The sequence below is a fragment of the Gymnogyps californianus genome, chromosome 23 (genome assembly GCF_018139145.2).
Source record: "Gymnogyps californianus isolate 813 chromosome 23, ASM1813914v2, whole genome shotgun sequence".
Taxonomy (NCBI): domain Eukaryota; kingdom Metazoa; phylum Chordata; class Aves; order Accipitriformes; family Cathartidae; genus Gymnogyps; species Gymnogyps californianus.
Window position 1 is genome coordinate 2,405,075 of NC_059493.1, and position 144,179 is coordinate 2,549,253.

At 40.3% G+C, this 144,179-nt stretch overlaps 1 protein-coding gene across 2 annotated transcripts; it reads right to left on the minus strand.

The window, feature by feature from the left end:
• Nucleotides 1-12,808: 12,808 nt before the first annotated feature.
• Nucleotides 12,809-98,876, minus strand: KCNU1 (potassium calcium-activated channel subfamily U member 1). 2 transcript variants are annotated; one of them, XR_007767648.1, is made up of 29 exons: nt 98,836-98,876; nt 88,352-88,512; nt 69,495-69,841; nt 65,722-65,838; nt 64,760-64,821; nt 62,687-62,777; nt 61,797-61,908; nt 61,097-61,172; nt 60,570-60,645; nt 60,044-60,214; nt 59,528-59,619; nt 58,764-58,874; nt 57,166-57,271; nt 54,503-54,658; nt 52,431-52,543; nt 52,260-52,328; nt 50,261-50,350; nt 50,028-50,128; nt 46,042-46,138; nt 32,867-32,966; nt 29,880-30,104; nt 29,258-29,411; nt 23,639-23,716; nt 19,702-19,841; nt 16,127-16,324; nt 15,688-15,794; nt 14,888-15,011; nt 14,209-14,322; nt 12,809-12,925 (listed from the first exon to the last, which is right to left on the minus strand). XR_007767648.1 is itself a non-coding variant. In XM_050910215.1 (29 exons), exons 4-29 carry the CDS (start codon nt 65,758-65,760, stop codon nt 14,912-14,914), a joined length of 2,817 nt encoding a protein of 938 aa, XP_050766172.1. In that variant the 5' UTR covers nt 65,761-65,838; nt 69,495-69,841; nt 88,352-88,512; nt 98,836-98,876; the 3' UTR covers nt 14,799-14,911. The 2 variants fall into 2 exon arrangements, 1 of the variants encoding a protein (XP_050766172.1); XM_050910215.1 differs by lacking the exons at nt 12,809-12,925; nt 14,209-14,322 and adding exons at nt 55,097-55,166; nt 56,036-56,118 and having other exon boundaries at nt 14,799-15,011.
• Nucleotides 98,877-144,179: the final 45,303 nt, after the last annotated feature.

Consider the following 144,179-nt stretch of genomic DNA (forward strand, 5'->3'; position numbering starts at 1 on the left):
CTGCCCACGAGACATTCCTTGCTCCTGCTCCAGGGATGCGTTCGCATGGGCGCCCGTCCAGCAAGATGCCAGGGTCTCCCTGAGAGCAGGAACAGCTTTCTGCCAGGGCATTGCTGGCACAGCCACCCAGGCTCTGAGCGCACCATCCCCAGGGCCGCCTGGGTTGGACGCTGCCGTAATGAGATCCTGGGCTGCTCCCTGATCTCTGCACTTCACACATGCCTCCTCGCTTCCATTTTTCAGCGCCTTCTCCACACAGCATGTCTCCTGCCGACACACCCCTGTCAGCTCCTCCATTGTGTGGCCAGCAGCGTCTTTCAGCACATGAGCCTCAGCCAATATAGCTTAAACACATCGATTCGGGGCGGGGGGGAAGCAGGAGGGAAGCCTCCACCACCAGTGTGCGTGTGTGTGTTTGCGGGGGGGGGTCCTTTCTGCCATACAAAAGCACAAGTGGTTCTGTTCAAGCTGGCAGAGGCCGGCTGTGTTGAAGCTCCCTTTCATCAGTGGGTATTAGGCCCAAATCGCTGCCTCTTTGAATATGTACACAGCGCTTTCCATCTCCTGTCACCGGCATGACAGATCTGCCAGGCTCCTCCGGGGCCTGGCACCTGGGGCGCGCAGCAAAGCCGGCTTTTCAGCTAAGAGCACACATAGCTTTTAGCTTTTTTTCCTTCCCGCCCCCCCCCCCCCCCCTTTTTTTTTTTCCATTGGGGAACTTTCTCCTCTGCCTTCCCCTCCATTTCCCCCCCCCGAACCTGAATGAACACTTCTTTCAGTAATGGGTTTTTTCCACCTGGTTGACTTGATGAAAGGTTTATGAGTTGACATTATGTGTGAGAAGAACAAAGCAAGCGCGGGGATGTGTGCGTGCGCGGGGGCGGGGAGCGGGCTCGACAGAGCTGCTGAAAACTTTATTACAAACTAAGAGACACTGGGAGCAATAAATCAGTTGGATGCTCTCTACAAACCAGCAGAAAACTGCCACTGCAGAACGGAATGAGAGAGTACACAAGGCCGTGCTGGGCACCAGCAGGCTCCAGTGAATTGCACTGGGCTGCTGGAAGGAGGGAGGAGGGAGAGGGGAAGGAGGAAGGGCAGAGGAAAAGCCTGCTGTGCACCCATCTCTCACGGGTCCTGCTTCCCTGTGCCAGACAGAGACCTCCAGAGTCCCTACCTCGAAATCACAGTTACAGAAGCAACGGCTCCAAAGGAGGTTTCCAGAGGCATGAACTGATGCTTACGCACCCAGCTCAGGGTGAAAATCAGCGGGCTTTGGGAAGCAAGCTGCCTTTTGGACAGATGCCCCATATCTACTCTCCTGCACTCTGGAGTTCCGTGCCTGGTCTACCCAGGCAGTTTACTGTTTGCTCAAATTCTGCCTCTCCCAAGGTGAAAGTCGGCAGCTACTATTTACCAACATACAGATGAACAACAGCTTGCTGCGAGTGTTTAAAAAATACCATACCTAAAACAAACAAACAAAAGAATTTCAGCTGTTGTTTGTTAGGAAACTAGAGTTAACAGGCTTACAGTTATGAAAAGCACCTTTAGAAACACAAGTTAAATGATTTTTACTTTGCATTACAGAGAAGGGTAGAAAGGACCTGAGCTGCTACCAGCTGAGCCTGCAAAAGAACCAGGAGGTGTACTGTCACATCAGCTTAAAGGCAAGGCTCAGTAGCTAAGACACGACACGGCACGCCACTAACACGGCACGCTGCTTCCAAACAGACTGGCTTCCCTCAGTTGCCCCCCACTGCTTGGTACAGACACGTTCAGCAGGATGGAGGTTGCAGCAAGGGAAATGACAGCACATTTCCTACAACGTCACAGGCTCCTCAGTGAGAACCATGCAGCATTCTCCTGATTTTATGTTATATTTGAAGTACTTCAGTTCATCCAGTTTTTTTAAAGCATTAGCCTTAGTTCTGCTCTAATTTAGACCTGTGTTAATTAGCACTGTCTCTATTGAGGTGAACAGTTTCTTAGAAGGAGCAGGTAACAGCTTTCCCTGACTAAGCTGAATAAATTTCTCAGAGTATTACTGTGATGTGAAAAGCAGACCAGGTCCCACCGCATGAAATCCTCTGAACCATACAACTACTGTAGGTCACGCAATCCAACTGCATGCTCCCATTGCTATTTCTCCTTAGCAATCCCATGCCGTACACAAAGGCAAACATGTTTCTATTTTAAACTCTAATCCAAGGCTACTGCATGCCTTTTGGAGTGCGGATGTCCTGAAAATGTCACTGCAGAGCAGTGTGCTCAAGAGATTAGAGCCGTTCCATTTTGCAAATGACAGAGTACAGTCACAGATGTTACTCTAGCCATGGGGTCAGACACAGCTGCTCAGGCTTAACTTGTTGACTTGCATTAATAAAAAGGAGAAGGGGCAAATGCTGAAAGATCCTGAGCAGCTGTAACTTTCCTCAGGTTAGTATTTCCAAGGCTTTTATCCCAGGTAAATAAATTTCTTTTCCCCCACAACAACCAGTAGCCATGACAAGCTTTAGAGAGATGACTTTAATGATTGAATTCTCAGGCAAAAAGTAGGCTTAATATTTCCAGTCTTGTTGTGTATGGACCAGCTGAAGAGTTAACAGCCTTTCTGCAAAGAACTCCACAATGAAAGTGATGGTCGTGAGGCTCAGAGAAGAATCAAGCAACTAGAGCAGCTCGAGTATCTAACAGCACTGACATTTGCTGAGCCAGCTAAAAGCTTCAGAGTAGAGCTGGGTTAAGGGAACTGGTCAAGACCAGAGACGTGGAAATGCAGAATTGGTCGGGGATATGTGAGAACTTAAACAGGACTGCCCAGGGGCAGGTATACATGGAGGATGGCTGGGAACACAGTCACTCGCAGAGAGTGGAACTGAGTTCAGATTAATGCGCGATAGCAGCCCTGCGTCTTCAGATCAAGAAATGCAAGAGATGAGCAGTTCTAGTCAAGGCAACGGTGCTTGGCAGAGCCGGGCTGCAGAAAGCACCACCTCCAAATGGTGACATGGTACAGGTTGTGACTGAAGTTCACAGGCAAAGAGTAATGTGAACACAACCTGCTCGAATCCTAGAGGCCTGGTTCTCCCATCAGTAGTCGTTTACACTTGGGCACTTCACACAGTGAGCAGCGAGCGCAAATTGCAGACTAGAAGGAAATCAGGCTGTGTTAACAATATTTCCAGAAGAGACTAATACTATGGGATGCTTCTATTTTTACGTACCTAATTTGAGAGCTTTTGATTTGCAGATAGTGAGAACTGAGTAGCTTTTACATTTTTAGAAAACCAGGTGCTTTTAAGATGTACCTTTAAAATCAAAATCCATTTTAAAATCACCACTGAGAATCTTGGCTGGTGTATAATAATGCTTCTAGGCACTTGCTCTGAAAAGCAGCCTGAGCTGTCCTAGATCAGCATGCAGTGACACGCATCATTCACACTAATGGACTGCTACTAGCTGTGTTGGGGGAGACAGAAAAGGAAGGGCTGGGGAAAAAGTGCCAAGATGTACTGAAAAAAAAACCCCAAAATAAAAATCAGGTGCAATTCTAGCTCCAGCCTGCATGCTTGGCGTTAATAATTTGCTCCATTTCTGTGGCTCATATCTGCTCTACACTTTTGCACTATGAATAACTCTGGTGCTCTGTAAAAAGCAAAGTATAGACAAGCGTGAACCTATAGCTAGCACCATATTAGTGGGGTTTCTGCCTACTGCTGCCCAGGGCAGGGAGAACCTATAATTTCTTTAGGGTCTGTAGCTGCCTGAGGAAAGCTGGAGAGAGGAACAGACATAAATTACCTAGTTATTTAAATTTTTCCAAGTAAAAGTTTGAATCAAGCACGAGCCAAACACTGCTATATCAAACTAACCTCAGTCAGATGTACTGAAGTTGGTAGGATAACTTGGGTGGAAAATGATAGGCATTTGTTCCCTACTGCCCGCTGCTGTTTAAGAAGCAGTAGGCAGGCTCTCCATTTTCTTGTTCCAGCTGCAGCTGAAGAGATAACACAATAATCAAAGCTCCTTTATGGTACGTCTAATGGAGCAGGAAAAGAGTTTCATGGGAGTGACCAGAAATGCATGCAGTATTTGAGACACAGGTGTACTGCGGATATAAAGAGCAATATGCTCTGTTTCTTCTCTAGAAGTTTCTCACAGAGCTGATGCCCTCACAGAACTATCTACATAGCACTGACATCTCTCTCCTTCAAGGTATTAATGAACTGACACATTTTTGAGCAAATATTTTGGGGATTTTTTTTAAACCATGTGACTTTACTAGCATTGAATTTTCACTGTCATTTTATAGTCCAGCCATTCAGTACTATGAAATCCTTCTGAAATAGGAACATCATCATTGTGACATCTGCTTTTCTGTCTCTTTTCTAAATGATTAATGTTCTAGTCCAGAGCCTCCCTCTCCTCACCTATCACCCTATTCTGATCAGTAGTCCTACTCTGGCTCAAGGGTCAATTTTTTGCAGTAATTCATTCCCTCTCCACGTCAGAGTTTTGCTAGAGTCACCAAGTCTTGCCACAGCAATGAAGTCTGTAAGCTGTCTGGGCAATGATCCCGAAGAGGGACGTGACCACTTTATCCAGACCACTCCGACAAAAATGAGTCCTGTTCTAAAGTGTGAAGGAGTTGAAGTCAAGACTAGCAACGTGTCCCGCACATCCCAAAGAGCAAGACTTACACTCTGACAAGCTCTTGATTATGAGCGCTGATTTTTCAGTCTCAAACCTGCTCTTCCTTCTCCTTGGTAGCAAATCTGATCCACGCACTTGCTGACTAACGCTAACAAATCAGGCCAATTGCTGCTTACTGGAATCACCTTTCAATGGGGAGCTGACAGCAAGAACAATGCATCTGTTTGCAGCCTGTGGAGGCTGCGGGCAGCATCTGTCCTCAGAGGAGCTACTTGTCAAAAGAGGTTTCAGGCTCTGGCTGATTCTCAGAACAGGGAAGAGAGACATGTACAGACCTATAGCTGGACTGTTGTTTCGTATCGGTGGCGCTTTCATCTTCCCCTTTCTTTGCTTCCACAGATGACTTTGTTCTATCAGATGTGGCTTTTAATTGTGAGAGTTCTATGTGCCATTAGTGGTTTAACTGAAGGGAAATTGAACCATATAAATAGCACCATTTTGCTATTCTCTGTTTATATTAAGCTGGATTTCCCTTTTGATATTTATTGAGGGAGATGTGGACCTGTTTGAAGATTCAGTTCAACTAGTTAAGATTTTACTGGAGGAAGGAATTTAGCCACTGAAATTGCCATAGGCAGCATCACAACTAGTTGGGTAGGAAAGAAGCAAGCAGCAACCACTACTTAGGCAAGACAGATGACATCAAAGAGGCATTCCACCAGGGGTTTTTTAGCAGTCAGTAAATTATGCGTGTGCAAAGTAATAAAGGAAGTGTAATAATGCCTTATTGTTATATGGGCACCTTTCATCCTGAAGGATAGTAGTTTACAAGCTGGAGATCTCAAGACTGGAGTTGGTATTATGTTTTGTCTTGCAGGGCTGAAATATCATTTACCATTTCAGTCTTAAGCTAATTAAGAAATTACAGTTTGGAGAATATTGTCAATGGAAAACACTACTGAAAAATTGCATGAAAAATTAACATTTGAAAAAGTCACTTTTTATATATTTTCAGAAGGAAAGCATTTTTTTCACAGAGAGAAAATTATATTTTCATTTGAAAATAAAAGGAAGTAAAAGGTGAGGGACATCTTTTAATTAAATCTTGAGAAACACAAATAGGTAGCAGTTTATGGCCAGCAGTATGAGCTGGGGAGATGCAGTAATACTGGGTGTCCTGTGAGAACTCAGACAAGTTGAATTTATAAGCAGCAGCTTCGGGGATAAAAAGGGGGAGGCCAATGGCATAAGACACTGTACAAAACGCAGAGACAAGGAGAATATTGGTTAAGCCCCTAATAGAAAACTCCTCAGACTGATTCAACATGGCATCAACTCTCTGCAGAGACACAATTTCAGGTCTTAACGGCTTATTCAAATGGAAACCTACAGAGCGAAGTGCTTGATCCCCAACTCACCTCACTAGAAAACATAAAGTGCTGAGTTAGTGCTACTGGAAACTGAAAGTGCAGTTGTAGGGAATCTGAATTACTTCACATCAGTATTTGGATCAAGAAGGTAAGATGCTATAGAACCTGTTGGCTCCCAAAGCAACTCGCAGAATACGTGTCAAGTCCAAGACGTGCTGAGCAAGGAATTACAAATGCTTCTCAACACTTCTTACAAGTTATACAGCACTTGTAAGGGTGTGAAAGCAAGAGCTGGTGGGAGACTGTTGTCCTCAGCCTTGCCTCTTTGTCAAGGCATTTTCTCCCACGATGATATATAATTTGGAAATACCTGTGCATCCGCAAGGTTTACCGAATTAAGCAGGAATTGCACATGCTCAATTGTATCTTGGGTGATGTGGATCCACTAAGAGGTAATGGTCCCTAATGCAGAAGGGGATCTTCAGGCTGTCCCATCTGTCTCCTGGAAAAGACCTCCTGGCAGGGATATTGCTTCATTAGAAAGCAACCGAGTGTTTTAAGTTCATTTCTGTCTTCTGCTAGGCAGAGGCTTATAAGTGCACCCAGAACTGACTAGGACTGCCAGCATACAAACTACAATTATGGTTAACTTACAAATTGTGAGACCATGAAAACAAGGGAAGGGGCTGTCTCCTTTTGTTTTGGTTAAGGCTGTGCAACCACCACTAGAAAATTCTTTATCTATAGGGAGTGTTGCTTGTTTGCATGGTAGCGCATCCTCCCAGACAATGCCGCATGCTAGAGGCTGTTCAGAAAGGAGCAGAAAAAAAATGGGTAAAATTAGTGTGTACTGTTTGTTGTCCAGTTTCACTCGTAATTAGCTTGGCTGCCTCTACAATGTGTTAGGCAATATAGATCAAGACTCGATTATTTCTGCCCAGTAATACTCAAAAGCAGAATTAGGTTGCAACATGAGATGAGGAAGGAAAAACTAAAGTTTAATAGAAAGCAACAGACACAGACAAGCAGACACCACCATCTAATGATGTTTGAAGAGCTTCTCTCTTTCAGTTGAATGTCTGTTTGGCCTGTAGGCATTATGAACTGTATCAGTCAAATCTTCTGTGCCACCCCTTGTTTATGAAGAAAGCTACAATTATTCATATTTGACAACTCAGTCCCACAAAGCCTTGTGAAGTTCAAAGCACTACTCACCTGGTATTTCTTTTTTACAAGCATGCAACTACAAAGTATAACTTTGGGAATTTTTTAACCTTTCTTTCCCACATGCCCAAGTATTCTTGTTCTTCCCTCCCTCTCTTTCTCACTTTCATTTCACTGGGTATCACACTGAGAAGACTGAGATAATTCAGATAAGTGGGGGATGAGACAGGGAAGGTCTGTTTAGGATCGGTGCTTGACTGAGTTTTAAAAGAAGCCTGCCACATTGAATGAATTAGATCCCTGAGAGATTTTAAGTGTCCAAAATGGCCCACAGGACCCAGGCTGAGATGTTAACCAAGGACTGAAATGACTTAGAGCAATGCGCTCCACACCAAAGAATGCTATGGCTTCAGCAGAGCCACTCTGAATGCAGCCCAGACTGTACAGACAGCAAAGGCTGGTTGCAGAGGTTTATGAGAGCTCCTTTCATACCACTGCATTATTATAGAGATGTGTGTCTGAAGATGCCACGATTATAATGGAGAATGTTTATTTTGTCTGTAACCCAGCTGGCTGGTTTGCTGTATTTCAAATCTCTTCAAGTAAATAAACGAGGGGACTCTACTTTCCCCTCTACACTGCAGTGTGTATACATGAGTGTTATTTCCTGTATCAGATTCCTGTACAAAAACTGCTGTCAGGCTATTAATAATCTGGAAAAACACCTTGAAACTTGACTCAATGAGGGCACATTGCAAATGGGCTCTAATGGCTTTTATTTCTCATCTCTGTCACCTCAGATCTAATCTGCCATCTTCTCATTTTTTATCCTCTCTGGTCCCCTCAAAAATCATTCAGCAACTCTTCCCTCAGTGCCAGGCAGAGCAGAAAGGGGCCATGTGATGGGGTCAGCAGGCATTTATTAACAGAGAAAGGTCAGGTGTATCATGTAGTGTGCAGCAGCGTCTTGGGCACACTCCCAGAACAGAGCAAAGGTGAGTGCGTGGCAGCTTTCTGCCACTTCAAGGCCTGGGATCAAAATGTAGAAAGCAAAGTGAGATGTAGTCCTGGAGGGAAAATATTCCCACCACCACAAACGAACCTTACAAATCCCGCCGCCTCCCCCTCAACCCCCTCCATTACTTTTCATTTTATGGGCCAGTAAGGAAGTTTCCTGGATTCCAAGACTCGCTTTTAGCCACAAGGAAAGAATTAACCAAGACTGTGCCAAAAAGCCAGCAGCAAACCCCTGGATAGTGACATGCTTGTTTTGTGGATTGGGTTTTGTTTGGTTTTTTTTTTTTAATTAAAAAAAAAAGAAAAGCAGCCTGGAACTGAAACTAAATCCTAATTTTTTTCTCTATTTTGGGGCCACATCTGCATCTTCTGTGGAACAAGCTAAGCACCATCAAAATTTTGCAGCATGTGTCCCTATGTTTAAACTCACACTCCTTACTTTGAGTTGGGTGTGGTACCTTTGCCTGAAGAAAAAATGCAAATCAAAGGCTCCTTAGTTCCTTCTCTGAAAAAAATGAGAGAAAGAATGTGAGGACATTGAAAAGCATTATACAGGTCTTGTGACCTATTAAGAACTTCTGGTCAGACTTTTAAAACTTGTTCAGATGCTCCAAAGTTCTTAATTAGTTATCACTACATTTTTTAATTAGAAGACATTCTTAGGTATCTAATTACCTTTAAAAAAAATGGACCTCAGGTACCCAGGGGGAAAAGGCACGAGGCAGTTTCTGACAAAAGTTGTACAGTATGTGATTCTCAGAGAGAAGCCACAAGTCCTTTTTTTTCCTCAACCATCTTGACATTACAATCTGCTTAGGAGTTCCTTCTTTTCTGTTTTATTTGGTTATGCAAACATTAATTTAAGGAATATTTCTCAAGCCTCCTGTGGGAATCCAACCCAGTTTTCAGAGACAATGCATGTGCAAAAATGACTAACATTTCTCTTTAAGGAGGGGAGGAGATTTAAGGCTTTTGACTCAAGGTTGATTTTTTCACCCCCCTTTTTCTTCTCCCTCCTTCTTCTAAGTATCTCTTTATTCATCACTTTAATTACCTAATTGTAAATTTCTTTAGGGGGTTACTTAGAAGGAAAATTAGCATCAAAGCTTGGCAGTAAATTCAGGGGCTTTTGGAGCAGGTCCAAGCTGTTTCACCTGTGATTAATTAGATGATTTTTTTCTTTAAGTGCCAGAGGGCTGTTGAGGTCTTTAAGCACTTACATGACTGCTGGCAGCTCAGGAATTATGATTGATGCATTAGTCTGGCATTTAGGACTTCTGCTTCTTTTTGGTAGTTGCCTGGATAAGCAAGTACATAAGACCAGCCACATTGGTGGAAACAAAAGTCTCATTGCTGGCAAGCACCAGTCCTTGCTCTCAAGGAAGAGTGAAGAACTGGGTACATTTGCTTCTCCACTGCTGGCAGAGTATTCAACAGGACAAAGATGAGAGAAATGGAGAAAGAAATGCCTACCACTCAGATTATATTTTGCAGAGTCACAATATCAAGTCATAGCAGTACTTCTTTTCTTTAAAGCTTTCTTTAAGGTATGGGCTTATTCAAGAATGAAAGCAAGAGGAAAACAGAACTAAACCTTTAACCTCAACCCTGGAAACTTTCTGTAAAAAAAAAAACAGACTTAAAAAAATGCGTTTCTCTTTTACAAAAACCTAATATTCCTTTCCCCTTGCCCCAAAGGGGAAAGAATGAATCTCAGTGGGGTTGCATTTATTTTTTTTTTTTAGCAGAAAACCTTACAAGACAACCAAATTCCAAGTCACAGTGACTGATCTGGCTCCTCCTTCTGTCTGAAAAAACAAAAATCCTATTGTGTCACCAAAAAAAAAAAGCCAACCCCCAAAACCCCAAGTTCTCCATTAAAGCTTTAGCAGAAGTTAGAAACATCAGCCAACTCAAATCGTTATCCCCATGCAACTCCCACCCATATGCAGGATAGAGGAGTTTGAAAAAGCATCTCAACTTGTGGAGAGAGAGCGCCCAGTGGGCTGTGTCTATACTTTCACTGCTCTAGCTACATCTGTTTTCTGGGAAACGGAGAAACTTCAGTCACTAATGCTTATTAGTTGGCACATGTGTACTACAGAAAAAAGTGTCTGAAGCATTAATGATGCACTTCCAGATTGCTTAATACAGTTAGCTCACCTAATTCACTCTGCATGGCCTCCTGCTGCAAGCAGAGAAGCAATCAGCAGTTAAACAGCTCTAGTCCCTTTATAACTGGCCACTAGAGAGACAGTGGGGAATAATACTATGGCTTTATGGTCCGTTGGTGGCAGGTCAAGAGAGTAAGCTGAAGTAGATGGATGGGAAAGCAGCAAAGAGCCCTTCCTTCAGTAGGAAGAGGCTAGAGAACCCACTGCCAATTAATGACTAATAGAGACCTCCTTCTGTTCTGGCACTAATTTAAACCGTTAGGTGTTTGGAGTTTCTCAGCAGAGTAAAAATCATCTTTCAGACAAGATACATGCTTTGCAGGAAACTGTGTGTATGCTCGCAAATGCTACTCCTGCTGTCATGCATCCTTCCTCCCAAGTGTTCTCAGGACAACAGGATGTCCCTTCGCATCAGGAGACAGCTCCTCATCCTGCTGTGAAGTAGTTAATCTCCATGGGAAGTTCCTAGGCCTCTCGCAATCCCTGCTCAGAGAATAATGACACTTGGTGTTTGCAGCCACCTCTTGTTTTTGTCAATGCCCAGCCTGCCTCATCTAACATTTATAGAGTCTGGATTCTCCTCAGATCTCATTGACTATGTGTCAGTCACCACCTGCAGCATGCTGTACTGCAAAACCCAGCCCAGCTCACAGCAGTGACATCCTTCACTACTCATTCTTCTGGATTGTATCTGACTACAGGAAGGAGGAGGGAGAAAACAACCCTGGCCTGGATGTATATATTCATCTCCTTATGGGCAAGTGCTCTTTGTAGAGGCCTGTGTTTTTCTCTGTGTGTATGCCCTTATCAGTGTTCAGATCCAGGTGGATGCACGTGTTAGGATAAGTGCTTTAGCATGTTTGAGTCTCTGCAGAGTCTACATATCCCTGCATACATCTTTGGAGAGGTTTCTGGCTCCATTCGTCATGTACCAGCCCGAAATGACAGTGTGGCCCAGCTGACAAGAGAGACAAGACACATAACTGCAAGACAGCTGACCTACTGGGTCATCTCAAGTAACTTACTTTCCTGTTTGAAAGCACGATGATACTTGTCTGCTTCTGTAAAGAAGCTGACCATCTTATAACAAATGGAAAAATAATTCATCAGGTAGTGCTCCACAAAGACTACTTGAGCCACCTCTGGAAGAGACTGTTAAATCCCTAGACAGACTGGCAAGGGAATGATCATGTTAGCAGGAGCTGAAATCTGAGAGCGGAAATGCAAAATGGCCTAGTGGGAAAGCTGCTAGCCTAGAAATCAGGAGATCTGGGTTCTGTTTTTACCTTTTCCACCAATCCGATATATGCTTTTGAGCAAACTACAACTCCTCTTCTTCCCTTATAACTCCTTTTTGTATGTACCACCTAAGCTCACTAGGGTCAGGGACTACTTCTGATTGTATCTGACACAAAAAGTTTCAGAACTCAATCAGAGACTCCGGTAACACTGCTAAAAAGTAAAACCTACTAATATTAATCGCCACCCACACACTAAGGTGACCTTTACAGCTTAGAATGGGTGCAGATTAGCAAACTACAGTGCAGAGATCCTGTAACAGCTTTGTGTACCACACTGTGGTTTTCACTGCAGGAGCTGAATTTATATAAACATATGACCCAAACAATATATAAGAAGATACTGTTGCTGAAGATTCAAAGGTGGTAGCTTCAGAAAGCACGTTTGCATGCACCCACACACAGATTCTCTCCTACACCTTTGCTTTTCACAGTTTATGACAGCAGAGATTATTCCTTGCTGGAAGAATGTGGCATTGTTGACGTTAAAAAAAGGCAAAACAGGCCTTTGCTTTGCTTGAACAGCACAGGCTTTCTTGATCAGCTGTCTGAGGCGCCTCATCTGTACAAAGCATTTAAACCTGTCTAACATCAAAAAGTAAGGTAAGACAAGTCACTTTGATGCTCCAGAGCACATGCCTAACATGATTATTGCAGAATCTTCCTGGTGATAATAGAATTATGCAAAGGAGGCCTTGACCCATTAATGCTTTTACCTTTCTTAGGATTTCTCCTCCTTCTTTCATGAGAAGCAGAACTGCTTGCACAGATATAGCAACTGAACAAAAAGGTGGAATAAGCAAGTGAAAGAGGTCCCTTCTCCACTTTGTCATCTCTTCCCACTCCACCTTACCCCAGTAAATTACATGCTCTAGCAGTTGCAGGTTAAGCAACTGGAAATATGCTGTACTGGAAAAGCTGGATGACTGGAGATGGGCATATTCCCCCATCACAGAGATACCGTGAATGCAGGATGGGAAAGCATGGCATGTGTCATCACTGGCAGTCCTGCACCTAAGACACCTTGGAGAGAAGGAACATTTTAAAAAAATGCACTTGCTGCAAACCTGTCTTTCTAATGGAAAGAAGAAAGATACTCACACCAGGGGTTGCAACAGTTTTACACCAAGTAGCGTAGCTCTGGAGTAACACAGTAGCACATCCAACGTTTGGTGCCTTAAAGCTGGAACCAGTATGTCCTGGATCTCAAACATGACGGAGCACTTTCAACATTTGCCTCCATTTTCTAGGAAAAGCAGATGATTTCAGATAGACGAGTTTGCTGGCAAGATAGTCCGAGTTTCTCACCCACTCAGGGAAGTTATGAGTAAACAGGTTTTGGTGTTTCTTGCAGTTTTCTTAATGAAAATGCCTGAACATTGCACAAGACCTGCTTAATATCAGAATACAGAGGTCCAGGCACGTGTAGTTATTTAAAAGCAACAGAACAATAAGGAACAAAAAGGGATGTTACCTCCTCTGTGCCCTACTTTAGACTGAATTACAGCTGAAAATACGGAAGAGTTCAGATGACGACAATATAGAAAGCTTGCAGAATCTTAGTATGAGGTATCCTTTGTAGTCAAAGGAGTGCAAAGCCTGCCCAGGCTCTTCCTTCCACCTTTTAACTGTCTTGTCTGTTTAAAATAATGCATGCTAGGGAATGGACTGAGACACTATTATTGAAGCCTTGTTCTGCCAGAGGGTAAACAGAATCCAGTGCACAAATTCTTATCTAAGTTTGTATATACAGTGGGTGATTTTAGGCCAAAAAACTCCTACCAGGAGATCAGCTGACTGTCCTGGCTCAAGTTCAGGTCTGCAAAGGGCTGGCAAAGGGAAAGCATGCTTCCTATGTATTTTGTTTGCTCTAAGCATGGTTCACTGATTCCTACTTGCAATCTGTCCTGAATTGAAAACGTATGATTAGTTTGTTCCAGGAAAGATGAGTCCAACGCATTAAGCCTCAGACCTGAATCCAAACTCCAAACTTCCCCAAGCACAGATATGTTTCCATCTGGAGTTTTGGTCCAAGCTTTTCTCTTGCTTCTTACTTATGGTGTTTGAGCGGAGTTCCTAAATGTCCCGTCCTAAATCAGTACCTATTTATGTCAGGCCAAACAAATCACAGGAGACAGTCCTTTCCCCAAAGCTCTCATTATCTAAATCAGCAAGTATGTTATTAAGCAAGCAGCATTAGGATACAGTTAAATAACTCACCCAAGGTTACACAGCCAGCTTGTTGCGGAGCTGATTACTAAAGCCAGTTGCTTGACTCTTAAGCTCAGTGCTCTATCTTATTCCTCAAGAGAAGTGCAAGCCCAGATCTGACCATTCCCCTGGGTAAGAAAGCTTCTGGAGTATCTACTTGAAACAAAGACTTACTTTCCCCCTTTTCCCGTCTAAAATAGAAAAAGGACCAAGACCTTATTCTTGAGCTTCAGGGATCTGCTAATTGGCTCCCTAGTAAAATTACAGAGACTCAGCTGCCTGATAATGATTGTAAATGACAGAGACTATCAGGTTTACCTTGTGATGTCCCTGGGGAGCTTGCAGTTAGTTTAGTCTGAACTCTGCGTCAGCTGTTTGGGTTCCTTTCTTCTCGGCATGTGGTATCTGGACTCAAGCTGCAGTCTTTCAAATCTAATTAGTGTTAGGGGAAAGAGAGAGAAAAAAAACCCAAACAACAACACTCTCCTTCCCTCAACTGACTTTATAACGTACAGGCAGGACTTGATTTATGGTACAAGTTCATGGGGATTTTTTGCTTGGTTTTTCGTTTCTTTTCATGCGTATCATCCCAGCATCTTCAGTTCTGGCTGCAAGAAAACTGAATTTTAGTGTGCTGGAGTCTTTGAACTTTGAGAAGTTCAGCAGAGAATCTCTAAACTCAATGGAGTCATCGTGTTTGTATATAGTTGGGTCTGTTCTGTGCAGTGCTCAGCAGAAACTCAAGTTTTTGCCCTTCTCCTCACAGAGAGAGTATTTTACTCTCTGATATGTTTGTTGTTAAAGCTTAATGATACTGTTTTCAGTAATAACCTCATGTTAATATTTAGCCAAATTCAAACTGTCACCCCTAAGAAATAAGAACACAGACAATTTATTGTGGGGGTCTTAATAGCTTGTACTTTTTTTTTATTTGCAGGGCATTTCACAATCTCTCATAACTCTGGCATGAAGATGTCTGTACCACCTGTTTTCTTACTTGGTAAGTGACTTCCATCCCACATCACAGGTCATCAGTTGTTGCAATGTTGAATGGAACAACACAGAACAGCAGATCTGTAGACAGCATCTTCAAATCACTGGCAGGCCGAGCAATCACAAATCTGAAAAAGCAGTAGCTCATGAGATTCAGGCCGCTTTGTGAGGCCTTTGAACTGAGTGTCTGGGACAGCAAGAAAGCTGTAGGGTTTTTTTGCGATGACTGATTGCATGTGCAGAATTCTTTGGAATGATGAGACAATATAGAGAGGGTTTAATTTTACCTAGGAATGGGATACATATCTTTTAAATGAAGCTAATTAGTCTCTGGAACAGCTGCTGAAAGATGCGACAAATTTTTTGATTGCTCAAAATCTTTAAATCAAGACTAAATGTCTCTCTAGGAGATCTGAAGCTCAAACAATCGCTGAAATCTTGAAATTGAAAGAATCAGTGAGTAGAACAGGTTAGATGAGAAGGTTCTCTCTGCCTGCAAACTCTCCGAAATCCCTGCCCTCAGCAGCATTACTAACTTCGTGCTCCAGCAGCTCTCTAATGCAGAAGGCTCACTTGTAAAGATAAATCACATCTTAAGTGAACATAAGGGAATCTCGTACAAGCGTCAGTAAGCACCATGTTCAGACCACACACCAGTTTGCCTCAAATGGCCTTAGCTACCTACAAGAACATCTAAAGCCAAGACAAAAATCAGTAATTCAGGTTGCCTAACAGATGCCTGACTTCAAAGTCACAACTACTATCTTTTGACTTATGGTACAATTTGAGATAAAGTATACTTGCCTATTCTTGTATGGATTGGGCTCGTCCATCAGGCGGTAGAGCCCAAAGCAGAGTATCCCAAACAAGTCTAAAGCTCTGCAGTAAATGTCTCCAAAGGAGTTGTCCTGCTATAAAAGAAGCAAAACCACTCTTATCTCAAAGGAACCAAAGTGGACAATTCAGCCCAATACTAAATCACTTATTTAGCCAACTATCATCACTATTCACTACTTTTAGTATCATAATATTTGGCAAGAAAGAAAGGAAAGAATATGACTGGTCCTCTACAATCTAGTATAAAATAAGGCTATCTGATGTCTTTGCCTCTTCAAAATACAGCTCAAGCTACATAGTGACATTCAACTGAACGAAACTAAACTTCAGGTAATGACAATCCAAAAGCACTAGCAGCAAGGATGAAAGCCTAGCCCATGAAGCACCGCTCAGTGATGTAACTCACCGTGACACCCGTTAAGAACTTCTTGGACAGTGGCAGGAGTGCCAGTTTGCATCTGACTTGGGAGGCATTGTGGATCATGTTGTCAGGACTTCTACACAGTCTGCTGCCCTCTTCCAGCAGCTGTTCCCCCAATGCTGGGCTTGTCCCACTTGTCACCAAAGTCTGCAGCAGAGCCAAGATGTGATGGTTGTAGTACGTCTGGAAAGGAAGAGACAATGAAAAGTCAAAGACAAAAGAGTATGCCTTGGAAAGGAAAATCAAGTTTTCCAGTGAAAACCTAGAGAAAGTGTTCAGACAGACACTTTGGAGTTTTTTGTATACTTAAAGTAGTCCTTAACTATGTTTAAAGTTTTCTGACAGTATTTACGGATTACCACCTGCTTAGCCCATTTCAGCTTCAAAGAGCAGTCAGAAGATTCCACCTCTGCTCTTGTAATAGAATGCACTAAGCTGGGTCTGAATGGGAGATTTTCAAAGGCACAAATGCAGTGGGTGTGTAGGGGTGTGCGCACGCGTGCACATGTAAGGAAACTGGGCAGCACCTCTGATGTCACCTGAGTAGGAGCACACCGTGCAAGGTGGGGCTGAGGAGTGCAACTGCCCTGCCCAGCCCTATAGGGTCCAGGTGCAGCAGGAAACTGTTGTTGTAGTTGCCATATAGTTTTGAAAACCTCTCTCTCTGCCCTTATCTCAGTCAGTATTTTTTGGAAAAAAAATTACCATGGTTCAAATTCAGATCTAAGGCAAAAAAAGGCCTAGAATCTCTCTTCTTTTTTTTTTTTTTTTTAATCTAAAAGTGTTTCCTCTGTCTGCAGTGCACCAAATAACTTATTTCCCACCCTTTCTCAAAAAGCTCATTTCCTACATAGAGCCACTTTGTGGAATCTGTCACCTGCATTTGCCTGAGTAAAGAAACTAAACAAGCTGCAGAGAAGGAATGGTGTTACTAAATCCACGCTAAACTCAAATCCGCTTAAGAACATCTGACCATATTGTCGGGCAAACGGGTATAATGCTGTTAGAGTAATTCTCAGTCTTTTAAAGTAAGGAGCTATAGTCCAGGGTTATCCAGGAGTGATACAGCTTCAGGGGAATCTGCACGTTACATATTTAACAGAAGCGTGCTGAGCTCTTTAACATATCATTGCTGTACTTTTTGACATCAAAAGGATTGCATTTCCATACTTGGATGAATTAATAGGATTTGCATGTCACCCTCATTCTGTACTTTCTTTGCTGAGTTACACTGCAGGAGTTTGAAAGGCGGGGAAACTAGAGAGGTGTGCATGTGTGTGTGTGTGTGTGTACTCGGGAAATAACACACTGCATTTAGAATGGGTCTTGAAGCTAACTTTAAAGGAGCAACATTTCTGTAATGTGCCCATGAGGTGTTACCTTCTTCGCCAGCTGATGTTTGGTTACAGCTTCAGACAAGGAGATTTCCTGGGAACACCTCTGCACACAAAGGCAAGGCTAGAAATCTTCTCCCATCACCAAGCAGCTGCCCAGTCCCACCGACTCTGTGTTACTACTAAGCTTTTAAAACTGGTCCTGTATAGCTTAGGACCCACAGCTGGATCAAGGAGGGAATTCAGGGCTCATTAGAGTGCCTGAGCCATAATGATTGTGCTCATTGAATTGTTTTCTCCCTACTGAGACCCCAAGAGTCATGTTGAAGCAAATGCCAGTTCTGCTTCAGGCTTCCAAGGGGTAACATTTCACTTTACAGACCACATTCTGCCATTCAGATTCTTCTGCCAGTCTTCTTTCAAGCTAAAAGAAAACAGCACTCCTGCTCTAAGTGTCTTGAGAAATTTCAACAGATATTCACAGTGATAGCAAAAGGAGGTGATATTGGACTGCTGAAGGCTCCCTTCCTTCTCTTTCTTCTCCAGTTCACACATCTTTTCACTGATACTGCAATTGCTAAGCAATATTGTATTTCTCTCTGTCTTCACTGTATTTACAGAATGACTGAATCCAACCCAAGGTGCCCCTCTACTTTAAAGCAGAGTTGAGTGCTGATCATTCCTGGACAGACTTGGAATCTTACGCGTGAGTGAAATTTTATCCTTTAAGACAGGTCATGCTATGTCTTGAGTTACTTTTACACTTGACACTGGCAGTCATTAATTACCATCTGGCTGATTGACATATCAGTGAGTAGCAGCAATATAATACTTTCCCTAACACTGAAGCCTTCTCAGAAAAGCATAACTGGACTTGACACACTTATTTTGGACTGCTTATCCCTTGGAGAGATTTGTTTTGTATTTATTCAGTTTCTGTAAAACTGCCACCCAAGCACTATCCCCTTGGACATGAGCTGAGAGCAAGGCATGTGGAATTTGACTGCAGCATGGGGAATCGGGGTGAAGAGGAAGAAAGGGCCTTTCAGAAAAAAAGAGAAGACAGTTTTGGAAATGCCAGCTTATGAGCTGAACCGCTGTTTCGCTGCCAAAATCCTGGCTTAACTCCACCAAAGTGTGACCTGCATGCACATCACCACTGACAGTATCACTCAGTTTTGACAGCAACTTAAAATGATTATGTCACCAGGGTGGGATCACCGCGTTCCCTCTGTTCTTGCAGTTTTGGTGCAATCTATCCAATCCTCATGATGCAAGTGTTTTTAAAAGAACACACTACCAGGAATGTACAGATAATCAAAATATGGATTTCTTTTAAAATCTGATGTGGTCTTGTGATTCAGCAGTGGCCCACAGGTGTGGAATTTGTTTTATACCTTTTCAGAAAACAGCCATTGGGAGATTCCCATTGAGTTCAACAGATTTTCCATCCAAAGTTCCAGTGAATTTCTGCCTAGGTGTCCGATGGACAGATGAGAAGAGTTAAATGTTCCATTTATCCCCATGCACGCTATGGTAAAGTGGTGCTAGTGCAAGCTCCCTGTTCCCTAGCTCACCAGTGCACCTCCAGCCAGGCTTGTAAAACTCCCTTCAACATGAACAGGTAAGAATTCAGAGTCCCCATAATCTTCTCAGCCTGTGGCATCAATGCTGGAGCTTCCACCAAGGGGCGAGCTGGTGTGAAATGCAATTTTGGCTTCAGTGACTGCAGTTCCCTTAGAAGGACTGATTGTAACATCATGTTGTCAAAAAGTAAATAAATCAGGCTGGCTTTAAATACCTTTTGTAGCTTGTCAATATTGTGGAGCTGGGAACGGGAGGAACTTATGAAAACACTCTAAAAGTTTCTCCAAATAATTCTATGTGTGTATCAACAACAGGGGGAGTTGCTGCTAATAGCACATATTGAGAGACACATCTTTTGGAGCTGATAGCTGCCTTTTAGTGTATGGAACCCACCACCTCAAGAAATCACAGAGGCCCACTGATCAGCAAATTGCTTAAATAGGAATAGACATGTATAATTCTCACGGCACTGTGTAACTAATCACATCACCAATCTCTGCAACGTCTCTTGTGCCTTTCTCTGACACACATGGCCTTGACCACTGTTAAGGCTAGATTAAGTGGGTTTACCCTGGCTGGTAATCACTTTGTTACACACCGATGCCACTAAATATGACAGGACATGATACATCTACTTACCATAGACAAAAGAGAATTTAAGAAGCTATCTGAGAAGATAGCTCCTGCGGGGGCACCAGTGGTGAAAAGCTGATCTTGCTCTGGAATCTCAGAATTGCCGCTGGGAGCCTGATTAATGAACTGGGCATTTGGTGAAGACTCTATTGGAAAAAGCAAGGAAGAAAGAGGAAACATCTTAGCAACAGAGAGAAGCCATCTAGAATCAGAAACAAAAGTTAATAAATCCAGTTTGCCATTCTGTGTCCAGCACTGGCCACAGCATGCAGCATTAGTAAAGAAAAGAGGAACAAAATATTCAGTGCTGCTAACTGACTGTGCAATGGCAGACAAAAGACACAGAATCCTAAAACTAGGTTTTAAGATATCAGATCATAATTAATTTACCCGCTTCGAAAAAGAAGTGAATAATCTAATTTCTTCCCCTCATTTTCTTGACTTAACAGAAATACAGTTACTATTTCCATTGGCTTAAATTGGGGTTACAGAGCACCTTTCACAGCTGTCCTACTGTTACAGGGATCTTCACTAGTTTCTCAATCTTATTCTCGCTGGCTGAGATAGTCTTGCTGAATTCCCCCTACTCTGAAAGTGATTCCTCCTTAACTTTCTTTTCTATTTTCAGGGAAATGTCTAAGTACACCCAGGCAGAAGGCCCCCGCTGTGCTACTGAACATGCTAGGTATGTCCTGGCACTCTAGCACTACCAGTAAGAATGCTGATGAATGACAGCACTACAGCAGGAGACTGAGAGGAACTGAGACCAAGAACCCATATCTTCCCATTAAAAAATAGAGCGCGAGCACAACTAACTCTATGTGAGTAATGACTCATTTCTATTATGTCCCCTTGGGTCAGGAAGCATTTGAGTGCATCATTTTTAAAGATGACTAAAACTAGCCAGAATCACAATACTATTAATGTCTCCTGTTGTCTTGCAGTGTTGGTGTCATCCTTCAGCCATGTATTCTCAATACAGATATTTCACCCACCCTGGATTTTAGAGTTGGCCCTGCATCTGGCATTAATCAGTACGACTCCACTGACTAGCTTATACAGTCTGGGTATGAAAAGCATGGTCTTGCAGCCACAATAAGGGATCCACTTTACTTCTCCACACCATTCTCTTTCTCCTTTACGCATCTGCAGGATTCTTATTTCTTTACAGATCACTTCACTATTTCTCTCCCAGATCTGTCTCCTTATGGCAAGGCTTTCTAGAATCCATTGTTTCCAAGGAATAACCATTTATAACATGCCTCTGAGCCCACTGACGAACTCACAAATTCAGAAGATGCTCAACACATTGAACTGTGCTCAGCTTGGTGGATCTGGGCCCACAGAAACCCCATGCAAAGCTTCATTTCTTATTTTTCTGTGTTTCTCACCATTGGGCAAGGAGAAGCAGCAGCGTGTCAGAGCATGACGACAACACACAACTCTCCTGCTCCTCAAGGCAAAATTCATATCCAGCCCCCTTTTACAGGCCCTCAGCTAATTCTGTCAACTCTGTCCCTGACTACATGCCCTTAGCTCAGTAGGTGCTGGAGGACAGCACACCTTTGGGACCGCAGCACGTCTCTGGGACTCAGGGGGCTCTGGCATGCCATCCTGGTCACAAAGAAACTCTGGCAGAGGCAAGTCAAGCTTGGCAGTTCTGGCTCTACTGAGATACCACATTGCTTTCTGTGCCTGTCCTACTGACTTCAGTGGTGACAGGACTTCAACTGACGGTACAAAGGGTCTTAGCTTCTCTTATGGCAGATGTGGAGCAGCAACAGTGCTAGCAATATGTATCATATTGCTGGCTGTGGTGTGTCAGACACACCAAATGATACAGATGACCCTTGGTCTGCACTCAGTGTGCTGTGAAATAAGAAATTGCCTGGAATGAGCAAAGCCCCTTACAACTTAAGGCACATGAGTATTTCCCCTCTCGGCTTGTTTCTAGAGATAGGCACAAAAGTGAGTATTTGTCTAGATCAAGGTCTACCAGAGGGACTTACAGGAAGCTTATTCAATCACATGAAGGCTCCAGCTGGTTTTGATTAGCTGTTTTGTGCTTCCAGCTTTTAAATTCTTGGGGTTATTTTGCTTCCTAGCCCATCCCTGTAACTCTGAACATATTTCTATGCTGTTCAAGACTACAGCAGGGGCAGGCATCCACGTGCTAAGGGACTGGGCTCGATTCATTATTTTGTCAAAGATCTGACATGACTAAAATCCAAGCCATGTCAACAGATTGCAGATGTTTTCCCCTCCACTGACACACCACATCCTGGAGGAAAATCACAGGGGTGCAATGCCTGTCTGAAGACGTTAGCTTGACTGCACAATGTCTTCTCAGAGGAGCTGGGCCTCAGTAGCCAGCTCAAAACATTTCTGAGACTTTTGGACACAGCAGAAATAAAAGCCTAAACCACAGCACAAGATATCCAAACATCACTCTGGGAAATTCAAGAGTTCTGAAATTACTCAGGAGGAGGCATCATTATCTTATCATTATTTTGTGCTTTTTTTTTGCAGCAGCAGCTCCTCAGCATTTTAGTCTAAGGAGCACACAGGACTGAATAGCCCACTGAGGTGCTTAACTGCTTCTGGGACACAGCTCATCAGGTGCAAGTTTTGACTAAGCAGTACACCAGAGCTTCATATAAATAAAATACTGCTAGTGCCTGCCACAGGCCAAGGCTGCTCACTAGCCCTGTTCCAGCTGCAAACCTGGTGAGGACTGGAAAGCAAGGACTCCACATGTGCCAAGTCCACATAGCATTTACAAGCATTGCATCAAAAAGAAAGGGAAAAAAAAGTCTGAGTGAGTCAGGGGCCAGTCATGATGCCTAGCAACATGCAAGGCTCATTTGACGGGTACGTTCTTGTGTCAGTACTTTAGATGGAGCTAAACACCCATGTCCCTCGGGACTGGCAGCCCAGCCACACCACTCTGGTGTGACACCGACTGCTATGTTACTGGTAATCAGTTAATCAGTGCACATGTTCCTAATTAACAGATCCAGTTTGTAACCATCAGGAGATGAAGACAAAGATAGCCAAGAGTAGCATGAAAGAACTCCATGGGTTACTTCAGTTATGAATGCAGGCTAGAGAAGCTGAGCCTTGTGGAATAAGGACAAAGGTGTTTGGGCTCTGGAGTAAAATGCCTGCACACTGTCCACCTTGGCGTGTGCACGGACCCATCCAAGTACTGCACCCCAAGGAGTCACTGCACAATGCCGTGTACTGCCAACTGGAACAGCCTCTGCTCTTTCACAGTCACTTGTACAAATGAGGAAGCCTGCAGCTATCCCCATAATTCAGAAGAGGAGGAGAGAACCATCACCAGTGTTTCAGAAAGGGGAGGGTTGGAACAGAGAGAATTAGGCCTTGATTCACCCCATTTTGTTGTGGGATGAAAACTGGACATACAGTCTCTCTCAGTGTTTTTTAAAACGAACAGAGAGAGGAAAGCATAGCCAAAGGGCAAGTTAGATTTCACCTGGGCAGAAGCGCCTTTGGTGGTGCCTCTTTCTCCACTGAAAGTAAGGGTAAACCAGGCAAATACACTTCTGATTTATCTACCTTAGTGAAGTATGTTAGGATAGGTGGGATGAATGCAGGCCATGTGACTAGAACTCAGATCTCCTGAGATTCAGTCCCGTAGAAAAAAAACCCAAGGACATTATCTTTCTCCTAAATGGATGCTTCGGAGTTTTGCTACACACTGAGACCTTTGTAACACTTTGTTATATTTATTCTCCTGATAAACCATCCTGACTCCTTCAAAGCCAGTGAATTAACATCTAAGTCAAACCTTTTAATGTTCCTTGGACATGTAGTGCTTGTCGCTTTCTGCCTGTGAATTCTAAAAAGGGCCTGGGGTAAATAAATAATGCAGCATGCATATTGCTTCTGTGAAATTTGTTCCTAAAGAATAACTTACTCAGCTCGGTAGTGATGGGGATCCTTTTATAACATGGCTGTGATTGATTCCCCAACGCTCTTGCTCTGAAAACAGCATCTGTAGAAACAGTCAATAACAACATGAGGAGAGAGGGAAGCTAGCAGAAGCAGAAAGGAAAAAAAAAAGAAAGAAAAAAAAAGAAAGAAACCAAGGCACAATGGTTCAGACTGACAAATGCAGGAAATCTCTTATCTATGCCTAAAAATGTCATTGTCATGCAAAAATCCCAAAGCATTTCCTATATTTAGAAAGTTTCTTGCCTTGGTTTGCTTTTCCAAGGCTCACTTTATTCACTCAGAGCTTCAAAGGATTAAAAAAAGAAAAGCTCTCCTGGGAGCTGCTTATTGACATCATAACTAAAATATAATTACCCTCTGTGGAGCAGCAGTGCTGGTTACAGTGTTGTTTGGCGCAAAGCCCCCACTAAAAAATTTGCACTCAGAGGGCTTTTGAGGGAGGGGCTTGTGTTTTTTCCTTCCCCTTCAAGAAGGCTGTACATAAATAGATGGGACATGTGCTGCAGAAACGAAGGCAAAAGCATATACCATAATTTTTTTAAAACCTAGCAACGAAAAAGACTTAAAAGAGAAATCCAGAAGTTCCTAGAAGCATGTGTCCTTATTTCCTCCCAGTTCTCACCAGCTAGCTGATTTAGTAGAATCAGTCCCAATTTGAAGTCTGCTTTCTGTGTTTTGATCACATCCAATCTTGTCTCCCTTACTATTATGTCTAAATTTTTCCTTTGCTACCTAGCACAGCATCTGGGTAACTGAGTATTAGTAATACTACTTATTGCACAAGATAGTATCAAAGTCAAAATGATGGAATCTAAACTCCACTAATGGACCTTCTTCCAGTTCAGATACTGTATAATGGATCCTCTCTGCTCGGAGGAGCACATGAACATTGGAGATCAGAGACCCTAACGGGGTCCTAGATGGACCGTTGCTCTAATCAACCATCTCTGAGGTTAGGCAATGGACTGCCAAAAACCTCATTAGAGACGTCAGGCATCACAGTCTGTCAAGACAGCAGAAAAAGTCCTTCCTAAGTATAGCAAGGTATCTCTGAATGCATGCTAGTGGCAGCAACTGAATGCCTGAAATGAATCATTGCCTTTATTGCACCCTTCCATGTACTGTACCAGTTGATTTGAATGTATGCCTGATCATTGCCTGGATACCTTTTCCTTATGTCAATATTTTTGCTATGAAACAGTACACAGCACTCTACCTGAAATTTTACAAACTGGCAGGGTGCTATTACAAAAGATTACTTAATTGTAGATTACTACTGTACATTTGAATTTCAGTATCTTATTAAGTTGTCAGATTTAATTACCATTATATGTTTAGATTATGCCACAGATTATTTAGTTCGGTACCTAGGTTTGCCAACCTGTTTGCTTTCTGACATGACAGGGTGATAATTACAGCATTACTGGAAAACCTAATTTTTTTCATGGGAAAGACTAGATGTCCTTGGCATCAGGGCTGACCCTAGTAAATGCTCATTCTTGCAAGTGTAAGTAATGTTTACCTCTGTGTGGGTCTGGTTCTCTAAGACCTGTCTAATTCTCTACCCCATGAGAGAGGTAATATGCAGGTAAACAGGCCTGAGTTTGTTGGGTGTGAAATGCTCACAGCGAAATCTAAAACCACAGGAAATGCAATTGATTTGGGCTTTGTTACAATCTCCAAACTGAGACTACGCCTGCTGCAATGCTTACCAAAGCACCTGAACTGTTAAGGGAACTCAGGGCCTTCATCCAAATAACTAGTTTCCACTATGGTTAGGATGCAAAATGCTATAGCTTTGTCTACAGCAAAGTTGGGGATTAGAAAGGATTTGGATGGGTAGGGTAGCTGGATATCCAGCCAAGTCATCTGCTGTCCCATCAGTAATGGCAACTACTAAATGAGAAACATCAGCCTCTGTCTTTTCTTTTTAAATCAGATCATAGTTGTATAATCATCTTGCTTTAGAAAGCTCTCCCAACTATTCTTCCATCTTTTCCTACCTACTTCCTCTCCTGGCTACTACCGTTAACTGAGGCTAGGTTTCTTGGATCCAAGTTTTGAATGTAACTTTATCCTTCTCCTTCAAAAAATTAGGTCATGACCCAGAGGACTATTGTACTTTTTGGGTCTCCCCTATATGCATTAGCTTCTGCTGCCTATTTCCTTTTCTGCACAACTTCTCCTAGATGTTTCTCTGACAAATAGGAAAGATTTTCCTAAACCTGCTGATTTTGCAACTCTGCAGCTGAAAGCACCACTGGTACGTGTATGACACTGCTGGAAAATGCATAGTTCCCTGGTACACTTTAATTAACTACTGCAGAGGTGAACCAACACCAAGTTCTGATCAGCACGGGCACAGCCCGGCTACATTACTAGTATTTGCTGTTATTGCTTCCTAGCTAATTTGACAGCCACCGAGTCTGGAAAATTTCTTGATACTCTCTGTACTGTTGGTTCTTTTCTAGCTGTATTTGTCTTCAGTGCTCTTACTTAACTTAAATAAGGCCAGTGGCCCTACTCTCACTCCTTCTCCCCACAAAGAAAAAATTAAATTCTGACAAAAGCCATCCTTTCCCAGCTTGTGTATCTCTTTCCCTGAAACTTTCCTCATTTTCTGACCCCCATAAACTATTTCACCTGGAGGCCATCCAGTCTATTGGGACCAGCTAAGATGAGCTGATTTTATCAGTGAAAATTTTGTCTTCTCAGAGATGAATTCCCATAAAACAACAATGGCAGGAGGGAGAGCAGAGACTGAAACAGTGGGAGTGGGGACATGTACATTCTGTTTCCACTCTGGGCACCTCGATCCAAAACCTGGTGGCAACAACCTATGAGTAATTTACTATCCTATAGGAGCACACATCTGTAATGCATCTGGAAACCTTCAGAGGCAAAGACGTCAAAGAGTGTAAGACATAGCCTTAATCTTGCAGTTGAATCTGAAGGAGCTTCTGGTATGAGAATCCTAACCTAAGATTTTGGTCCTATAATTATAAATAACTATGGCAGCAAAGAAGAAAATGGGCTGGCTTTTTTAGCAACTGATCTAATGAACCTATAAGGAGAGAGAGCTTATTTTTACACTAGCAGATTTAATGGCTGACTTGAGGAAGAAGTGAAACTTGTGTCTTAGCCTTATTTTGCAGATATATCTTTTATTCATTGACGATGATATCCTGTAACTGAACACTGCTTTTCTGTCTGCAGAAAACACTGTAAATTTGAGGAAGAGCCTTAACTGAGTAGCCAAAGATTTTAGACTGGAATTGTAGTCAGCTTATGGAGCGACAATTCACTAACATCTGAACTAGGCAATAGGTGCCTTATAAATAGGCAAAGTGAAATACCTAAAATGGATAAACCAGGGTGGGTTTAGAAACACAGTATTTTGTCAACTAGAGTAAGACAATGCTGTTAGAGTAAATGGTGATAGAATCTATCCTCTCTAGTTTGAATCAATCTTTCAGAAATAACCGATCACAGTAATGGGTAATAACAAGAATAATTTGCATTTGTGTATTGCTACATTGTGAGCTTGAATTTATCTGGCTTTAAACAAGCCTGGGAAATAAATATTGTTATGGGGCTCTATGCTGAGGTACAGCATACCTCTAGTAGCTGACAGGGATGCACAACAAAGGAGTAAGAGAAATAGAAAAAGCTTTGACACCATGACCCTTACTTGATCCTGCCCCTTCTCAAAGCCAGAAAAGAAACCCAGAAGCACTGATTTCCATTCCCCTGTTCTAATGTCCAGACCATACTTTAGCCAGGTTCTTGACAGAGGACCAAGCAATCCTGACTTCTGCTCATACCTGAAAGAAAGTGTTGTGTACTTCGTCTGGTTCTGATGTGCTGAAACACAGTGTTTGTAATACACAAATAACCTTGTGCCTGCATGTCTCTGCTCTAACTGTTCTGACTACTAGCCTCTTTCTGCACAAGCAGAAATCCTTTTTGATACTGTTCTCAGGGATCTTGTAATGACAGAACTTGATTATGTTTTTTCCAGTATGATTGAATAAACTTTTCTCCCATCTCTCATGATAGCAAGGATGCTGAACAGATTTAAATCTGCAAGATCCATTTTTCTGATGCAACTCATCATGTGCCCATCTTCCCAAGGGAAATGAGGGAAAAATATATGCTTGTGGGTCAAAAAAAAAAAAAAAAAAAAAAAAAAAAAAGACTTCGAGTATGCAGGTGGTGATGGTTCTGACAATATATGCCTAGTAAATTGCCTAACCAGGCATGCCTCAGCTTACCCAACTGATAACACCTATGTCAGCGTTAGGTCCCTGAGGTCTTCCGCTGGAAGGAGACAAAGGAAGCCAAAAGCTACCACCTCAAAGACAAACAGGTAAGTATGAACTCTGCAAGACAGCTGGGGAAGGTTTTGATGAACAGATGCTCACATCTCTATTTTCCATACGCACATTGTGGTTCAGAGTTCTGCACTCCAGGTATGACAATTCTGAGTGATAAAACAAAAAACGCTGGAGGGGAGTAGGACAGTGATTGATAGGATGAAATACCCTTTTTGCTCTGAGTCTCTCTCTTTTCCATATATAGGTATAAAGATGCAGTAGGTACAGTATCTATATCTGTCACTATAGATGGAGATACATAAATTATATAAAAGTACGTACTATTTACTACCTCTCTATATACAATCCATAAAGAGTTCCATATATCTTTATATTTATGTAGCAATAAATACATTAGATAAAAGTAATCTATTCAAGTCACAATTACCTCTTACTCAAATATACCTTATAAACAATTTGTCTTCTGTTCTGATTGTATACACTGTATATTGATATAGTCTAGTTATTATTAAAAAAACCCCTGTCTCTGCCTCACTCTAATCTTTTCTTTGGCACAGCCATTGTTTTAAAAGCCTAGAATAATAATAAAGTATAGGGAAAACACTTAGGAGAGCCATCCATTTCTCAGCCCGTCTTCAGTTAATTAATACTCCACATTCTCAAGAGGAGGACAAATCTTAGCTCCTTCGCCAAATTAAGGGAGGAAGAGACGCAATAAATATTCTACTGGGCTGAAGTCGTTTTTGCTTCCATTGCAGTTCTGAGCTACAAGCTCTGTTTGTCTGGGAACAGAGCACCCACCCTATCAAGCCTCAAGGGAAAGGTATTGTTTTTCTCTTTTTGAAGGATGGAAGGGGCCTCCACTCACAGGTCCTTTTGGAAATAATACAGCAGTTACCAACACTGGTTACCATTTACGGTCCAGCCACGGTCCCTTTACTGGAAACCTTGAAGCTTCACTCAGAATTTGCAGGAGGAACTGGCATATTTCCAGGAGCTTATTGCTCCTTCCTTCGCATACCTGTAGCTACAGAAACTGGACTAGGCTGTCCAGCTGGCTACGCTAAAATGGACTTCTGGCCCTTTTAACTTACATATTTATATTCGGGAAAGACAGACTGTGGCTCAGACTAGTGACAAGTGACCCTTTCATTCTTCCCTCCTTTAGCTTCCATTTTTGTTGTATCAGAATGCTCACAGGCAAAAGGAAGCACGCTTACCTAGTGGGGCTGAGCTGGACTTACCCTGCATGGATTGGATGTTCAGAGTGGCTAGGATGCTTTCTGTGTCCACCAGGGAAGGATTGCTTGAAGCAGTGGTGTTGGAAGACAGAATGGCGCATGCAGCACAATCCTGGACATTAACTGCCCTCAGATCTGCACAGGAGAGAGCACTACCCTGACAAAACCAAAGAAATAGTGATGAGGAGAAATCTGAGAACGTTGAACATTAAGGATCTTTAAGGGTGAAAGGTGAACATTAAATTTGTTTCAAACTCAGCTGGCACAAACGCGTTTTGGAAACATCTCCAAAGTTTGAGCAACTTTGGAAATGAGGAAGTGTCCAATAAATTGCAAGTCTAGACCTGTGAATTTTCTTGTCTGAACAATCATGATTAGCTTCTCAGTGCTTCTGCAGGAAACCAGAGAGTACGAAGACTCCCCCAGAAGAAAATAAATATTTAAGGGAAAATTCTTCAACAACGTCTTGGATTCAAGCTCAAGTCTAGAGCCTGAGATAATTTTGGTCCTTTTTGAATCTGAATTGTGCTATCATCAAGACGTTTTAAAATGTATTTAGAAATGTGCATGAGAGCTAGCAAAAGGAAGGAAGAGGGAAAGAGAATATGCAAAAAAAAAATCTTACTGAGAATAACCACAGCTTTGGGAAGTTCTGAATAAATTTCCATTCTCTTTGCAGATATTCCAAAGACCCGAGAAAAACAATGTCTTTCAACTCATGGTAAATGAAGTTACTAGCTCTTAAGGGCATCACGAAGTCCTGCAGCCCAATCAGTGGTGAGTTTGCATCGCCAAAGACGCAGACCAAAATGTGATCCTGTAGGTTCGGTGCTGCTTGGTCCTTGCGACTCTAAATTTAAAACAGAATTCTGCTAAACCAGCCTTATAGCAGCCTTCCAGTACTTAAAGGGGGCCTACAGGAAAGACAGGGACTCTTTATCAGGGAGTGTAGTGATAGGACGAGGGGTAACGGTTTTAAACTGAAAGAGGGTAGATTTAGATTAGATAGATATTAGGAAGAAATTCTTCACTGTGAGGGCGGTGAGGCACTGGCACAGGTTGCCCAGAGAGGCTGTGGATGCCCCGTCCCTGGAAGTGTTCAAGGCCAGGCTGGATGGGGCTCTGAGCAACCTGGTCTAGCGGAAGGTGTCCCTGCCCATGGCAGGGGGGTTGGAACTAGATGATCTTTAAGGTCCCTTCCAACCCAAACCATTCTATGATTCTAGGATTTTAGATTTTTCTCTTCAGTTAGAAAGACTTAAACCATTTCTTAGCTGTGTAACATCTATGGGTAGAATGAGACTATATATAAAAAGAAATATTTCCCCTTAAGTATTTGGACTCCAAGTGTATCGTACAGCGGTGAAAAATTCATATATGTTGGCATAAAACATCAAAAATGTAGAACAAGGCAACAATACTAGTTTAATGCCAGGAGCTTAACAATGACTTTGGCCTGGTGGTTTTTTCCTGGCTAATTGATCATGTTTCTCAAATGAGCTAATTAATCTGGGAAAATGTACTGGGGAGTGGGTATTGCTTAGTGCGGTGCCTCACGGTTGGTAGGTAGTATGGCCAAGTCGGCCAACCAGGCTTGTCAGAGCCATTGCATTAATTCCCATATTAACCAACCAGGAACTGCGGGATCAGTATATCCCTGCAATGTTCACTCCTTGGCAGTTTTTTTTTCCAAAGAGAAACAAGGGACTTTGTCAGGGAGAAGTTTCCTGATGAGAGATTAGAATCATAACCAAATTAAATGATTGTCTCTAATTAGATTAGTTTAAATTGAATAATGAAACCTTTAGCTGTATTTAATGTAACATGCCTGAAGTCCAACGATTAGTCTGCTGAATGAAGCTAAACAATTAAAAACACAATCTATTTTATAGCTTATTTTATAGGAACAATTGGAAAAACTATTACTGCTGAAATCTGCAGAGGAAATGCGCAATTACAAGACCAAAAGGAGCAGTCAGTATGGTGAATGAGCAGCAGGGACAGGTGAGCCATTCCGAAGACACTACAGAAGGACTTAGGACTTCCTTCCAACCTGGGGCCAAGAAGCTGGGCATATCTGTCATTTATTACTTTGTCACTGAGGTCAAGGAAAAAACCCCTACATTAATTCTCAAACATCTATGCCGTATTAGACTGCTGGTTAAAATTTCCAAAAACCATTTAAATTATTTAATAATGTATACCTTATGTAAAAGTCAGAGGACCACACTTCGCTATGTGTTTAGACGCCCTGTGTTTTGCACAGACATCAAGGAGGAACTTCTGTAAAGTATATCCATCTAGCTGTCCATGGTTTCCAAACAGAATGAAATGCTGAAGTGTTATGACAAATCCCATGGGAGTATACTTGCACCTTCTAGCACCTAAACTTTAAAACCGTAGCTTTTAAAAACCCAAAGCACAGTCTGGGACTTTGTCAAGCACCCAACTCGCTCCCAAAAATGCATCTTAGACTCCCAGGCCTTTGAGGGCTTGCCTGTCCCAGAAACGTGATTGCAAAGAAAGCTACTGCATGAACATGAAGTACAATAGCTATTAGGCACTAATTTCCTTTGTGGACATTCTTATTCCTCATAAAGAGCCCCTTGCACATTCTAGCTTAGCTACACAAAAACACCCAGCACAAAACAGAAGTGGCACATGGGGAGTTAGGACACACTAGCAGTTGTAAGCTTTTTCCTCATGTAAACCCGCCTGTAAGATCTTTTCAAAACATTACCTTTCAATTCACAAGCTGCGCTTCCAGTCCTATTGGGATATTTGCCCATTTGTAATGACTAATCCTATTCTGGAGGTTGCTGGGCAATAGGGTCCTTTTATTTGCTTGGAAGGAAGCTGCAGCATTTCAAGCAGCATGAATTCCAGCCTGCTACAAGTCTCCCAGCTGGCAGAACAGCTTGAACATTCTGTATTTTTGATGAAATCTTTGATCACCTCATTGCAAGATTTGGTTGCCTACTCTCAGCTCTCTGGCAGCTCTGAGCACAACCTGCCATTTCTAGATGGGATTTGTTCTTTTACGGATTAGATACATTAAATAAATAAACCAAACTGTCTTAAAGATATCCAGATCAATAATGTCACAGACACAGGGGTCTGGAAACACAACATACAAAATGTTAAAATAAAACAGACATCAATCAGATCCTCTCCTGAGATAGGGTGCCTGCCCTGCTTTAGATGAACACGGAAGGCATTACTGATCCCTTGTTACCTTGGAGATCTTTCTCTGTTCTCACGTTACCACCTGAATTACAAGGGAATATGGCCGTGGAATGAGCCTTCAGCTCCCACCACTGCAACAGAGTCTCTATGCGACCCTGGTCAAGACACTTTATCTGCAGCTCACTCCTGAAAAAGGGGGTAATGGTAAACCCTCAGTCTCTCCCCTCCAGGGCAGGGTCTGTCTCTTACCTTTGCATATGAAATCAAAGTTAGAAATTGGCTAAGATAACATTACTAAATAAACAGCAGTAAACTAGACAGTGCTGTGCCCTCTACCCAGATCAACACATTGAAGCTCCAACTTATTCCTAGGAGAACAAGGAGGAAGACATGTGAGGATCCCAAAAGCAAATACCCCACACCTACCAGAAGAGCCTCCTGCAGTGGAACAGCATCACACCAGTGGAACATTCCTGTTGAATCTAGGATGACTCTGCTGTTCTCCTCTCCTTGGATGTCAAAAGACCTAAAACAGACGCAAGAAACTTCTTAGCTACAGAACAACCTCTCAGCCGTGGCAGCTGCAGTTTACCCAAGTTGAGATCACATCTCCAGCTGCTGCTGAGATGCCCTCTTTATCTACATCACAGCTTTCATGTCTCATAGTAGCAAGGAAAAATTAGGAGGTATGGGTCACATATTAACCATGACAGTATGGGGGAAAAGGGTTGTGTGGTGGAGGAATTCCTTTGCTAATGTCAGCTGAGACAAACATAAGGAAAAATATACTGGAAAGTGTTTCCTTGAATTATTGTATTAGTTGTGATGTTTATAGCTGTTTTGACTTGGTCCCTAGGATTATTTTAAATAATGAGTTCTTCAGTGGGGACATTCATTGAAGAAATATTTATATAAACACGGTCTTGATTAAGAGCAAAAAGAAGTCAGCAGGAATTTTCCCCTTGTCTTCAGGGACTTTAAATTATGCCCACATTGATAGATATTCTTAGAGGCAAACTTCAGATATGTAGCTGTGTTTGCAAGCATTGTGTTAGTTCAGAAGCAGCAACAAGACCACATGAAACAAAAGCCATTCAATCAGATGCTGCTCTGAACATCAAACTGTTTCAAAAGACTGCTACAGAGCAGAATTGTTGGGGAAGTCATGTCGAACAACAAAGGGTTGTTCACATCTCCTCGTGGCCCAGGCATTGACAGAAAAAGACCGGGAATCTGTTGGATAAACCATTTGCTCAGCACTATCTCTCTAGCTTTACTGTAGGTAGAGTCAGCCTTGAACAGTTGGCTCAAGAGCAAAGTTTATTTAATCACTCTAACTGAAATCACAGTGATAACTGAAACTTGCCATCTAGGATTACAATACATACTGAACACAACAGCCTTAGTAAAGCTGTATGACCCGACAAGTGTTTGGTCCTGATGTTCTTTTTTGTGTCCAACTTGTCCTTATCTTGTCCATGCAGTATTTGGTGAGGTGAGATTAACAGAAAGGAGAGGGGGGATTTTGCCAGGGGAAGGTGTCACTCATTATGAAGCCTGCAAGGTGGATCTAGCTGTGCCCTGTACAGACCAACTTATGCTGGTCCTGGGTTTAGCACTTCTTAGCACAGCATCAGGGAACCTGAGAATTTGCTCCATTTTTGCAAATGGGGCTGGGGGGTTTGCAGCTTGTGCCAAACTCCATGATGCCATAGCTATACAATTAACCCATACCCAGGATAACTAGTTAAAAGTCACAGTCATCTCAATAACTGCAGCATAGCTATAGTCTTTCCCATTCCATATGAGAATTCAAAGACCAGGCTGGAACTTCTTTGCACTTTCTGCTAGCTCCCCAGGTCTTAAACTAAGGGACTAATAACAAATCCCAGGACTGATCATATTAGAATAGGCTACCTTGTTCTTCTGAATTAATATATTTCCAAGTTTTATAAATGTTCACCTATCCTAAAACCAGCACGAGATATAAAAGTCACAAAGGGTCTACTAATGGCATGGACATAAACTGTAACGACTGACTTTTGCCTAGTTGCTCTCCAGTCTCCTCTGCAACGTGCTTACGACGTGCTGGGTTTGACTGTAATCCCAAATCTGGAAGCTGGTCCTTTCCGGCTCTGCAGTGCCTCTTATCTCTGTTCCCTCCACACTACTGCAGCATGAGAGACAAAGGGATTGCCTACAGCAGATCCAACTCAAGCACCATCTAACCTTTAATGCAGAAAAGTAGCAGATAATGCAAAGCAAGGTGCAAGCTATGCCTGATGGAGGAAAGCACAGACAAAAATCTTTCACTCAAGAAGTGAAAATCTTCAATCTCAGCACTACTGCTGCTCAAGAGGAGGCAAGAACAGCAGGCACTGGCAGCTGGAAGTAGCCTAGGGGAAAAGAAAGGAAGGGCAAACAGAAAGCAGTGTGCTCCAAGTGCCAAATGGCTCATGACAGCTCCACTCCTCTTACAGACCGGCGGTACCAAGCCATGAGGCTTCCAGTCTTTTTCCAGGCCCTTTAGCTGAAGTCCGCCAATCTCCAGAACTTCACAAAGCATAGCCAAAGCCACCACAATACCTATCCCTGTTGCTCTCTTCTGCCACTTCCACAGTTCTTGCTCTCAACAGTATTTGCAGCAAGAAGTTTCACAGGAAAACAGCATGTTGCATGAAGCATTTTTTTTGATTAGCTTAGAATTACCCACCCTTCAGCAAAATGAAAGGTAATTTTGCGTCTCTGACAAGGGGCAGGGAGAGGCTTCAAACTGGCTCTCCTGAATTTAGCAAGCTAGTACAAAACTGGAGGGAAAGGAAAACGTACCCCTTTAAACCTCTGCAGTATCTCTATGCAGCCCTGTGCTAACTGCAAGCAATTGCATCTTATTAGCCATGTCTCCTCCTCAGATAACGAATCCTTAGGCCAGTGATTAAACGTTATTTTGGCAAGTTAGAGACTATCTTCTCACAAGCTCCCTTACTTGACTCAGATTTACCAATCAATCAATGGATGTGTCTCTATCATAATAAAGCTATCATCTATATACACAACCTGTCAGAAATGACAACTCCTCATTCTAATATTATGGGAAATATATACGCCTTGGAGGAAACACTTGTTGGATCCCTAAAGTGGGAGATAGAGGGAAAAGACAGCAGGAAACTCACTTCATCATAACGACATCCACCTTGCCAAAGCCAAGCACATTCTGATTTAACAAGCCATTCTTTAGTTAAGGGCTCCTTCTGCCATATACTCAGCAAATTGCTTGATTCTTACGGAAATCTGATTTTCCTGAGAGACTCGTAAATCATCCTGCGCTGGACTCTAAGGAGTTTGAGGATGAGGACACTGGAACAGACATGCTGTAGTACCCAACAGTGACACAGAAATAGTCTCTGATTGAGCTACAGTCACTACAGCCATTAGCAGGTTCCTAGGTCACAAACTGACTGTGCTGTGGGTGCACAGTTATCCGTGTTGGCTCTGCATGAGTCTGGAAGAAAAGAGTTGCATTCACATGATGCTGTGCATTGCCACGTCTGTGTCACCTTTCTCTATCACATTCTCATTTGAGGTCCTTACCACTTACATTGCACTGAACAGAATATCAAAAAAGCACAAGACCACGTTACCAAAGACCATACAAGTGGAGCTGACTTACAAAAGCACTAGGTACTTTGGACTGTGGGCATTTCTGAAAGTGTGGTTCTAGTGGCTGAACATTTGAAAATACTGTTCCACAGTGTCAGGTGCATAAGCCACTGGTGTAATCTGTCTGTGCCCAACCCACAGACGAACTGAGTCTATTACAGCAATAGCCCACCATTAAACTCGAAAAATTTGGTTTCATACTGCAAGTAACCCCAGTTCAATACCTTATATATTATCCAAAATGGCAGTTCGGTCCAGTGTACCAGAGTCGAACTGGGAGTGCTACAACATGGTAAAACATTTCTTTTTTGCCTGTTTCCACAGCCGTAAGCTAATACAAACCAGTCACTCATGTTTCCATGAATCAAAGTAGATAATGTAACTCTCAGCTACGCTAAAAGATGGTCAGACACATCCAAGATGTTTCAAACTTCATTTGAGGACTAACATAAGTGATTAACAGTTGTCTATAGCATTAGAAGGCAGTGAGTGGAAGTCCTTTTATCAAATCGTTAGCTGCCAACAACTTCCCGCTGACAAGCTATCTTTAAATTCTTCATAATGCCTTTGCAAAGCCCTAAAGCTTTGTTGAATCCCTTGCCTGCAGTCTTCCGACATCAGCTCTTCCACTCCTTGTCGTGGGAAAATGTGGCTACAATGAGTCTTATGTCATGTGTACGCATTGAGGTCTGTGCTCATTTGGTTTGCCTTCTGTGCTCTAAGTACAGAATACCAGCAAATCCTCAGGAATCCGAGCTTATTTCTGTGTCCTAAATTTTTCCCAGAGAGAGATAAAGGAGTAGAAGCCGACTCACAAAGCACCTCAGGGCAGCAAGGCCTGGAAGACTTGCACCGTTGGTCCCCAGAAACCTACACACGTGAGAAATTTGTGCACATAAGTCTCCAAAGAGAAAACACCCATGGGTACCTGCACGATGCAGGCAGGTTGCTCCAGCAGCTGGATCCGGAAAGCCCTGGCCCACTAGCACGAACGCCCTGACGTCCTTCCTCTGCCTCTGTACCACAGCCTTGGGGATGATTTAACACTTGGCATGTGGGCTGTTCGGTTCACATCCCATTTGGGAATCCTCTTATTGTTTTTTGAATCGCTCCCAGATCCGCACATATGTTAACCTTTTCCTTTAGGGAGGAGTGGAGTTTCGCACACACAATGAAAACTGCCTGTGCCTGTGAAGACTGCTACAAAGCCCCTTTTCTCAATCCCAGGCCCACACTGTGAGAATATGGTGCTTGTCTGGACTTGGCTTATTCATCATCATGGATTATATCACTCCAATCACAATGCATCAAAGTGCTTTCCCTACCTCACAAGGAATTACGAGGCTTAATTAATTGACACAGAGGTATTATGTGTCATTGCAAAATATTATAATTTAGAGTATTCCATCCAATAATTAACAAATACATCAGGCAACAAGTAAAACCAATCTCAAAAATGAGTAGTTAAATTTTTCTTAATTACATCCACTGAACCAAATCTGCCCCTAAGCAATGCACATGTAATCCCAGTGAAGTCAGTGTGGTTGTACAGAATACACTAAAACAAAAATAGTCTGGAGTTATCATCTATATTGCAGCAATACTTACAGACCCCCACTAAGTTTAGGGAATCCTGCTTTATTTAGAATTCTAAACATGAACACAAAGGTAAACTAAGTTGAACTGGGAAAACAGCATGGAAAAAGACATGTAGCATTGGGACTTACACAACGCAAACAGAAAGGCTGACTCCTAGTCTAATAGGCCCTCTCTGACACCACATTTTAAAATGGAGCCAAGACTCTCTAATAACAGGACTACAGGTGATGATGCCTTAAGAAGAACTCCTGATACCTGTGTGGCAAAGTCTGAAGAGCTGGCAGCAGTGGAGAAATTCAGGATGCATAAGGATAACTGGATCCTGATAGATCCTGAAGATAAGGATCTGAACATTGATCTAGATGCATTAGGGCCTATTTCACTAAAGAAACCTCAGAGTGACATATAAGAAAATAAATCTTCTGCTTTTGTTATCTGCTCTCCATTTCTGCATTCAACCTCCATCCAAATCACCTCCCTCAGCTAACACTTTACTATACAAGGACATGTTGTTCAGCCATAGATACAAACCAGGTGTAATAACTCCAACACTTTTGCAAATTAATATAGCACAGTTATTGTGGGGAAGCTGGATACTACTTTTGCAGGCAGATCTCATGTGTCAGAGCTATGAGCCATTGTTTCTGACAGAAAACAACAGCTCATTATTCATAACATCCCTTGTGAAATCTTTGCTGAAGTCTCTTCTCCCCTTCCGAGGTCACAGGAGGGCTAGATAAAAATGCAGCTTCTTCTCCTTGGCATGGACAAGTGTATATGTATATTTTTGTTCTTCCACTGCTACTTGGGCTGGGCACAGGTTGTATTTTAAAAACTAAAGCCTGATCCTGCTACCCACACACAGAAAAGAGGCTTGCTTTGATTCCAGAAAGGCTGTTCAGAGAGTGAGACAGCAGACAGCTTGAGTAAGGGTGGCAAAATTCAGCTCCTAATTATTAGATTAAAACCTTGAAACAGTTGTCATGTATGAAGGGACAAAGTAGAATTTGGCAAACAGGAAGGGAGAAAACAAATCTTCTCATACTGATAAATAATCTCCTAAGACAACCTTGTCATTTTTTGAGAGCATCTCAACAGTTCCCTGTTTTTATTTTTTTGGTCACTGCTTATCAAAATTTGCATGGCTAGTTAGTGGGTTAATTTAATTATGAGCAGCATTTATGAACAGCCTGATGGGGGATCTGCAGAGGGCAATAGAATCTGTTCTTGAATTATGAAATTGCACACACTCACACATCTGGAAGCCGTCACGGGACAGATCGCTGTCTTGTAAATGCGTGTTGAGTGTTACAATATTTTACTAAGCACTTCCAATCTGTCAAGGTTTACAGGAGAGTAGAGACTGGGAACATTTGGGATCATTTGTGGCTTAGAGCCATTAGCTACTTCCACCCACTTATTGTGACGTTATTAATAGCAAAATAATCTAAAGAGCAGAACTTGGCTTACTCAAGATCTTAGATAATAGAATTGATTTTCACTAAGGACCAAAACCAGGGAGCCAGGACCCAGCTGAATAATAGACTATGCTGGGTAGAACAGCCTTATTTTTGGCTGAACTGGTGGTAACTTTGTGCGGACTCTGGTCCTCAGAGGACTTACCTACAGACCTAGCCTAGCCCTGTTGTTCCAGGTCTGTGTAAGAGGTGGCACATGGTGACATGACCCAAGAAACAACCAGAGTAGAAAATGCTATGTAATCAATGTGTTGTTGACCATCCCTTACTAATTGCCATCCTCAACAACGGTTAATGGTAAGGAGGGCATTAAGCACCACACACAAGATGATAGATAAATTTACACTTCATTAAACCATGGACAGTGTAACAAAAGCTACCTGCCAGAACAGAAAAATATGTGAGCTGTACCTCTACACTATCCCTACTAAAACTCAAGTTAACTGGCTAAAACCCAATGCCATTATGCTCGCATGACATCCCGCAATGCCTGTGACTACTGTATCGGCATTGTCAAGAGTAAGTGACATCCTAAATTCTCCTGGACTCAAAGACAGAGACCAGAATGGCCAATTAGCTACCAAGACTCAAATCGTGTAGAAGTCCAATTCTAGCCTGGCACACAGGAATGGATTTCATCCCATGAAAAGCAATCCCCTGCCGAGGAAATCAGGACTTGGCCTGTGAAAGAAACTTTGCACAAAGTTTCTTCACCTTCGGAGCCATAGCTCAATGAAAAGATTTGGAAGACTCCGAAACTCCATGGAACTTTTGGCTTCCTGTTCAGCCATTGCATATCTGTTTAATTTAAATCCGCATCCAATCATTAAATATGGGTGGTTTTTTTAAATGGGTTGTTATGATGTGATTTATGACATTGGTGTAATTGTCAGAATTACCGTGGGTAATTAAAATATGAAATGCATGCTGCCAGAGGCTTCAGTCACTCTCAGCACCCTCATTAAAAATCAGGAGCTGACCAAATTATAGACTGGTTTGCACAAGTTCACAGGGAAAGCTAATTATGAAACTTATCCTTACGCACTCAGAACTCACACCATCAGTCATGCAAATTCTTTAAGTGATTATACTATTGTATAACGTGGAATCGGATTAGTACATACAGGTGGGTGCAACTCCAGTTACAATGTGCAGTACAACTGTACTTTGCATGGTGAATGTGAATCCCTAAAACTCTTATGCAAGCTTGATGACAGATGTGGGACAAGGGCCTGGGGAAGAGATCGGTGGTGTATTTTCACATGAAATATAGAAAAAAAGACTGAGGAATACAGGGAGAGACTGCAAAGGATAAGGCTCTCTGATCTACAATGGTAAGTCTCAGAGAAACAAGAGAGGCATGTGAACACAAGGGAAGAGAGCTTCAGAAAGAAGCTGGAATAAACTTTGGATTAGCTGACTAAATTTGTAAGGAATGGTGGCCGGCTAAAATCAAAGGGAGTTTAGGTGCCAAATACAGTGAGCGTGAACACAAACTGAAGTTAAGAAAAAATTCTATATATAAGGGCAGGCAAGGGCTAAGACTTTTCTTTCTAGCATTCTGAATTTTTTTACTCTCCAGAAGGGAAGGAAAAAAAATATACAAAAGATATACAATATATTAAAAAATATATACAAAATTCAATCAAAATCGAATCAAGAAGTAAATCACTGATGGAAGAAGAGTCCTGTTAGAGTTACCAGTAACATCTCCGGTGACTTAAAGCCCAAATGGAGTATGCTTTTGTTTATTATGGGGTTTCAAAAAAAAAAAAAAAAAAAAAAAAACACACAACACACCAACCCAAAAACCCCCAAAAAACCCACACCAAAAAAACCCCCACACAACCACCAAAGAAAAAAGTGAAACCCCTCTTTCAATGCCAGGTAACAGACTTGGTTTTCATGCAGAGAGACAATGCAGTCTGTACAAAACAAGTTTAGGCAGATTTTGCACACCATGGAAGCTAGGTTTTCTGTGTCAGAAATGCACTGAAATATCTGTTCCATCACAATGATTCGTCAGTCTTATTGGTTGTGCAAGTTTCAGTGAAGATAAGACCTCAGTGTCCCATGAGCAAGATTCAGCCAGTCTGCATCGACAGAACAATTTATTGGGGTGCTTAAAGATCCATTTATAGCAAGAAGAGTCATGTTCCAAAAATAATGCTGATTTATATTCTGTGTACCTGCACAAGATTCTGGGGGCTGGAGATTTGAAGAGAGAAAGATTGGGGGAAAGTATGCATGGACAATGTCTCCCACCTGAATTTTTTTAACTCAGATAAATCTAATTAACTGCACGTGTATTTATCAGCTTAACTATCACTCCATTCAACTTGTCACCTTGACTCTGACAAGTAGTCCTCAAAAATACACAGCAAGAAAAATGGGACTTCCCAACACAACAAAAAGCGTTTCCAGTGTCCAAAATATCTGTTCATCTTCTTCCTTATGCATCCCAAACTCCAGAAATGCCATTTCTGTATTAGTCCTGAGGAGGGACTCTTTTTAGAATTCCACCCCCGAAGTGTTTGAGAGGTACCTATAGGCATCCACACTTTTCCATGTTTCTACAAACCCTCTAAGGTTTGGCTACCACTGAAACACCCCTTCCACATCTCTCTCCCATTCTAGCAATAAACGTAAAGCTGAAGGAACATGAAACTTGTCTAACTTGTGAGGTTTTTCTGCTATGCCAACAGACTGCTAAATTTTCCACAGAGCCCCCACCCTGTAGCGTAAATACCAGGTAGTGATCAAAAGCACAATGTGCCTGCTGACAAAAGAGATCTTGCTCACTGTAACAACACTTTCTCCACCTCTATCTATCTCCTTTTTCTTGAGAACACAGTTTTACACTTGTCCTTCATACAAATAACCCGAGGGTGGGAATTATTCAGAAGGCTCGTGTTTGACACCCCATCTGTTCATTTCTGACAGCGATATATAATGTAAGGCTATAAAAACTTGAAAAATAATGCAACATAAAAAGGGATTGACTCGGCTCCAAGAGGCCATAAACGGTAACAAATACCATTGTATGATTTATTTCATGCTGTAATCTTTACAGTAAGTCATCTTTCAGACATTTCCTTGTGACAGGTTTTAATAATATTAATGCCCAGAGCAATCCAAATCATCGCCAATAGACATATTTATCAAGCTGCCAATCCAAGTAAATGAAATTCTATAAGCAATAATGTAACATGTTTAAAGGAAGCTAATAAAACAAGTCAGGAGAGAAATATTACTGCAAAGTATGCTCTCTCTAATCCAGCCCTGGATTTTATACAGCCAAAATGCAAATCTTTCCCTCCATGATTTATCGCTCCAAAAATACCAATGACCTTTTCAGGAGCTCTTGCACAGCCCTTCTCACACATTTATAAAGATTGTGATGCATTCCGCCAGATTAGCTGAGCTGGAGTGCGCAGCATTACTGCCTTGTTTTGCCCTACCTTTGGATTGGGAAGTGATGGGTAGCATCAAAGAGTAGGATCTTAAGTCTTTAAGATTTATTAAAGACTGACAAGCCTTAACATAGGCTTGGCAACTCAGCAGGTATTTACGAGCAATTATTCAGGCACCTGATAAGTTACAATTAACAGGGAGCTAAAACTTGGTTCTTTAACCCTGTTTCCCTTTCAATTTAATTCAGTTTCTACTAATCCATTGCTTGGCTGAAGTGACTCTACACCAGGGCAAAAGGGAAGGAGACATTGCAGAGTTGTGTACACATGGAGCCTTGCTCACAAACATTCTTTTATGCCTCACTAGAAACTTAGCAGGAATGAAAAACAAGAGTCAACAATTCAGCAAAACATACACCATTAAATTTGTCACGCCTTAGGCAAGAAAGTGTGGAAAAACCATGACTAGTAAAGCAAGTGTATCGATGCAGGGGCTCAGAAGTGCTTGAGGAATCCTAACAGGTCTTTATGTATTCACTTCTGGACAAGCTTTATAGGTCTTAAGGTTTTTTTTGTATTGTTTGTGATGTCCTTTTTTTTTTAAGTGACACTAATTAAGTTCTTCTCCTGGATATAAAGATGTCCTTATTTTCAGTGGGGGAAACAAAAAGAGAAAGGAAGAAACATACCAGACTTAATACGTGCAATATGACGGAAGATATCTTTCATTAAAATAGTCTAGGACATCAGCAATATTGGCAAGACTTGAACCAAGTGTGTGTTTTGAGTTTTATAATAGGCCATGCCTAATTCTTTCCCACTATACTGTACTGAATTTCCCTGAATTATGGTTTGATTACATTTTTCACTGATTAGCCCGCATGCAAATCTTGTCTCAATCTCAGATGCAAATTTCTGTTTAAAAAAAATAATTGGAATTTAAGTATTTAGCTGGCTAAATGTCCCAATAAACACAGATATTTTCAAAGGACCCTATAAATGGGCAAGAGGGTAAGTATCCAAGTAATTTTAAAAGCACTGCCTGCTGCACACAGTGGAAGTAATCCCTATTGTATATCCAGAGAACCCTGGAAATGAGACTTGCGTTAAAACGTCTACCTTCCCTGGATCAGATTGATCAGTTTACCATCCTAAGTCAAATGGAGCAGAGATTTGAACCTGGAGCTCCCCTTGGTCACCGTCCTAACTATCCTAATTTGGAAGCAAAAGGTCAGTGTTAGCTTTTCTATTAGCAGAACACCCCAGGTGGAAAACCTCACCTTAATCTGAAAGTGGGCAATTGGATCCAATTCTATTTTTGGTTTAAATAATAAAAAAATATTTGGGATTAATTTGAGAACTCTAATGTTATGAAGAGTCAGCCCCAAAGAGCTGTATTTTGTATTGTTTCCTCTATGACTTTCGATACCTCATTTCAACCTTTCCTACTTCCCTTTGCCTTCCCACTCTTTGTCTGCTCTTTCTATTTAGACTGAGAGCTTTTTAAGGCAGAAACTGCCTTTTACCCATGCACATATACAGCATCCAGCCTAATAGGATCCCAGTCCCAGTAGAAGCCTCAAGGCACTGCTATAATACAAATAATAAATACTGCAACTAATAATAACAGTACAGTAAAATGTCCTCCCCAGGGAAGTGTTGGAAGACCAGTCCCTGGTGTCATTTAAAACTAAACACCAGAAAACATACCTGCACTGCCTGGATAGAATATAGAGTCCTTATGATATGGTGATGAGGGAGAATCTTGATGGGGATGGGAACAATTATTTATCTGCATATTTGGCTATTTCTTTAGGGGATTTCAAAATATCTCTTAGTAACATTTTTGTTCCTCACTGCTAAGCAGCAGTAGAGATCTCGGGGAAAATAAATAAATAAATAAGAAATATATAATCCCCAAGGTGTAATCCCGGAGTATGGAAACTCACTTCACTTAAATACCTCCCTCTGGCATAATTGACTTTTCATGTGCATGTTAATAATGATATTTCAGCAGGTTGTGAGGGCTTGTTCTTCTCCCCCCCAACCCCCTTTGGTAAATTATGTTATTGGGCATGAGGAGGGGGAGGGACACATTATAAATCTAATTATGTTTTCATTTATATTTAACAAGTCAGCACAATCTGGTAGTACGCATGTATGTATTTACTGTGCAGTCCCAATATTTACAGCTGACCTAATCAGTTGTAGGACAGCAGCACTGAGCAACATTTTATTGTCCCGATACCATGTATGTGCTGGGGACAGCTGCTAAGATGCAAAGCTCTCCAGAGGACACCTTAGAGTCCTTGCCATACTGACATTTGCCTTTGCTGCTGAAGCACAAGATAGGGTTTTGGAGGGAGGGGAGACATCATTTAAGCAGCCTCTTCAGTTCTACAGCAGCTGCAAACTGCTCACAAGCAGAAACAAGGCAAGAAAGACTAGTTTGTGCATCTCTTCCCCTACTAGGTTCCTGTTTACTCCCTGTATATTCTGGTATGACGCTGTTTGCCAATATGTCCTGTCACCCTCTCTAGTGGATGCTTTGGAAGAGCGGAACAGCTTGCTATTACTGACAGCTCAGTATCAGACCATGATACCCTTCCTTATGCTGAATGCAGCAGCTCAGGTTAGGAGGAGTCCCAGTGCAAGTCAACTGGACTGGCAAACTAAGTACACTGTAGATAAGAATACTGCAATTCACACCTTGCCTTAGACAGCAGATAACTATGTTCTGCCACCAGTTTGTAAACCCTGCTGGGAAGTCAGATTCCTCTGGCTAGGAAGAATTTAGATGGCCTAGAAAGGACTCCTCTAGCATGTGTTACTGACGCTAGAGAGAAAGGCTGTAGCGTGTGATTTCTCCTGGATCTCCATTTGCCTTTAGAGCAAACTTCTTTTAGAGTATACCAGAGTTTGCTACTCTTCCAGGTTGCTGCCAGTGTCACACTGCAATTAAATATCTGAGCAAAGAGCAAATCTTGGTGGTGGCTGTTCATGTTCCTACCCCTAGCTGCTCCTGCCTCCACTCTGCTCTCTCAGAAGGAGCCAAATAAAATGCGCTCATGACTCAGCTGTTCAGTGGTGGTATCATTGGGCTTCTGTCTGGAAGGCAGTGAGCACTTTCAGGAGGTGTACCAATCCCTTCCTTCTCCTTCCCCTTGTTCCTCCACAGTGGTACCAGGAGTTCACAGCACAGGCTTTGTGCTTGCAGAAGAGTATGAGAGGCTAAGGATTTGGATGCATAGGCATAAGTTGCATTTTCTACGCTGTTCAATTAATCAACATAGGGAGAAGCCATAAACCATCCACTTCAACCACAACCACCAACAATAGCAGAAGAATTAGTAAAGAGGTGCACCCTGCTGTTCCCACCTTCCACACAAATTCTCAGTAAGTCAGTCCAGGAAGTGCCTGCTCAGCATACACACAGCTTTACATTTCTTACCCATTAACAAAACTCCGAGGTGGAAGAACACCAAGGGACCTTGACTTTGCAGGCTCTCCATCTGAAACATGTGGTTCTCTATAGAATTTCAGTTTCTCTGAAACAAAGGCAATGAAACAGAATTGGGTTCCTTTTGTATAGCCTTCAGTTGCATTTAGATTGTGTCTGCAAATGGCTACCATGGTATTTGAGGATTCTGTGGGAGCTTCAGAAATGCTAGACAAAGGAGCTCTGAGTAATTGGTTATTCATACTAACTGCTCAGAAATACAGCACAGCTTAATAAAATAGTAATTCCATCTAGTATGCATAAAACAGTCTTAAATATGGTGAGCACTACATACTTAACACACCATTTCATTCCAAAGGGAGCTCTTTTTCTTTGTGAGGTTCTTGTGTTGGAATCCAGAAGCTAAAACTCACCCAGAACTGCTGAGTTTTTCCCCCAAAGCGAAGGAAACCTTTGTCACTTCTGCAGTTGGAGGCACAGATGAAGGAAGCATACCCTCAACACATAGCCAACTTGTGTGACCTGTAAGACCTTTGTTCTCTCATTTTGCATGGGAAAGAACAAGATGTGTTCTCGACTAGAGAGAATCACAGCTTACATTTGAAAAGGAGGTGGTCCCAGGGCTGGTCCTGAAGGGGGTTAGCGGGTTTCTGGGCTGGTCCTGTAGGAAGGGGAAAGTCCAAGGTGCATGGGGGTGCTGGGGCTGGGCCTGTCCTTAAAAGTGTGGAGGAGGAGGATCCTGGTCCTGCAGGGAAGAAGGCATGCTCTAAGTGCTCCATGAAAACATGGTCCTCCATATAAGGGAAAAAAAAAAAGCCAGAGGGTAGGAAGAGTTCATACTGTGTACTTGTACCGTCCTCATACTTGTCATAAGTGACTTGCAATTATTTATGACGCCAAACCATTTTTAAATTCCTCAGTTTCCCATCAGGAAATCAAAATTCAGAAAGGCTAAGCGGCCTAAAGTCCCAGATTGAATCTGAGGAAGCAGATAAGAAAATGAGCTCAAGTTTCCCAAATCCTAAAGTAGCTATTTAACAGCTGGAACATCTTTTCTCTGACACTTGATCTAGTCCTTTCTGGGCCATAATCTGAGGTCATGGGCCATTAAGTCCAGCGTTATAACACCAGGCAGTGATTTGAGGATGTACAGCAGCACCCTCTGAGATTTTTTAAGAGCACCAGAGCCTACCTACATCTCCTGCTTTTCACAGTGATGTAGCTGGTTCAGGATGCATGGTGTTACTCCTCACACTCCCCGGTCTGTATCTTTGTTGCTAATCTGCATTCCTCCCCTTGTCAGCATTTGACAGGAGGCACAGCAAAGCTCTCCATGTCCCACGTGTCTAAACATGTCCAACGCATACAGATGGGAAAGGAAAGGTTGGACTGGAGGAACATTCAGACACAAGTATCTTTTTATCTCACAAACTGATAGATGAACCCTCTCACATACCCTTAACTTTCTGGTGATGTCATAACTATTGCCAAACCACACTAACCCAGATGAAACAGCTAGCAATTCCAAACATACCCCTGGCAGAGAAAGGGACATCTCTCTGAATAGGTGATTTGTCAACCTCAAGCTGTAATTGTGCTACACAGGTGTGCTAAAAGCAGGTGCATTTAGTCCTAGTAACAGGATACCATTTTCTACAGCGCTGTGTTCAATGAGGTGGGAGTTGGACGGGTAGAGAGAGCTCTCTGAGGATGCTACATGCCACTCGATTCCTCTAGGTCAAGCTTAATGGAAGTATCATAAGTCAAGTCAGAGGATGAATATTCAGAACAGCTTGTCTTATGCAGGCACTAGTAAGTATTGAGAGAACTCTCTTACGGTCTTCTAAACCAAGATACTTGGCCAACTCCACAGAGCTGGGCTCAGTCCCAGCCTTTATCACAGACTTCCTGGGTTACTGTGAACAACCTGTGCAGGGCCGGACTGCCCAGGGCAGCTCTGAGGTGCTGCAGAGATGCAGAACAGGCAGAAAAGCTCTCATTTCACTCTCACTGCCTGACCAGGTCCTGAAGGGGGGCAGGGTGTCATTGTCTCAAGAAGCCCTATTGCCTCTTAATACATATCTGATGATTAAAAAAAAATAATCTAGTAATAGTAATAGCTTTTGATTAAGTCTGGATGATAAAGGAAAAAATAGCCTTTGTTTTCTGTTCTGACTGTACTCTGGTATGCCATTTACACTCCTGTTCAAATGATAATAGTAGCTCCTTTGACTAAAGCTCGCAATCTGTGAGGCTCCTGTATTAGTTTTTAGATTCATGACAATGAACTTGCTTTTTGCCAACTAAATCTCCCTATTTCCACTGCAGGTACTGGAGGTATACTTATCTCCACTAGTTGGGGTCTCTTCCATCTAACCTTCCCCTTACCTCCCTCACAATGAGTTTGGAAGAATCCAGAACATCACATACCACTTAAACTACATCATATGGAGAGTGGAGGAATGAACCAAAGTGCTTATAATTAAGCTCTGTTTTGCTCTGATACATCCAGAATCCTAGGGGAAACCAATGGCAAGGTCTTACGCCTGGCAAAGCTCCTGATCCACCTCAGGCAACTACTCTCTCTACAGTATAACTGGTGCAGAACTGCAGATTTGCAAACAACTGCTTTTTATTAATGCACATCTATACTGAAACGTCATCTTGTCCTTTTAAAAATCTAAGATTGCCTAGGAAACAAGAAGAAAACCAACCAGGTGGAGAGCTCCTACAGTGTCAATGTCTTTCTATTCATTTGCCATTGACTTTTATTAAGATGCCTTTGCAGTTTATGGAAGTGTCTTTTCTTGGAGGAAGCTGGCTTTCAGGGACCTTAGTTACATCTATGCTAAGTGTGTTGGACTGAAAATGGGCTCCAGCTTCTCTTTCTACATGACATTACTACATGGAGTCCTCCAGGTGTCAGCATGTTTGTGCTTGTTCACTCAGTCTGGCTGAGCACAGTGTGAATGAGTTTTGCCTTTATCTCAACCATCTGCAGTTCAGAGGCATGTTTTGTAACGGGGCTTGGCTGCCATCTGCTGCTTAAAGGATTTGCAAGTGTTTGAAATACAAGTAGGCATGCATGCGTACAATCACATTTAATAGAAAGCTCCTTGTCCACTCTTTAAAGCAAAGCACCATCTCCATGGAGGGGAGACACTAGCAGAGAAGTTTACAGGAGCCTAGAAGAGGTGTACATTTTGGCCTTAAACGCTTAATGAACATGCAGCAAGCTTCGATTTGGTGTAGTTACACATAGATCTGAGAGGCTGTTCTCTATTTCAACAGAAAACTAACACCTAACAAAACCTCACATCTTCAAAATGGAGTTTGAGGTGAAGAAGGAATAAGTTGCTCTGCTTAGGGTTAGATGTTACCATGATTAATCTGTTCTCTCCATCCAGCTAAGATTTGAAGTCCTCAGAGCAAACGTCATTAAGTGTTGCTATACAACTTGTACAACCTCAAAAACATTTATCTGACTTCATGTTTAAGGCTTTATATTCTCATGATGACAAAGATCTAGACACACTTCCTCAGGGAATTCTGACCAAGAATCTAGTACAAACCAGACACAAAATTCTGGTTTTATCCAGCTGTAGTTTTCGCTTCAATTACACACATGCTACAGTAGTAAGACACATTTGGTTCAGTCTGCAGTTAAAGAACAGCATTCTGTGATAAACCTGTTAACAAGTAGAGTGAAAATCTTGAACAAGGTATATTCTGTCCTACTCTTTTTTTAGCCAAGAAGCTTTGACTCCTAAAGAAAAGCATAAATTCGAAGCATTTAAAGTATAATCATAATCTATAAGACTTACTAGTATCATCAGAAAACTCCCTATTTTATCAGGTAAGTAAAGGGCTGAGTATTCCATCCTACCCTTCTAGAGAAGGAGTTAATAAAAATACAATTAACAGCTATTCCTTCAACCATTTTTTTTAAATGAGAAACAGATTTTAACAAAAATTACCTGAGAAAGGTTTTGAGTAGAGTCTGCTTTTACACTGACATTTTTTAATCTGCTGTGGATCCTGTATATCACTGTGACAGGCTTTACAATAGAACTGTGCCCTAGAAAACAAAAGTGAATTAGGCAGAACTGAATTGTGTTTAACTGATGACAGAATAAATGCACTCATCGGCTCTTGAAAGTTTTTCTGTTCTAGACCTTTATTCAACAAAACAGCAATAGGGGAATCTTACCTTTTGACTTCTGCCAGGGAATGAGCAATAAAAAAGCCCATCGTATTCCGATGAAGCTTTATCTGCGCAGATGGATTGATCAGGATAGCACTGTATTGAGAAACAATCAAAAGAGTAATCACAGTTTGTCTATCTGTCGACATTTTTCGCCTCTGTTGTGCGAATTCAGACTATATGATCATAACAGTTTCCTCTCACCTCACAATCTTACATTAATCCTCTTTGTTATAGCTTCTGTGACTTATGAGAGACGAGACATGAAAAAGTTAACATCCTTTTTCAATAGCATAAAGGGAATTTACTGCCCACAAAAACCTGGGGGAGCAGTGGAATAACATGCAAATCAGCTTTTGTTAGGATTTCTGCAGTTTATTCAACTCAGGCTCCTGAGGATTTGGCGGCTTTTTTTTGTAATTAATTTGCTAAATTGTAAACTTCATATGAAACAGGTGCTTTCACTTCCACCACATTATTTTTGAACATGTTTAATGTAATAAAATAATTCATAGTTTATTGCAGCCTGGATGGGCCATTTCACTGAAAATCCTAAATACTCACACTTAAAATACAAGTTCTGTGCAACTGAAGATATTATGTGTAGGGTTTGAGGTATCTGCTCTAATGCTGAACATGACAGATAAAACAAGGGGAGGAAACCTTATTTTCTAATGGTTCCCCCTCCAGAATAAGTATCCCTGCTGGCCTGCCTTAAGCACATCTATGTTGAATCCCCTGCAACATCATTAAATTTACCAGTTTCCCCTACAAAGACCACTCAAGGTACCTGCTCAGTCCAAATTCCTATTGCTTTCAACCCAGTTTTAATGAATATTGGTAGCGTGAATGGCATAGGGAAAGGTGACAAGGTTAACATTTTTCTTCCACACAAGAGAAGGCCTGTACTCAGCTCCTCCAGATTCATGGCTCAGAGGACAAACAAAACATGAATGACTACATTTATTACTACAGATATTGTAGCAACATCTAGAGGTCCTGCTTTTAGAAGAGGTATTTCTTCTGTGCCAACTGTTGTGTAAAGAAAGCAAAAATATAGCCTCTATATCTCAAAGAGCATGCAGCTTCCTTTTCCCTCTTGCTTTCTCTTTTCATCATTTTATTTCCAGCCAGCCAACGTATGAACTCAAGGAAGAATAGATTGAGTTGTGGCCTGTTTTCCATTAGTGCTAAGCAACTACATCTACTGACTTCTTTCAGTGTAGAGTTCATTCAACACTTCTGGAAGAGAGCCCCAATGTATTCCTCACAGCAGTGTTTCCCTACAACCCTCTGTTTTCAGAGTTTCTATTCTACAGTTTCGTCAAAACAGCCATTTCCTTTATAAAAGTGGAAAGAGAAATAATTGCACTCAATAGTCTGCATTTTCTGGGCGATTCCTCAAGCTTTTTAAAGATCTATGGCACTTATTTATTCCCCTTTCTGAACTAGTTCCAGCTTCCCCATTAGGATGTCTTGTATTTCATCATTAGAACAGACAGAGTGTTATCTGGCCCAGGACCAGATCAGCTTCAGAGAGCAAAAGCTCTGCTGCCAGCATTGACAAATTATCCCTTTATGACAATGCTTTATAGCATTTAGGAGCCTCTGTAAACTCGTGTGGCTAAAAAAAAAAAAAAAAGAGGAGGTGTTTCCTTTACCAATGAAAATAAATATGCTTGTGTCACCCCAAATCAAAGTGAGCCCTATGCTGTTTGCATATGGAACAGAAGGTAAGAATGGTGTTTCATCTCCCATCTCTTGCCTGATTATCTGTGAGAAAAGAGGAGGCAGAAGAGATTGTTGTATATGGTAAAATTCACCCCAGCACTTAAGTAACCAGTAATGACATCTTGATCCTGTCTCCTAAATACTGTGCATAGGAAGATGAGAGGTGTATAAAACCTGTGCAGACCCTGGGGCATGTTTCTTCTGAGTTCTTTGGAAATTGTTAGTTTGGAATTAGTTGACTTCTTACTAGAAGAGAAGTATCCCAGACAATTACCTCTCCCCTTGACTGCCAAATTTGAGTTCAATTCCCAAGAGGACAAGGTTCAGTTTTACAAAGCACAACCTGGGGAAAGAAAGCAAGCCACAGTTAGTCACAATATCTCTGTACTGTGAAGACACATCTGGAAGGAAATAACAGAAAAAGAACCACATCTGTACCACATACCGACAAACCTCTATAAAAGTCATGTCTGCAAAATCATTGGAGAGCTGAGAAGTCATTACTTTGTAGTCTTTGTCTTCCAGAAGCATTTTGTCCTTCAAATATTTTCTCTTTGTCTAAAAGAATCAACCATAAAGACAATGTATTTATTGAAAGGCAAAGCAAGTAGTTTATGTAATCTAACACTGAGCCGATACTCTAACGCCACAGGGTATTAGATCAAAGGCTCTTAGTTACTGGAACAGAATGACATCAGCTGTATGTTGTCAGAGACAATATTGTGTTAATAAACAACAGACCAGGGAAAGTCTCAACCCTTCTAGACACTTCCAATTTATATTATCATCGAAGAACAGGTGTTATTACTGCATACAAATAAAGTTACAGGGAAATTTCATGACTGCAAAGTATTGGGAGTCCATTATTTGATGAAAGTTACACCTTACTTTGCAGTAAGAGTAACCTGCCTCCTTAGTTATTCAAATGAGGACTGGTCTTGTGTTAAGTTTTACCAATCATAAATACAGTTATTAGAGGTGTGATTTATTGCTGAGCTGTGGTCGTCTACTCCAGTATAAGCACTTTTTTTTTTCCCCCTTTGGTAGTTGTGTGACTAGGGGCAGGTTGTTTATACCTCGGTAGTCAAAGCAGCAAAACATTCTACTGCTTACAGCTCCTTCAGGTTTTAGACTGCCACTTATTGTGTCACAGTATATGCTATTCTCTTGGCATACGAATGCCTTCCACATAAAACTTAATAGGCTACCAAAAATGTGTAAAAAAGTGTTGCTTTCCACATAAATATTATTTAATGGATTTTGACATAAAAGTCTTTTTTCCAATTTAAAAAGTTTGCTGAGTTTTTGTAGTATCCTTAAAAAAACCCCCTTAAAATATCAGTTTTGCTAGCTTTGCCGTGTCTGTGAAATATTTGGACTTGAATGAAACAGCACGTGTCAATGAAAAAACACTCTAACAAGCAGTTGAATTCTACATACACCTTCTGCATTGATAAACTCTGTATTTATTTCACCTGATATCTATTTAGTTTGTCTAAATTAATTATGTGAATGTAAAGTCCCTGAAGAGAGAAATAGCAGTCAAATTCTTTTGTGCAGGAGATTAATGTAAAGTATCACATATAGCCACTAGGTGATAGCAAAAGCATGTCCACTGCAGGACTAGCAAGCCTGAGACTCGTTCAGGCAATGTCATGCCTAATAGTTCTGTCTTTTTATGTTTTTATTAAATCTTCTGGTATTGATTTGGAAATATCTGAGCAACTTGTGTACTGTAAAGCTAATATGTAGTTTATCAATTTTGCGTTGTAGCAGGTACTGATGAGGAAAGACAGATAAAAGGAGGATAAGTTTGGATCACCTTCCTTGCAGAGAGATGACAGGATTTCTAATTGTCACTGTTCTTGTATAAATTACTCCATAAGACCCAATGAAAGAAATAAATAAGCCTAAAAGGATACTGAAGAAAAGCATGCTATTAACTGGAAAGGGTACATTGGACTGATTTTCAGCCCATTTTTGGGGGTGTCAAGCAGGAGTGGTTCTGCTGAAGTGCTTTAAGCACAGATTCAAATTATGAATGCCAGACAGAATGGAATCAAGCACAGACGCAGAGAAGCTAACAAGATCCATACTGTGCAGTAACCAAAATTGATTTACTGTGTTCTCTCAGAGGCAGTGGAGCACCAGCATCACATTATTGCTTTTGAACCTATAGCAAGATGTTTCCATGTATCAGCTAAATGCAGCAGCATAGCTTGCTATGGGCCATCCTTTGCTTTGGCACCTCCTTGCACGCTACTGTAAAATGCATCCTTATGTTCTTTTGCTTTGGCATGCTCTAGAGCACTCTTTTCACCTCTTGCACTGAATTCAAGTATTAAATTAGAAATACTCTGTTAGGTTTTCTTGCCTTCTGTGCCAACCTTAATTCCAGTATGATCAAGATAAGCTTCAAAAGACCTGGCTGCAGTTTCTACTCAGAAGTCAGGCACATATTTCAGAGAAGATCCCACTGGGCTGTATTCACATTATTCAGACAAGCGAAGGACGTACCTCAGTATCCTCTTTCATAATGAACAAATGGGTTAGGAGAGTAGACAAACCAGGAACAAGGCAGCTTTGTGCTACGAAGCCTAGCTTCAGTTCAGCGAAACAGATGATGCTGTCTCCCATCCTCCAGTCCCAGTTGGGAATGTTTGGCAGGTATACCTGTTTTAGAGTAGGAAAGTGATTACAGATCAGCACAGAGATAGGCAAGGCCACAACGTTCCTGTAAAATGATGATTCTTGTCTTTCTTGCCTTCATCATTTTTTTTTTTTTTTTTTTTAAATCTGTGCTGGAATATGCTAGCAGATAGCTAAGTGGACTTCTGAGGTTCTTTGGGTGGGTTTGGTTTTTTTAGGGTTTTTTTTTTTTTTTTGAACATTAAATGTGCATTTGCTGACAACTTTGACAAAAAGAACAAAACCAAAAAGTTATTCTTTATTTTTAGTAATGTTAAAAGATATTCTAGATAGGTTAGTAACTGGATGAGTAAGAGACACTGGATAAAGATCCTGTTTTTATAAAAGGCAGAAATTTTTGATTCCATAAAGGCCAGAATTTCAACTGTGACAACCTGCATGACAGACAAACAATTGTGATACCTTGTTACAAGACTGAATTATCTGTAAAATTACTCTCGTGTTCGGGTAGTGATTCTTGATAGACAGCACTCTGTACAAAAGATATAATTTCTGATTAATATGCTTGGTTCTGGCTAGGGTCTCATTTTTCAAGTCAGACTAGTTTACTCTGGCAGACAGCAACTGGAGAGTAGTGACAAAGAATGGCATATGACCCAATGCCCATATCTGGGACCTCTACACTTTAAGCACATCCAACTCCACTATCTGGAGAGGAAGGCAGTCACCATCAAAAGATTTGAAGATCATGGTGCAAGGCCTGGACACAGGGTGAAGAATCATACCTGTATCTCACTAAAAGTCTAGAGCTAAGAAAAGCAACAACTATGAATATTACTTGCTTCCCCAATTCCACCTGTAAATTTCATTCATAAACTAGTATCTCCACTTTGGTAGATGCCCAACAAATAGAAAATAAAGATAATCCAATTTGGAACTTGGACTTCTGGATTGTTTTTGGGGTATGCTAATGATGCCATCAGATTCACACAATCCAGCAGTACTAAGGGAGTCCCCAGTTCAAGTCTGCCCAGTACGAAGAGGTGTAGAATTGTCAGACCTGACAGCAGAGCTGCACCAGACAGTAGTGTGCAACTCTCTCCGGTGTAAAGGAGCCAGACTCCTTGACTGCTAATATTCAGGATATTGAAGAAGGTAATTACACCATATTTAGTAACATTATATTCTGTATGGGGTTGCAAGGCTGCACAGCTGCTACCTGTCTCAATCCTTCAACACATCTGATAAAATCATAGCAGAAAGCAGTCAGCTGGCTTTCAGAGTTCTCCAGGCAGAAAAAAATGTGACAGGACAAATATGTTCCCCTGCCAGCAGCACTATCTGTGTCACTGTTAATATCAATCAGATAGAGAATGAAAGCACTGGAGTATCTCATCCTACCTCATGATATTGGAAGTATCTTCAGTATAAGGTTGTGGAGAGTGAACATCTGCTAGAATGAGACAAGCATTCGCAGATTCCATCTGTATCCCAGGAGAGAAGAGTTAAATCAGGGTTTAACCCCATATGAAGTACAACAATCTCCGACAGCGAGCTGATTTAGTGGCACGTCTTTAGTTAAAAACATAAGATCATCATGATCCTATTACGTGGAGTTGTACACATGCCTGAACGTTTCAACAGTGATGCAGCTTCAGTCAAACATACAGTATGTAAAGCATATTTCTATTTTCAAAGTGCTGGAACACATGAAATTTTTAAGTTTCTAGTGCTAACATCTTCCTAGAAGAGGTTACAAAATAGGCAGCTTTGCTATATTCTTTCCCAGCAAAGTCCAGCCGAAGCACTTCAAGGGTCAATATCTGGGCAGGTCAGAAGACCTCTGTCTCAGTCATCTAATCAATACTAGGGCTGTGTAATGAAGTCGTTAACAACAACAAAAAGTTTCATTTATGGTGGAGGTTTTATAGTCTGCTGGGAACTGGGTCAAGATCTACCACTGTATTTCGGATAGGATACTAACAAATAGAAACCACACTAAAGTTAAAGCCAGTGGTGGTTTTTTGTTTGTTGGTAGTGTTGTTGGGTTTTTTTTTTTTCCCCCTTTAATCCAGGTCCATTCCTTCTGCTTCTATTGGAATATTTTACTGAGTCTTCGCTATTTCAAAACACGAGGTCTCTCCTTTTCTGGACATCCATGCATGAGATTCAAATATGATGCACGCTCTAAGCTAAGGGCTATTCCAATTTTTTAATTTCCAGAAATGCTGCACTCCATAATATTCCTCTTTCAAAACCAGATGATCACAGTTTGGCTTTCCCCTTTATTTTTCCTGCTTCAGTCCTTGAAAAATTTATAGCCTGAAAAGTCTTATGCTTGACTCTTGCATTCTCAGTTCCCATGAGTGATACGTTGGTATGCAAAAGGTACCACTAAAATAAGCCGAGCTGCTTGAAGTGTAAATCTCAACATGAATTGAGTAAATGCAGCTCAAGCATCCTTTCATAAGGGACAAGATTTTCACAAGGTTGGCTTACCTACAAGAAAGGGCAAATGATGAAGTTCTTACCCCAACTCTCTTCAGATCTTCAGAGTTTAGTGCAGAGCCATAAAAGAAAGTAGTGTAGGCTGAATAGCATTTGAACACAGCTTCCAGCTCCAGACTAGGAAGAGACCTATTCAATACAAACAACGGGGGGGGGGGGGGGGAAATCCATCAATCTCTCATAATTACATTCTCTACAAGTCTCCATTTCTCAGAGAAGCTATTTGCCATAACTACTTGCTGTTTAAAAAAAGCTACAGGGATTTTGGCAGCTCAGTTAAAGTACATAGTTTAGATTTTAATGAAAACAAGCTTTTATAAAACTTAACAGTCATGGAAATGTTTCCTGGATTTTTCCTGTCTTCTGCTCTTGTCATTATTTTTTCATGAGTATCATTCCACAGCCATCCATGCAACTCTAATTTTACAGCTCACTGTTACTCCACGAGAGTCAGGAAATGACACTTCCTAGGGCTTGATTCTGCATTTTCTTTTCAAATGAAACTGCTGAACTTCAACTTTCTCTCTAACTCAAGTGTTATTTTCCTATTCAATGTGTGCAAACTGTATCTCATCCAGGAACTTCTGTAACATTTTCTCCTATGTGAGCTGTACAATACTTTATCAAGATATTCCTACATTGATCCCAGTAATTTAGCATGCCCTGTAGGAAGGTATCCAAGACAGGAGTTGGAAAATCCACCCATTCTCTGAGCAGTTTGTTTCAGTGATTATTAATCACTTCTCACTTTCGAAAATGTATGCCTTGCTTCTTGAGTTTGCTCGACTTCTAACTCTAGTTATTAGCTTTTGTTATGCCTATCTTTTCCAGATTAAAGAACATTTTTATACTGGTTGTGAAGCTACTTCGGCACTTCAATTGAGCCAAACTCCCTATCCTATTCGTCCTGTTACACGAAACAAACTGAACTCCACATCTCTTCCTCTAAAGCACTTTTTCCTGTCTTTGAACCATTCCTGTACCTCATTTCCATGCATCCTCAATTCAACAGCTCTCTCAAAATGTCATGGCATTTCAAAAGAGATGCCTATAATATTCTGCTCACCTCTTGCCCCACCTCCACTGCATTCCAAGGTAAAATTGTGTTTGTGCTCCCAGTAATCACTTCCCTCTGAAGCTTCTGCTTTCAGAAACATGTCTAATAGCTTCAGCTAGGCAGAAGAGGGGATCTGACAGGACAGTTGAAAGGCCTGATATTTTTGGCACAGGAAAGTGGCTTCACTTTCCTCCCTTTGCTATACACCAGCATGACCAAGTGGAAGTTACACATTTTCTCCCCAGGATGAAAAAATGTATAGGAAATTGAGACAGCTGACAACTATTTGATTGCCAGACTTGGCAAGACTTAAAGTCGGGTATATCTGGCAAAGCTAGCTTACTATGCAATTTACAGGGAAACATTTTTTTTTTTTAATTGATCACAACAGAAAACATTTTATCATGAACATTCCAGCATGAAAGCTTCATTGCTACAATTTGGTTTGTAACTCCCATTAATTAGTTACACAGCATTGCTTTCCTTTACTTTCAGATCTCCTACATTTCCCTTAAGTGTTCAGGGAATCAAAGTGAAATATCTCAGAGAAATAAGGATACTTACTCTCCCAGAAAAAGGATTTCTGTGCAAACGTTTCCCTTGTCCTGAAGCAAAAAGTCTCGTAGGAATGTAGTGACACTCTCCAGAGTGATATTACCACAGACAACAATATAGCTACAGGAAGAGATCAAGCAAGATCTATCACTTTGAAACAGTACAATGGTTGTTGCAAAGCTGACATTGTATGAAACTACACACCTGCTTGTAGTATATTAAGCCCAGTAATGCAGAAGACAGTTTGTGTTTTTGGTTTGATGGAAATTTCATCGATTGTGACTACGTACTTCAGGAGTTATTTTGGAAAGGAAGAGGAACTGTAAGTGTTCGCAGCAGTGAATGGTAGACATTCCAAAAACAGAGTCATAGAAGGAACTTTATAAGACCTGGTTAAAGTTGTACCTGCCCAATCCTGTGAGTGGTCAAAAAACCAAACCAAAACAAAACCCAAAACGCCAAACCAAAAAAACCCCCAACAAAACCAAACCAAACTACACCACCACTACCAGTGAGGTCTCTTCAATCTCTAAGTTAAGCTATCATGTCAGCTAGCTTCTCTTCCTTTGGAAATAAAGCCGATGCTGAATAGTGCTGCTGACAAGGTTTATTCACTCAGTCTTGAGGTAAGGATCAACCAAGAGTAAGTTTCGGGATATCATTTAAGTTACTACAGGAAGCTTTATTTAGCTTATTATTTCTGCTGAGCTGGTTCCCAGCCTAGTCACTGACCTGATTTTTATTTTCCAAAGACAAATAGCAACCATACTTACTTTTTCCCACTCACCACTTCATAGGAGGATTTGTAATTTTTATGGCTTTCAACAATTTCCACAACTTCAGGGATAAAGTTTGCAAATAATACCTAAGACATCAAGAAAAATCATCTTTCTCAGAGCCAATTCTGTCTCTCCTAACCAGGATAAATTAACTTGTGAGAGTTTACAACAATGGGAAATTTACTTCGGATTCCTAAAATCACTGGCAGGAATGTACAACTGTATGATGTAGTGATAACGGATTTATGCCGTTGATACCTTGGATTAATTTTGTCCAGTATCTTGGCTCTTGCCAGTATTTGCAGCCGCAGGAAGAAATACTAGAAGCCCTGCCAACTCTTAGAAGAGAAAATTACTCTATAGCCATGCCAGTACTTAATGTCAAAACTCTCTTTCCTTATAGATGTCTAATCCCCACTGCAACCCTGCTAATATCAAATTTTTGGTGACACTGCTGTTCACTGTCTGTCCCCAGCTGCCATTTTCAGAAAAGAAATATAGGTTTCTTACCAAACCACCAATAATGAAGAAAATAATGAAGGTTCGACCCAACGTTGTTTGAACCACAACATCACCATAACCAACAGTGGACATAGTCATCATTACTAGGTACATGCATTTGAAATAGCTGAGGGACTGGGAATTTGCAGGCTGAACCCAAGGATCTCCATTGTTTTCCACCTGCCCGGAGACAGGAAAAAGAGAAAAGAAGAGAGAAGTTTAAATTGGTTTTGATTTCAGTTCATCTCCAATTCACAATTATTTCATTTAAAAATTAGCACTATTTTAGTTATTGCAGAAGTGATTCATTACCGGGGGCGGGCAGCCGATCAGAGGGTTATTGCATCAATGGAACCACATTTGATAACATATGCAAGTAAACTACACTGGCTTGAGTCATGCTTTGTCCTGGTACAACAAATGTGTTCTCTCCTAAGAGAATGCTGCATTTGTTATGAAAAAACATATACCAAAAGATCACATGACAATACTGATTTAAGGTAAGAAGGAAGGAGGTGTAACGGATTATACATACCAGGTGAATAAATCCTGCAGCTGTGAGCCAGGTGCTGATAAATATAGCAAAGAGCTTGGAGAGCTTGATTGAATAACTGGAGAGAGAAAGGGAAAATTCCCAGGACATTTAAAATGTAACAACCTTTGCCAGAGTTAAAATTTCCTACATGACCCCACTCAACTCAACAAAACTCTTCTCTAGTGAGTGTAAGATTACATAAGAAGTATTTAGGATTAGAAAAATCTTCCTACATCCAGCCCTTTCTATCATAGGCAACACGTCAAATAATCCCATTTTTGACATTTATCAATCTCTAAAACCTTTAAGATTTCTTGCATTTATGATTTCCACTCATTTCCCCACTGCCAGAGTTTCACTGAGCTGATGGTTATAAAATTTTTTGTAATTTCCAGTGCAACATTATTGATAGTCATTTTTTTCCATATGCAACACTACTATTTTCCTTCACTACCCGAGTCAGCAAAAATACACACATCAGGGAGAATGTTAGGCTTCCAAGTGTACTTGGCAAGGCTTTAACTTACTTGTTCTTTGTGATCCTGAGGAACTGCAGTATTCGCGGAAGTTCTAACAACCTAAGTGCTCTCAAAAAACGCAAACCTGCAGAAAAGTGAGAAAGTCAGAGAAGAAAAAATCTGTCTAGAAGTGGGGTGTGTCCACGTATTCAGGTATGTTTAAATATGCATGCTTGGTTTTCCACATATTTATAGTGGCTCCTACCTCAAACCTGGCAAGAAAAGATAACGTTGCTCAGTATTCAGAGCCTTTATGTCACTGGATTTCCACCTATGTCCTCAAAGGAGACCTTGCATTCTGAGAAAAATTAAGAATTGCAGTTCCTTTGACCTGTAACCTGAAGGCTTAAGTGATGTACAGGTCCACTACACTATAGACCCCAGAGCATGCAAGAAAGCCAGTCACAGAAATCAGGGTACCATCTTTGCTTCCCTGATGGGTAACTCCTCATCCACTTAGTCAGGTACAGTGATTGCTGAGACACTAAAAGCCAGGCAGACAGACAAACAGAATGGAGACAGACTTGGGTAAATTACAAGCCCCTCAAAATGAAAGGAGTTTTTGCCAACAAGGCATAATTTTGCTCCCAAAGAACAGTTTTCATACTGATGGTCAAAGCCTCCGCAAATCAAAATAAACTTGAAGGGAGTCTTGATTTAAGACGCAGAACAACATGGATGGAAAGCAAGATCCCCAAGTTTTACTTACCAAGCCAATTCCTCTTTAAATAATAGGAAACAAAAACTGGAGGGATCGTGAAGAAATCCACAAGAGAATTCAGCTCAAGCCAGAACCTCATCTTGTCATCTGCTGCCACAAACTAAAGATGAATAACATCAAAAAGCATCAGTGCTGTGTGATTGTGGGTCTCATCAGAGCAAGGCGGCAGCAATCCGAGACCCATTTTTGCAGTCTGCTTCCTTCTCTATTGTTTTGGCTTCTGTGGACACACTCTTAACATTCCTGTTTTGTTTCAGAAAGGCTTGGACTGGAGCCCCAAGAACACAAAATAGGTGGGACCCAAAAGTATAATGATGCTCTCTTTCTCTCCCTCTTTCTCATCTGCCCCTTTCATCTTTTTTCTACAGTGTCTTTCTCTGTGGTACTGCAGTATCAGTAACAATGAATTATAAAACCAAAGGGCAGGCAAGACCCCATCCTCATTACATCAATCTATAACAGGGAATATCCTGTTTTCTAATGACTTAGACAAAAATTCTAATGTCAAAAGCTACAATCAAAATGTATTTCACATCGGTGCAGCTAATGTCATTTTAACAACAGATGGCACACAGCTATACAGTTTGTTCAAGAGAAGCTGAAGAGAGACCCGACTAATTCGTTCAGTGGTTTAAAGACCTGGAGAAAGACAGACAAGGCTAACGTGTGAGCTGGGAAATGTTGCAGAAACGCTGGAAATAACCAGATTCCAAAGGGAGAAAATAAAGTAATCACAAGAAAAGGTGAAAAACCAGAGTGGCTCTGAGTTAAGCTAAGGCAATCAAACATTATACTACAGAGCACCTGCTATCCACACAGGTAAACTGCTCCCAAATACAGTTCATTTTTAACTCAAATTTCCCATAAAGTGCCCTTACCCGTAATCCAAAGTAAAGGAGGAAGAAAGCATTGAAGCCTGTATCTACATAAAGGATGCTGTCTGGAAAGGAGATCTTGAATTCCTCTGCTCTAATTGGGAAACAGACATCACAGTCAGTGCAGGGAAGGGCAAAAAAAGAAAACAAAAAACAACAGAGTGGCTATAAAGTGATATTTGAGCTGGGTTTTTATTATGAAATAATCACTAAACCTAAATTTAGATGCATTCACAAGTTTGTGTAGTTTAAATCTCTACTTCCTCAGTGAGTTAGGCAGAATAAATGACTGTTAATAGCAGGTTTTCATTAGCATTAGCAAGCATGTTATGACATTATTTATCTATCATGCAAATATGCTGGAAACATTGTGTTTCATGTATTTATAGAGCGCTTACGCAAATCCTTCTGTTGACTTCTTCAGGAAAACAGTTTCACCTTTCTCCTGCGGACCAGTATACTCTTCTGTATTCAGCTTAGTCAGCAGAAGAGAGAGCTCCTATAGCTTTTTCTCACTATACCCCTTCTGAACATGGTCTTCTAACTGCCAAGGGAGTAGTTGAAGCACTGAGTAGTTTCCATCAAAGTCTGCCAGGTTAGCTTACAGCACCAATTTAAATTTTCTAGGCCAGCCTCACTGACCTTGCATGAAATAGACTTACAGAGTGCTCAAACAAAGTGTAACGGTGCAAACTAATGCAAGTGGTAAAATCTGGCAGTAGAAAGCTGTGGGAATAAGCTTTTCCCACTGGCACCACCTGGTCCAACAACGGATGTTTGACAGTGCCTGAAGAGATTACAGGCCACATTCTCACACTCGCTTGCTGACATACTGCCTACACTAGGCTGACAGCAAGCTAGGTACATCAATTATGAGCCATCTGAGGCACCTCTTCCTCCACCCATGCAGGGGATATTTTGAAAGCAGAAACACAAAGTAAACTAGTCCCATAGGTCAGCCCAGATGAATATCTACTCTCACCTACAGGTGTAATGCTATTCATGGAAAGAACTCTGTGTAAATAAGATTAACTGCCTGTTTATTCCTTAAAAAACCAACTCTTTCCCTTCTGAAGCTATTCCTAGATGTTTGTCAGATTTATAATGTCTTGGGATTAAACACAATATTGGATTGCTCTTGATGTATAATTCTGCTTCTCAGGTTTACCTCTGCTGACTGAATTCAGTTCACAGTGCTCCACAGCTTTTATATTTTATTTATTTCATTTTATGATTCCATTTTATTTTTCCAGTGTTGTGCACCAGTCCAAGCAAAGAACTGAGAACAATGCTCTGGCATATTAAATCAAAGGGGTTTACATATTAATATCTTTTTACCCCTGAGCACATTCTACAAAATATGTGTGTTCAGGTGAAGACTGGTAGAGGCTACAGTGTGCTTTCCTACTCAGTCTCATTATTTTATTCCCATCAAATTGTTTACCAAAGGCTGGATTTTACAGAAGAGCTCCATTCCCATTTAGGTACCAAAAATAGATGGCCAGACTTTCAAAAGAGCTTTGGGTAGTGGGTGGTGAGCTTTATTAAAAGTCTAGCATTCTCTAAACACGTCAATAGCAACAGCTGGGCTTTGAATGCTTTTGAAAATGTCTGTATCAAAATGGGTGCCAGACCCTTTTCAAGAGCTGTAGGGTCTGGACATCTGTCCCTCAGTTGTTCTGAAAATCCAGCCTGGAAGGTATACATACAAAAAACCTACATACAGTGAAACCTCAACAGCTGTAACAAAAAGATACAAAACACAATTTTTCCTTTCTGGCTGCATTGCGTAGTTCCATGCACTACTCAGGCTGCTGCTATCATGCAGTTATGCCCAAGGTATGCTCTTCTGGCATCTGTAATCCCTGTAAAGTATTGGCATCTTAAAGGAAGTGGGGAATATGTACCTGACAACCCATGGAGCTCAAAGGGGCCTGTCACATATCAGTGCCCATAAGCTCCTCTGGCTCATATCTGTGGCCACAAAACAGCTCTTAGAAAACACATCAGCTTGGCAATTTGTTTCTACATTTTTTTTAAACAAGCTTTTTGGATAAACATCAGTAATCTACTTACTCAGCAAGATTGACAAAATAAATGATGAGAGCACCAACATTCAGAAGAAACACCAGTATCACCTGAAAACACAGGCATCAAAGAGGATGTTATGAAGCTTACTCTGGTAGTAACACAGCTTCCATCTAAAACAAGCACACATCTAAAACATCACTTTTTCTATTTTTCTGTGACTTACAGGAGAGGCAGAAGGAACAAAATTCAGTTACCTACCCTCTGCAGCAATCCCAAGATAGAGATTTTAGTTAGGCATATGCACAATGAACCAAAATCTCAACCAATGTAAGTCAACACTGTCATGTTAATTTGCTACTGTTGAGGGCTAGATGCAGCTGATCACGTAACTCCAGTTCCCTGGTTGTCATTGTGAAAGGCCAGGGAATCAAACCCATGTGACTAGTTGCTCATTCACTTGCAGCCACCAAAATCTAATATATAAAAGGATGCTCAGATTAAAAAAAAAAAAAAAAAAAAAAAAAAGGCAGTTAAGTTCCACTGAGATGTGTCATTGGCATATCCTTTTTTGGTGGATAAAGACAGCACTCTCAATCCTTTGGACATGCATTCAAAATAACAAAAATGATTACCACCGATACTGTTATAATCAGTTCCCATTGAAAGAGTAAGCCACCAAGCAAGTCATCAGGGCTGAATCACTCAGAAGTGATTCAATTACCCAGAAGATGGAGATGGTGTAAGCCAGACCCAGCAGTCTGCCTACAGCTAGATCTAGGGAGACATCACATGGTGAGTTTCAGTCATTTTATGTAACTTTTCCTGCTTAGGAACTTCCCACATCATCTTCTCAGGCCAAACATTTGATTTAGGAAAAAGAGTGACCTAGATCATATGAACTGCAAAACTAGACATATACTTGTGTTTTCACTTGATGTCCTCATAAGAACAGATATGCCTCACCACCTGCATCAGAAGAGGAAATCTGTGCTAACCAATCTACTTACCAGTACACACCCCATAGATGTTTGAGCTGATAGCATCATTTCTACCTGCGTAGAGAAGACTCTTATCCAGTAGACTGAACTTTGTTTCCTTTTATGTGGCCACCAGACACCTCTGCCCTGACAGAGAAGCAAACGGATTGTTAACCTTGGCTTTGCCAGACACTGTTTCCCAAGATGGCTAAAGTCAACGCATCCAGCCATGACCAAATCTGAATGGGGACTGAAAGTAAAAGAGGGGTGGAATATATTTTCCTTCAGCTAAGCTACTAAAAGCTTCAGAAAGCCTTATCTTCCTGGAATTCGCTGAGGGCATGCTGTGCAGACACATACTGTGATACACAGATGCAGTCTCATTTCTTCTCTACTGGTTGCACCAATGAACATTGATTCTCATCCCCTTAAAGTGATTGCCTCATAACCTGAGTCTGAAAGGAAGTGTGCTCTGTTGCTAATAACACCTCTCTACTAGTCTCCCCACCCTTTCCCGTCTTCTGCCAGGTGTGAATTCATTTTCTTAGTTTTGACCACGTAAAACATTTCCCTAGCATATACCCTGGAAAATCTCAGTTCCAATGTTCTGTTTTAACATGGCCTGTTACCTCTTTTAATGTATGCCAGTAACAGCCCCAGGTAAGACTTAGATTTACTGTATAGCTTCAGCTAATTCTGATTAGCTTTTGCTATGAGGTAGGATTCTGTCCTTCTTGCAGATACAGCTATTAATAACTGTAACAAATAACTAACACAGATTATTCAGTGGCAGAAAACCTGTAAACACCTACCAGGGGGAAGGGGGGGGGGGGGGGGGGGGGGGGGGGCGGCGGGAAAGACCAATGCTGCTTGTAATGTCAGATACTGTGCTGGCCTCTTCTTGTACACTCAGTTTCCCAGGCACCACAACCTGTAAAGAGGTAACACGTAAGAACTAAACCCCACCTCTGCTCAGCAGCCAGAAGAACAGCAGAGAATCAGATTAATTTAACATTTTGGCAAACAGAGACGCCTACAGTTTGCCAGCAGCGCAGGTGTTCCCTTCATTTCCTGCCCACACAATCCAGGTAAGGTGATGAGAATGCCAAGCCTGCCCTTGGAAGTGATGGAGTGAAACAGCCTGCGACAGTTGTTGGAGGCAACTTGAAGTGACACAAGGAAAGAGCTCTTCAGCTCTGCAAATTACATTGTAACCAGGTACATAAGTGACCTGGATATGTCATATGAACCATCCTGGTGATATCCTTGGGAGCTACTAATACCTTCTCAAAAATTCCACAATGCACACAGGGAGGACCTGGGTCAAAAAATCATAGATCTTTTGGTGGTGGATTTGTTTTCAGTACGCTTAATCCCATCCTCATCCAGCCTGTTCAGACCATGTGAAAAGGCTATTCTAAAATACTGAAAAACAAGACAATTTTTCCAATAGTTGCAGTTTACGGAGTGGGGAGTTATGGTCTTGAGAGACGGCTTCACCAGGTACACGTATTCCTCATTTCTGTTATGAACTCTGCCTTGGTGTTTAAGTATCTATGTGTATGAGATACTGTGTGTTTGCACATATTAGCTCGTGTGCTTAAGAATCAGAGGTTGTATGCAAATGTGGATTGAAAAGGCAAGCATTATAGTGCTCTTGTGTGCATCTGTGTTTATCTATATGCATATGTAGGTGCTGAGGTTTCTGTATGTATATGTTTGTGCAGCTAGTAATATCTACATTGGTAAAAACTACGTTATCCCCTCCTCTTAAAAGGGGAAAGACAGTAACATTCAAAAGCACTAACCTCTTAAAGTAATCAACTAGAAGATGAAAGTAAACCAAACTTTCCCTGAACATGCCATGTTTAGTGCACTACAACAAAAGATACTAAGCTAGTACTCCTTCCATACCAAATGTCATTCTTGCATCCTCACATCAACACGCAAAATATGAGCCATTTCAAAAAGATTTTGCCCTTACCTTTTTCCTCCAGATCTTCTCTATGCTGAACCCATATGCATCCCTAGCCAACCTGAAAGCCAGTATGGTAAACAGGCCTCCCAAGAAAACAAACAAAGATGGTATAATAAAAGCCAACTGACAGGCCAGTGCACAGGTGAGCTTAAATTTCCCTGCCATATTAGGAATCACTTTGTTCTGCCTTCTTCCTCCTCAGCTTCCTTAATTGTTTGGTCCTGACCTTCTAGAATACTCATTGCTCTTGTGACATTGCAGTGACCTCAGTACCAGTACTGTGCATCATGTCGGCACTGGTCAGACCGACAGGCTGGGATACTGAGAGGGACTCCCTCTGCAACAGAAGGATTTGAATGGGGGTTCTAATTTAGAACTGTATCTTTTTAGTGACATTACCAAGGTACTTTCTCTCTGGAATATCTCAGTTTATAAAGCTAGCTCTCACTGTATACAGTCACTGTATAAACATAAGTTGCTTAATACAGACCTGTGAAGTCTCACACACAGCACTCGAGACTCATCCATTCAGACCCCATTTCATGCTGCCTTTCAAGAGCTGCAACATGCACATATTGCAGTACTCCCTTGGGAATCTCCACTCAACTTTTCAATTGAGTCCTTCTACTCCTCAAAACCAAACACAAGCAAGATGCCTTAGCACTGAAAGAGTAGATGTGATGATAACAGCTGCAATAGCAATATAACAGAATAAGCAAAATAAGACTGGTCAGATGAGTCAGACCAAAGATGCACTTAGCCTGGTATTTTGCCTCTGTAATTGCCCAGTTGTCAGCGGTGAAGTACAGCGTGACCTTTCCCCTGCTCTCTTCATTTCACTGGATTATCCTCTTTCTTTTTCTAGTTTAATAAACTTTTTAATCAGAAGAATTTTAACAAGCTAAGTCAGAGTTTCTAGTGATACGAAAATAACCAAGCTGGGATAAATGTGCTCTCATGCCCACAGGTGGCAGCATTTCCTTGGAGTTTGGCTACCTTTGCATACCAGTATGTAAAACCAATTTGCTTCCCAGCATCACTGCACCCTTGGACAAAGAGAAAAACAAAGCAGAACAGCACAGCAAGCCATCTCCCAGAAACTACTCAGTAAAAACAACAGTTCACCTTGTACCATGCAAGCCTAGCTGTCCCATCCACAGCTGGTGGGGTAGCAAAGTGATCAGATGCCACCAGATCACACAGTATCTTTCCCCCTTTCTATTGAAGCAGAATATCATCAAAAGCACTAGGTCTAGTCAAGAGTTTTGAAGTCTTTTATGAGTGCTGCAGATGAATAACGCAATCAGACTCTTCATGCAATCAGGACAGCTGAGTATGGAAGTAGTGATTTTGCCTGAATTGGGAAAAACATGTGCCCAGAAGAAAAAAGAAAAACCAGAAAAAGAATGGTGAAATAACAAGCCCAGCAAATAGTTAGTGGGGAGGCAAAGAATACGTTATTGTAGCCTTTAAAGCAAGCAATATTCAATGTCTGCCCTCCCCTTTCCTCCCTTGCTGAGCATCAGAGAGGACTATGAGTGAGTGGAAACAGTAGGTGTTTTGAATGGTGAGGGTGGTCCCGGGGACAGCCTGTCAGCTGACAAGAGTCATTACTTGTGTTTTCATAGAGACTAATATGACAAAATTGCAATCAACTCATCTAAGGCTCCAGGATGCCTGAGCCAAGGACAGAAAGAATTTGAAATAAGTTCCCAAAGGAAGAAGCAGCAGAGAAAAGAAGATTCACTCTCCCTGTGAACTAAGGAGAGCAGTCCTTATCTCCCTCACTCTGCAGATACCCCCACTTCAGTAATGAAGTGTTTACCTGCAGGACTGTAGTCTGGGGACAGGAATTCACCCAGGTGACAAAGGGATGCGACACCAGTCAGTGCAACTTCTGCTCCACATCTAGTGCTTCCTTAACACATCTTCCACCTGGTCCCTGCTCTATCTCACATCTTCCTGTGGTGCAAGCTCTTCTCTGAATTTCTCCCGTCCACTGCTGTAAGGAGGTTTTGACTGAAGATGGCAGCCTTTGCCCATTCGTTGTTGGTGAGCCAGGACTGGAAGCAAATGAGCTCACTGTAACTCCCAGTTGATTTCTCAGTCCAGCTGTCCCCAGAGCAGAAACAGGTCATTCACAAATCACAACCACTCAGCAGGAGTACAGAGCTGCAAAAAGAAAGTGATTTATTAGCATGCAGCAGCACGCTGCCCTGTCTTTGCAGCGACAGATACATAAACCAGGAAAGTGAGCATGCAACAGAGAGCAGACTTTTGTTTTCTTTGATTTGACTAAATTGTAGTTTAGGCTGCACTGATGTACACATTTGGAATTAAATACAGAGTAGAAATCCACCAACAGGCATCATGTACTGCTCATTTCTGGTGCAAAAATAGTGTTACTGATATTCAGAGTGCTTCATGAATGTGAGGATGTCCACACCTGTCTCCTGATGGGAAATAGCTCAGTGCTATCAATATTTACAGGTAGGAAAACTGAATGAGAAAAATTAAGGCCCCAAAGAAATTCAGTAGGACACCAAGAACCTGATTTCATAATTTTCTGGCATAGAAGTCTGTTTTAAGCTGCTTCCCTTCTGCAGCCACGCCACTGCAACACGACAGCATGATGCTCAGCTGCTGTCTCCAAGAGGAATGTTCAGTGCCCACTGTGACACATCATTTAGCTTAGTCTCTAATCAGTAGAATAAAATAATGCTTTTCATCAGAGCATGTTACAGATCTCCTAAATTAGGCTCATGTTCTGGATTTTCCTAATTTGTTACTCTGATGGTAAATTCTTCCAATGGTTAACCATCTTACCTTGAAAACATATGTACTTTTTTCCAACTCTTGTGCTAGCTCCAGCTTCCAATGAAAGCTGAATCCTGACCTTCCAGCCAAATTTCACTGTATATTTTTCTGCTGGCTAGTGGAGCCATGTATTATAAGAAGTCATCTTCCCTGTATCTGAGCTTGCACTTTGCAATGGAGTCTCCTCTTTATTTCCTCTTTGATAGCCTAAATGGATCAAGTTCCTTACATCTTTCACTAGAAAGATGTTTCCCAGACTCTGAATCATTTATATAGCTCTTTTATGAACCCTTCCAACTTTTCAGCATCCTCTTTGATCTGCAGACACCAGACCCTGACTCACTATCCCAGTGAAGATCTGGTTAATGGGGGTGGATGGAGTGGTAAGCTTATTACATTAGAGCTGTGAAAGGAAAGATTTGATTTTAATGTGCACCAGTTTGACTAAGAGGAAAGAAGGATAACAGAGGCATTGAACTGGGGAGACATTTCCTGAAAGGATTAAACTTCTGTCTGGGTAATGAGAACATCCACAGTCACATTAGACCGGATTAAAGAGAAAGATAAATTCTGCTGCTTCAGAGCATAAACCAATAGCTGGTGGGGACTACAAATAAATGTCTCCTTTGGGTAGATTCTTCTGTAATTGTTCACTGTGGAGAGACCTTACATCTCCACTGAAGCAGCTGGCTACCAGCAGACCCAGAACACTGGGATAAATGTATCTAAAGGCAATCGCCCATCTTTCTATTATGTGGAGACACACACACACAGATTGAAGAGACAAAGGGTTTGCACTTGAAGATTAAATCCTTATGTCATCTCTCTCTGGTTCCAAGCCTATCAAGGTAAGAAGGCTAAGGAATTAAACTGAGAAACACGTATTACAGCCTGCATTCTCCCAGCCTCCTTCCCACTGCAATCTCTATTTGGGATGGAAGTGAATATATGTGCATGAATGCAACAGTCCCCTTACCCCTGCTTGGTAAATAGTTCCCACTTTTACTGTGCTCTGAACCTTCCAGGTGCAAAATAAAACAGATTGGTCTGGAATTTGGAAGCAAATGAGCCAGGCTGCTTGCTCCAGGCTTCCAATAAACATGCATCTATATCTAATGGACAGCCTGTCACTTCCCTTTAACAGAAATCACCTGCTCCTCTAATAATCATTAAACAAATTGACAGCACAATAGCCAAGGCCTCTCATCTTAATGCCACCTGCAGCAAGAGTAAAATAACCCACTAATATCTTTTTGGAAAGGCCATTATTCTGCCTAATATGAATGCACACACACACACTCCATGTGACAGAATCAAACATGTGCATGAAGAGAATAAATTGCATAAGAATTCTCTTTATTTATATAATACATGTATTTTATTAGTAAGATCATTTCTCATTTTCTCATGATGAGGATAATAATCTCTCATGCCTCCTGCAGCGCTTTCCTCTGCTAGAGCCAGACCCTGAGCAGCTTTATGGGCACCATCAGGCTGGACGGCCAGACATGCCTGCATCTACATCTGAAATGCAGCTGCTTTCCTAACTCAGAGCTTTCAGGCCAGGGTATGCCAACACTGCCGAGATCTACAAAGTTTTTAAAGTCTCCATTTGGAAGGGATTAGAATTGCTCTCCTCTACATCATTGTCTAGTTGTGGCAGGATCACAAGGGTATTGGGACTTCTGACAGTTAACTGTAGAGCTCTCCTAAGGTCCAGGATGGCAACTTTGCATACAAGCAAGGAAAATACTTCAGGGTTAGATGGAACCCCTCAACAGATAATTCAGCATGCCTGAATACCCAAGGGGCTGTGTGCAGCCCTCCTTGGTCTTCAGAAACAGTTAAGTATTCAAGGAGTACCACAGTTCTGTGCAGACTTTGCCATTTATCAGTCTCTAAAGGATGGTCTTTCTGAGCTCAGCCAGTACATGCAGTGTTTCTGAAGCAGCCAGACGCATCTCATATCATAAAATTCTACATTAGTACATGTAAGGTCACTTGAGCCTTATCAAACTTCTAATAGGACCCCACCTTTATTTGTTGAAATCACATTTCATATCCAGAGTGGTTATGGCCACACCTTAGGGTCACAATAAGGGGAGGAAAAAAATTTTAAAAAAAATCAGAAAATGAACGCCAGTATGACAAAATTCAGATCCATTGGTGATTGAGTAAGCATGGTGGGACAAGAGCTCGCTCTTGGACTTGCTGCTCCCTTTGACCTCTGCATTTTGTCAGCATTCTCAGATGCCTGTCTCAAGCATCTGTTTGTCTCTTTGGCCTGGCTCTTGTTCTCCCTCCCCACACACTGATTCCAAATACAGCCCATCAGTCTCAAAGTTCTGCTTGCTATTGGCCTTCAAAAGCTTTCTTATCCACAGCATTCATTACTGAGGGATACTTGAGGTTAATGAAGATTTCTCTTAACCTTATGCAACCAGTTTGATTGTCTCAATCATGCCGATTTGAAAGTCATGTTGTACTTTATGGGGCCTCTCATGTCTGATAGAGTACAAAAAACATATGCTGGGAGAAGAGACCATGTGCCAAAGGGACAGTGACACTTTGGCACCATAGCACTTCACAGGCTATGCCCTGAGGGACACCTCTCAAAGCCTGGGACAAGCTGTTCTATAAAGGCAGATACACAGAAGAGTCTTACTCATTTACTAGCAGCCAGAATATCCTAAGGAATTCCAAAACATCCTTCAAGACACCTCTGTATCTAGCCGCATGGTTCTCGCAGTGTGGGAAGCACCTCAGGAGATATTAGTCTCTCCAAAGCAGCCTGTTCCCAGATTCTACTCCCCAGGCTGCTACCATGTGGCATGCAGCTCAACCAAGAACTGACCTGTGTATTGAACAGGACACATTCACCAGCTCTCCTTTATGTGCAGAAGCTGTTCTGCGATTCCTGTTCGGAGGTAAATTCACTATTGTGCTGCAACTATTTTCTGGCAGCTGTGCACAAAAGCTTTGCAGTGAGTCACTCTCAGCTTAAAGCAGAATCAACTGTCCTTCACAACTCTCCCTCTGTGGGGGAGCATCCACACACACAAGTATTCAAGAGAAATCAAGGACATAGCAGGACTGGATCTACTCCAGGGCAATTCCTAGATTTAACAAACCTCATGGGGCTACTGATCATCTGATGCATAATCTGGGAGTTAGGATGGAGGGTGAAAGTAAGGAGTCTGAAATGGGTTGTACAGGGATAAATTGGGCCCTTGCTGTTTGTCTGGTCCTTATCTCCACAGTACAAGAGCATATCAGTCATTTGCAGAGTTCTCTTCACAGCATGCCTGTGTGGGAGGGAAATTGCACATCCCCATTTTCCAAACAGGGAAGTGAAACAAAAGTAGTACATTATTTTTCTGTTCCTCCCTGAAGTCAAGCAGGAGGTCTGCAGGTGAGTAGAACTGAAACCCTATCTCCCAAGCTTCCCAGTCTCTCAGCTATCCTTCCCTTACTAGCAGTGACAAACTGCTCTGCAATCAAACTTGCCTTACAGAAACCTCAGCTAGGCTGATGGCATCTCAACATACCTCTTTTTACCAAAGACTTTTTTTTTGTTTTAGGGGGTTCCTACTTCTAGTATCAGTTTGAGGCCTGATCCTTGCTCATTTCATTACTGTGGCATTCCTTGCAAGGCACCAATATACACTAAGAGGTATAATTACATTCCACACATCCACTGAAGCTAATTTCAATGTGGTGTAGCTGCAAATTAAACTCCAAGGTCTCCATGGAGTATTCTCTCTTCCTGTCTCTCCTCATGACCATCTAGCCTACATTTGGAGGCCAAATACTGCCAGCTTTATTTAAAATATAAAAGTTCTAGAACATTCCCATATTTACAGTACCAGGAAATACAGAGATAAAAAAACAAGTATCTCAAGATTTCTCTGATTAAATACTAGTTTTGTTACTGCCAGGAGTGAAAACCACTATTTATACTGATGAAGAATTCTGACAGTATTTCTCTTTCATAGAACAAAAACCAAACTGCAAGAAGCCGGAGATTCTTCCATACCTATTCACTACCAGCAAATCCAGGAATGGAAGCCAGAACTACTGACTCCCATTGCCTTGTACACAGTGTCATCATTTACTCCTTCGCTATCAAGAACTGCATTTACTGAGGTGGTGCAAGCATGGGTGGCTAGAAACCTGCTGCTCTGGATCCTAAACCCCCAAAATAAACAATGCTCCTGAGAGGTACCATGACGAACCAAGTACATGTTCACCCATCATATATAAAGGTCCACCTACATGTGCAGATTCAGAAAGGGTCAGAACATACTGAATTGTCTTCACTATAAGTCACATGATTTGTCACAGCCCACCCTATTGCTGTATGCAAACATGCTTTTGTAGCACACAAACTGAGGATACCTCCTGGCCATAAAAGACCCAATGTAACACATCAGTATCACACACTGAGTATGACCCACAGAGAGGTTCATGTCTCACAAAAGCAAGCACCATGCAGTACGTGCTTTTCCTCCATTTGAGCTCTAGCAACGAAAGCTCCAATTCAACTGACAACCTGGAATGAGGCAAGCCCTTCTTCAGATATAGTCCAATTATCCCTTCCGGGAGAAGCTGGAGGAAGGGGTACCTGCAAGTGGGAACACGAAGGGCAAGGGCTGCACAGCCATCAGTTCCTTCATGTTTAAAAAATCTCCCGCAGATTAAGATGGGTCTGTGTTTAAGTATCTCCAGTTTAGAGTAAATTACTCCCATTGAAACCTCTCAGCAATCAAAATTAACAGAATGAGCACCATCATCACCAAGATGGAGTGGAGTGGGAGAGGGCAGAAGGGCAGTCACATTAAGAATCAGATCTCCTCCACATGTACATGAAAGTCTGAAAAACAGTGCCACAGAACATTATATTGTAACCTCTATTATTTCTCCCATGTTCCTCTTTGACCTCACCTGGCCAAAAAGCCACTTAAGTAACAATACTCTACAATCCTTGGGATTGCAAAATCCATCAGTAACTGCAGATTTAGTAGTCAGCCCAGCTGCTTTTCCTGTGCTGCATACCCTTCTATCGCTTGTGCGGAGCAATCAGGAAAAGTACAGTGGCTTTTAGAGACAATGGCTGTGATACACATTCACAGACTTGCTCGAGGAGAATCACATCTGCTGATTACTGCAGAGGACACCTCCAAGGGACATTAAGCTAACACTGATTTTTTTAAATTTTTTTTCGGTCAGGCTTCTTAAATACTTCAGCCTGGGAACCAAGATCCATGTTCCAGATCCTCAGCAAGCACAAAGAGGTATAACTCAGTTAATTTTGAGAGTCACAGCCACAGAGACAAACTGACCCAGCAGCTGAGATTGCAGCTATATAACTTCATTCATAGATTCTTTTTTCAATCTAGAACGCTGAAGAGCAGGTGTTTGACATCAAGCTTACTGCTTGGGTCAGTCCTTATTTTAAACATCTCTTCACTGCTCCTGAGATACTGCTACAAATATTCAAAGGGGTCTAATACAGCAAGATGCTCACAATAACACATCAGTGGGAGCTGGGCTCTTAGCTCACTCAGGTGTATTTGCAAAGGTGAACCATAATGCTATGGGGAGTTTCAATGTTTGCTCAGAGGACTGTGAACACATGCAATGGTTCTTGCTACATGTGCTGATGTTATGATCAAAGTAGTTTGCACTGGATATAGGTTAGTCTAACCAAAGTACATTAGACAGACAAAGATTAACATGCCTAAATGATACATGTGTTCTAATTACAGAATGTAATCACCTCAGGCTTGATCATTATTGCTCCCTTTATGTTTATCATTTCAGCTGCATTAAGGTCCCTGGCAGTTCTTTCATCTAACTTTTATATTCAAGGACATTAGGTTTTTAATCATTAAACACCTTAAACACTATTTTTCAGAAATCTTTGAAGAATAATTATTTTACCAGTATAAACTGTATATTACTGAAGGTTGTTTTAAAAACGTCTCATCTCCAGCTGCTGCACTTACATGAACAGATCTCTTTGGAAATCAGACTGTGGGAAAGTAGCTCAGAAAATAAAGAAAAAATGTTTTGTCATTCTCCCTCTATTTTTTCATCCATTTTGTTCCTTTGGAAGATTTCCAACTCAACTATAGGATCTGCCAAAGTATCAGCATTGTCAGAGCTAAGGGGATTTTCATTTGAGACTGAGCCCTCAGGGTCAGTATTGCCCCTGCCTTGGGGCTGCCTGACAACTGGAACCCATTCCTTGTGATTTAGCTTAGTGTTTCTTCTCACACCTTTCTGCATACCTCCAAGTTTTCCCCTCCATGTAGACCAACCACCCATAAGAAAAAAAGAATTAAAATTGCCACATTATTTGCCTTCCACAAGTCCTCTTTTGCAATGTTAGTGATATGCAGGGTGACATTCAGGAAGAGTTGGCATAACTTTTTGCACATTCACTGATGCATGCATTTATTACGTGGTTAGCTTCGTATGATTCTGCAGAATGCATAAATCTGGCTCAGAATATAAAAATAGCCCACTATCAATCTTTCTGTAGTGGGAAATGTAGATTCATTGGTGCAAGCAGAGGGAGCACTGGCAAAACTTTATAGCTGCTTCCATAAAGCTGTCAGCAGTGAAAACAGGCTGGTTTTTAAGCTCAGGGAACAAAGACCGTATCAGCATCAAGTCTTACAGCAGGAATACTGATGAGATCCCACAGCCAGAGGTTTGTGGCTAGGACAAGGAAACACAGATGTAGACCTCTGAGCTCTGCATCAGTGTGATTCCACCAAGTTGTTAAAAGTGACTGCAACTCTTCTGAATGCATCTACAAAGGATAACGTTTCCTTTTCTCTGCAATTCTCAAAATACATTGTGAGTCCTTAGTATAGCTGCCTACCAGATATATATTCTGGACATAATTATTTAGAATTGTATAAAATAATGGCCCGATGTTGCACCTCTTGCTTCCCTCCATGATTATTTTGCTGGTGTGCCCTTAAAACTGCAATCTCAAGACTGTACATTAGTTCAAAGATCACTAGTTTAGACTTCTCAGAAAGATGGCCTTTCAGAGTCAGCAAAGCTGGAACGGAAGCTTAACTAACACATTCTTCTTAATATGGTGGTTAAGGAAAACTCTGAATCACAGCTGATATTGATACAAAACCAGTTAACCTCACAAATGTGAGAAGAACTTAGCAGAAAAGAAAGGAGGGTCATGGTTCTTTGTACATCTGCTTCTGTTGGGCTTCTCACCAAGAGTTTTGCTGATTAAAATAGAACTTTGGTAAGTTCTATTGCTTATTACATTTCATCCCAAACTTTCTGAAAGGATCACTGTCTGTCAGACCTATCAAGGAATTGGCTATTTTCATTAAAAGAGTACCAGCAATCATATCTATTCTTCTGTTTTCAGCCAGGACTGAAAGCCAAAACATGAAATGGGGTTCTATGTGCCAGTTGCTTTTGTGATTCACACCCTCAGTGCCTGACAAGAAAATATGCCATAAAAAGCACAATAGTAAACTACAAACTTATTCTCATAGGATTTTTATAGCTTTAAGTTTTCAACCAAACATTCCTTGAATGCTTTGCATATAATCAATCTGAATGATATCCTGATATCAAACTTGTGATTTATCCCTTAAGAAGGAATGAAAATAAGACAGAAGCCTATATTCATTTTACATAAGCAGTGTACACAATATACATAACATGTATAATGTGCTCCAACAGTAGGAGCCCAAAGACCAAGAAAAGAAAGGTTTCTAAAGAAAAAACATCAGAAACTGTTGCAGCCCACAAGGACTCACAGTGATTCCAGCATCCTTTCCACAATTGCTTCAATTTGCCACACAAAGCATCGCCGGCAAGAACAAGCAGAGGCCCACAGGTAGCCAGCTAATCTGTTTTACAGGCCCTTATTAGTTGCAGCTCAGCTGACACCTGCCCCTCACACCCCAACCTAATTTGATAGCATTGATTTACATTAGCAAGTGGGAATGCTTGTAATCCTTTTATTTCAATTATATTGTAAAAAAAAAAAAAAAGAGGAGAGGAGAAGTCTCTTGCCACTTGAATAAGACAAAGGTAGGGGCTGAAGACCTGTACATACCTGACTACCATGGAACCTTGTTTTGAGACCTCTCCATCTTACAGATTGCTAAACAGAGTTATAGCCCACAGAGTTGGCTATTTGCAAGATTAGAAACTAGAAGTTCCCAATTTGCGCCAAATGACCTTCTCATGAGTAAAAACTGAATCAAATTGTCCAGACTATATTCAGTAATTAGAGGCTCAAAATAACTTTAGGACATTATTACCATATGCGTTTTCTTCCCCTTTTCATCACTCGGAGAATTGGTGTGATAACTCTGCACAGCAAAATGAAAATTACATGGGCATTCCCAGGCTCCAACTCCCATCTCTTAACTGACAGCAAAGTGACAGTGAATATGCAATAATTCAATATAAACATTATGACAAAATGTAAACATTACTGACCCAAACTGCATTTTTGATGCAGTTCACAGAAGACTAGATCCAAAGCCCTTTGAAATTCATATGAAACCCTTTCAGAATCTGTTTGAACATCAGCAATTTGCACTGCTGTCGTTTCTCTGCAACATGGCATCTATACTTTTTGTGCATAAATACCAATAATTCAGAATAAAAGACACAACACATCTTTTGAGACTGTGCCCCAGACACAGAAATCAGTCAGTGAAAGGCAGAAGGCTCTTTTTCCCAACTGGCAGCTTTTACCAAGACAAGTAATCACTTTGAAGGACATGAATTTTTTGTATCTAGAAAGATAAAAACCCCACAATGCATTGCATAACGTTCTTTGCTACCCTTTGTGCCTATGTATGTTCCTTTCCCAGTCTGGACAGGCAGCCACCATATCTGGAGAAGTTACTGTGTCTACCATTCCGTGACTTCCCATCTCTTCAGATGTATTCTCAGAGCATTTGTTTTTCTGATCTGTTTCTGTTCCAATTGAGACACGTCAGACAGATCTACTATTAAAACAAACCAGCTCTTTTGTCCAGGAAGGGCTAGAGAGTGTTGCTGTGAAGAAGAGGTAGCTTCCCACAAAAGGCAGTGGTATTCTTCACTGGTACAGTGCTCTGCAGCCTTAGGCAACCTCTGCATTAAACTAGCAGGAGCAAAAGAGACTCTGTCCCACCTTGCCTCCAGGAAGGAAGTGCCTGCTTTATTATTACCAAGGCTCAGTGATATTCAGTGGGATTTACCCTGCATAAATTTGGCACTTCATGCCTCCAGGACTGTAGCACCATTCAAAGGAGCCAAAACTTTGTAGCTGTGAGAAACAGGAATGCATTTTTTTGAGGAGTCTAACGGCTGGAAAGCCCTAGTATTGTTATGTCATCTGCAAGATTGTTAATAAGTAATCCTGCAAACCAATCACTATAAGGCTGACTTCCACACAGTGACTCCCTGTAGTGGAAATTATATCACCTAGACATGGGCAAAAACACAATACTATGCCTCCAGCCAAGAATTTTCTCTATTATTAGAAAAACAATTACTTCTTCCAGTCTGGACTGCAAATATTGGAGGTGACTAAGTATCCTGTGATCTTTTTCACTCATAAACTTCTCTCTCTATAGTAGGTGTACCACAGAGGTGGTAATAAAATTTGTATCTAGTGGTTTATGCACATTTCAATATTACTCTCCTGCAATTGAGCCTGGTGAATGGAAAACAAATTTAAATCAAGATAAAAGCCCAAGCAGATGCTATCCATATTGTTAACTGCTTGTCATAGGAAGAGATGTATTTTGTACCCTTTGGGAATGGCACTTGTCATTTTTTCTCACTATAAAGCTGTAACATTTATTGTCTCTGAGCAGGAGCTGCAAGGTATTCCACTTGGATGATACACGTGCAAGAATGGAGTCTGGTGGTTTACAGTTTACTTTCTTGTACTCCTCCCTCCATTTCTCCCCAGTACACACAAATTCTCTGCCCTTATTTTTTCTGTCTTCATTGTTATAATTAAGGGGTCTGACTCAAAATCCACTGTAGTCAGCACAGATCTTTCCACTGGCTTCAGAAAGATTTGGACCAAGTGCTAATAATCTTGTTGGCTCTCTTGTGAAGTCTGCAATGATGTCCTGAAGACTTTAAGACAGCTTTTGGACGCAAAGGTAAAAATATACATTCCCTACTGAAACAGGTTGGAGGCGGTCCTGCAAGAATCACAGGTATAAATATGTATTTTTAGATTTCTGTGATTTTTTTCTCATATTTTCACCAAAAATCTTGGTAAAAACCTTGGACATTGGGGTTAGAAGGTGAAACATGCTAACAAAAAACCCATCTACTCCAAAACAAACCACAACAGAAAATGTTTCTCAGGCATACGAAGCTTTTTGGCCCAAGAGCTGTTTTGTATTCCACTAAGAAGCTCAAGCAACTCTGCCTTTATTGCTTTAAATGTCTTTCCCTTATTTATGAAGGTAAGCACTATTCTGAATGTTGAGTTTACACAGAATAAATGACTAAGGGACATCATCAGTCTCACTGTCCAAGCAAACCAAAGAACATGTAATGGAGTTAGCTATATCAGCACATGAAATCTCTCACCAGCCTAGGGAGGAATCCATGTCATGTTGAAGTCTGTTTCAGGTCCTCACCTTAAGACACAATTTAGTGGTTGAATACAAAAATAATCAATAGCTGAGAACAAGGCAACATCAGCTGTAATCCTCAGTTACCTCCCTGTCAGCCATATAAGAACTCACATTACATCATACCTTATTATATCATACAGGTGAGCCCTCATCACTTTCCTTCATGGCTTTGTGTGTATTGGACTCTGCCTTAGGTAGACAGCCCAGCACGTTGCAGTCAAATAGCTTGCTTTAAGCTTTGTCATGTTTCAGGGATGCAATCTTATTCCGCTTGAAACTCATATGGCCAAGCAGCGCCATGAGATGCTCTGCTGAGCTTGAACATCCTTTCACAAGCAGCAGAGTGGTTAGAATTGACAACTACTAGAAAAAAACCGAAGCAGCACAAGAGACACAAGACAAAAAACCACCCTAAACTAACTATGAAAAACTCAATTGTGTCCCACAGAAATTCAGCTTCCTACGTTAGCACTACAGAGGACTTCAGAGATGCAGGAACAAAAATTACAGTGCTGTTAGTGTAAGCTGAAAGAGACTCAATGTTGTCCCAATACCAGGATATGGAAGGTACAGGTGGCAGGATTAGTCCAGCTGAGGATCTGTGTATTTATTCGTATTACTACTATATTCCTCTCATTTTCTTCTCCCCTCCATTGCAGTTTTCAAAGTACAGTTTAGCACAAGCCCTACCAGAAACAAAAGTCAGAATAAAGGCATGCAGTCAAGAGCATATTTGTGACTGGATGAATCAGTACCTTCAGGGCAGGAGAAAGAAGAAATACTTCATGTCAAAATAGCTGACCCAAGATAGCTGCTTTAATGCAAAATCCCAGCAAGAAGCATGCTGTTACCTAGGTTTAAATAGTCAAGATAAACTGCAGGGTGAGGGGTACATAGGAATATAGTATTTTGACTGTACAGGCACTGTGCTTCATTTCTACTGCTATTTATTTCAACCTGGTCAAAAGACAGCTGGTACTTTACTGAAAGAACATTACTTTTACAGGGAATATACAGTTTGCCAAATCAACAATGGCTTGAATTGCCTTTTCTTAATAGGCCAGTGGTTCTAATACAGACAGTAGAAATAAACATGCCTTACTAGATGACTGTGTTGTAGTCTCAGCCCAGTTTCTCTTGAGCCCTGCTGCTGTTACATACACAGTCATCAGGACAATTAACAGTCCCATTTCTTATCAAGAGAACCTTTTTATTCAAAATAAAACTGGCAAGCTGAAGCTACCACAAAAACTCAGTTACCACATCTCAGGGTGGTAACTTAACCTGAGAAGAGATCATTCTCTAATCACCACCCCCAGTCAATCTGATGTGGTTTTCCACATCCACATCCCTAACCCAGACCTCTAAAGGAGTTCTGAGTTCTCCTTCAAAGGGGGTTAAAATTCACAGCTTTTTGGTTTTGAAATGAAAACAAGCAAGAGTAGATATTTTCCTTGGTTTGTATTCTCATTTTCTGTTGATCATTTTTTATTTTCAGAGCTTCAGGAATTACAACTATCATACACCAAAGGCTTCATTAAGATTATGTAATTAATTTCACTAATGAAAGAATTTCTAAATGTGTTTTTAAATATAATTATTTATTTTTTATGAAGTTGCCTAATTTCCTAGGTAAATACCAGGCTATTGACATTTTGCAAGCCTCACATTTATAAATAGCATTTTTCTAATGCACTAAACTTAATAGGATCCTTTTAGAAATCCTATTATACTCTTTAATGTAATGTAAAGTTTTATTACTTTTTAGTAATTACAGTGTTTATTTTGCAGAATTAGTTACCAGCTGGCTTCAAACTGAACTACTCATCATTCCAAGCTTTCCTCTCTCCTTTAGCTATGCATTGAGTCTGGGTCACTGGCATAATTACCAGAGATTAAGAGAAACAGGTAGATTTGTTTCTGTGTTCTCCTGTATACTTGACAATAAAGGCATCTCCTCAAAATATTCTACTTTGAATTAGACCTTGAAGAAGAAAGGTAATGCAATAAGACTGTTAAAAGAAAAACAAAATACTGGTGGGGTTTTTTTTTTTTCTTTTTACACAGGCTTAAGCACTTGAAAGGGTATACAGGAATTCTGTCCTGTATTTTGGATTAGGAAGAGTGAAAAAACTTTGAAGGATGACTACGAGGATTTTTACTATTATTATTGTTAACACAACAATGTCTCAGTGAGGATCCCATTGTAGTAGGTCTTACATGAATGCTTGTGAAAGAGCCTCACGTGCTCTGTCCTGTAGTAACACACCAGCAAGAAAGAAGATTACTCTGCTTTTTGTAAGAGTCCTACAATTGTCCAACAGGAATGTTCCCCTGAATGGGAAATGCATCCCAACAGAGTTCTTAAAGTGCGTATCTCAGAGTCTTTCAGTTACATTACTCTGCTTCGGAGACAGCTCTTTTTATTAATACTCTTCAACAGCCAGAGAAATTGAGGAACATAATGTGTCATGAAAGCTCAAAACAAAATACATTTTTAGTTCCACTCCTTTACACTGTTAACATGACTATACTCACATAACTAGTAATCCATTTTAACAGTATTTTCTTGATAAACATTTGGATACAGGAAAAAACCACAATGTATCTCCTCAAAGAACTTGGCAGAAACCTGCATCAAGACAGACTAAACACTAATTCCATAAAAGTTTGCAACAACTCACCCAGCCTTTTTCCTTGTTTTCACATGCACACACACATATAAACACATAGACAGTCTGATTCAGTTCTGTAAATTAAAACCACACATGGACATATGCAAAGCCCAAAATTTTCATAACAGCTCAGAATCCAGAACTGGGTGCCAAAGCTTTCTATCCCTTATGTGATTGTTCAGAAAGGAGCTGGTATATTTTGGAAATATGATACCAAGTGAGTCAAGTTATGCATCTGCTGACACAATTATATGATCAAGGGCATAATGACTACCAATTATTCTAAATTTCCAAACTGAGCAATTGCTTACATTATATATTTTTTGAAAACCCTGCAGTCTCAAGAACAAAACAATTGCAAGCCATTCTGTGCTTTCCTGGAACTAGTCTCAAACTTTTCTCCTGCTGAGACCATAAATCATTAACATTGTTAATGTTCTCACTAAAACTGTTTGGAGAATGTGACAAGTCTAATTTGTTACTGACAAACCAGTTGGGAGTATGTTTAAAATGCATCAGTCTTGCTGTTGTACCCTTTGAATGGATGTGTGGCTCCTGTCAGGTAGACTTGCTATTTTGTTAAAGACTATCTCTTATTTCATCAATCTTTTTAGCTGGCTCCAGAAGGGAAAACCCTCCATTTTGCTTACTTTCATTTTTGTTTTTAGATTTTAAGAAAAATTGTCTTTAAAATACAATGATCACAGCCCAGGGAGGGCAAGAGACAGCTTTTCTAGGCAAAGCTTGGGAGCCCAGAGGTGCTTGATCCTTCAAATAGAGCTATTTTTTAATTAAGTTGTATAGCTAGCTACCATAAAGTTAGATACCGTATCTACCTTTCTACCTTTATTTTGATGGTTTGATGAGACATATTTACAAAGTACTGAACTTTAGCAGTGATTTAGCAGAAAAAAAAGAGTGTATTTTAGCAGCCTGTATATCAAATTTGGCAGCAGCCTCTCCTCTTCACCTGAGAAGTACTCTTCAGAAGGAAAGAGCCTAGATGACCTTCCTGTCCATTCACCTACCTCCATGTCTTTCAGATGTGTAGCTGACTACTATAGTTTATTCAACTACCCAGATCAGACCACTGTGGATTTATGACCTAGCTTTGAAGACGCAAGAGATTTTCAATACTGCTGACTTCTTCAAAAGATTTGAGTTCTCTTTTGCAAAAAACAAGTTAACAAGTTTATCAGGATTATTTAAAGGCACTATGGCAATTCTTCAAATGCTGTGGGCAACGTTTTCAAAAAAGGCCGCCAATGCACATTGACTTTATGTTCTAGGGAACAATTAAGTGTTTTAAAATGGGCACCCAAAGTGAGATGTTGGGGAAAAAAATGATTAGCCACTCTTGAAAACAGATCCCAAACAGTTCACACTCATATTCCTAACATCTTTGGTCACTGTGAGCCTGATCCTTAGCACAGATGTAGACCAGCACCTGAATGTCTCAGAAGGATGCTTTTTTAATCATATTTTTATCCTCACTTAATTGTCTCCAGCATACAGTATGACACTGCTACACACTTTTCTCAGATTCAGGAGAGAAATAAGTGAGAGGCAGACCAAGATTAAATTTCAGGAGCAATGCTGGGTGGGTATACCTAGACATACCTGCTTATACTACATTTTATATAAAACACATAAACAGGACATACCTGTTTGTATTACGTTTTGTTTAACATCATGGGAAATACTATTTTAAATTGGAAAACCATAAAACTCAAGCAAAGTATCAGCACTGAATGGGAAGTTTTATTCAACTCAGTAGAAGGGTAGATTATTTTCCCTTTTGCTTCAAGAAAAAAGAATGAAAAAATAGTATTTCAGATCTACTGGGCATTGTTATTTTTCCTGATTTCTTCCTTAAATATAAATTCATTTACTCAAATAGTGCTAATAGCCGCCCTGCTAGAATGCCAGCACTGCCCATTTCCATGCAGAACCTGTCTCCATCTCTGTCCTGACAGAGATAAGCAGAGCACAGGGCACATGCTTTTGTTGAGCAGCTGCTTCACTGTGAAACAGCCACTCTGCTGTTCTGCATCTCTAGCTAATCAGGCACCAGAGCTCTCTTGAGCTAAGTAGTAAGACCAGCTTCCCGTGGCCTTTGTACCACACCAAGCCCAAGGAAGGTGGTATGGAATAAAACTCTGAACTTTAATATGGGGACAGCCAGCTATAATGTGGACCAGCTGAATCCTGTCTGGGATGCAGGACTGTGATAAACATCACCCCAGTGACAAGTGGGCCTGTCAGTTTGATGAGAGGCCCAGCAGAATGAAGGATCTTGGTGTCTGTGCTAAGCAGCTGGTGTTATGAAAAGCGATCTAAAGGAGAGATGCTTAATTTATAACATGCAGCTCTGTACACACGGCAGCCTTGTTTCCTCATGGTTTGACAGGTTTCCATGACATAATCACTCCTGGACTCTCCTTCCTTTTCATACAAGAGTCAAAACCACTGAATGGTTTGGAGGATATTCTGGCAGTAGGAGAAGGGCACTTACAGGTAGACAAGAGGATTACTTCTCCCATTTGTTAAGTGCTGCACCCCATTCTTTTGCAAGACATCACAGAGTGTCTCTGTGCTTGACGAAGAGAAGATAGGCATTTGCTACAGTTGAGGCCTAGAGAACTGGTTTTTTGCTTCAGCCACAAAGGCCGATATGCTTAGACATTACCTATGCACAAACATCAGCTCATTTAATTGGGAGTATGATTCTTATAGTGGTTTAGTTAAAATGTTACAGCTTTGTAGCTGGACATTTTTGTATTAGTTGTAGCCTAAGTAGTGAAAGCTAGAGCAACATAACTTGTTAAAAGCAATATAAACCCATATTGAGAAGTTAGACAGTAACTCAGGGTAAACAGAAGTGCAGCTACTGTGGACACCTTCAGATGTCCTACATCTATTCTTCATCAATATTCCAGATGATTGCTTTCCTAATAGTCTCTTGAATGCAACCACTTGAACACGGTAGCAAAGAAGAGCCAGAAGAAGTAAGTTAAGTGGCAGCCAAAAAGGAAGTGTGAAGAATGTATCTCCTCTTGCCTCAAGCAGGAGTCAAGTATGTTTTGCTCTCCATGTTCACCTGTTTAAGAGAGGTTTTAATAGTAGAACCTGCTAAGATCTATCTGTCTTGCTGAGTTTTTAAATTTGGTCCCTTTTCACAGCACAATGGCTCTGTTAATTCAACAAGCTGAGAGGGATTTATAGCTCTGACTTATAAATTGTTATTGCTTTTCTTGAGTTTTTCATTCAAACCTGTTGCAAAGCTTGGGAATATCTCATGGAGAATGATTTAAATCTGGCCATGCTGCATGTCTGTAACCAGAGCCAGTATAATGCAAGACTGCTATCTTTCTAAAAATAAGGGGAGATAGCCTGCTGAATGGACCCATGAAAAGAAGGATGGCCATTGCACCTGACTGTATTACTACACACAGTATATATCATGTTGCACACATTGCCTATACTTCACTGTCTATCAGATATATCATTTTGTATTAATAGCAATGGTTAGCATTTCTCCTGGCCTCATCATATGGAGACAAAATTGTTTTTTTCAAAAGACGACATTATTTCCATCCAGCAGAGAAAGAAGTTAAGATGGCAGAATGAGAAGGGAGTAGCTTTTAGAGGTTCAGAGACCATTTAGAACACCCACCCCCACTGCAAAGGCTCTCATTTATACCTCTGAAAAGCTGTCCTGCTGAGTTTGAATGATGGCACCCTTAGGGCTACAGCCTAGTTGCCCTTCCCTTCTTGTGACATCTACCAATTTGTATTGAACAGACCTCACTGTAGCTCAAAGAGGAAAATGGAGTGTCTTCGCATGGTGCCACTGCAAGCTACAGATGGCAGGGAGGACTGGCCAAGCTATGGCAGAGTTGGTTGGTCATGCAGTGGGAAGCACAGAATAGATATGTTCACGTCATATGTGGGAACTTTGAAAATGTCTGCTTTCTCATGCAGGATCTCATCATAGTGTCTCAAAGGAAGAACTGTAACCTATATGCTTGTCAGTACTTTAGCAATGTGAAAAAATACTGAGCTAGCCTTCTGCCATCTACAGGATTCATAGATGCTCAGAGGCTTAAAACTAAACGGCTGTGAGCTTTCAATATTGTTACCGTTAGCATAAAGCCTGTACCCTAAGAGATGAGAGATGTTAATGAAAAGGTGCTAATCCTTCCCTGCTTCTTGGGAGTTCAGCCCCAGAGGAACTGTGCAACTCTCTTTGCCTCTAACTTTAAAGCACTGGGAAATAAGTAGCCTTCACGCTCTTGATTTCCAGCAAAGAATGTCAGTGTTGTGCTGGTGCATTTGCCTGAACCAACACTGAGACAGATTAAGGTCCCCTCCCCCACTTTTTCCCTTGCTTCTTCTGCAAAATGGCAATGGATCCATTCATGCAAATGTAGAAACAGCTTTTGTTTTAAGCAATAAAGCTGATGCTGCTAGTGAGAGCAGATACATAAAGCGGATCCTAAATCAATCTACATAGTTAATTTGGGACTTCTTACCTTTAAAATATTCCCAGAATCATAAGGATGCCAAGAGCTGATCAGAAAAGATTCATGTCTCCTTTAGTATAACAGTATTTATGTTAGGGCACATCCTGATAATTACTCAGTGAGAGTTTCAGACTGCCAGAAATACCTTGAGAATTCCCCTATGGGTGATTCTGTGGAGGAAAAGGAGAAAGTGAATATTAAACATACTGTAGTCAATATTTTTTTTTCATACCAGTACTGCTACAGAGCCTGAGCCAATTTGCGATTTAGCAGTGCTGAGTCTTTCCATCTCAGCTATAGCAATCTGTGCCTATTGCTGCCTAACTCTAAAAAAATCAAACCTGTTCTCACATCACAGCATAGAAGATGCACTTTTCATTTCATGCTGTGAGGGAGACTACAGCTCCATCAGACATTTAGTTGGCCTCAAAGCTCATTTGGAGCTAAAAGCCCTATGAGAAATCCATACTGAGAAAGATCTGATGGTTTAATGCATTCCTGAAAAAAACGTAATTTGCTAGGAAATGGATAGGATAATATCATTCCTGAGATCAACTGGAGGTCAGTGTGTGAAATTTCAGCTGTAAGCGTTGGTACAGAGGGATTCAGTTAGGAATGGGTGACAGTTCAGAGACAGTCACAGACTATGTGACACCTGTAGGGAAACTCAGGTCAATTCTTAATCAAAACTTTAAGATTCAGTTAAGTTTATTTTTCATTTTTGATTCCTGCTTCTAGTCAAGATGACTTGGTTCAATGTTGCATCTTGGTAACATTTGGATATGTACTGAAAACAAACCTCTAAATGTATTTATTACAGCAAGATTCAAAGAACTCAAACAACATCCCATGGTACTGTACGTGGTAACAAGAGCATTGTAAAACACAGTACTTGATCCATAGAACTTACAATCTAAATAGACAAGACAGGAAAACAGTGTTATCAGGTGGAGAATGAAGTGAGCAGCTACCAGCTTTTCAGCAATTCAGTTCTCAGACAACTACGCAAGTTAAGTTTTTCAACATCCTTGTTCCTTCTCTCAGTCAGTTAAAAACAGAGCATTTACATTAATCTAACTAATACCTTCGTCTCTACCTAGTCTGAGAGCAGCTTTTGGAAAACTGTCAGAAAAGACTATTATTTGCCTTCTTCCTCCACTGTCATTCTTCCACCCTCAGTTCAGTGAGGTTAGCAACAGTAAGAGCAGCTCTTTCAGTTCTGTGTAGTAGTGTACTACATTTGCTAAGGCAAACACCTACAAGACAGGAAATCTTGTACTAACAGCACTTGCTGACCAGACTGCCCAAGGAAAACTTGGAAAACTTGAACAACTGATTGATTAGACATACAGTGAGACTTTGTCTCACCTTTCTGAGAGAGAAAAAGGCTGATGAGCAAATCACTATAGGGACAATACGGGGTTTTGGCTCATGGCTGGGTGACTCAGTGCTGTTGAAACCAAAATAATATACAAGAAATTACTCAATAAGCTACTTTAATTTATTATTTGCTGTGCAGAAATAAGGCACCTTTCTAATACAGAGACTGTGTAGAGAAGGTTCATGTTATTAATTGTAATAGGAGTTTTCTGCAAGTGAAGTATCATTACTATGCCAACTCTTCTTAGCTCTAGATCTCAACATATTCAAGAAAGGCAGTCTGTCACTGACCCCAGTATTTGTAATGGAATAACAAAGGTACCAGAAAAATCGAGTCACCCAAGGTAAGCAAATAACCAGATTCAGAGAGCCAGAAGGAGATGACTCCTAGGTGCACATTCAACCAAGCAAGTATCAGTCATTTCACAGATGTGAAATAACGACCACAGATACTAGCTGGTATTTTGTATATGGAGAAGTGCCAAACAATTTTAGGACAAGATTGACTAGGAAATGCGATACAACAGAAAAAGGACAACTATCATTATCTTCTAAGGATGCTACTGCTGCTGTGGGATTTATATGCAAACCAAATCTGGAAAGACCAGAACTAGTGAATTAAAGTGAAAATGTTGAAATACATCAAACTGATCACCTTGGAGCTAATAAGAAAACAGTGTAGAACAAATCCACTGCATGAAGACGGTGAGAGGGGTAGAGAGCTGAACTTCAGAAAAGTTTGTAGAGCCAGAGGTGGGGTTAATGCATCTTTAGGATTAATGTAGTCATAATGTAACACTGAGAAGAGAGAGCTGGTCATAAATTGCCAAAAGGGAAGGAGATGACAATGGGGAGTCTGTGTGGACTTACTGAATAATAGTATCATAGCATCTGCTATACAATATGGTTTGAACTTTGCAAAGCCCCACTGTATAACTCACTTGTCATCTGGGCTGAGGAACAGATGACAGATCTGCCAGGAGTGCTCAAAAACAGGCCTATGAATTTTGTTTTGTTTTGTTTTCCAAAGAGAAGTTTCTAAACCAGCTCTTCTCACTGAGATAGTGTTTCAGCAAATAGATCAGCCTCCATTTTTTCAAAAAAAAAAAGTATAGTAGAATCTAGTAAAGGTTCCTGTAAAAGCAAAAAAATGTTCAAAATGAGAACTGTGGCAGCTTCAGTTAGCTTACAGCACGAAATTATTTACAAAGCAAGGGAGAAACATAACACTGGAAGGGACCAACCAGGCCACCAAGTCTAAGCTTTCACAATGCAATGATAACAGCAGTGATACCAGCTATTAAACAGCACACCTGAAGATGCTTTTCCCCCTCTCCAGCAATATTCCAAGACTGTTCTGAGAAAACAGAGTAAGATAGAGGGCTGCTGCCTGTCTTCCAGTCAGAGTGTGTAAGTGAATTCAGCATCTATTTGCAAAAAATCTGACCAGGGTACTAAAGCAGTTGCTAAGCTCATCTGTACACTTGATCTTTTTTTTTGGGTGCTGACCAGATGGGAATCTCTCAGAAGTCTTTCAGTAAAGAGAAGTTTTCCCAGATCTCTTAGGTAATGTAAGATCAATCCAGTGCTGTCAACAGCATTATTACTAAAAAGTGCAGTGATTGTTGTTGCCTTTGCAAACTGGAAATCTAGCAGTTGTGCTAATAGTCTGATTTGGACCAGGATATTACTGTACTTTGATTGTACAAAGAAATAATCTATGCCTCAAGTGGTTTGTATCATTACTCTTGTTTTCCTTCCCTAATCTTTCTTCTGCCCTAGCTTTTATTGAGTACATTCAAGAAATGCCAACTTTAGGGGGAGGGTAGAAATTGAGACACAAATTTACAACGGAAGTGTTCATTTCCTCCTTTCACAGAACACATGTAAGCACTTGGCCACTCAGCTTGCTAGGAAATGCAGCAGTTGAGTCAGAAGCTGAAGTCAGAACGGCCATCTGTTCTGGCAGCATACAAGTGACTCCTTCACCTGAAGCCAGCAGCACAAGTAATAGAAAAAGATGGATGGACATACAGCAAGGAGCAGATGAAAAAGACACTGAGTACATTGCATGCAGCCTCAAAAGTAGAATGCCCCCAACTCCCCTTTAAAGTATGTTCATAATGAACAAACGCAGCAGAAAAATAGCCGAAGACAAATTTGGTATAACAGATGATCTAGCTATACAATATTTACTGATTCATTCTACCTTCATAGGTATCTTTCTATATGCATAAACATAAAACTATATGAAGACACATGCAGGTTGCAGTTAATGAGATGAGACACTACTGTGGCACTAAATCAAGGCACAATTTGTTCCCCACAGAAGAGATGAAGTTTTAGGGCCCCAGCAAGTCAATACCAAGGTTTGAGGGAAGGAGGGAGACTTTAACTGAAGTATTGAGTAAATGAATTGTTAGTCACTATCACTTTTTCTACTGAGGTATGACAGCAAAGCTGCACTCAGAACCACTTGTGTGCATATATGTATTAAGTCAGGAACTGCCAGTTGCCTTCTCAAGTACTAAACAAGTGATCACATTAACAGCAATTACATCAGGATCCATAGATCTGAAATGCACACTTATCACAGGGGGTGGCCAAACTGTCACATGAATATAGCAAATTACCCCCTCTTGCAACTTCCATCTCTACTCTTTCTTTTCTTCCTTGCCAGATAACATACTTTACTGATTTCATGTTCCTTTTTCATGCTTATTAACTTGGCTATTTAGTTCTTGTTTGACATGAAAATGGGAAGTGTTATCCATGGAACAGATTCCTTCCCTCTAATCAAATTGCTATCTGAAAATAGAGCATTATTACTGCATTGCTTCCAGCTCCTGTTCAGTGTTAGCCAGACTGTGCATTCAGGTCAAAAGCCTCTGGTTCAGTTAATTTCTGATTTAAGCTGTGCTCTGTTCCATACATGAAGGAATGCAAAACACAAGACTTAGAGTAACTTGATTCTTGGGTCAGAAATCAAGCAGGATCTGTTTAATCCAAACCTTGATGAAGCTGTAAAATGTTTCGGTGAGTTTGTTTCAAACCTTTATGCACGGAACCTTGTCTGGGGCAGAACAAGTATACTTAAGAAGTATACTTAGTGAGTTCATGAGGGTCAGAAAGGAAACATAAGAGATAAGCGCCAAGTTTGGGGCTGAGATAAACCTGCAGCTCTACATATGAGCCCTTGGTGACTCCTTCCAAGTCACTCTGCGTTGTAGGAATTACTGTCACTGTACTCAGAAGAAGGAAGAAAAGACTTCGGCAACAATACCAGGTCTGCTGCGGCCAAAGAGCAAAACCCTCAAAGCGTTATGTCAGTCACATGAACGACAGTACAGCTTCTTTACACGACAGCAAGGCTAGGAATACCTAGCAACAGAACTCATTTATACCAAACCAAGCGAGCGTACATCCTAAATCCAGATATTACCTTAGCAGGTGTGTTGCTTTCAATTTGTCTTTTATATCAATACAACTTGGGATGTTTCTATACTTGCTGTTCAGGTTGTGAGCATGAACAAGACCTATTTCAGAAACCACTGATAACAGCAAACACAAGCCATTGCAAAGATTAACAAGAACACCCCAGAGATAAGACATACTAGCTCACTGTTGAACTAATACAGCTATATATGCTCCAACAACTTTCTGTATGAGCATACAGATATGTCCTTATGTATTTTCCATTTTACCAGAGGATCTAGTTTATATAACTATAGTAATTAAGAAATGAAAAGCATTAAACTAATCTGATGTTAGCTTTAACACACAAAACAGGTAAGGATCAGGGAGAGGCAGAGAAACCCGTGATGCTCCCTATGTGGTCCCTGTCCTATGAACAGCATTTCCAAAATGAAGATGATCATTTGCATCACATGTATATACAGGAATGTTAACAGGAATAGAATGTGTTTGAAGTCTATCCAAAAACTCATTAAAGCTATGAATTATGGTAGATTAACTGAATTTCACTCTATTGTGCCTATGCATCACCTAATAGCATGTCCAAAGTCAGGTCTCTATACATTACTCAGCAAGCTTTAGTAGAAACATGCCCTTTCTCTTATTTAACTCCTCAAAATAGAATAAAAGTTCCAGCCTTACACTGTTTTTCTGCAAAGATGCAATTTTTTTCCCAGACAGATGTACGCTGTTTGCTCTATATAGCATACATTTATAATTACTTCAAAGCACTATGGTTTTCTCTAGATATTGCTACAATTACCAGCTTCCCCTATACTTCTCTTTCACTGTGCTACCATGCTCTGATCAATACAGAATAGTCAGTAGATGTGCTTACTTAGATATTTTGCTTTCTCTTGTGGCCTTCACATATTTATAAAAATATGACCAGATCAAGTTCTACCTCACTGGCTTGTTTAATAGACTTGGAGCCAATCCCTGTTATAGATTGTCTTCTCACTAGCATCTGTGGTCAAATAGCTAAGGCACACTTTGGAGCCTTAACACTGGATGCAATTCATAAGTCTCTGCTAGACTGGGTTTTTTAGGCAACTTAAGGCTAGTCATTTAGGCTGTTTATCAAAGGTATTTAGGCGCTTCAACCTCCATTGATTTAAGGTTTAGGCATGTGAACATATTTCAGGAACAGGACTTGTTCTCAGCAAAAATGACTTGTTTTTCCTCTGACAGATGTATTGCACAGATACATATAACAAAGCATTATATAATGACCCAGACACCCATGGCTTGTGTAGAGGCTTGCACCTGAGTCACTGTTTCATTTCTTTAAGAGAAGTGATCATCTCCTATTTAGATATTTTCTGAACTGCCACATGCTGATTCATCAAGAACTTGAGAACAAAGTGTTTTGATCATTTAAAAAATAAAATACAAGCAAAGCAAAGACACTTGCAATGACATCTTTGATGTTTTGCAGATTAAGAGTATCTCATGAATAACAGTCATTTCTTGTGTCATCTCTTTTCTGGCTTTGAGAGTTTTCATTAACTTTAATTATTTTCTAGTTAGTGTTAATCTAACTAGCTTATAGAGTCTGGCCTTCCCATCAGCACTAGTAATAATTAATCAGCACCATCAATAGATTTTAATAGCATTAAAATTCTGATTCACTGCATTATTCCTCAGCCCCACACCACCCACTTCTATTCTTAGTTTCATTGTGTGCAGGAAACAGTATTCCTTAAGACAATACCAAAAGGACAAATATAGAAACTAAAATTAACCCTCATTTTCACTGTCCCTGTAAGAAAACATCGTCTTTTTCTACATAATTGCCCAGCATCGTTCACCACTGATCTGTGAATCTGAGCTCATCATTCAGGTTCCCTGTTCAGCTCCACAAAAAGAGGCTTCCGGGAAGAAGCCAAAATAAGGAGAAAAAAAAATTATACAAAAAGAAATGTTCTCCAGCTGTCACAATCCCATCTCTTCTTTTGGTTGTTGTTACTGTTCTATTCACTGGCAACAAGCTCAGCCTAAACTTTGTTAATCACATCAGAAATTGAGCAGGGCTTTTCTACTTTTTTATTTTCATGTGACTTGAATGAAACTGAGTCTTACCTCCTGAAAAGAAAAAAGTCAAGGAAAAAAATCAATAGTCCTGCTGGCACTAATACATATATGACTTTCAGAAATGGAACAAGCATCTGGTCAATTTTTCTTCATTCTTTCTGATCATAGAAGATACATGATGCAACACCAGTTTTTGTTCAGGCCAAATGGGTCATAATTATCTTATACCGCTCCATTCCTACTTAAGAGAACAGGCAATTTCTGGTCAGCAGCCAGGACAATGTTATAGTCCTCAATTTACTGAAAAATGAGTGGAAGGTCAAAGTAATCCTAAAGATCTTCTGTTCTTAAACCTTATGTTGCAATACAGGCATATTTTAATATATTTTTATATATATATCTTAGTGAGACTCCATCATATTTTGAAACAGAGTAAGAAAGAGCACAGTTCAAGTTTCTGGGATAGCTGAAGTGGATATTGCATTGTTTACTTTAGTTAGGAACTCTCATTTCCGTTTGTAATATCCAAAAGCCTGATTCTCATCATCACTGCATTGTTAGTGATTGCTATTGTTCAAATAGGAGTAATTTCACAGCTGCCCCAAAGAACTGGACCTGTACAGTACGAAAGAGAAGCCCTACATTGCTGACAACTTTGGCTATTAAGGATTCTATGTGTTTTCAGCAACATTAGGTATTTTAGACAAGTTCCCTGCTTTTTGCCTTTTCTTGAAGAGAATCTCAATGCACTGCTAAGTTACATTTCTGCCCTTCATACCAGAGCTGCACTTCATTAGCAGAACTACTGGCCATTTAAGTAAACCCAAAACCAAGAGGTTATTCTGACCATATCTTCATCAGATTTACTACTTCAAGACTTGTGATGCAATAGACAGCAACAGAGAGATAAAAAGCAACAGCCAACTGTTTCTGTCAGTGATTCTTGCAGGAAAGATTTGTGTTTAGATCTGATGCAAACCAATCAATGAGACAGTAGAAGCATATGAATTAATCGAATCCCTTGCAATTGAAGCAAATAGAGTCCCACAGATTTCACTGGGCCCTTACCATTGTAACTGTGGCAAATCTAAGCTAACCAAAGCAAAGTTGCCTTGGGGGAAAAGACCCAGTATATCTACATTCCCCCTCTCAATGAGATTGCCACCATTTTGGCTTGGTTCTGATGCACACAGCTCATTATATAACTTAGTTTCCTAAATTAGCTGCAAACAGATATTATAACACCTAGGTGAAAGCTGGTTCACTAGCAGGAGAACTATCTCCCATTTAAAAAAACCCAGATGTTATAATCAGACTACATCCATCCTACAATCAGATTTTGTGCTCTAAGACTAGAAGCTTACCTATTCCAGGAATAACTCTCAGTGCAGCAGACTAACAGCACAATAAGTAAGTATTGTTCCCTGGGGCCTCTTCATTGGACAGTATCTAAAAACTAACAAAATTAAAAGCAAACATTTGTTGTTCCATTTAAATTTCTACAAAAGGGCAGATGAAGAAAAGGCTGCTAGAAAAGGAACAGTTTGTCTGGCTACTTCAGAACAGGTTTTGGAAGCACTACATCTTGTTAGTATTGTTCCAAAGGGTACGTATGGGGTGAAATGAGCAGGTTGGATAGAAGTCACAGATTAAGTTTTTATTTCTGGTTCTACTGAAATCTGATGTTAGCTGACAGTCATTGCTGAGCACAGACATGTCATAACTATGAAGACAACATTAGACAAGACTACCATCTAAGCAAGAATTTTACTTAAGAAAGTCACTTCAGATTTCTTTTACTCTAAAACACTTGGCACTTAAAAGGAGGTTAAGATGGAAAAAACGTCATCATGAAAAGGCTGATGATATGGAGTCAGGGTTTTAATGAAAAACTTAAATGGAATAATATCATAAAACACTAACACACAGACATTATTTAAAATTTTTGAATCTCAAAACCAGTAAAAGTGACAGTTCTCTTGAACATTTTACTTTCATTTTCACTGTTTGGTTCTACGAAATGCTGATGGAGAGAGAAAGACTCCAGCTAAATCACTTTGGTATTTCTCTATATCCAGGTACTCTACATGCAAAGAAAGGAGGCATATCTCCCCCCTTGGGCAGAGTTAGTGATTTTAGTACTTTATCAGAAGGGGACAGCTTTAATTCCATATTTCTTTGTGTCTATGGGGTTCTTTTAATTAACTTTTAGGTTAGTCAGTAATCTGAGTATTATGTAGTCTTTGCTAGATATGGATTAACCATTTCCTTATCACCAGGAACCACATTTTACTAGTGCAACATCTGTTCCAAGGAATACATGCACTTGAGACCATGCAGAAGCACCTTAGCACACGATGGAAACCTGCAAGCCCTGTATAACTGCATTTTACAACTTGAAGATGCAGGAAAAAATGAAATTCCAGGTACTTCATAAGCCTCTGAATGCAATGCTTAATCCAAGTAATCCAAAAGCAATCTTGTTGGCAATCTAATAGTGTTTTCTAAGGAGGAGACTGCAATAACAGTTTGTTTACATATAATTGGATCCCTTTATATGTTTGTATTGTGCTTATTTCTGAAACCTTTCAAAATTGAAAGGTCTCCTGTAGTATTTGACTTGGCTTTTCACTCTAACCTGAGGGACTACGCATTACTTTGCACATAATAGCCCGGACAAATATGCATTTTGTATTAGTACTGATCAGAAAGTACAGCTATCCCTTGAGGACCAGCAACCAGGACACAAGAAAAATTGAGGAAGTTGCACTGATTTTTAAATTGCTTTTTATTTTGATTTGTTTTTCTTAGGAAGCTCTTACTGTCTAGATCAGCTTCTCTGTTGTAAACACAATTCAGTGGGGAAAACAAGGGAAGAGACTTTACATTTGAGATAATTTTTAAAGTTATCACAACTTTTTCACAGAATATTGTTTATTTGCATCTGCACACTAAAGTGTTTGATTAATAGACAGATTTCAGAGTGTGCATCCCTCACTGATACTATTCATAGCTCTTAAGTGGAAACACTTCATTTGCCTCTTACATTCCATTAAGGGTTTCCAGAGGACTACAGTGAAACAGAAGACCAGAAGTTTCTTGTGACTGAAGAGAAAGCACACCCTTACCCTTGCATAGAAATGACAAGTTCCTTATGCGGACAACAGTAATCTCACATTCATTCCAAAAAACTATTGTTCACTGACTGTTTTTTCTCCTAGTTTTGTGGCAGGTTTTCAACTCCAACTCCCCATACAGTCTAGTAACCAAGTTTGACAAGCAAACATTATTGCCTAGGGGTGAACTGGACTACGAATTTAAGAACATAGGATTTTGCCAAGCTACATCAACTCAACAGCCCCTCAAGACATTACGCTGATTTCAGTCATGGCTACTACCTGATGCTTGAGGAGAAGCTAGACCTCCATCAAGCTAAAACAATTGTGCAGTAATTTGCAGCAGGGGAATTCCTTCTTAACACCACCAGCACCCCTCCCCAAGTGCTCAGTTTGCAGAAGTGTAGGAACTAGAAACAGAAGAAACTTCTAGGTTTGTGCACTAGATCCCATTACCCAGAACTCTCTCTACCAGGATTTGATTCTTACCTATTTCCTTCTCATGCACCTGGAGAACATGGTGACAAGTCCTGGAACAGGAACCTGACTGGAACAGAGCAGTCAACATTTACTCCTGTGTCATGGCCCCTTGTAAGTAGGCATATCTGCTTGCCCAGTCAGATATAAAATAGACAGGAAGTCAAAGGAAAGCATTATCAGGTGGGATGCATTTGCGACAGGAAGAACACTATTTGCTTAACAGCCTGCTGACATATCCCATAATTCTGGATTGTAGTAAAATAGTCTTCCCTAGACCTTACTTTGGAGAAATTCTGATGTATAGGAACAACCTGAAATTTGCAGTACCAGTTCAATCCAGTCATTCTACACAAAAACCTTTTATGCTTGCTCTCTTAGGAAACAAAAGATGCAGTCTATTTCTGACAACTCCAGCCTGACACTTGTAAAGCTATTCAAACCAAGCACACAAGATTTGTCAGAACAAGGCTGACATTTTAAATGAAGAATAATGATAAAATGTCTAAAAATGTGCTGCAGAAATACTCTCACAGATAGTACTGGCAATTTAAATACAACAGCAAAGTGTTATCATGTAAAAAATCAAACCAGAAATTCTTTCATGTATCTAAACATGGAGTTAAATTATGTAAAAGCCGCAAGTACATGATGCAGAAGGGGGAATTCACAAGTCCTTATTTTGTGGCTTAATGTATATGGACATTTTGCATTAAGAATTACACTTGTTTCACTTTCACTCTTGACATAAGTATAGCTGTTTCATGAACAAACAGTAGATGGAAAGGAAGGATTCCTCAGAGCCAAAGGAAATGAAGTCTCTTCCATTCTGTTGAGCTAAATTAGTATGAATCCTTCTTAGGCATTTTAGATGTGTGCAGTGCTATGATAGCACTAATAATGGTAATTTATTTTATATAGCTGAGGATCATGAGAGTGCTATAACATGTGGACAAGCCAGCTGAGCATATGATACACTGAGTTTTGTTATCCTCTGCATTTGGCAGGGCATTATAGTGGAATCCTGTTGTCTTTTTACAGTGAAGCCTGGATCTTTAACATTCACATTGGTTAATTTCAGTGAGAATTTAAGAGATTTTATTCTGCTGCCCTCATGCTCCTTCCCAGTGGAAGCTAAGCAGGCTATAACATGGAACCATATTAAGAAGTTTTAATACAATTTTCAACCATCCTGCATGCAAAGAAAATTTGTGAGCATATCTAAAGTAACCAATGCCCAAGCTGAAGACAGACTAAACCATATCAAAAGTAAAAATTTACTGGAAAGCTCCAAAGATAGAACCACTTCTCAGGACAACTAAAGGAGAGTGGGAAAAAATCTAAGTATTCACACATGCTTTATACTCTGTTGAATTCTCAGAGTAGATATGCCCCTTTCAGGACTGCTTTATTGCATACTTTATTGCATAAAGGCAGATCAAACTGAGCACTCTATCCCTCATTTGTTTTATCATCTCAGTAATCCATAATTAAAAATTAAACAATTAAGTACAAGAAATCCATTAAATTCTTTAAACAATTATAGTAAAGAGTCAGTTAAATATGATGGGCCATTAAGTTATTATTGAATGAGGTTGCTGTGTTTGCATAGTACTAACTTGCTTTCTCAAAAGTACGTAGCGCCTGATAACTTGCACCCATCTAAGGTCTGTTAAATAGATATAATTCTATCCCACAGTCCAACAAAAGCAGCATGTCAAAATGCATATTTTTCCATAGCTATAAAGCTCACGCTCTCTCCTCTGGCTTGAAGGTAATTTAGCATGGAACATTTCCCTACTAGTATCAAGAAAGATGAAACATCAGAGCAGAGGTGGCATCAGCCAGCAGATGGTACTGCAGGCTGCCACACTGCAGGCTACAGAGGACAGGCTAGGCTGCTGTCAGTTTGTTGCATATCAGGCTGCTTGGGAGTGAGCCCTCGCAGAGGTTGTGCTCTCTGCCTCCTTTCTGCCAGGGTTCTGATGTCGTGAGACAGGCAGCTCATTATACCATGGAGCCAGCTGCAGGAAAGTCAACTTTTCAGGTAGCCAAAGGCATCCTGTCTGTGAATAATCTAGATAAGCAATGTATACTAGAAAGCATTGTCTGTACTCCCACCTTTACCTCACAGTACCACTTCCCTAGTGCTGTGCATCTCTGGGTGTGCAGAATGAGGGCAGTCACATACTTTCTTACAGCTGGGAGCTCTTGTTTGCTCTCCCTCACTAGTTCTATTTTGCTCACGGACAAGCAGCTGTTGCTCAGACAGTATGGAACCCAGCTCTCTGCACAGTATCAGAACAAATCACTGGTATCACTTACACACCTCTCAACTCTATTTTAGTTATTGCAGGCTCTTCTTTTCCCAGTTGCCTTCCCACAGAATCTACACCCTGTCTGTAGGGCAAGTTTCAGCAGCTCTCCAAATTACCTTTGGTTACCTAGGATGCAGTATTACCTGTATGCTTTTTATCCACACAGAACAAGACACCAGAAGTAGCAAATTCTCACTGGCTAAGGTAAGTTACATCTCCTTGCATTTTCTAGGGGCCAGAGGCAAGTGATGAATCGAGCTCAGGGAAGCAGTATAACCTGCAAAAAAGCTTAACTTCATGGTATGTATGATTTGCTTGCTTCAGGAGATTGGGGGTTCTTTTAGGATATGCAGATGTCTCCGGAGGTCCACTAAGCTAAGAAAAGCACTTTTTGGCACTTTTTTAGCACCTTATTCCTGGATTCTGATTTCCTACATGGGCCCTGACCTCCCCTCCTCCCCCCAAGATAAATTGCATTGCTTATGGAACATGAAGATCTTTGTTTAACAAGATAGATGATGACCCACTTCAGAATTGCATGATTGGCAACTGAAGAGGAAAAGTGTGCTTTAATTACTAGTCTCTGGGGAAGATTTTAAATAGTTGAGCTGGTTCTAATAGGACAGCACTTGGCAGATTTTGTTTTCTTTTCTCATTTTGAAACTAAGTTTACAGGTCCGTGACACACCATTTGGAACCGCTACTGGAGTCTTTACCAGAATAACTGTCCCTCCTGGGGACTCATTCCCCATTCCTTTGGGAATGTACATACCATACCGTAGCTGAGTAACAATCCACTCTTATTTAATGACTGTTTTCCCTAATTAACTAAGCTAATTGGGAGAGTCAAGATACCTTGGGTTTAGACCTGTCTACACCTCCGATTCTCTGACAAGTTAAATAAGTCACTTGGGCTTATGTTTTCAGAAGTGGCACTCCAAGGTGTGATCTTATAGGTTCTAAGGTGTCATAGTCCCTGTTGGAGTCAGAAGTGAAGGAGTTCTTTGGAAAACTGTGGGGCTGGGCTTGTAGCACTTGAATTCCATTTCCCCATCTTTCAATTTCATCATCTGTAGATTGCCAATAACTTACTAGTTCTTCAGACTCTCAAAGACCAAAGAATTTCAGTGGATGATGACTGAATAAGAAGATTAAGAACAGGTCTTATTTCTTCAAGAGTTTCTAACAAAACAATGCTACTTTCACCATATAGTAGTAATGTCTCTTACTTTGGTACTACATGTTCTGTCGTGACACCAAAAAGATGAGAAATTCAGTCCCAAAGTCCTTCAGCACGTGGTCATCTTTAATGTATTGGGAGTTCCTCAGTGAACCAGGATCTCTTCCCAAACTGAATAAAGATAAACATCACATATGCACTACAGACTAAGCAAGTTACTGTCTCATAATTTAGATGTAACCACAGATACCCAAGGGGAAGCTAGGAATTGCAGGTAGATCTGAAGCCCCAGTTTATCACGTTAACCACTGTATCATTCTTCTGTCTCACCAAACTCCCATCAAGTTAACAGTTGTCCTTCAGACTGCTTTGTTAGGTGGCTCACATGCATAAAATTGTGCACAGCATTTAACGAGCTGTTTTTTCTTTGTCTTCTCCTTGTGCATTAAAGTTTTAAAGACTGAAAAATGAGCATTGAAAAAATTTCCTCAGTCAGCAACCTGCAATCTATTATGGCAATTAATCAAAGACATACTTTGTCAACTTCTCCTTGTTCTCTTATGCTTTATGATCATGTTGTTATTTCATCAACACAATAAAAAGGGATTAATCTTCATTGCTGGGAAAATTGTTTTCAGGACTAAGGGTAGCAGCCTTAGCTACACTACTCATCTTGTGGTCCAAATCAATCCCTGAGAGCAGAATTAATTATTTTTAACTGGGATGCATTCATGAAGCCCTAGCGAGTGCATTTTCAAGTTCTGCACATTATCATAATACAAATCTGTCATTCAGGGCAGCATATTCATACAGTCACTGCAGGTTCAGCAAGCAAAATATGAGGGTTGTATGCAACTGAACAGACTTGTTAGGGTGACCATGTATACGGTGATGTAATACACCTCCAAAAAATACATCAGTATGCTATTGTACCATCTTGTTATTGAAAAGAATAACTGCAATAATTACGCTGTTATGATGAATATTCTACAAAGCAGTAACCATAATTTAATCTGTTACAAAGTATAACATCACAAATTGTTTTTTCTAATCTGGAAACTAATTCCACAGCAGATACTTCACAGTGCAGGCTGACATACTCTGGCATTTTGCTACCCATTATCAATACAAGTTCATACAACTTTGTCATGAAGCTTTCAGAATTTAGGAAAGTCCAACTAGGAGAGGACATGTAGGATGTCCTGCAGCCACAGAGACTGCCTTGACCATCCTAACTGTTTCCCCATTCCCCTGCAGTTTCCCCTAGAATATCAGCTCAGCTTAAGTTTTTGTTATCCTTTGAAGCTTGGCTGATGGCCCTAGCTAGGACTTGCTGTTAAGTGTACTTAAGAACTAACAAAGTGACATCCCAAATCTTGCCTGGGCATCCTAGAGCATAAGCCCCATAAAAACCCAATATGCAGTAACTTAACAAAGCATCATTTTCCAACACTCATAATAATGTCTGCAACATCCCGAGCCACTTTTTAAAATTACCTGGTGCCAGAGCATCTCATTTCAGTGGTCAAAGATTTTTCTTTTATTGTAGTCATCATGTTCTTACCAATGCATTTCAGCAGGATTGTCCAGACATTAATGCTGTAAGTATCCAAGATATTTGCAGGTTAATTGCAGCACCCTAAATCTTTACACTGACAGTGGGACTTCAGAGCATCAAGTTCATGTGTTCTTCGCTTTTCTCATCACTCAGTTTGGCCTTATCATTGGCTCACTGCCCACAAAATATTGATTAGCCACAGAGTCTCCATGACCAGCACTGTAAAACCAGCCATAGATTTACACTCTGGAAAGAAGTTCTGACAGGGCCAGTAACAACCTGAACACCTTTGTAGGCTCTTTTATTACCAAGTGGATAGAGGTCTCACTTCACCAAGTCCATAAATAATTGGCTTCAGCTTAATGTTCTTGTAGTTAAAAGGATTACTAATAAGACTCACTCAAGAAAAAAGTACAGCACTAGCCTCAGGTACATGTACTAATACACAAAGGTCTTTTAAGTGTGTAATAATACTAGTAACACATTTAGCTCAGAAACAGATGCATAATGTGAAATTCTTCCCTGTGGACACAGCCAGTACTTTTTTTAATCTCTTCAAATAAGGGTTGGATGTAAGATAGTCCAGATACACATGGTACTTACTACTACCATGCTCAGTCCTTTCACAGGTCACAGCTAACTTCTTTGCTATTTTGGGGGTAATTTCAGAGGAACTTCACTAGCAGCACAAACAATTGTGCTCTGCTCTGAAGCAATGGTTAAGTGTTCACACATCTAGAATCTGTCATCAGTGGATCAGACACCAACCTGCTCAAAAAGCCATCTAGAGCACTGACCCTCCTGAGCACCATCTCAATGCCCCCTATGTATGAAAGTTTTCTGCAGAGAATGCAACAATAGGAACACTCTTCTCTGGTTTCAGTTTCTGGAAAACTAGTTTTTGCTTCATAAGTACAAAATTCAGAGATACAGTTTGTTCTTCACTACCCAAGGGAAAAACAGATCATTTTTCAGGTCTTTGTCAGATGCATTCCATCCTATGCCACAACACAACAGCAGCCTTACAAAGGCAATCCTGCACTACAGTCTACCCAGCACTGATTACAGCTCCTAATAAATACCTCCTTCAGTGGCCAGAGAAAAATTCCTTTTTCCACCAGTGTGCTTCCTGCTCCTGACACTTCTTTAAAAAGGCTGCTTACAGAATATTCACTGATGATTTATCAGCTTAACACCTACCCCAGCAGCACACAACTGCTGCTTGCTACAATCTGGAGTTCATGCAGTGCTAGGGCTTTGCCTGCTACAGTTTATTTCCCTGATTAGACTGTAGACCTATCAGACACTTTTCCCACTTACTGATTGGGGAGAGCGGGTGCAGGGAAAGGAGTTTATTTGTTACTTTAGGCTTTGTTACTATAGAAATTTTAGAGCATTAGCAAAATCAAGTGAACTGCTAATTTTCTACACCTGCCAATATCCAAGCAGCACATAGGTTAGAGGCATTTCCTTGCAATTCCCAAGGTAGGGGAAGACAGGGAAAATCCCAATTTAAGAAGATAGTCAGATTTACTACTGATGTTTTGTATGAAACTGGTCTGTTATGCCCTTGGGAATTACTCTTACCTCCCTCAGCCAACCTTTCACTACCTTCTAAATCTTATCTCCCTCAGCCACCTAATATAGAAAGGAAAAGACAGTAGAAAGGCATTTTGGAGTTTTATCCCAAAATTCTGGAATCATGAGAATCATTCATGCTCAAAAGAAAAAAGGAAAGAAGCTATTGATTCAGCTCTGGTCTTGTTTTAAGTTACCAGAGGTAGAAGGAAGCACACAGATGGCCTGAATAGCATATCTAAACCCTTAGACATCCTAATGTACCAAGTCTAGTGACAAAAGCAGGTCTGCTTTCCCAAAATTGTTCATGTAAGCAACATGCAAGAAACTCCCTAATAATGAAACTAGTCAGGTACCACTACCTTTTTCCCCAAATGTTAACATTTACTGTACCCTGTCCCACATCTCTGAATCCATTACCAACTGCATTGCCACTTCAGTATCTTCAGGCCCTCCCAGACTGGCCAGTCCAGGGCATCCTGTTTGACTGAGATATTTTAAAAATCACTGGTTTAAGAATCAGCCTGTAACTCAATTTTAATCATTCTTGGAGAAATTGCTTCTATCTAATCACTGCCCTGACTCTGGGTCATGTGCTTATCTCTAGCCCCTTGGAACATGTCCTGTGACAATCTAGTACTGCCAGGTCAAAACCACTTGCTCTGCTTTCCTTATGTCAGTCTTTTGACAACTGAGTCTTCCTCTTGCACTGCAGGCAAACTAACACAGACACAATAGTTAATATGGGCATGCAGCGGAGGGCATGAAGAAATAGTACCAGGTCTCACTCTTAGTTAGTAGTGCATAGAAGCAGCATAGTTTATGTTACCAAATTGTCAGCATCCCAGGAGCAGCCACAAGTGCATTATCATGAGACAGATTTTCATATGGGCAAATCCATCAACAAAAGTGTTTAAAAAACCCAAGAAAGTTGGTGACATTAACCAGGAGAATCTAAGGGAGGGGCTATTCATTTCTTTGATTAGCTCAAGTATAATGATAGACCTAGCAGATACATCTAATTAGATGTATCTGAAAACTCATACCCTTTGTAACAACAGTAACAGTTCAAGTGAAAACACAGAAACAAGTTTCCTAAATTACTAATTGAAGTTGCAAGGAAAATTCATGGGAGAAAGCTTTGATCAGCTTGTCCCATCAAGCTGGTGAGTGAGCAGGAACATTCTGTGCTGTCTTGGTCTCTAACCATATCTTACCAGAATAAAACATGATAAACATGAGATGCTCCAAGAATGAGCAGCAAGAGTGACAGTGACTTCCTTTAATTTTCATTAATAGTCATCCTATTCAAATAGAATGAATTTGAGCTGTCCAAGTAAGTTTCTCCTGCAGCAGGAGCCCATTTTGCAAAACTGTTGGCCAGCATACAGTAATTTCAACAATTTAACTTTCACTGTCTGAATAACAAAAATCAAGCCTCTGAGTTTAAGGGCTTTCCTAAAATCATGCTCCCTCAGGATGCCTCAAGCAAGTGCGTGAACCAGCATAAGAGTACAATAATTGCTGAAGCTTGGTTACGGACAAACAAGGAACTCAAATGACCAGGCTGCTGGCACCACCCTCATTCATCATTGATTTAAGAACATAGAGGCATTAGAAAGAAAAATTCCCTACAGCTCCATAGTTGTAATCTGTCTCATGATATCCAGTTTCTTCAGCCCTTAGTTTCTGTAAACTTTTCCAATAGCTCATGAATTAGAAAAACCATGCCTTGAGTTATAACTCCTCTGTATTAAAGTGATCATAACAGATCAGTGATAAATACAAAGTAATTGATTTTTTTTCATTTCCTCCCTCCCCCAACAAGCTTAAACTAATAACAATAATTATGTGAAAGTATTTCCATTGAGAAGTTCATACATTTCTGGCAGTAAAATCAATTGTTCCGAGGACAAATTTTATCACAAGAATTAATCATTGCTATCTTCAATTACTGTATTACACAATTATCAATGTTATTCATGATGTAAAGTACGCAGGAGGGCATCTTAATTACAAAGTAAGACTGTACAGTAACTATCAAGTCTTATGAAAGCAAATGAATGGGAAAACATCCCTGATGATAGAGCATTCCCATGCGTATGCTCTGTCACGTCAAGACTTCCTGGGAGGCTGCTGCAAGTATTTCTTGACCCAACATGGAAATCGCACCCTATAGAATAAGTGTTGTCCTGTGCTGAGTTTGAAGACAACATGCCCAAAAACAGTAATTGTTTCAGAGATGTTACCAGTCCTTCCAAAGTCAGATTTCAGCCTTAACTTCTTAGAAAAGTATGGTTTTGATTTGTCAGTATGAATGATTTTTGCTGTGTTAAAGGCTACCTCCGATAATTCTGTTCAAAGTTGGATAGGAGCTCCAAATAGTTCAGCAGGGCTCAAGGAAGTGCTCAGGACACTGATTCGCATACAGAAATAACTGAGAAACCAAAGTCTCCTGCAGAAAAGACACCAGGCAAAAACACCTGAGAAGCTGGTTTCCTGCTCTTCCACAGACTTTCTGTATAACCTCAGGCAAGTCACTTGGGCTACATCCACATGTTGCTTTGATGGCACTGTGGCAAGGACGACCACAACCCAGTTTCACTAGTGCAAAAGCTAGCACAAGGAAAGCCACAACCAGCATAGAGCTCTGTACAGATAGCAAAAACCACTATACAAACCCAGATAAATATAATGGCAGCTGACTATGCTGTCACAGCTAGGCAAATGTTATCTACCCATTGTAAAGCCAATCCAGACACTGCCAAGATAGGGTAAGCAGTTACCTTGGCTATTTGGATGGCAAGATTTATAATACAGGGAGGGGTATCACTTGGCTCTGCACAGGAATATCTTGCTAGAAGCATTCAAGTATCACTGTAATACAGATGATAATCTACGCTGACAGTCTTTTAGGATAGCCCTCCCATCCTTAAGGAGTTGAAAGAGCTATAGCTTTTTCAGATAAGCTGTTAAAATCTAAACATGACCCATCTGATCTTTTTGCTTTGACTAATATAGCAGCCTTTTGTTAGTCTAAAAATCCCATAAGCAGCTAACAGCTCATATAGTCTGGGAAAGGGTGAGTGTTAAGGTGAGGCAAGAGCTCAAAGCCAAAAAATGAATAATCAAGCCAGGGTACCCTTCCTGCTAGAGCAGGTACTCTGTATTACTATGCCTTACTAGTCTTTGTTGGTCAATTACAAATGTTGTCAGCATCCTACAGACATAGTTTGCCTAATTATTAGGCTTTTCATATAAAAAATAATTGGCCTCACCACTGTCCCCTTAGGTGGGAGGAAATGAATAAATCACTGGATGGCATCAAGGTGGTTTTCTTTGAGGGGCACTCTGTCAGTGCACCCCAAAGAGGTGAGCAGTACCACTTTGCTACCCACTGGTACATCATTTACACTTAACCTTGAACACCTAACTGCCTAGGTAACAGTCAAAACAGAACTGTGCTAGTACACATATCAGGCCAAAGCCTCTACTGAGTTTTCCTTTTGTTGATAAAGGGATATTCATAAATATCTGGTTCAAATTCTTAGCTACTATAAACTGCAATTCCTCAGCTGATTTATATCTGCAAAGGACCTAGTCCTTGATCTTGAATTTCTAATTATTTTTCTCAGTAGTAAACATAACATGTGTGTTTGGTAAGAATAACAGACAATGACTGCACTGCTGTTATACTGTGCCATGAGATAGATTGTATTTATCATGTGGTTCTAACCATGTCGCTTTCACAGTGCCCAGTAATTTATCTCCCATAACCCTTACTTCATTCTGAACCTTTGAGCAGGTCCCAAGGGATATTAATTGTTAGCATATCTGTCAGGCAAGTGCATCCCCCTTCTTTTGAAAGGCTGCTCAGCTACTACAACAGGCAGCATTTTGAGTCCACTTTGAAACCTCTAATGAGACTTTACAGTTGTAGGGTAATGACTGCAGTTGGTAAAGCATATGCAAAAGCTGACCACAAGCTTTCACTCCACTGTACCCGGTGCATATATGGCACTGTCCTGGGCTGTTAAGTTTGATTTGTGTCAGTCAAGAACTACAACAAGATAGCTGGTGCTGAAAAAAGTTGTTAAACTTACTGTACAGTCCATGGAAGAAAGTCTAGACAAAAAAATCATGATCTGGCCCAGAGGAACATGATTTTGCTAACAGCCTAGCAAGTAGTCTTATTTGTTCTAAAATTAAAATGAACTGTAAGTTGGTAAGTCAAGCAAGAACTTGAGTTACGTCCCAAATTGATACAGGCTGTTGCAAACCTGCTTTTAAATGCTAGAAGAGATTTTAATGTCTACAATGGAGTCTATGTCTGACGACTTCTCCTTTAAACACTTCTCTAGTCTTGTGTAAACCTTGAACAGAAGAAAAAATTAATCTGGACTTCCTGCTGTGGTAGCTACTTTTCTATAAGAAGTGCCTCCCCGGTATCTGTACAAGCACAAGACCTCAAAGAACTTCCCACCTTGCAACTCATTTTCACTGCATGTCTACATGAGCCAACAGTAGGATGACAGATAGTAGCACAGAGCTATGCAGAGCAATTCCCTCTGGAAGGAGAAAAGGACCCTTCTTTGGCTAGTACAGGGGCTTTCCACTGGCCCTCACAGCAAACAGATGTAATTAAGCTAAATTGCAAATTTCCTCTTTTAAGTGATACTAATTTCCTTTTGTGTACACCACTTTGGTCAGGTCACCATGCCTCATTAGACACAGCATCTCAGGTGCCCAGCTACCAGGGGTCCTGGGCTTGGGAAGTCTTCGCCACAGAGTCATTCTTTAATAACTGTTATTTAAATGATGCTTTAGGAACCAAAGAAAATTATGTATTTTAAACATTAAAGTATTATTAGTAGTAAGCAATAGAAATGATTGTTCTGGAATAGAAAAACATTTCCTGAAAGAATCTGTGCCAGCCTTAATTACTCTCCCATTGTATTTCATCTTCATGCTCCCCACACTGAGAGGGAGGGGTGGGTGGAAGATAATTGGAACAAGGTGAAAATGAGTGCTCATTAAATTGCAGACTACACAAGTACTCATTCCATGTGAGAGGGCTGTAAATATGACTTTTAATGAAGTTATGACATGCTTGCCAATAAAAGTCATTTACTTCACAGTATTACAGTTAATTATACACAGCTGGAGCCATTATTGCCCATCCCTTGTTAACTTTGCCTGGGCTCATTAACCCTTGCACAGCTCTGTGCTTATACCTTCCATGCAAGAAGTATAGGTCAAAGAAGCTGCAGGAATTTTAGGAGAAGGAGTGGGAGTATAGATACTGTAGAGAACCTTTGTAAAAGTGCAAATGCTCCAGCTGGAAACCAAAGTGTGCACTCAGTTCTGGAAAGTACAAATCTGTAGAAATCCACAACAGAAGCATTAAGGTATAAATGGTGAATGAACAAGTGCAGAAGCACCAGAAGGAACATGGTAGTGACAGGTGTGGATAGCGCATAGGTCAAAGTCATCAGGGCTGCAGTACATCTACAAGCAACTTTGCAGAAGATGGACAACAAAAAGTTTTATCTACAGTGCAGTGGATTTCAAACAGGTGGTTCCTAATAGTCACTTCTGGTTATAAAACTACAATATCAAGTCAGATCAGCACAAATATCTGTTCTCCCTTAAGAAACCTCCACATTCTCTATATACTAAAAACTAGAATTTTCCATAAATGAAGGCACAACAGTTCAGTTTACCTAGTCACTGTTTCTTACTTGCTGGTATTCAGTCCTTTTGGCAATATACTAGTTTAGCCAATGCTCTGTCAGAAGCACACAGCACCCACAAGAGAGGGACAGGCTTTTGCACAGCATGGCAGTGCAAACTTCTAAACATCCTGTTAAATCTCATTTGCTTCTCTATTATTGAGGAGAGAACTTACTGCCTAAGGCATAAGCTCTACACTGTAGTCCCTACAAGCAGAATATCTTGTTTTCCAGGAGGAATCCTCATTTGCATACAGGTATCAAATTCAGTTCCTTTAATGCTTCTTTGTGATTTGCAAGTAGAATGAGTTATCCATTGCTTTCCCAACTAAAGAATCAAATCAAGAAGTTAAAACTTAATTTGATGACAAGATTCAGAGCCTCTTTTGTAATGACAGGTCACTGGTGACTACCTAGACTGTGATGAAGAAAGCAGATTAAGGTTATGGTATGTTTGTCCTTAAGAATTCCTGCTGCAGAAATGGTACTGCTATCTTAACACCCCCAAGTAAGATGGAATTGGTGTTTCATGCTCTTTGTTTTACAAAAACTCAGGCTATAGCTCCATGGGACTGTAAATCAAGTTTAGGATGCCTAGTACTAGATTAGGTTAAGAGACAAAGTGCTGAACTAGGACAAACAACATCTGTTAGTGTAAGTTAGCTGAAAAAATTTTGAAGGGGTAACTGTCCCTGCAGATCAGATGTTGCTCGATCAGAAACATTCCTACCACAGCCAGCATAAAGCTAGTAAGCCAAGGCAAATAACACGTTATGCACTCTGGCTAATTTTGCAGAAACATGCTCGTGCACTTGTCCTACCTGTATCAAATTTGCACTGCCAAGTAATCTAGTAATGCAGAGATTTGGTATTACTGAAAACAGAACCATCATCTGTCATTTATTGATATTCACTGTTGCACAGTTAAGAGTCTGGGGTTAAAAGATAGGGAAAATTATCTAGTCAATACAAAGTTAGGCTAAATAGGCTAAAATGACCAAGCTTATTTCTCATAATTTGAACGGTAGCATCATGAGATTAGCTATGAAAGTCAGAGGTGAAGGAAGGTATTCAGAACAGAAATAGTGCCAGTTCTTTTACTGCAGGTAAACAATTTTAGGCTATTTCTTTTTATTACCTGTTGCAAGTACAAAAGCTTCCCAGTTTGCATTGCTTATACATGTTGCTTTTACATCCTAAGAGCCCCTTATCTTCTGCTGTTCTAAACAGTGCAGCTCTTCAGCTTGAGCTAGAATATGTTGACTGAGCACTTTTGCTAGAGAAGCACAACTCTGACCAATCCCTCTCCCAAAAATCTTTTCTTAAAAGAATAAATGAAATACAGGATTTAACAAGTGTTGCTGGGCAGATTTAGAATCCTTGCAGTCAGGAACTCCCACAGCTGACAGCAACCCGGCTCACAGTTACCCAGGGATTTGTTTTCCTTTGCCAGAAGACTTGCCAGCACACAAACTTTTATAGTGGCAATAAAAAGCTTTAAACTACCCCATAAGCTTCAGAGTCAAACAGCAATCCCTTAGCACTGCTCCTAATTAGCTTCTAACCTGCTGGCTGTTGGGGTTTTTTCCTCTATTCCTTTCTTTTCACCTGCTAATGAAGTCTGGAAAATTGAACTTTTCCTTGATTTTTCTAGTTTGATACAGTTAATTACAGGTCCTCTGTGCAGTTCACAAGGATTCTTTAGCTACCACAGTATATACTACTCTTTTCCTGTAGTCTTAATCCTGTTTGCAAGTTGTGTTAGACAAAGGGCATGTCATGATCTAAGGAGTTAGTCATTTACATAGTTACAGGTGGTTTTAAGCAGAAGATAGACATTAATTTCCTTCAGGTTCCACTGAGACAAGAGAACAGACTCTGGACTTAACAAGGGTTTGTTTAAATGGAAGAGAATAAGAGCTAAAGCATTGCAATAGAAGATTTTTTCTACACTGTTCCAAGCACTTCAGGAAGCACATTCACAAAAGGGGAGTTCTGAATTTAACCATTATTCATATTGGAAATCAGCTTCAGCATATCACATTTCTCACCAGATGACCAAGTATCTGAAGACAGCGTAGAAAGCTCAGACTTGGGGACTGTGTAGTTTGTTATGTCCCCAGCTCTGAAATTCTCAGCAACCCTGGGTTAATAGTCTATTTTTCATCCTTTCTCTATTTTGTCTGCAACTGCTTCTATCTGAACATATATTGTACTCAAATCTGGGTCCCGTCTATGCCCTTAAATAAGTAAAGGTACCTAAAGAGTAAAAAAATAATTTTATTTCTTTGCATAATCAAAGAAAACCTGCACTGAAATTTCAGGGTTGCTTATTTGATGTTTATAACAAGGTACTCATGAGCCACTTTGAACATTTACTTAAATGCTAATCTGAGTTGGGACACTCTTGACTTGAATCTATAGATGAAACACTGGTAGAAAAGTTATAGTTATTTGCTTTTTGCTGCCCTGGTGCCCTGAAGCTGTCTTACAGAATCTGGGCCTGCTTTAGGTAGAACGTTAACCCCAAAAGGTTGTGTTATTGCCTTCAATTGCTGTATCAACAGGACAACCTGTTTCATTAAACCCATTAACTAGCAAAAAGTCTAATCTAAGCAGCTGTCTTACAGCTACTGTAATAGTGAACAATAATTTCATTGATGAAAATGAAATTGTCATACTTAAGTTTAAGTGAATCCTGTAAGAAGTTTTCCTTTGTTAGAGTTGCCTTCTACTTCCCTTATCTGCATCATTTGGTTGGAGATGAACATGTTTCTACTGCTGCCACAAGCCAGCAAAGAAAGTAGAATGACAAAACAATACCTAGTAGAAAGGTTCACTTTTGTCTTGACTTATCTTTTGCCACAATGATTCTCCATTTCTTACTATAGCATACGCAGTTGTACAGAAAGCAATGACTAGAACCAATTCTGTAAGGTTTATCTTAAGATCATAGATTTGCTAAATGGAATATGCCAAGTGCTTTTGCTTTGTGCTGCCTAGCAACTTCTTAAAAATAAGGGCTATGAACAGGAAAGCTACTACAGAAAAGCAACCACCATTGCAGAACATGTTTAACTCCCTTTGCAAACAGCATTTCTACAGGCTGCAACAAGATTTTCTCTGCTTTTCACCACCTCACCTCTGGTAACCAACTAGTATGAGACCACTGAAACTGCTCTGGCACATGAACCAGAAGAGATGCTAAAAGTTAGGGTTAAACAGAGGAGTTACTGCATGTTATTGAATGAGAAAATAACAAGTTGGTTCACTTCACATTAAACCACATTTGGTTACCTTCATCTTGAAAATGATCTCCCTGTTGTAGCTAGGAAAACAGGTAGCTTCCAGTTCTCTACTGGCCACTGACAGTCCCACAAAAGCATTCAGATGTAACAAATGGTTAAACACAAGAATTTCGCATAGACCTTTATAAACTCCATGTTCATGATCAGTAACTAACAGTTAGGAAGTCAGAAGCTTTTACCACATTTCCTCTTCCAAAATTGTCTAAGTAGTTTCTTGTACCTTAATTCTAATATACTTCACTCTAGTCTCTGTTAGATAGGATATCAGCCACATAATACTATGATGCAAATCAGATGAATAACAGTTCTCTGCTCAGAAGACACAGTAGACTGCACTTCCTTGTGAAACAAGGGCTTGATACTACAGTACCCTAACAACTAGTGCATTACAAATGCATCAAGATAGATAGATGGAAAAGTATACACAGTAACAGACAGTTACAAAAGTTGCCCATTAAATCCTTCCCCCTCGAAATCCAGAAGTATATCTAATACATAACTGGGCTTTTTGTCTATCATGGGTCAGAAAAAGGTCAGGGTCTAACCAGTCATGATCATTATCCTTTGAAGCTTCTCTATTCCTAGACAACCTCATAAAATGAAGGCTAGCAAAATAGGAGATGTTTACTCTAGCTGATATAACCATACAAAATGGCAGTAGTAGTGGGACTGGATTATAAACCACCTTTCCTTAACCTGGTGGCAGAACATTCAAACCCAAGACTAGTATTATTCTAAACTGGGTAACACCCAGATTAAAAAAAAAAAAAGAGAGACTCAAACTCGCCATCCAGCATGTTATACAACCTTGGCACTATATCATAATTTGCTCCAATCTGCTAACAAAGACTAATTATCCAAATAATTCAGCATGACTATCTGTCCCTGACCACTGCAAATCATCCTGCTGTTCCTCAAAATCCTGTTGTTCCCCCTCCCTTCTCTTATTTTAAGCCCCTGACTGTTCCAAGTGCCTTTTATTTAAACAGAAATTGGTTACCTACTTTGTAAATTTCTGCAGGGAGCCCTTTAATGTAGACTGCTGCAATTTTTTCCAGGAATATACTAATAATTACAATGACTAGGGACTTCTACTTTGTCATCTAAGAGGAAGCAACAAAAACTTGATGAAGACTTATTTGTTAAAGTCCACACAGAAAACAATATCAGTGTGATGAAGCCAGGGGGTCTTCTTAAGCAAGTAATGGGCTGGAGAAGAACTAAGATCACAGAAAAAAATCAGAGAAGAAAGGAGAGCAGAGACAAACAATTAACTGCTCACATTAACTAGGAAAGCATCTCCCTCTGCCTCCACGGAGCTTCTGCTATAGTGAGCAGGATTAGACACAGTACTGCAGTATTTGGGATTTATTGGTATTATTTCAACAGCTGGGAGAAGAGTGGTGTACATTGACAAGTAGGAGATGAAAAGGGAGGGCACAAAGAACACATAAGGAAGAGGAAATGGAAGGAGCTGAAAAGCATGAGATAAGGATGGCATGTGGCTTACAGGGGTTAGAAAGAAGCACCTTGTATAATCAGTGAGCTGACCAAGCCATAAAGTATTATACATCCCCAATTTTAAAACAGAAAATTTATTATTTTTAATTCAGACTCATAGATTTACAGGTCACATTTTCAAGGTGATTTCTGTTCAGTAGTTTAAAATTTTGAATAGAATTAAGAGACCTGTCCAGGCATGAAATCCAGCAGCTAGATTCAAATTCATGCACCACGTAAAACCAGCATGAGTTCCCCACCATCAACAATAAAGTCATTGTTGAAGCAGTTGAGTCAAACCATACATGGGTAGATGACTGAGCACACCTACATATTAAGAGCTTTTCATGTCAGAATTCAGAGTTGCTCTAAGCATGAACTGGACCACTGCTGCTGCCACATTCTTCAGCCTGCTTGTCTTTGCAGCTCAAGGGCATCACTGTTTCTGTTCAGAAGCCTTTGTTGTCCTTCTCCTTGATGTAGATAAGCGGATAAAAGTTAACTTTTAAACTTCATCCTACTGACTGGACTGACTTCAGGCTTTTGGAACATGTTCTTAGACATTAATATTTTCTGTGTTGACAGTTCACACCTAGAGACTACTTGCACATTGGCCATATCAGACTGCAGCTATATCCAACTATTAGGTAGACCACTAAAGAAAGGGCCTGCATTCCAATTATCTTATTCCAGAAGCAGACACAAGAACCACCATTCTTACCCTTCCTAGTGTATAAACTACTGAAGAGGGCAAAACAGCTGTCATGCATGCAAACAGATGCATAGTTTGTTTAGGAAGCCATGAAAGTACTGCCATGGTTAAAAGGCAACTGTATGAAGGCTAGTAGTCCAGCACACAGCTATCACACCTCAGAGAGCAATCACAGGCATCATAGGTGCCATTTCCTTCTTTATGGAGGAGCTTTTAAATGTACTTTTTCAACTTTATACATTGTTACTGTTAAAGCTCTAGTTTACTGCAGAAGAATATGATTAACAAAGAAAGCAAATACAGGCATGACTCACTATCCTAATTATTGGAGAAGTCAAGAGGCAGACAACTATTTCAGCCCCTTTCTTGCCAAACTGCAAAGCCAACAGTGAAATATTAATTAGAGAAAGAGCTAAAACTTGCAAAGATAAAAACTTTAGGAATCATGTTCTAATGGCTAGAGTAGTTAAAAAGCAGAATAGAATATCTAGGGAGTAATGCTTAATCTGTTGCATCTCTATCCCATTGGAGATTCTTAAGGAGAGATTAGAAAAGCATGTGAGGAGTGTTAAGTCTTGCTGATACTGCCTTTGAACACATGACCTCAAGAGATTCCTTTCAGTTCTGTTTTTCTGTAATTGCATGTTGTGGAAGGCTCTGAAATTCAGCCTTTATTGAAAGACAAATGTAAAGCTTGAGAGAGTGCCTGGATATGAATATACCATTTTACTCCACCCCAGAATCTGGGAAAGTGATTAGGAGATCTCATGAGCATAGTCAAGTCTCGTACTAGCTTACTACCACAAAATCTCAAGTCTCACTAGTGTTGTAATGCCTTATTTTAACTATTATTTGAGCCATCTTACTTCCAAATTGTAGCAAGATCTCCACAGAAAATGTTGTAAGAATGCTCAAATAGCTAATATATCAGGTGCTATACAGTGCAGGGGAAGCTTCCCTTCTCCCAAGCATTCATAATATTCAGAGACTGGACAGATGAGCGGGAGAAGAGGCATACAGAGAGAAAATAACCCTCCTGAATTCAAAGAGCCTAAATGATGGAGTTGAAAATAGAATCTATGTATTTTAGTTCTGGTGTAAAGCAGAATTCTAGCTCCAAAATAAACAGCAGTAAAGAGATACAATATTTGGTTCAACTCTAATTAGGAGAGACAGCAAAATTAGCATTATGTTAGAACACAAGAAAGTTTATAGGCTGGTATGAAAAGATGAACATAGTGCATCCAGCAGAAGGGCTCCATTTACATACACAGAATAGTGGAGTAGCAAGTCTTGGCCAGATACCTGTAACTTATTACTCCAATTCTTTTGGAGAAAGGCATTAAGGAAAAAGAGAGACAAGAGGAAGGACAGATCATCTGTAAAGTTTTTACAGGTTAACTTATATTGGTTAGTGTAAAGCTCTTTGAGCTCTCTGTTCCTCAGCTCTGAAGACATTTATTTACTGCACCAAGACCAAGCAGAACCCAAAGGGAACTTCTTCCTTAAGAAAGTCCTTGAAGCTAAGAGGTTATTCTGAATAACTTTTAAGAAGGTTAAACTCTGACACAGGGTCCTGACCTAGCTGTAATGGCTGACTCTGATGAAGAAAGAAAAAAAAAGTAGATAAACATTGAAAAACCTAAGGAAAACAAATCTAAGTAATTTGATAGTTGCATGGAAATTGTACTAAATATACAGCTTAATTCCAATTAGCTAAGCTATAGCTTTCTCTCTTTGGAGAGAGAAGTGATACTAGCTCCAACTTGTAACACAGTTGTCTGCCTCAGATACAAACTAATTTCCACTATGGGAAGTCTCCAATGTCTTTTAGAATACTATGGAGTTGCAAAAGTAGCACTGACTCACAAGAAAATCAAGCAAGGAACTAAGAATAATTAATTGTAATATGCATAAGAACAAGAACCTCAACAAGGCACAGACCCACAATACCTGAAGAGAGCCAGCACAGCAACAGTTCAGCAAACATTGAATCAAGGTAACAAGTCAAGCCCAAGATCAGTACCTCAGCCAACAACCCAAGGGCAGAGCTGAAGACTCCTCCACACAACACAGCCCCAGGAAGAAGTAAGGCTGCAGGACTGAACTTAAATGGAGCTCCTGAGCCAACAGGGAGCGGGTGTGTGGGCAGAGGGCCAGGTGAAATAAACCAGGGCAGGTAAGGTTCCCTGGTTCACTCAGGAGCCTGGGAGGTGATAGCACTGGTGCTGCTCTAGACTTTTTTTTTTTTTTACTTAGAAGGTTTTTTTTCTTTTGCTCATTTCATTACAAAATACCAAACTATGCAAAACAAACCTCTTCACAAGATATTCACATGAAAATTTTCAATCAACACAAGGGAGGATTAGAAAGAGAGAAACCCCTTTAGTAAGTAGTGATTCTTTCTTCAATGATAGGCCTTCAAATATGACCCTTTATTTTCTAAGTTAATGAAGTAATTACTTTAGCTAAACAATAATTGTAGATTTTAATCCTCCTATGCTGAAGCACATTTGTCTGATAGAAGTAATTGTTTGCAGTAGCTATATTTACAATTCAGCATCTTCCTTTTCTATGAAAGACCTATGCTGAAAAGATGTTTCAGTAGTAGAGAATGTATGCTCTCAGCTTTTCTGTTCCTGGCCACTTGCAAGCTTTGTGATTTTTTTATTCCCCCCCCCTGTATTCTCTAGGGTTGCTGAAGATTGCATGTTAGTGGCAAAGGCCTATCTTCTTATTACCTACGGCAGTTTGGAAATTAGGGTAAGTTAAATGTGTCACACTGAAGTCGAGCAGGGAACAAAAGGAGAGAAAAAAAAAGGAAAAATCTACTTCAGGAAGCTTTTAGTCAGTTTGTGTGGGTGAATGTGGGTAGATAATGTAATGGAAAAGCAAATATGCTGTTAAAAGAAGATTTAAAAGAAGTTTCTTTTTCAACAAGGGGTGACAGACTCATACCACTAACTCACTGTGAAGAGTAACTCAACAGATATTCCCCAAAAAGATACCTATGGTCCCTATTTTCTTAAAAAATTTGCTTTCTCACCTATACTATGAGCTCTCCCCTTTTAAAACATTTTTTATTATGGTAATAGTTCTCCTATTCTCTCACTTTTTATTCAAGGCTTTTCACTTAATGCTTGTTTAAAAAAAAAAAAGGACCAAATCTCCATAGCATTATATATATATAAAGGAATAAAAACAGCAGAGCTGAGAGTTGGCTTCCAAGGTTTCTTCTTTTTCAGTTATTACATTAGGAATTACAGAATTATATTTGTGATGTAATGCTTCAGTTAATGCCAACATGCATGTTAATAAATAGATCATTTGTCTGCTTCTGTATACGTAATCATCTTTTCATAGCACTGCTCTATGTAGGCTCCCTCAAACTGCTGCATTCAGACTGTGTTTAGTCTCAATTTGGAGGGGCACAAGATTAGCCTCCCTCCTCTTCCTTTCTTATCTAATACTTGTGAAGATTTGCTGCCCCCATGTGAGTCTGGAATATATATTCACTGTCCCAAGAAATGTGGCACTTCTGCTGTCATTTGGATCCCTTGAGGTATTCATCCATCACCTTTGTGCTCTTCCCTTTCAGTTTCTCTTATTAAGCCTTGTGAGTTCCTGTTTATTAACACAGCACCAGAGAATGGTCTTGGGATGCTTGTGAGGTGCCTATTCTGCAGAGTGGCAAGGAGCAGGGTACTAGCCAGATTTTTATTCCAAAGCACTAAAAAGACAATTTCACATACCAGCATTTAAATGATCTCTGTTCAGTAACTGCTCTTCAAGCAACTCCTCAGACTCCTCCATATTTTGAATGAGGATTACCCACCACGAAATAAAAACATAAGTAGGTGTAGCACTCAGAAACTGTAGTAATAAATCGAGTTAAATAGGCCAGGCTGGCTCGTCAGCCAGCTGTAGAGAGGTATGTGTTTCCAACAAAACCCCTCCCATTTATCAGACACTGAGATGAAGGCTTTTTGGAGGCTGCATAGTTAGATCACTGGTTATCCTTTTACCCTTAAATACTGAAATAAGGGGAGTCACTTTTTATGTGTCAGTCAGTGACTGTACAGCTTCCTGCTTCTTCCATGTCATATAAAGGCAAACGGGTACAGTTTCAGTGATATTATGATTTACACAGGTATCGGAGAAGAGCCAACTTTGGTCAGTTTTGCTGATTTTTCTGGGGAGACTTAAAAAAAATACACCACCACCCCCCCCACCTTACTGCTGTGCTGCTATAGGAAAACAACGTATAGCCTCTCCTTTTCACAATGAACTTTTATTGAGAATACCAACCCTTCCAAAACTCTGTCCTTAAACAGGTATATGTTTATACAAAAATATATGTCCCAATGTAAAATGTGAGTGCAGACAGGGCTCTGATAGTTTTCAGCCTTAATATGGCCAGCCAGGATACAAATGAGGTGTATGTGTGTAGGGGAGTAATGCTGAGTATAAAGAGCTACATTACAATACAGATGACTTGGTGTTAAGTGGGCGGGGGGGAAGAGAGAGATCACAGAGCTTGCAATAGCAGCAGTTTCAAAAGCCTTTATTATCTTTTTAAATCGTATGAGCTCAGCTAATAGAATTTGAACAGCCTGGCAAGAAAATAAATTTGGAACTGCCTGGGATAATATTTTCAGAGTGACTTTTTTCATCCATCAGACACTTCTATGATAGTTGCTACATGTCTACATTATGCAGTTAAGACGAGATACTGATCAACCTTACGTATATGTCACAGAGGGGAGTCAAAAGGATTTAAGAATTACTTGCATGATCTCTTAGCATGAGGTGAGATGATTTATTGGATAGATGAACCCTACTGGGATCCACCATGTGGAAAACAGGCAGGTTGGGAACTGCATTTGAGGAATGTAGAAGAGATGGGATCACCTATAGCTAATGTGGTCCATTAGTGGACTACAAGAGGCAAAAGGGATCTAGGACTCCGGGAGTTAACATCATCCAGATCAGGATGATGAAGGGCACACAACACCGTCACAGTTGAGCACAGCTCTAAGCCTGTTCCCAAGTCCAGATTTGCCTACATCACTTAGATAAATTCACTCTGACAGACATAATTTGTGTCCTTCTGTAACACAGAGGAGAAAAAAGAACAATTTTTCTCACCTTAAAATTACTCCTGGATAAAACCATATTTTTAAATATTCACACTGTGTATTACTATAAGAAAGAATACTTAGAGAAGAAAAATAAGATCTGCGATGAGTTATTCTGACCACTATAGAATTCTTTGGGGCCACAGGAAGAAGGAAAGAGAAATAAGATTTTGAGGTTACTGACAATTTTATTTCTTTGATTCCTAATCCATCTGCAGATTGTGTTATTTTAGATGCTGTATTTTATCAGGCTTCCTAATCCTTCTTCAGAGGAATTCAGGGAGGGCTTTTCAAATAGGTGTTTTGGAAATAAGAGGGAAACACAGATTACCAAGAAAGGTCTGATCCAAATCACATCTAACTGTGGATATCCAAAGGAGCAAAGACCAAAACAGACCACCATTCACAGTCGTCAAAGTTTAATTTTGAGAATGCTGTGTTTAATTTGGCACACAGCAGGCCTCTCAGCCATGGAGCAGAAGTCTGTGCAGGGAACTTAGGACTAGCTGGCATCTGCTGTGCTTCAGCTCGGGCTGTTAGAAAATGAAATGCAATAAAGAAGGACAAAGAGAAGCACAGTAGTGCTGCATTTCCAAATGTGCTTTACTTTCTAGTTTACAGCTAATATTTTTTAAGTCCTTTCCAGTTGAGAGGTTTTCTATTTTGTTTTAGAGATGTGGACTTCACATTCAAATGCATACAGATGTTACTTATACTATTTGCAAGAACTGGCAAGTTAAGATGAGAGGATGGCTGTGACTGCTTTTTAAAAATGTAAGGAAATTTTCTTAGCAATCTTATTTTATCAAGAAAAATAAATTCAGAACATACTTACACCCCAAACCTGCAAGCTGATTTAGCCAAAACAGGGGACAGTATACTATGACCCACAAGAGTCTGTGGGACAGTCATAACTTTAGGCACGTTCTCTACAGGCTCTGGCTGAAAACGTACTTAAGTGTTGTATTAGTGTTATTGAAACTGGAAAAATTTATTTCAGAGACATAAACTTGGCTTTGAGATGCTAATTTGCTTTGAAGATAGCAGTATTTGAACACCTTAGAGAGTCACTTTGTGGTGGGACATCAAGGGAACGATGCAGAGATTGGGGGTGTATATATTTAGTTTATCTTCACAGTAGTAGCACTTACTCTTGGAATTTAATTGCAGACTGTTGCAGAGTACAGAGCACTACTGTAAATGTGTTCCCTGCACTGAATACTTAATAATAATAATAATTAACAGTAGAGACATGCAAACAGTTTTCATTTAATAGAGTTGCCTGCAAGTGCTTCCATTGTTAAGAGTTAGTCAGAGCTTTGTACTTCAATTAAAGGGAACATGATGCTGGTAGAAAGGTGTTGGATTGACACTCCTTGAAAATGAAATACTCTGCTTATCTGCTAAAAAAAAAACAGCAGCAGCTGCCTAAGTGCTACTTTTGGAAGAAATCTGGGAGGGCCAAGCTCCAAACTTATCTAGGGATATTGCCTGTACATTTCAAACATTGTTCAAAAAGATGTGAGGATGTATACATAATTTAATCAACAGGTAAGAGAGTTCTGCATTGCAGACTGGGCTTTGGGAGACCTGGGTTTTAACTCCTACTCTGTGACTTGCATGCTAGATGACCTTGGAAAGTCACCACTCCTTCCTGGGAAGTTCAGGACACCTAACACTTCTGGGGTGCCCTACGTCAGACCTGAGTAAGTTAATCTCTGAGAAAACCATGGAAGAGAAATAGTCTTAGTTTCATGATTCACTGCTATGAAGAACTGTAACTTCTTTCTGTCATATGGTATGTTTCAAGAAACAACTGCTCTGCCTTGTACTAGAGACAGCTCTTTGAATAACACAGCAAGATTTTAGAAACATGAAAAGTGAATTTAACATCAAAATCATGGGAAAACCCATTGGAATTTTATAACCTGTATGTTCCAGCCAAATTCAGAGCTCGAGCCTTCAAAAGTGTATTGGTACAGCTCTTTTAGTTAAAGATGGTTTTGTTTGTTGGTTTTGTTTTTAACTAAAACATTAAATCTATACTCTCCTAGTTATGGAAGACTAAAAGGTAGTTTATACTGGTCTATTTTTATTCCTGCTACAAAGGAATAGCAAAGCAGCAAAACCATCTTTATTCTGCTCTATCTCTATCATTTTAGTCATACCAGTAAAGTGGTGTGAACAGTCAGATGAATTCTGACTCAAAGGGTCCCAGACTGAACCTGGAAAACGTTACAGCTTTGGTAATTTCCCAGCGAATGATCAACTAACTGTTGTAGCAGCTGTGATAAGAGGATTCTTGTTTACAACAACATTCCAGATAGCCTGCTTTTGTTTTAATAGCACCTTTTTCATCTTCAGCCTAGGAGTCTGTCATAGCAAGGTACTATAAATTACTGCCACAGCTTGCTCCTTACCACCTACAGCCTTTCTGTGGCGATATATGACCCATAAATCTTACTGACATTCTTTTCCATGGCTCTTTTAATGCTCTTTCCTTTCTCTCCTCCCTTCCTCTCTCCCTTTTCTCCCCCTCTTTGCTGTGAAGAAGTCCAGTGGTTCCACCAGAAAGAAAGAAAAAAGAAGAAAAAAAAAAGAAGCGTGAAACAGAATGTAATCAGACTTTGTGGGGAAAACTGAAGGTGAACACAGTAAGAAATATTAATCGACTCTGGATACAGAGTCCTACTTCTTTAAGTACTTTGCAACCTAGGAATTGCTAAAGGGTTTGGCAGTGACAATAAGCTCTTTTACATAAAATATCAGCACCAGATTTGGTCCTAGTAGTTCAGTTCATTACAGATTTCTTTCCAGAGATCACTCAGTGTTCTGAGTAGCCACATGTTCTAAAGGAAATGTAATTACATTAACTTTTTAGAATAACTGTATGTCACTGAAGTAAACTTGGTCGGTGGGCAAGTGATGAATCTGGCCTCTAGAGGTCCATTTTCAGTTTCAAACACTAACTCAGAGAGAGAGATATATTGACACAAAAGACTATAAGAATTAATTTCAGCGCATTTAGATTTAATAGATTCTCTCCAAACTACTAGCATTCTCTTAGCAAAGAAATTGCTTAAATGATTTATATAATAATTTCCCCTCAAATCTTCTCATTGGCTCATTGAACAATTTGACAATATCACAGGTATGTTTCTATTATTTCTTATTTCATTATTTATTTTGCTCTTTGTTCTGTTACATTTATTCTATTTAGACAATAACATCTCTGTCAACTGCAGTTTAATTGGTATCTAAGGCCTAGTCTGCATTTACATTTTACTGGAATAATAATGTTGGTAACGGGTATGATTTTTTTATAAAAGAGTTATGCTGCTATGAACTCCTTGGTGGATGCAATCAGGTTAGTATAAATGTGATTTATACCGGTTTAGTTCTTCCCCTACTCTATGGTAATAGCTACCTAATTATAAAGTATGTTTATACTGACACAACTGTATCCACAATCCTGGTTTACTTTTTCATTCTTCATTTGTCTTAATATAAATTCTGCCAGAGGAAAATGACACATGCACACACATACACCCACAAGCAAGATCATCAAAGTTCTGAAAATCCATTTGGTCGAATTCATCAGAAGATAATTCTGTCCCCGGGGCTTTAATCTCTGAAGAGCAAGATCAGTCTGTGGTGATCGTAACTGCTTGATTTGCATTACAGCAGTAATAAAAGACTCCCACAGTGCTTAAAAAAATAACATTTATGGAACTTCCTTGAAGAAAATAGGATCAATAGCACAGCAAGGTGCTAAATTGCTGTTACTTAAAATGTATACCAGATTAATTTAACCCTTAAAACTCTGCATGCAGCAGATGCAATAAAACTCTTAAATCAAACTGTCTTTGAGAGAACCACAGAGTTTCTGCCACACAATCCTGCAATCTCCTATGGAGTAAGCAAAGCCCTGAACAGATGGCATACAGGGAACTGATAGTCTTTTTTTTTTTTTTTATTAATATGCTCCTCATTAGACACCACCTGGAACATGGTGCTCTATTCTGCACCTCCCAGTACTTAAAAGACACTGACTACACAGAGGGAGTTACTCCAGGAGCACTTCTATTTCTGAGATTCTGTAAGAGAAAATGGAGCTTAGAAAAGGGGTCAGCCAGTTAGGGGAAGGGTCTGTGGACATTTAAAGGCCACCACTGTTAATGCCAGTTCATAACAAGCCACAGGGATGGTGGCAAGGCCTGTGTTGCAATCACAGGCCCCTGTGCTGGGCACAAGCTGAGGAGCGGACACCCTCTGGGCTCCTGACTGGCCTCACCTGTGGCAGTGAGGTGGAGGGCCTGCCCTTCTTCCCCCATACTGCTGACACACAGCTGGGCTGTGGGGAGAAGGTTCAGAGATGGAAACCAGGGCTCACCCTAAGGCATTCATGGAGGGTTGGGCTTGCTGCAGTGGCTGTGTGCAGGAAAAAGCAAGGTGAGACAAGCAGTGTGAGAGAGGGGTGAGCAAATACATAACTTACTTTGCCTTCACTCTACTGAAGGCAAAAGGTGCTGCTCCTGGGCTCTGCGTGAACTGGTTTTGGGCTGCATTATGTGGTGAGGCTCTTCAGGGAGCCGTGCTTCACCAGAGGCTGGTGGCCCGAGCTGTGGGTCTGGCCATCTCAGCCACAAAGCTGTGCCTGAGGCGGCAAACCCCTGTGGGACTTCCCGTGTGCAGGCTCTGGTAAAACCCTGCAAGCCCTCAGGGCTGAGGAGCAAGGCTGGTCCCGCAGAGACGGGGGGCGGGGAGAAAGAAAAATAAAAAGCAAACAAGCTGACTAAGCACTCTGACCTTAACACGCCGATGGGGGATGCATTCCCGCTGCGCCGGGGCGCGGGCCGGGCTCCCTGCCGCAGCTGCTGCCGCGCGTGGCCGCTGAGGGCCGTTAACGGCCGTTAACGGCTGCTTGGGAACACCTGCTGCCTCCCCGCGTGCGGCGGCGGGAAGGTTCTGGAAGGGCCCGGTGGGCGGGGCCTGGGGCGCTGAGGGAGAGCTCCTGTGGGCGGCTGTGTGCGGGGTAAGCAGCGTTTAATTAAGTGTATATGTATGTTTGAAATTGAATTTGCCATCTTTTAGAGTGCAGGGGCGTTTTGTGTTGAGAGGTTTTTTTCATCTGTGACTTGTAGGTGCATGGAAGAGAAGTTTTTGAAGTATTGAATATGGACGTTTACTTTTTTTTTATTGGTGGTCCGTTTTCAAATCCAAACCTGTTGTTGTAAAAGGAAAAGGAAACTTTGTCTTAAGAGTACTGTGTATTTTCAGTTATGTAATAGAATGTAAGCTTGAGGGGGAAAAAACCCCCAAACCCATTAATTGCTCACAGAACTAGGAAAAGTGTGGTTGATTTTTGACCTCTTTCTCGGTGATTTGAAAAGCAGATTCCAAGCAGAACAATTAGCTGGGCTAATGTGACTGAGGTAAATATAAAATGTAGTTAATTCCTGTGGGGAAAAAAAAAAAAAAGACTGTTGTTAATGTTAAGAGGATAAATAAAATGGCCCTTACAGGAAGATCAATTCAGGGGAATAATACTCGAGTAGATGCCGGAAGGAACAGTTACATTAATGATGCTTAATTTTATGAGTAGTTGAAGAGCCATGAATGAGGTGGGAATTGGACAGCAAAAGGGGGAGGGTCAAAATTTTTAGTTCAGAAGTCAGCTGGAACATTTCTGCACTTGTATGCTGCCTAGCTGGGTGAGCTGGTGGATGCGGTATGTACTGATCTGCAACTGTAATGCATGAAGGAGATCCATGCTGATGGCAGCCAAAATTTGAGACTGTAGTTTTGAAGTGTTGTGTTGTAGTTTTGTGCTGTGAATTAACATGGCAGGTGTGAAAAGCATAGCTTAAAGAAAACGTGACATGTACAGCCTTGGGCCGGTCCAGCCCATGGTGTAACGGCGTCCACAGGCTCACCACGTACGTGTATTTTTTGGAGATCCTTTCACTTATGCTAACCCATCTGGTAAGTCAGCCAAGCCCATTAGCTTGCTGCAGTATCCCACAAATGCAGCCTTATTTCTTGCAGGCTTGAGTTTGCTTGGCTGTTGGTCCTGTAGAAGGTGTCAGTTTCCAGTGTGATTTATGTTTCTGGTGTCTGTTTCAATAGCTTGTGCTGGATGTGGTCAGTGTTCAGTGCCAATCTCTGAGATTGGCTCCAACTCTGTGCAGTCAGGTAATCCTATTTTTGTTTGTTTGTTTTAATCTGATTAAGTTTCTCAGTACCACTCGATTAAAAACCATGACCAGACAAATGCTTGAATAAAGTGCAAGTAGTGTTTTCTGGGCCTCTGTGTAAGAGGGTTTATAATAATGTTCTAATATCCTTGCAGTCTGGTATTAAGATTGAAGAAGGTGAGCTACATAGATGAAGTGCTATGGTAACATTTCATCTCCCAGAATAAAGATAAAATAAAGAGAGTCTAGTAAAAGTTACTTGAATTGCCCTTAAGCCATACAGCATGATCTAATTCTAAGATCATAAAAGAAAAATCCTCCTTGAGGCATGCCCACAGTAGAGCATTGGGAGATGAGGAATCCTCCTGTTCCCTGCTATTGGGACATTAGTGGCTGAGGATGGGAGTATAGCTACAGCTGGTCCTCCCTCCCATAGCAGTGGATGGGAAGAGAGATGACAGGCAATGGGAAGAACCTTGGTTGTGTCTGCACTGATGTGCTGGCTGGTTCCCTGTGCAGTCCCTGTTCAGTTCCTGTATTTGATAGGGAGGAAAATCTGCTGGGATCTGGCTGAAACTGAATGGCAAGAACACAAGAAGGGAGCTAAGGCCTTTCTGAGGTGCCAATAGGACAGCAAATCAATATCCCTCTTGTTCAAAGAGCAGAATGAGCAGAGAGTTTAGAGTGAAACTAATGGGAGGGCCAGGAAAAAAAGCCTCAACTGCCATTGCCGTGACAAATAATGACAAAAAATGACTGAAGCATTTTAAAGGTAATGTTGCAATAAAAAATATCCTGTGGGTTGCTTGGTTATAATTGGGCTGGGCCCTGTCAGCACTTGTTAGGGCTGAGAGCAAGTGCTCTGCAGGATGCACAAGGAATGTGTGCACTGGGTGATACACAGAGAGGGAGATAAAGCTGTTGTAAAAAGGCCCTGAATTTAATTCCTCTGGGAACTCTCTCTTCCCCCCCCTCTAGAATTTGGATATCTGTTTCTGTTCCTTCCTTTGTTATTCTCATAGCATGCTGTTTTGGGAAGCTACATTGCCTTTCAGTCACCTGGCTTATTCATCTGTAAAAATGGAAGTAGTAGGGCTTGGAAATGTGTGTGTGAGGGAGTGAAACTTGGTGGGGGGAAGAAAGGGGGTGGCAAATGGCTGTTGACACTTGGTGTTTCCCCACTGTGTGAGAAAGGTTGAGGGGTGTAGCATTCCTCGAAACTTCAGTAGTGAGGATTAGTTGTATGAAGAGTTGCACTTGAGTATTACAGAAGTACTGCAACAAGTATAACCAGTTGGACTGCTGAATTACAGTCCTAACAATAACTTCTGTGGGTATACATGCATTTTCTTTTCCTCCCATTCAGCCCCATGAATTTTAGATGTAGTCAATATGGAGCCTTTCTCTCTTAAATTCTGATCCATTTCCAAACTCAAATCTTGGCTTTGTGGCAGCCTGAGGATGCAAAGACCTTTGTTTTGTTGTCTCTCTCAGGCGCTTCTCAGATGGATTATTTATGGCTCCTTGAAACAATACTATGTTTAAAAAAATAAAAAAGGCAGCTAACTACTGTTGTCTGTCGTATAAGTCTTCCCTGTTTTTCTGCTCCCTCCTGCTCCATCTGCAAGAATCAATAGTTTTGAAATAGTTCTTGCAAATTGTTGGTCAGTTTTTGTATGCAAATGTGTGTATGTGTGCAGGTGTGTACATGTATGTGAGTGATCTCTGAATGTGCACATTGCAATTTGAGTATTGGGAAGATGCAGAAAGAGCCCTGTTGTGGGGTTATTTTTTTAATAGTCATGCCTGATTGCATTCTACTGAAGTGCAGTTCAGCTAGACACTATAAAACTGCAATGCTGCAGCATAGTACTCTTCCCCCCACCCCATGAACGTACAAATAGCTGCCAGAACTGAAATCTTAAGGTAGTTTATAATAGATATGAAGGGAGATCAAGGGTGGCCAAATGTGCATGCAAAACTGCAGGCATCCAGGATTGATATCTTGGGGAGCTACAAACTAAAAAGAAACAGGTGGAGTAGTGTTTAAAAGAATCCTTGGTTGTCGGCGTTCTCTTACCATATACTGCACCTTCCTTGTATTTTGGGCCCGCACATCTGCTGATCTTTATGACCCTGTGGTGCTGATAGCAGGTGTCAGTACAGCTAAATTTTGCAATCCAGGAAGTACAGATTGTAAACAGAGATTGGGCCAAATCAAATCCCTGTGTTGGTAAGATTCCAGACGATACCAGTCTAGAGTCAGAATTCACTGTCGATGCTTGTTACAATGAAAACCAATTGAGACCTTATGAAAGATCAAACCCCATACGGAACACTAATTGGGTGTTGTTTGAATAGTTCCCCTATTGAGATTTTCTGTAATAAGTCAGGCAGAACTTGCACATAAGGTTCCAAGGAGGATTTTAATTTGGTTTTGCATGGCTTTGGAATTAAGTTGCTTTGGCCACTATAGTTTTATTAAATTCTCTTTGCTAGTCACCTTTGTAAACTGCTTCCCATAGGACAGTGTTTCTAAGAATAGAAAATGAACATCTGTCTGTACTGTGATGGGTTGTTTAAAATTTTAAAATAGTCAGTACTCTCTTCAGTATGACAAAGGCATGAATGGCAGATTTCTTGCTGTATTCAAATAATCCTGTGTATTTTTGGAATTTTTCCCTTCTCCAGTCATTCTAAATAGATTGTAAAAAAACTGAAGGTACCTCATATTAACAGGCTTGATTTTAGGCATTGTACAAATATTGATAGCTAGTAGTTTCTTTTGCAGTTTCAAAGACCATGCTTTTTTCTCTGAGAAACATGCTGAATGAGTTAGTACTGATTTCAATGCAAAAAATAATCCAGTAGTGCAGGAAGTACATAATTTTAATACTTGTACTGCTCCCATTGGCCTGTAATGACCACAGGCTGTCAGAATGTAATAATTCCAATGGGGAGTGACGTTACAGCAATAACAGTATATGCGAAGGCATCAAACATTCATGACCATATCTGAGGCTTTCTAGTCCATAAACCTTCTCTGAACTCAAGTAATAGAGTTATCAAAAAGATAGAGGAACTGTTCATCGTAAATGCGTGATATTCATAGGCTTCATTGAAGTGTTATAGTGTATTAAGTACATTGGTATAATTTGGTCTATTGTATAATATATTAACCAATACCCAACAGACTTAAACTTTTGGCTTTTTCCAATCTCTTTCCCCCCTTTTGAGGGTCAGCACATGATTTGGTGCAAACTTTTTTTCTGATCTGTGATCCTTCTAGAACATATAGGATATGTAGAACTTTGTAGTGTCATTTCTTTGCTATTTTAATTGAAAATCAAAACATGCACATTCTTATGTTTACTTTCATTTCCAGAATCTTTCAGAGGACATTCTTGTGTCTATGCTAAGATTGACTAAATCTTAGATGTTCAGTGTGTTAGTTGTCTTTCAGATAATGTTTGGACTGGATCTGTTAGGAGATTTACTTAATGTATTACTTTTTAAATGGAGCATTACATGACCTGAAGTTTTCTACAAAGCCATTTACACAACTCCACACCCCAGTCAATGAAAATTATGTTCTCATAATCCATGTCCTGCTGAATTTTCAGATTGTGGGGTGGAGCTTGTGTGCTGTAGGCCAGTGGAGAACATTCTGTACAACAGTAGGCGCTGGGCTTCCCTCTCCCTTGTAAGTGGATATTACAGGGGTCAGGAAATACATATGGACAGTGCTATTTATAAAAATGGATTTCATGGAATCCTAAAAAGTGAGCTTTTTCTTCAAGTTTTGACAATGAAAAGCCCAATGAAAAGTCAGTGAAACGTGTTGTTACAGGCTTTAACAGGTTTTCAGATTGTGCCTATAGGAGAGAGATGACAGACTGTGCTACAAATTGTTCTCATACAACAGGATATTTTAGCAGTATTCTAGACAACCTTGAACAAGCTTCATCAGAAAAAAAAGGTCGAATTATAATGTAGCATGGAGTTTTGATGCTGTAGTGTTTTTTATTACCTTTTGAAAGAACTTGGGAACCCCTGCTGAAACTGTTGCTTAATTGAGTCTCCTATCTTTGCAGAAAAGGATAAGAGATTGACTTTAAAGGGATTAAAATCTTTTCCTTAGGAAAATACATCTGTCGTCTTTTTTAAATTCAGAGAGGTCTTTGCAAAAAGCATGAATACTTGGTTATTAGTTCTCTACCATTGTTTTTGTATCCTATGTCACTACTGAAATATAATTTAAATTTCGAATTGAGGGCTTGCTTGTAAATTGAATCATGAAAGGTACATGAGAACATACTGTCTAAAGATTTACTTTGTCTCAATGTGTGTTTTTTCCCCTAGTTCATAATATTTTTTTCTGTGGTGTCACAGTGAACCTAGTACAGAGTAGAATTGTTTCTTTCTAAACAGATTAGTGTCAAACTTCTATGAAAGTGTTCCCTGAGAGTAAATTGATCTTTTCAATGATGTTTTGAGGTGTTTTTAAGCAAATCCAACTATTATGTTCTAGTCCACAACATTAGTCATTACATGTCTCCTAAATTATCTGAGTTGATAGCTAGTACATACAGTTGTAATTTGCTTGTTTATGTGCTCTTAGGTTGAGTCAGGACAAATGCCTTTCCCTGGTGTTGGAGAGCAGTACAGAGGTTCACAGTGAGCTACACTCTAGATGATTTGCTTGGTAGAGCTTAGCTCTCAGCAGAGAAGGCTCTGCTCTCTTGTAATTGCATTATTGCATGTATGTTCAACTCGGGTGCCTCTGCACCTTTTCTCCCTAGCATGTTCTGGGGTTGTTAGCAGCTCAGCATCTGAAACAGATACACCCTAAAATTACAGGTGCCAATCCATATATGGAGTTTGTCCAATGACTTACAACTAGAGCAAACATTTAAACTTGTGTTACAAACCGTATTGTTTGAGGGGCATCTCACAGGGAAGTTTTTTTACAGAATGAAAGAATAAAACTGGTGTAGAAGAAGCTCTAAAGAGCTCTTAAACCCTGGTTGTTTAGTGAAGGATAACCTGACAAGAAGCTGAGACTTATGGTTACTGTGCATTAGCTGTCTGGCTTTAATCCTATTTCCATGTTGTCATGATCTTCCTTTCCATGCTTTCTGCGTCTGATCCACTTTCAGTACTTCCTATAAATTAACTGATGAGCTCTTTGACGTAAGAATTTGCCTTTTTCAATGCATATCTGAAAGGAGCCTGGCATAATTGTGCCTTGACCTTTATTTTACACTTAAGAACAAAGAAACTAATGTTGATCCAACTACTGTTGTCTCCAACAGTTGCTGTTTCCTTTGTTTTCCACACATTCTTAGATGGTGTGGAAAAAACCAAAGATGACAGTTACAGAATATGTAACTGTAGGGGAAAGGTTTCCTTTTTCTTGCTACTTTAACCTAAAATAATACCTAAATAGATATAACCTCTGTTTAAAATTTCCCACAGCAATTACAGCAATGTCTCTGGTTGGCTTGCAGTGCTGAATGTGTTAGTATGTTAGTAATGTTAGTAAACCTGTTTAGCTTCCCAAAATCATGCAGAACATGCAGAAAGGGTACTTCTGCAAACCATTGTTAATATTCTTAGCTGAATATAATTCTAGTGGTGCCTCTCAGAACAACTGGTATTATGGAAGGCCATCTAAATGGAAGAGTAAATGAGTAACGTTCTGCACTTTTTTCTTTTTTTTTTTTAAGTAAGAAAATGGTTATGTTGTTTGATGAGCAAAGGTTAGCTTTGAAATTCAGAAACTGACATAAAGCCTCAAAGTTATTGTTATATGACTTGGAATCATATAATTTGAGTTCTTGTGATAGGCAATATACAAATATATCTGATGGATTTATAGTTTGTTTACAGTTTTGAAAACAATGTTGGCTAGAACAGAGGACAAATAATGTGTCTTTTACACATTTTAAAACATTTGGCTAGTAGATCTAGCTATTTCAATTTCATTATTTTAGTTATACCAATTTGAATGAGCTGAGGATCCAACCTGTGGACTTCCAAAGAACTACATAATGACTCTGAGCTTTCATTTGCTGTTCTGTAAGCAGCTTTTAAAAGAAAAATATTAATCTTCAGGAATACTTAAAAAAGCAATCACAGCAAAAAGTTCAAATTAGATAAATTTCAGCTTCTTCCCATTTTGTCACTTTAAAACAGGGAGAATAAAGGAAAATAACATGCCCGAATTCATTCCCTGTTGTTTGTTGAGTTTCAGCTTCGAAGCCAATTTTTATAGCTCAGTAATAAACTTCTGAAAATATGATGGTAGTGTGGAAATTGCCGACACAGGCTCAGCTAAAGCTGTTAGCAATTGTCACTAGAACACATGCAGTGCAAGTGGCCAGCTGATGAAAATAGTGAAGCACTGTCCTGTGTCCCTATTGTGGAATAGCAAAATCTGGAGGGGATCCAGTTCTAAGTGAACTCTGCACGCATGAGCTCTGTAGCACTTACAGTCAGATTGTCAATACAATTAATTTGTCTTTTAATCTTTTTTTGAAAACCCAGCCACTTCTGTTAGGTACCAGAGTGAAAGCTGAACTGTTCTTCACATACAATGCTTCCTGCAATTGCTGATCCCTTGTGGGAGTATAACTTATATGATAAGGCATGTTACAACACGTAGAGGAGTGTGTGGGTATCTATTCACTGACTTCAGTGAATAGAAGTTGTGGATTCTTAATTAGGCTAGCTCAGGGGCTATTAGTATCATACTGGCTCTAGCTGAGTGCTTTTTAGAGGTATAAGTTGAAGGACTTTACCACAAAAATCAGAGTCAAACCTTTACTATTTAGAGTAAGTGTTAAATTTAATGACCTATTCCGCGTCCCTTTTCTATCCTTTAACCACAGCACATGACTGCTATAATACTCCTGTGCAAAGGGCAGACTGGTCAGAAAGTTCATGCTCTGAAGTTGAATAGGAACTGTGACTGCTTTAGATAAGTGTCCTCGACAATCTATTTCTAAGGCCAGTAGTGCTTTTTCTGATTTGGCATTGTTTTGGGCAGTTGTCATGTCCTAACACCTCCTGAGCGGGAAGCATTGCTGAGCTGCAAAGGGACTCAATGTTTCTATCTTAAGGCTGTGTCTGTACTGTGTTAATAATTGCCTTGGTCTGCCCTCAAGATTGCCCTCAACCAAGGTTTGTATTCTGGAGCAGAGAGGAGCTTGAGCATGCTGCCCAGAAGGATATTGCAGGCTGTCTATAGCTTTTTTGCGGGATGTCCATGAATACAATGTATGGATGGAGTACAGACCACACAGTGTTTATCTCTGTTACTGAAAAGTATAGGCATAATGTGCAGCTCTGTCACACAACAGAAAAGTGCTCCAGAGCATAACATTTTTTCTAAGTTCAGGCACATGCATTGCTAGCTAGCCTAAAGAAAAGGATAATCTCAAGGTTCTAGAATTTCAGCTGATGTATTAAGTATATTTGGAAGGAAACAGGCCTGGGTTCTGGCACTGAGTTATGGACCTCACTGGTATGAGGATCCCAGAACTCTCTGCAAAGATCAGTGAGGTCACAGAGCTGCTGTTCATAGTTGGCAAGTGTTTGTGGTTTAGGAAGTTGCACCAAGTAAGGTGTGCTGTTGTCAGAGGGTAAGTCAGTGGAAAAACACAACCCAAGAACAGAACTTTTTGGATAATTTTTCAGTTAAATTGTTTTTCATTGGACAATGTGATTAATGAAAGCTATAGCTTAGATTCAAAGGAAGTCTTACATCTGTATCTCAGTGGTCTGATTCAGAACAATTGGAAACACATTTTGGTATTAGCATCTTTTGAGTCAGGCTCAAGGCTGTATTAGATGTGGAAAATCATAATGGCTTTACTTCCAGACATCTTCAGACCCAGAACAGAAACCAAATTATTCATTAATACTGATAACTTTGTAATAAGTACAGAGGGACAGCAACAGATTTGATGTAGTCAGTACCAAATACCAGTGAATCTGATGTGACTGATGACCCTGTCTCTTTACTGTATGTATGTACATTTCCTATTGGGTACATTTAAGTAGTGCTTTAATAATAGTAATCAGTATATTCCTTGAATGAACACGGTAGCAATTCTAAGGAGAAGGTAGATTTGATGTTGTAAAGACCTATTTGTATGCTTAGTATCTGGTTGATATGAAGGGGATTCCCACAAGTATATAAAATACAGCATGTATCTAGGATTTAACTGCATTCAGAGTCAGGCTCTGCGATCCTTGCATCTGTAGTGCGTTATGTTTTCCACATCGTAGCAGTGCAATATGATTTGAAAGCATTTTGATGAACAGGTCTTGCTCAAAGCCTTGTTGCCTTGCAAGAGAACTGGAAGCCTTGCTGTTTCCATGTCATTTGCAGAGCAGTCTCTTGTTGTGTGTGTACTCTTACATATAAGTTGTGGTGCTGCCTGTGGATTACATTAAATATTTCACCCTATGCCTGTCTAAACTTCTAAGCATTACAGTTGTAGACCGTGCATGTAAATAATTTATGAAAAACATTGTATGGATTTTAACTCTTACCCTTTTGGCATCTGCATTTTCATCTCTGAATGTTACTTGTGTATTACACGGCTGTGATGAATTAGCTTTTTAGTGAATTGGTTATGGTGGATTTTTAGGAGAAAGCAGAAGTAGCTGTTACGTAAATATGCAAAACTTTGCTGGTAACAAACTAGAAAAAAAGGCTAATTAGTGTAATTACTGTCATTATAATTCTAATTTAACTGCATAGACTTGTACTGCAGCAACATCAGAGCTGTCACATTTGCAAACTGCATAATTATATGTATTAAGTTCTGTCTCTGTTGCATCCAATATATAAAATGGGCTGTTACCTTAAACTGCTCCAAAAAAGAAGTCAAAATGTCATTAAAGGGCTGACTTAATCTCCTTGATTTTTCTGATTACCAGTGAAAGGTGAAACAAAAAGCTTGTCTAAATAAATATTTTTTTAAAATATACTTGATAAAATAAATAAATAGATGGTGAGCTGAAAATAACAAATCTGAGTGTACATGTCTATATTTATGTGTTCATGTCTGCATTTATAAATCCTACTGCCTTGTACTTGCTGGTAGTACAGGTCTTCCCTTGAGTATGAGATCCTGTACCACACGAAGTTTCATAATAAGAGTCCTAATCTAGCTGTTAGGGAGCAGCTTTTTCCAAACAGGATGATCTGAGTACAGTCTTGCTGATACTGTGTGAAATTTTTTTTTGGGAAGCCATAGCATATAGAATAATGTCAACTATGAAATCCTAAGTGATTGTAAATGTGTTGCATGCTAAATTAAACTTTTGGAGGTTTCTCAGTTACTTAGAGCATTTTGAGCTTACACAAACCTGGAGGGAGAGGTGGGTGTTGTCAGTGCTTTGGAAGATAGGGTATCACTTGAAATAGTTTTGATTCATTGGGAAAATGTCCCAGAATCAGTAAGATGACATTTGATAAAGACAAGAAGAAAGGAGGAACCAAATACAGAGATTTGTAATATGGAATAATTAGGGGGGGAAGTAGAGGATGTGGTATTACAAACTAAGCAAGTCAAAATGGGATTCAGCTGCAGAAAGGCAAATGACATTTTTGGGTATTCGACCCCTATCACATGTGAAACACAGGAGGTAATTATTCCTGATCTGACTGAATTAGCAACTGAAGACCTAAATCTTTTATGCACTGAACTACACAGTGCTTTTAATGTCTAGCATACAGATGATGCAGCTGCCAATTTAATCCAGCATAATCCCTGCACAAGAGTTGTGCCTTCATCTTTTGGGATTTCTCTGAAAACGAGCTCTAGTGTGTTCTGAGGTTGTGGGTGTGGTTTGTGTTTTGTTTTGGTTTTTTTTTTTCTTTAAACTTATACATCAGTACAGTCTGCTTCATAAATAAGTGTTATATTGTTCATTTAGCATATGTGATATGAACCATCATTCAACAGTTTGCATGCCCGGTAAAGATGCAAGTGAAATATACTTTACACAGCAAATCACATGTATCATGGATGTTTTAATGTATAAGATTCCTTGCACGTGTAAGTTCCAGAATTGCCTGAAACTAAATGAAAAGTCAAAAAGATAGCTCAAGGGATACCAGGAGGAATGCTGGAATTTCTCTTTGACTTGGTTATTCAAAAAACAAAATCCAGGCCTGCCCCAGCAAGAACTAAATGTTTTTTCAACAGTTGGCAATATACATCAAACTGTTGAGCTTTGTTCCTTTCATAAATAAATAAATCTTTGCAAATCTACATGTTCCTGGATCGTGTACTCTGCCCATAACCTCCTAAACCTACTGGTCTTGAAGAGTCATCTAATGATCTTGGATAACCCAGTATTTCGTATAACCTGAACGGAATAACTTAACCACCTACGCAAGACAGCATTGCAAAGGATTAGCACGCAGAAACCATGATTCAGTGCCTCTAATGATCAGGATATTAAGTATAGTGATAATTTTAAATAACGCATTTTAATGTTGCCAAGCTTTTTTAGTTTTGCAAAGCTTGGAAACTTAAAATCTGAGAGTCCCACTAATACTGTGACTCCAGTAAAAAAAACAACAGGCTTTTAATTCTAAAAAAAATAATTCAAGGCTTGTCAAATAATTTCAAGAACTAGTACTGCCATTACTTTTTAGAAGAGCATCTATCGGTGTAGTAATATGTTTTAGTTCTGTATGGAACATGTGCACTTCTCAGGTGAAGTGAGAACTTAAAAATAGTCACAAAGTTCTCCTACCTCAGTCAGAACCTGCTGTAAACTGCAAGATTAGTTATTCTCATGCAGCATTTCATTCATCTCATTTCAATCTTCAGTGCTGCATGTTTCAAAATTGGGCTTGTATTTATCACCAAAGCCTGGGTGCAGTGATGGCGACCCTTTTTTTTTTTTTTTTTACTTGTCTAGTGTTCCCTGCGCCATGCACTTGACTAGCTAATAACACAGACATAACTTGCCCCAGGATCTCAAACCAAAATCCTCCTGAGCTTTGAAGCCGAGAGACCTGAACCCAAGGTTACAGCTCTCATAAGGATGAACAGAAAACTTAAATAGGAACAGATACAAGTTTTGACATGACCCAAATCAAATTTTGATTCGGAATTCTTTAACTTGGTTTCATTCCCTGAGACCATGACATGTTGCACACCCTTTTTGAGCCCCCAAACCTCTTTCAACAGACTGAGAAAGTACACCCTGTGAGACTTCCTTACTTAATATGTATTTATGCTTCTGGAGCACTCTTGACAGTTTGTTTTCTCCCCCTTTCTACATAAAAAATTAGTTGCTTTTGTGCTGTTCAACATTGTGTTATGAATATTAATCCGGAGGGTTTATTTTTGTTATTCTAAATCCGCCTGTATCCTTTGTAAGGGAGAGAAAAAAAAAGGGACATAATTAATCTCTCTGTTAATCTTGATATTTGCATGGAACAAGTGAAACAAGCTCTTCAAACCACTTGCTTCACTCTTAAGACGTATTTATACTGCAGTTCACAGGGAGACTCGAGGGCTTATTTATTTATTTATTTTCATTATCTAGGATTCAATACACACAGTGAGAGGCAAATTTCCTAATTCCCAGTGAGTTTTATCTGGTTCACTGTAGTGGTTGGAAGATGATTTCAAAAGTATCTGTAGGAGAGGAGTGGGAAGTTACCAAATTTGAAAAGACGGCTGATTTAATAAAACATGTAGCTCATCATGTACAGCTTGGGTCTCCAAATGCAGCAGGTCAAGTGAGCGCTGTGGTGGATGTTTAAACTTAGGCCTCGGGTTCAGGGTTACTGAGAATCTGCGTTAGCATCAGTGACAGAAATGACTTGGATACTCAGTGCTGTTGAAAATGGGTCTTCCCTGCTGACATTTATTTCTCTGTGCTGCCTTAATAAGGAGATGTGTGTTGCAGGATAAAGCCCGTAATTCCCTGGAGATTCATCTGTGGGGTCCAGAGTTTGTAATACAAACACTGATACCTGGGGACACGGCGTTAAGTTTAGCTCTGCCACACACCCTTATAGAGTAGGACTGTGAAATCTGTGGGTAAAATCTCTGCATGTTTTGTTGATTTGGAAAGCTGTTTTCCAAGAAAGCATTTTTAGTGTCCAGGTGTATTAAAAGAACTTGTAAACGTGTTTTCCTTGCATTCTGCTAGCGCGGTCTGCTCAGTAGAGAGAGATTATTTCAGATCACTTTTCAGAGGTTCCTAATGCACAGTGCATAATCAAAAATCCCATGACTGGATGAAGCCACAGTTTTGAGAGCAAGTAAATTAAAGTATCTGTCTTGGAGGAAATGGTCACAGTGTACTGCTGCTGCTGACATCTGTCCTTTAGTTTGCTATAATATTAACTTTGCACTACTACGTGAACATGCCAGGTAGAAGTGAGGCAGAATGGGTGCCAGGTGGTAACTTTGGCAGAGTATAGAAAATATTTTGACATGAGTCCTGTGATTCACCCAAGGTTGTTGCCTTCTTATGAACACATGCTATCAGTTGTTCTACTGGGAAATCTCATCTAGTCTTCAGTGAACACTAAAGGTGCTGTTGCCTTCAAGAGACATGCAGCAAATCCATCTGAAAAGTAGCACAGTGAAGTAATGGGTTAAGCCTGTCTGTAGGGCGACCACCAGCTGACAGCAATAGAACTGCACTGTGTGCCATGCAATGCAATACGATTAGTAGGTACAGTAACAATTGCTTTCGAAGACATACCCTGTATATTAAAATTTGTGAACCAAAGCCAGCTCTGGTGTCTGACTTCAAAAGAGTTGCGATGAGGATGAGCTTGGCCCTCCATCTGAAAAATAAATTGGAGCAATATTGAATCTTTGGAGATGGTAACCCCACTTTGAAGGCTCCTGTTTTATGAAAGGTGCTTTGAAGGTATTCATTCACTCTGAAATGAATTCACGCTATTCATTCTCCCACTCACAGAATAAGATATAATAGCAGTCACTCATGATTGCTGTCATCTATTGACAATTCATTAGATACCAGTTAGAATGAGGGTTTGGCATTTGTGAAAAGTATTACTGTGTACGTCTTGAAAAGAAAAAGCCAGCAACTTTCTATATCAAGATAGCCTGTTTCTCTACAAGACTGGATATCTGGTATTTTGAATTATTTTTATGAAGTGAAGCCGCTGGTATGCTACTCCAAGGAGTCAATTTACTCCTTGTAAAGGAGTAATTAGGCCTGTTCTGGACCATCTTACCCCATATGGTGCTTTACTATATGTAATGACTCGTACCAGTACAAGGTAACTGTGAAACTTATAAGGAAAACAGTGCTTTACTCCCACTTTCCACTAACCAGATGCAAATTATATTCCTAGCATAATTTTCCTTAGAAGCTCATCTCTTCAGAATGTGTCTGCCAAATTGCTGCTGTCTCCTCTGCTTTTGCCTCAGGAGTTGTCCTGGTTTCGGCTGGGACAGAGTTAACTCTCTGCTTAGTAGCTGGTACAGTGCTGTGTTTTGGATTTAGTGTGAGAATACTGTTGATAACACTCTTGATGTTTTAGTTGTTGCTAAGTAGCGCTTATCTTAAGCCAAGGACTTTCCAGTTTCCCATGCTCTGCCAGCAAGCAGGTGTGCAAGAAGCTGGGAGGGAGCATGGCCAGGGCAGCTGACCTGAACTAGCCAAATATCCTTTAACTAGGTAGGGAGATGGGAGCTGCCAGTTTGTGTCTGGGATTTATTTACAAAGGAAGTTGGATTCCTCTTGTTGCTAAAATGACTTTTTAGTAATCTGATGGTGTGTGTGAATAGAGAGGATCAATGGTAGACCAAATAGTTAAGTACTGCACTGTAAGCACCACCTATTTGGACAATTGCACTCAGTTTAAAAGGTTAGCCAAAAAGGGACCTGTATGTCTGCCTAGCCCTATTTTTTGTTTGTACTTGCAGTGTTAAAATCTGAGTAGGAGTAAAGATGACAAGAGGAACCTCCAGATAACAGTCACTTCATGCACACGTTTCCCATTTACAAATAATTTAATCTCATTTTGCTATTATTTAGGAATGATGTGAGTATACAGTCATAATGTGTATGACAGGACTGATAACTGCATGGAAAAAGACTATAAAAAGCAGTATCTAACACGTAGTCATTTTAATTGGTAGATCTCAAAGAACAAAATCACTCTTGCTATTATTGTTTCACAGGTGGGGAAATAGGGAGAAGAGAATTACTAGGTCTCACTTCAGGCACTTTCTTTTGCATTTGATCAAGAAGCATCCTTTGACTAAAAAAAAAGAAAGCAGCTTGGAATGTGACCCTTCTTAAAGTATAGTGATGCTAAAACACCATAGGGTTGACTGCTCATCTCTTCTGGGCCCCTTCTGCTGTATCCTCATCAACTCAAACAGTTCATTCAGCTTTGTACTTATTTACATATCAAGGCATGTGCTGTTTTTACTCATCTGCTTGCAGTTGTTGAATACACTGGCTCTGTTTACTCAAGATTTTTCTGTTTTGATAATGTATAGCCAGAATTATATAACAAACATAGTGTGGAGTGTTGGCTGTATGTAATATCTACCACAGTTTACCTTCCTGTAAAATGGTTATAGGAGTATTTCTCTGTGTAACTTACAATACTTAAGCAGTGTTTTTAATATGGTTTTAATTCTTTTGACAACTTCTCCGTAGATTGAAGAACATGCAAAATAATAATATACAAGCTAGAATGGACACCTTAGCTGGGAGTATAATTTCTCCCAAATCTCTGAAGAGTAATTGAGTTAATAACTGGTTAACTACTTGCTAATGTATAATTTTCTCATTTAGACAAGTAAATTGTAATTAACACATATGGCCTACAGATACATGCGGCGGGGGGAATACCTAATTTTACTCCCTCTTTTCCCAAGTATGGATAGATTAAAATATCCTGTTTTGTGGGAATTACATTTTAATGAACTCTAATATGCACAGATCCCTTTAATGAAGGCTTTTTTATCAGTTGTTTTAATTACGAGGATCAGCTTGAAGCAAAAGGACGTGAAAAGCTTTGCATTTAGAAAAAAAAAAAGGGGGAGGGTCCCCACAACTATATATGGAAATAGAAGCCTTAGGAAAGTATTTTGACTCTTTTTTTCCTACTGTTAAATGTATGGAACCGTTGTGTTTGCAGTTACTATCTCTTAAGTCAAAACTTCACAAACATCAGCTAATCAACATCATTATGAGGTTGGAGAAATACTTAAAAGCAGAAATTGAGGTGGGGTGGGTTGTAGAGGTAGTAACAAGGGTGGTCCTTAAATCTACTCTTATCTTATGTTTTCATGGAAGAGGATTGATACCCCATAATTTACTAGAACAAGCGTGCATCCTGCTGAAGAAAACTCAAAAGCAGAGCCAGTACAGGGCACGCTGTCTAGGTATTTTTGCATCACTTCATATACATCTTTTGCCTGCTTTTGCTAGTAATAGCAAGCATTAGAGAGCGTGAAATTGAAGTTGTCTGTAGCTCTGAAATACTTGTCGATTTACCCATCCCAGATACATACAGGGTTGTTATTTTAGTGTTGGTTAGTGCTACAGTCTGGGCAATGACTTCTGGTTTTTTGCTTTTGTTTTTTACAGTGCAAGAGGCTATCTGTTGGGATTTTTATTTTCAAAGCAGAAAACCACATCTAAAGGATTTCTGCAGCCTGGCTAACAGATTTTTATAAAAAGGAGTGTGGAAGATAAAGCTGGTAAAGGAACAGCTTTGAGGCAGGTTGGCCTTTTATGGCAAATGTGAGCATTCAAAGAGTTAAAGTCCCTCCCTTTATATGGATAAAAAGAAGAAATGGTTATAGCGGCTTTTTAACTACAATGTCATGTCTGCTCTCCAGTGCATCTAATGGAGAAGTCGCTTCTTGCCCAGTATAAAATGTTATAAGACAAGCATGACAAGCTGAATTAGGGGAGGGAAGTATGCTTCCACTAGTGTTGCATCACTTTAATGTGGCAAAGCACAGCATCGTGTCATAAAAAGTTGATACCTTTAGAGAGGGAGGGAAAAATGAAGACTTTCAAACAGTATCGTGGCTCACAGAAACAGTCTAGTGAGGTAAGTTGTTCACTGTGTCTGAAGGATGAG

Bases quoted from the DNA above. Each gene is read 5' to 3' on its own strand.
- KCNU1 (XM_050910215.1), bottom strand. From the start codon at position 65,760: ATGATGCTATCAGCTCAAACATCTATGGGGTGTGTACTG. The intron at 60,646-61,096 runs GTAAGTTAAAGC...TTCTCTCTCCAG, and splicing joins CTCAGGATCACAAAGAACAA to TTATTCAATCAAGCTCTCCA. The intron at 54,659-55,096 runs GTATCACAATTG...ACTCTAAAACAG, and splicing joins TAATTCAGTCTTGTAACAAG to GTATACCTGCCAAACATTCC.